The sequence below is a fragment of the Chroicocephalus ridibundus genome, chromosome 1, assembly GCF_963924245.1.
Source record: "Chroicocephalus ridibundus chromosome 1, bChrRid1.1, whole genome shotgun sequence".
Classification (NCBI taxonomy): domain Eukaryota; kingdom Metazoa; phylum Chordata; class Aves; order Charadriiformes; family Laridae; genus Chroicocephalus; species Chroicocephalus ridibundus.
In genome coordinates this window covers 160,986,093-161,090,816 of record NC_086284.1, presented here as the reverse complement: position 1 = coordinate 161,090,816, position 104,724 = coordinate 160,986,093, and the positions used below count along the sequence as shown (strand labels likewise).

The 104,724-nt window shown below is 41.8% G+C and overlaps 1 protein-coding gene across 3 annotated transcripts; it reads right to left on the bottom strand.

Annotated features, from left to right (window-relative positions):
- Window positions 1-3,013: 3,013 nt before the first annotated feature.
- On the bottom strand, window positions 3,014-102,163 carry RFX4 (regulatory factor X4). 3 transcript variants are annotated; one of them, XM_063321211.1, is made up of 18 exons: window positions 101,745-102,163; window positions 82,247-82,333; window positions 74,060-74,120; window positions 68,451-68,574; window positions 56,212-56,273; window positions 50,910-51,123; window positions 50,006-50,083; window positions 48,025-48,188; window positions 45,567-45,667; window positions 43,746-43,804; window positions 42,041-42,185; window positions 38,643-38,737; window positions 37,042-37,159; window positions 30,315-30,434; window positions 28,857-29,015; window positions 21,911-22,073; window positions 16,455-16,593; window positions 3,014-4,531 (listed from the first exon to the last, which is right to left on the bottom strand). In XM_063321211.1, the coding sequence occupies exons 1-18, from the start codon at window positions 101,785-101,787 to the stop codon at window positions 4,259-4,261; spliced, it is 2,205 nt and encodes a 734-aa protein (XP_063177281.1). In that variant the 5' UTR covers window positions 101,788-102,163; the 3' UTR covers window positions 3,014-4,258. The 3 variants fall into 3 exon arrangements, with proteins under 3 accessions (XP_063177281.1, XP_063177270.1, XP_063177292.1); XM_063321200.1 differs by having other exon boundaries at window positions 28,857-29,018; window positions 101,745-102,157; XM_063321222.1 differs by lacking the exons at window positions 42,041-42,185; window positions 43,746-43,804 and having other exon boundaries at window positions 28,857-29,018; window positions 101,745-102,159.
- Window positions 102,164-104,724: the final 2,561 nt, after the last annotated feature.

The window sequence follows — 104,724 nt, the reverse complement described above, 5'->3', positions numbered from 1 at the left end:
CCAGAATAACATGGTCACTGGACTGCAAGGAGTAACAAAATCCAGCCCGCAGTGCACAACCATTTCTCCTGAGTCAGGTGCATGTGTATACTAATGCAGCTTTTGAAAGAAATCCAGTAAAAATAATCCTTTGGTTGCTTGATTATAATTCCATCATAAAGCATAAGCCTGCTTAGATTTACTTCACAGCACCGCGAAACACTCATTTTACTTGTACATTGCCAATTAAATTTTTTGTTTAAATTTAAAAAAAACCCTAAAAAAATAAAGACTAAAATACTGTTACTGCCCTTTAAAGGCACATTGTTATTCATCATCAGTGCGTTTTAGTTTCCACTTTAGGTAGCATATGAAGGATTAGGATTTCAATGAAAGAGGGGGACAGAATAAATTGCATCCTCTACCAAAGAACTGCCAGACCTTTTCAGATGGGTGCATACCATGAGCCCTTCCCATGTTAGTCAGCTTTATCTAAACCTTCCAAAGCAATGTCTGCCCCTGAATTTCATGGGTTTCAGGGTCAGTCACAACAGAATTGTGGGGCTGGGGAGGTCAGAGGCCATTTTTGTCAAAGGGTAGTGACCTTAGCAGCAAGAGGTAGCCTGACAAAAACAGGATTCATGCTAGTGAATGGAGTTCTCACTGCTCTTCCCCCGCTGAGTCTTTTTTCTACCTGGTAATGAAAAATCTTGAAGAATTGTAATGGATTTTTATATGCATACATACATGTATATTTGTGTGTGTGTATATCTATTTTAAATATTATATATGTTATATTAGTGATGCTATAATATATAATATTACAATATATTATATTGTGTATATTACCTATACCTATCTTTGGTTATATGTTTTAGTGCCTGAAAAAGATCACACTTTTGATCAAATGTATATTTGTTGTGAGAAGAAAGACAGAAAATGAGCATGAAAAAAAAGAAAAAGAAAAAGAGGAAAAAGAGAAAGAAGAAGAAAACGAAAAAGAAAAAAGGAGAAATAAAGAAGAAAAAAGAAAAGGAAAAGGAAACGGGTAAGAGAAAAAAAGAAAAATAGAAAGAAAGAGAAGAAGTGTAAATGAATTAGATTATTTTGGCATGTGGTATAAAATCTTCTTCAGAAAGATTTGTGTAGTCACATATTTACTTTATATACACATGAATATGTGGCAAAGCAAGAAACAGCAGTTTCAGTTACCATGGTCAAGGGAAGGGCTTAATTAACAGTCTGCAGGCTCTGACTCAGGAGGTTTGGCAATTTGTACTAGGATGATTTAAGAAATTCCTGCCCCTAACTAGCCATTCTACGCAGAGGTTATCATCCTCTCATGAGCTGCTGCACTTCACAGCCTGGTATATACATACCCCCGTGACCTGAAAGCTGTGGCAGTTTATATTAATATGGCGGGTTCTGACCTGTGGTAGTCAAGGAAGGTCCCTTGCAGCGTTTCTGATGCAGGTGGTGATGGTGACCTCTGTAGAGCTGTGTTCGGTAATCTGTATCTTGCTCCCCATGAATGTCCAGTTTAAATTTCAAAGCTCTCATCAGGAAGCAGTTCAAAGGTATTTAGGAGTGCACGTTCAGACTCCTGTGGCATCAACACAAGTTTCTAAATGAATTAAAAAAAAAAAAAAGAGCTTGAGGAGGTTCTTTTGCAAACAGACTTTCAAAGCCCTATCTGACTGACTGTGTCTCTTTTTTATGAGCGGTTTTGTGGTGCTGCTGTTGATCAAAATTCCCTCTCCCAGCACTTTGCTCATGGTGTTGCTGTTCCCCACTCAGAAAGTTATTATTTCTGGGACTGACACTGTATCCAATATCCATCCTTGCTCCTGAGCAGTCTCCCTGGGCTTTTCAAGTCAGGGTAAATAAGTTGTCCCCAAACATGTTGAAGGATACAGCACATTTGTATACTAAAATATTCTCACTTTCTCTTCTCTTTCAGTCAACAGGGATTAGACTTCATTGGGTTTAACAAGTTGTTGCAAAAAACATAGGAAGTACTTCTAGCCTGGCTTCCCGTGAGTGGTGATGGTGTTTGCCTCCATCCTTATCCTTCCAAAGACCCAGCTTGGAGTTACTGGTCAGTTCTTCCCACAAGCATCACACCTATACATCTGGTCCTTGGAGGTCACGGTCAACAGTCCATCAGGTAACTGGAGACTGATCAATGTTCCAGGGACAGTGAATGAGTGAACAGGGTCACAGTGGGCTCTTGGCAGGTGTGATGCAATGCAGAGATCTGGAATCCACCAGAGAAGAGAAAGCGGATTTTTCTATCCTAGTGACACTGCCTTTCTCATACTAATTTCTCACAGTCTTGATAAGGCAGGTGTTTCTGTGCTTGTTAATAATTAATAGGCCAGAATCAATGCTTTGATTTAAACATCTTCAATAGCAAAATGCAAAGTAGGACTTTGGTCTTGAACACATCAAAATTCCAGCTGCTAAAGGCCGGCCACTCAGAAAACTTCCTCACATGACTCACCTTCTTCACATGTAGACAATTTTGCCTGAAGGTAACTTGAATAAGAATAAAATAGATGAGGTAGGTAGCCTAAGCCTGCTCCCACCTGTCCTTAATAAAAGTGAAGAGTAAATGTATATTGGGTAATAACACCAGCTGACAGGGATAAAATTTCAGAAGGTCTGTGACACTAACCCAGGAAACAAGATTTTCATCAGATACACAAAGGTGGAGATAGGCTCCTGCTGTGTTTCTGAAAAACCCCACTAGGACCTTGGCTGAATATTTAAGAGCCCAAACATTTGCCAAACCTGGCTTGGAACACCTGTGTTCCCTCAGTCCTTGAAGATTTCCAGCTCATTCCTGTAGTTACTTTAGAGCCCAAACTCTCAACCAAGGACGTTCTCGAGTCCTTCGTAGGATAAAAACACACATGGTCCCATTTAGGGGTTTTTAAAGGTTTGCAGCTTGTAGAAGTTTTTGTATTTAAGTAAATTTAAATGGTATCTACTTAATTTCAAGAACTTTATTTGAGTGCGAAAATCCCTCATATATCTTGCACAACTGTACAAATAACACTTTTGTCCATTTTAGGCATAAACATGGTTATCAACACACTGGGTGCTATCAAAGATTTTATTTACAAAACAATTACTAAAATGCCTGATGTCATATTTCCATTTATTTATTTCTTACCCATAGGGTAATAGGTCCACCATAATTGCTTGGTGCATTTTATAATACAGAAGAAAAAGCTATGTTAATAAAATCTAACAAAACCTCACAAATAGCTACAAATCTGACAGAAAATGTCTAAGAAAAATTCTCCCCAAAATACAATACATTTTTCCACACATACACAGTACAGAATAAGTTCAAAGGCACAGCTTTGAATTTTGCTTTTGTAGAAGTATATAGAATTATCACCACGTGATGGAATTGAGAGAACAGTTTCATACCTGTCAATAGGTAATTAAATGAATAATCATGTTTGCATTGTCATTTTCTTTACATAATTGCTTCATATCATCATATTTAACATATGTGGCTCTGAATTCAAAATCTTCCCAGTCTCCAAGTCCCTTCTTAACCTTGTCATTACTGACCAGAGAAATTAGATTTTTCCAGATTGTGCAAACTTAACACAAATACATATATAATAAGAACAATAGTCAACTTAAGGCAGTGTATAATTCAATGCTACATGTCTTCTCTTTTGTAAAGATCAAACTTACTGGATCAACAGAAAGGTGCATCAATATACAAAGTTAGGTGTAAACTGAAACCTACGACAGCACATGTCTTTTAAGGAGCCAGAGGAGGTGATGTGAACAAGTGATGACTTGGCAGAATGGTTTTTAAGGGATGCATTAAGAGCTTAAAAGAAGAACAGATGACAGAGTTTTGCTGAGGGTGTATTTCCTGTCTTTAATTCAAATTATAAATAGGTCCCATTCCAGTAATTTTGTTGTAAGACTCATTAATATTTGTCAATAAGAGAGGGGGTCAAAAATGGCTCACTCAAACTGACAGCACACAGGGTTGGCCCACATGCCAGAATTAAAAAAGGCACAGATTGGCCCCAAAAAGTGGTCTAGGATAGCACAAAATTCTTTTTCGGCTACAGGAACATTCAGTCATACTGGTCTGCAATCTGCCCACATTATGAACTATGTTTATCCGCCCAGGATCTTTTCCATCTTCGCCTCCCTTGAAGAACGTTCATGAAAAGTCCCACATAACATGAAGTTTTCATAACTCTTTTAAGGACATGGGCTTAGCTGATACCAGTCATTTTCATTTGGCCCAACCTGTGGTGGCTTCCCCGTTGATGTAGGCAAAGCCGGGAAAGTGTTGCATGTGCTCATATTCAGAATTTCTGCGCGTAGTCAAGGGGGTGTACATGTCACTAGAATTTCCGTATCTTGTGGAGTGCATGGATGGGCTCGTGTAGCAGGAGTTTGCGGCCGGGACCTCCGGCCAGCGAGGAGTCACTGGTGTGGGATGCAGCCTTGGAGTGCTGCTCATCAAACAGGGCTCCATTCTTGATGTTGGGCTGTTGAAAGGGTACTACAAGAAAAACAAAATAAAGAATTATCTACCACACACTTAATTTTAAAATAAGGGCTGGTGGTATCACAATGCCACGTTTAACACGTTTAACAAAACCAAAATCGTATGAATTGGCAGCCCTCCAATGACTCCAACATACTGAAGGTGAAATATCAAATAACTAGTGCCTGCAGAAGGTCTTGCAAAGCAGTCACTGCATTTAAATATTGAACTAATTTATCACAGAGCTAGGTACTGGCAGGAATATCTGGGAGCAGAAAAATAAATTGAATTAATCTAATCTTTTTCTCACAGCTTTTACTTGGAAACTTGCTATTCAGTAAAAAACATAGTATAAAGTGTCCCAACTCCTGCTCACTCGACTGAGTTTTGAGGGAGGAGAGCAAAAGGATCTTTATTACTGGAAAGGTGCCTTCCCTTTTAAATGTTCACAAGCCATCCTGCCAGTTTCTGCAGAAAAATAGTATGGTCTGGCCCCAGAGCGAGTAGCTAATTGGAGAACTTATGAAAAGAGGCAGGCAGAAAAAGAATCTCTCTATTCCCCAGCTGTTCGCAGTGACAGTTGGAAACTAGAAATCAAAGAAGTCCGACAAATGCCTCCCACGAAGGAGAAGATGTGCTGAGGATAGGATAGGATAGGATAGGCAGGAAAACAGAGAACAGCTTTTGCCCTCTGGAGCCACAGGCTGCCCAGCAACAGAAAGTAAACTGTGCTTATGAGTGCTTGCTTAACATGTATTTATCTTATTGCCCGTCTTACAGGAGCAGATCATCTGTGTGCTGTGCCTAAGAAATGCCTCTCCTTGTTTTGCCCTCCTATTATCCACCTGCATCACAGAGATGGACCATACAAACAGGGCTGTACCTTTTCTACAAAAAGTATCAGAATTTTAAATTTCATCATCTTGGATTGTTGGACACTGTGACATTTCCTTAACTAGAAAGCTGTCACCAAATAGGACTACCACTTCTTCTGATGCTTACAAACCTTGCAAGCTGCATGCCAAAATTCTATATGGCTGAGGACCGTAAAACCCCTTCCCCATATTTTGGAGGGTCATGGAGAGAAGAGCTGCCATAGTTGTTCCAAGGAGGGAGATGGCAGTGATTCCCAAAGGGTCTCATTACAATACTGCACTGCCGGATGGGGCTGGGGTTAATCGGTTGCATAAATGGGTCCCCAAGGCAATTACAGCAATGTCTCCATGAGGAGTTTCTGCTGACACCCTCCAGACCGCAGCCAGGAAGGCAGCCCGGCCTTGGCAAATGCATTCGAACAGTTTGCAAGCCTCAGGCAGCTCAAAAGCCACAGGCTGGCCACTCCTAATTAGAGAGGAGAAAGAGAAGACTATTTTTGACCAAAATACTGTAGTTAGTGACAGTATATTCCACCGTGTCCTGGGGAGACAAGCCAGTCAGCAGATGAGAGAGAAGAGATTAAAGCTGTACAATGCATTACTTAGCAGATACTTCTCAATGCCACAGAGACTGGGGATTTACCTGTGCAACCAGCCGCTGAAACAGGTGGGTAAATGGCAGCACAATACTGGACCATCAATGCTTCAACTGATACTGCTAATTCAGCTATCAGAATAAGCTGTATTGGCAACACTGGCAACAAGCCTATACATGATCATCTAAATTTACATCTTCACCCCTGCAAAAGGCTTTACAGTAGAAAAATTCAGCAGAGCTTAGGCACTGACTGCAGAAAGCCGCCTATTTCTTCACAGAAGAATCAAGTTTGCAGCTTTGCTTGCTTTCGCTAAAGATAAGAGCTGCCTGTGCCCAGCAACAACGAAACTCAAGCTTTGAAGTTTTATATGAGATGATCTGAATTTAGGATCATGGTTCTCTCCATTAACTCATTAATTAAGCACAGAGCACTCTGTCAAAAGACAAACAACTTGCAAGTATTCTAAGTAAACAGACAGGTTCCAGAAAAAGTTGAACAATTTTCATATTTTTAATGTTTGGGCTAGCTAGTAGATTTAGGATGCAGCTTTCCTGGTGTGCACCAGCAATACACTGAAGTAATTTTCATGCTAGTGCCTGCTGACTGCCTTCACCCGAACATCTTGGTGAACAAAACTCCTGCTGTAATGAATACGGAGCAAACAAGTTGTCACGTTAGTCACTACAGCTTCAGACCTGAATTCATCTCACCTAACTTTAGTTGTCAAAAAGGCAGGCATCTAATAAAAGTGAGTAATTTGTGCTCTGTCTACAGCCACCAGAAGAATTTATCAAACTTCGAGATAAATATTTAAGGCAGAAGATGAGCAGACCTCAGAAGATGGCCCTTTTCTTCCTCCTGCTACATGACGTAATCCGTGAGTTAGGTTGGCTCAAGTTAAATAATAGTCCCTTTTCCCTAGCTGTCAAGCCTGTAAGTTGTTTTTCCTGGCTGATCTCAAATGTCCCACTAATGAACGTGTACAAAATGTACATTTGAGATGATGGGAGTCAGGATCAGGGTGGATCGCAGGGAAAAAAACACACCACACAAATAATACATTTTTAACTTTCTGTTTTCTGCATGTCACCTGTGGAGATGCAAGATGTGGGCCAAGCTAGAAACATTCTTCTTCGTCTTCAGTAGTGTTTTACTAGATACCAGTTATCATTGTCTTTGCCTTTATTACCCATTGATCTACACCTGAAGTCACTGTAGATTCTTGTATCGAAGAACATACTTACGACAAGATTAATCTAGGCTTTTGTCATAATACACCAATGATTATCTCCTGTCTTCTTCCCAATGTGATATTTGATCTGCTCTGTTGTTAACCATAACAGAATCCTTTGCCATCCTGACTCAGTGCAACTTTCCTTTGAGGCCGTGAAACTGAGGTTGTGACTTACAACAGGGGAATTACTTGCTTTCACGCTCCTTTCAAATGCCGAGAGAAAGCCCTGGCTTCAGCCAGGGTAATTTGCTACTTGATAATTTGTAGACTATAAGACTTTTATATATGAGCAAGAGGAACAAACTGAACTCTGGGAATACTGTGGTGGGTCTCCTGGTTGTACATGGCATTGTGTGGGGAAGCCACATAATGTCTTTTAGGTAGTTTGGACCTAAACCCGTGCCATTGGGGGAATGAAACCTTGGCTCCCAGAATGAACGGAAAAGGAAAGATAATCCTCCTCCTATCCGCAGTCAAGAGGCCATGCTAAGGCTTACTAAGAAGGCAGGGCTAATGGCTGTGCATGAGGGGACAGGATACAGTGTGCTGCTTTTCCTTTTCATCAAGTGCACCCGATGCAGCTGTGTTTATGAATGTGTCATGAATGTAAAAAGAATAATTGCTTGAAAATAACATGGACCCTAAATATCTAGTATTTTACAATAAATTCTGTTATGACTGAACGCAAGATGGAAAGTTTTGTAATGGTAGGTCAGCTCATCGCAAAAGAGTCAGTGACTTCTTTTTCCCTACAGTGAAGAGACTATTGAAAGACAATATTTTTAAAGTACTCATTGGCCCCTGCCTGCCTATTAACTCACCCAATGAAGCATCTATTCAGCCTTGTTGGAGTGTCCAAAGCATAGCCATCTGGGCGGATGCCTGCCCATGCTGCCTGAATCACCTTTCACACTCTACATCCGGTTTAATGAAGAGTGCTTAAGCATGCTGAACTCAAAACACTGGGGCCTAGTGATCTTTGCCAGATATAAAAGCGACGTTTGTTGGAGGGCTCTTGACAGGAAATTACCATTTTCTGGGTTAACTCACACTTGCTGCTACTGCTGCCGTTAGACCTAGACAAGAAGCCCTTTAAGTCTGGGAGACTTTGAGCAGATCATTGTTAAGGCCCTGCCCAAAAATGTAAAATTAATTCAATTTCTTTTAGTATTATTTTAGAAAATACAACGTTAAATATGTCCTCCCATGAAGTGAACACTGAGTTCCTGCAGTGTCGGGATGGAGAATAATCTTTTCACTCTTGTCCTCAGCTCACTGACTGATTATGTATGGAGGTGAAAGGTGTCTCTGTCCAAACAGCAAAATATTTTCCTTATGAATGTGGCTCTGACTTTATATCGCATTAGCTCACACTTCTGCAGAACCCTCTAAGTTAATGTTGAATGTTAGCCACTACTTCAGGACTTGCAAATACCAGAAATTTGAGCAATTGTGAAAAAACTGGCTACAAATTAACTTCATAAAAATATGCTTAAAATCTCAAAAAATGACATAATAAAAACTATTGATTTATTGCATCTTTATAACCCTTAATTTGATCTTTTTCTCCACAAAGTGAACCTTATTGAATCTTAGCCTGTCAAAAAGGTTGGGTGAAACTTTCAAGTCAATCGTCTAAGTGATTTTGGTACTTTGGGGAGTGGCATTTGGAGCCTTATGAAAATGCTATTTGTAATTACTTAAAAAGAAGTTAAGACATCTGTTTCCTGTTGCATTCAATACATAATTACTTCAATTACACTCTAACAGTCTCAAGCCCGTTATGAAGCCATACAGTTAGGAACAATGATTCTTGTTGAATGGGTGGGATTTGGACAGTATTTTTTTTCTTTCTGTCATTAGTAGCTGTTTGATGAGAGAGTGGTTATTGGGAAGGGTATATTATTTTTACTCCATCGGTATCGTCATGAGTTTATACTGTATATGTGCTGAGGGGACAAGAACTTTTCCGCTCTTTTTTTTTTTGTGAAGTAGATGTGCCAGAACAACATGAATGGACACTAAAGCACAGGCTCTGTCTGGCAGAGGATTTCTTCGGCTTCCCGACTGTAACAAAAAACAGTTACTACTTTCTTCCAGTACTGCCCCCACGTAAATCCTACTGTAGAGGCACATGAAGGGAACTGAAGATGTGGTTGAGTAGAATTGTGGCGTGCAGCATGGCACAGAGAAACCAAGTGGCACTGCAACTTATAGGCCATTTCTGGGAAGTTATGTGAGACCACCGCAGTCCTCAGAGCAGTTTAGGAGAGTCAGAGTGCAAACACTGCTTAAAGTCCCTTAAACTATGGCCCCAATACTGTGCTCCGTCCCTCTGAGAGGTGCAGGCCCAACCTACCACGTAACAGCAGATTGTACTACTGCAGCATTTTCCAGGCTGGTTTGTTCTGTCCAGACCATGGAAGTAAACTATGCTCTTCATAAACCCAGTCTGACAACAACAAAACAGCAGCACAGGCACTTGCTGATACAAATGGGCTTCTCCCAGTTCCAGAAGCTGATTGGTGCCTCCTGAGGACAGAGTCCCAGTTCAGGAACAGCTGACCCTGGCTATGCTCCTGAGTGCAACAGGAGGTAGCTTAAAAGCAGCTTGTCTTTAAGGTGAGAACTGCATCTCAAGGAACAAAAAGGGAAACATTGCTACACCACTTCCATGGCTCTTTGTTAAGTACCTCCACCTGAGATACACTATTTGGAGGTGGTTGGTCCACCTTGGAAGTGCAAAGGAAGAAAAGGTAAAAGAAGGCTGTGTGCAGCGTGGGATCTAGGAGTGCTTCCCAGATCTAAGTGGCTGATCTGGCAGCTCCTTGACTGAATCCCTCCTATTTTCTCTGAGATCAAGGTTTGCACCGACAGGCTGGAGGGGAGCTCCAGCTCCAGCAGGTTCCCTGCTCAGGACTGTTGAGAGAACAGGATGTTCACATGCCCCCCAGACTACGCCTGCCCTGCGGTGCACCTGCAGTCCTTAAGTAGCTCCTGTGTATAGAGCACCTGTCACAAGAGAAACTAAACAGATGATAAGTCTTAAATCTGGAAAAGAGGTGACAGGAATTAAGTGAGAGGAATGATGCAGACCTATAATGTCTCGAATGGTGAGCACAGATAAATAGGGAATTAATATTATTCATATCTGGATAACAGGGAATGAATATTCCCTATTCCTCATCACCCAAAAAACATACGGCACCCAATGCAATTATGAGATAACAGGCTTAAAATTAACAAGAGAATGTATATTTCATGCAACTCATCCCTAAGTCTCTAAGTACAAAAAAGCTCAAAGGCAGGGTAATGGAGAGTGGTTTGCTACAAAATACAACAGTCCATCTGCTGCTGCTACTCGGGATGTCCCTAGGTCAGCTCTTGCCAAAGACCGTGGCTACGCTGGTGAAAGGACCACTCTCTATCTACCCTATTTTTAAGACTTTTCCTCCACACATTCATTTATTTTTCATTGCTGGAGATAAGACCTGGATAAATGGACCAACAATATGATTCACCACAGTCATTTCTCATGCTGCATGTACAGTGATGTACATTCATGCAATGTGCATCTTTATATGTTACCAGATATATTAAAATATAAAAATATATACTGCTGGAGATTTCTGTAGTTACTCTTCCTACTAAAAGTATTATCCTTGTCATTTACAAAGAATAATTACTGCAGCATGAATTACTTTGTGTTTAAGGAAGAGGTGGAATGGTATGAATTGAAATACTTATGGATAGCCTGAAAGAGGATCAAGACCTGTCCAGCCAGGGTGAAACTTGCAGACAAAAGCTGTGATCAAAAGCCAGCCAAGTGGACATTGTGGAGGTGGATTAAGTGGTGACACTGTGAAGGGGTTACCTTTGAAGGGGATAGATCTCTGCTAAATTTGACATAGGTTGATAAGAAAGCTCAGAGGCTTTTATACAGAGTTGTTGTCTATTACCTAAAACTGCATAGGCAAAGGACTTACAAAACATCAAGTCAGTATAGATGTGTTTATGTACACACATTACACAGTCCCCTTCTAGATGATGATGGAATAGCATTGTGTGATCGTATGCACTTCCGCACCACGGGTTAGGGAACTAGATAGTAACAAATCAATCTGTAGATCATTTTTCTTTATTCATGTGCCAGGCTCCTGGCCAGTAAGCCAAGTCAAGAAATGAGCAATCAGGCCTGGAGTTACAAGGAAGCAACTGTTCTGCGAACTATTCACAGATGCTGATGAAAGTAAAAAAAAAAAAAAAAAGAATTCGGATTAAGACCAAGGTTTGAACAGACTGTCCCTGTCAACAAAAAGAGTCTTAACCATCAGTAGGAATTAGTCAGCCTGTCCTGCCAGAAGGCGCCAGTTTTAGGCCATGCTGGGTTAGTAGCTGCAGGTATTACTTCATCAGATCATTCACTCCCCTAGTAAGCTTTTCACAAGCCATGTCCTCCTCTTTTTTTTTTCTGCCTTCTTGTCCATCTGAGTGTCACTGATCTTTCTGAAACTATGATCTATTTATCAAAATTTCTATTTAGCCCAAAGTCACAAGACACTTATTGCATTCTTCTGTGAGACAAGGTAAGCTCCAAGACTGTCTCAGAGGGGGGAAATAACAATTACCTCAAGGGCACCCACCAGTCTCTTCTGGGATGGGGTGTAAATATGGGGTGTATGCTGTGACGTATGGTGCCTCAGCAGTATCAGCCTTAGCAGCTACTGCTGTCTCATTTCCTCCAACACTAGGGGATTCAAATTATCCAGGTGCCTCTCACTAACATGGACTTGCTGCTGGTCAGGTGAGATAGGCTTGGCTTGAGACTCCCACCTGCACTTTTCAAGAGCTGTATGTAGTATAAGATCTGAAGTTGTGTGACTTCTTCCCCAGCACAGCCCCACTGTAAAGATCTCAATGACAAAACCACAGCAGACATCCTAAAATTAATACAATGCAAGCATCATTGTATTGTGAGGTTGGGATCAACATGCTATGTGTTGGCAAATACAATTTAAAGGGTCACTCGTTCCTTTCCCCTTTCCCAGCTGTTCAGTTCCCCACTACCACCAAATTAAAGTTATTCCCTCCATCCTCTTCACTCCAGTTCCACTTTTTTTTTGTTAGTGGTTTGTAAATAGTATCTGTGAAATGATCCATCTTAAAGTTCTACTAAACAAACGAACCAAAAATCAAGCACAACTCTCTTTTTTCTTTAGGAACATTTATCTGGGATGGAAAATAGCCTTAAAATAACTGACCTGATAAAACCTGGAGTATTTTGCTCTCTTCCACAGAAAGAGGTTGGACATGGCGTTCTTTTAGACCAAAATAGTCATTTATATAGCTAGCCTAAAACCCACCTTGATTACATGTCGACAGTTTCACCTCAGACCCCTGTCTGGGACACGGTCTCTCTCTGAATCCATTTTTGTGGAGGAGAACTTACCCCACAAACAGTTTTTTTTTTCTTAGGAGTTAATCCCTAGACACTATCCTAAAGAGCATGATAGAATATTAGCTAAAGTTGAGCCAGAGTTCTATATTTGGACTGAATGTAGATTATAACAAAGAGTTCTTTTGAAGAGTTACGGTCAATGCCTCCTCTTCTCAACTGATTATTTTACCACAGTCATACACATTGCATCTCCTCGGGTTTCAGTATAGTGGCAGCTGTTTATATATTCATTGCAAATTTGGCTTCCTGTATTTTGATTTTGCAGCATCATGAGTCCTACTGCAATTCCTTGCACCATGTTCTCCTCAGAAAGTCTGCTAGAAAAAGAGTAGAATTATAGAATTGTAGAATCATAGTAGTTCCCTAACATCTTATTAGGGACATCTTATGAACTTTTTTGGCTAAAAGTAACTACGAAAGAACTTATCATCAGGGTAGGCATTTTACAGAAGCTCACTTAGCTTTAAAAAGAATTCCAGTAAATTCCATATAAAACCATTTAAGACTTTCAGATTATTTTTGAAAGTAAGGTTTCAGTTTGTAGCTCCTTTCAATACAGAACGAGCGCATTGATAGGGTTTTGTTAACTGTGTCCTGCTGTGAGATTCCATCTCCGTTTACAAGGAGCATGAGAAAGAACATGATAAATACAAGTTGAAACCATTTTGCTCTCAAGTGTGATCATTAAAGCATAGCTGTTCATCATGTATGTTCAGGAGAGTTCAAGGGCTATCAAGAGAGGAAGAAATGATGCAGAGACATCCGACTACAGTGTGAAAAATATTTGCATTATTTTAATGTATGTCACTATTTCCATATAACATGTTAACAAGCACATGAGTAAACTAAAAATGTACTGAACTTGTTTTGCTTTTTTTATTTCTTGCTTAACTTGTGCTGTCTAAGTTGGTGTGACAGACAGTTGCCAGACAGTAGAAAGAAACTCCTTGTGCAGGTGATAACATTTCTAAACAGTAAAAGCCTAATTCTCTGTTCTGTAAACAGATTCATGGCCTTACAGACTATTTCAGAACCAGCCCTCATGGGTTTTCTGCAGTAAAGGATAAGAGAGAGTAAAGAAAATTGGCGAGCTATTTTTAAGTCAAAAAGCGATGCCTTCTGGAAAAAATCTTGAGATAACAGGGTAAGGCCTGTACTGAAAAACCAACAAATACAAACCTTTCACTCTTAATGTTCTTAAATGTTCACTCACTGTTCCTCCAACAGGGGAGGTACCAGATAACTGGAGGGTGGCTAATGTGATGCCCATCTACAAGAAGGGTTGGAAGGAGGATCCAGGGAACTACAGGCTTGTCAGCCTGACCTCGATACCAGGAAAGAACATGGAGAGGACCATCTTGAGCGAGCTCTCACGGCAGGTGCAGGGCAGCCAAGGGATCAGGGCCAGCCAGCATTCTCCTGGAGAAGCTGGCAAATCATGGCATAGACAAGTGTACTCTTCACTGGGTAAAACACTGGCTGGATGGCCGTGCCCAGAGGGTTGTGATTAATGGGGTGAAATCCTCTTGGTGGCCGGTCACCAGTGGTGTCCCTCAGGGCTCAGTTTTGGGGACAGTTTTGTTTAACATCTTTATCAATGATCTGGATGAGGGGATTGAGTGCACCCTCAGTAAGTTTGCAGATGACACCAAGCTAGGTGGGATTGTTGATCCGCTTGAGGGTAGGAAGGCTCTACAGAGGGACCTGGACAGGCTGGATCGATGGGCCAAGGCCAACTGTATGAGGTTTAATAAGGCCAAGTGCCGGGTCCTGCATTTTGCTCACAACAATGCCAAGCAACTCTGCAGGCTTGGGGAAGAGTGGCTGGAAAGCTGCCCAGCAGAAAAGGACCTGGGGGTGCTGGTGGACGGCCAGCTTAACGTGAGCCAGCAGTGTGCCCAGGTGGCCAAGAAGGCCCACAGCATTCTGGCTTGGATCAGGAATAGCGTGGCCAGCAGGAGTAGGGAAGTGATTGTGCCTCTGTACTCGGGACTGGTGAGGCCTCACCTCGAGTACTGTGTTCAGTTCTGCACAAGAGGGACATTGAAGCACTGGAGTGTGTCCAGAGGAGAGCTACCAAGCTGGTGAGGGGTCTGGAGACCAGGTCATATGAGGAGAGGCTGAGGGAGCTGGGCATGTTTAGCTTGGAGAAGAGGAGGCTGAGGGGAGACCTCATTGCCCTCTACAACTACCTGAAAGGAGGTTGTAGAGAGGTAGGTGCTGGCCTCTTCTCCCAGGTGAATAATGACAGGACCAGAGGAAATGGTCTGAAGCTGCGGCAGGGGAGGTTTAGATCAGATATTAGGAAGAATTACTTTACTGAAAGAGTGGTCAGGCACTGGAACAGCCTGCCCAGGGAGGTGGTGGAGTCACCATCCCTAGAGGTGTTTAAGAAACGTCTAGATTTGGCACTTCAGGGCATGCTCTAGTGGCAGAGATTGTAGGGGGGGATTTTGTGTGTGTATGGTTGGACTTGATGATCTCAAAGGTCCTTTCCAACCATGAAGATTCTATGATTCTATTGAAAATACAGCAGCTAAAACAACCCTCAAGAAAATCCTGACACCTCATGTAGTCTGATGGACCAGGTGCTACACAAATGGGTGAGAAGTTGTAGACTTGTTCTTTCCATAAGGTAGGGAGCCATTGTCGAGCTGGTCCAAATGAGCATATTGGATTTGTATAGGACAATCTTCCCAGCAGATCTCAAAAAGCTTTAAGCAGGTCAATACCATTATTCTTATCTTACAGCTAGGGAAAATAAAGCATAAAAAGGAGAAATGGCTATTCTGAGATCACCTGGCAGACTGATGCCAGAGACCAGAATGAGATGCAGGTTTTGTGTGTTCTAGCCCAAAGCACTATCGCATTCACATCTTTGCATCTGGTATGAAACTGTTCCAGTCCAATGATGATAGTTAAGTATGGTTGTCCCTAATATACTTGTATACATTTCCAGTAGATAAAGCGTAAGAGATGCTATGTGGGTGGAATACCACGATACCATTGCCTCCTGCCTGTGCCCGCCTTTTGCGGATCTTCCAGCAGAGAGCCCAGCGAGCAGCCTCCTACACTGGGGAAGCACCAGTCGTATGATGTACTAAAGCCCTCCTACAGTGGCACTACTTTTGAACTGTTGCCACATGTCATCTAACACTTCATCTGTGCTGGTTCCTACTGGCTCAGTTTTGTGAGCTGAAATAGTCCTGAAATAGTTACTGACATAATTTCTCAGCATTATAGTAGAGTATAACATGGCATACAGATTAAACAGAACCTCTTTGCAACAGCGCCCTGAAGTTATTCAAACTGTATACAGAATTCACATTTTTGGCAAATTCCTAAATATAGGTATTCTTAAAAGCAGAGGCCCCAGAATAATTTACTATGGTCTCTGCACCTTCTTTTGACTACATGAAAATTCTTTTGTTTCTTGTTAATAATCTCTTCCTGTTCCCAACAACTAAGAAACATACAACTAATTATATTCATTTTTGTTTCAGCTATTCCTTAACACAGGAACACTTTCTATGGTCCAAAATGCTGGGGTTTAGAGTTAAGTCCTCTAAATTCACAAGCTAAATCTACTTCTGGCAACAGAATCTCCACCAGAATGAAAAGATATCTAGGTAATATTTGAAAAGGAAAAAAAAAATAGAAACCGTCAATGACTAGACGTGATTCAGACAGCTAATACATTGATAAGAGATTTACAAGCACCACTCTACTTAAACTGTTAAGCAAGCATTGTCAAGTAATAAATCCGACTTACCTGTGAAGAGCTTCTGTGGTAAGCTGAGTAGTGAAGTGGTCCAGAAATAGCAGTATCATGTGGTAAAGATGGATACTGACTCTGCATTGGATGGGGATGCTGGTTGCTATAGCTGCCATAGTTGTAACTTCCGGTGTATCTGAAATCCATTTAAAAACATTTAGTATGCATAATAATTGTATTAACGCTAATAATTCTATAACTTTTGAGACATACATTTGCACTTTTTTGCATAGAAGAATGATATTTTAAACAACCTTTTAAAAAAAAGATATTTCCCAGCTCAGCTGGGAAGCAGATGCCACTTAGTGAAATGATGTGTTCAGCACGACAAATAGAGAGACTCAGCACGTTTCTCTGTTTGCTTTTAAATTGCAGACTCACTCGTGCGCTTTCTAAGGGGAAAGTGGGTTTCTTTTTTATTATTATTCTATTGCTGTGTTCCTAGTAAATTCCTATTCAGGCTGAGGAAGTATGGCAAGATTTGACTTAAAGAACTACTTTGTGGAATTCAGTATCTCTTTGCACGGGGGTCAGATGTTCCTTTTTTGGGAGGAAGAGGAACGTATTCATTTGCATCTGAAGCACACAACATACAGCTTTAGCAAGCTGACTCAAGAACAGAGTGGGATTTGAGGGTGGAGAACCTGCCTACTTTCTTTTTGCATCCCAACCCCTTGTGTAGGGACAGACAGGGGTAAGGAAGGAGCAGTTTCCTTAGCTACAAGAAACTGCAGGGTCAGTGTTTGTTGGACACCAGTATTTGGGGCACTCACTAGCAGAAGATGTACAAACACTTTCTGCAACGTACCCATCTCTGTGTATCCATACAGATATTTGTTGCTAATTCAGAGCAGTAATTTAAAAGTTCTTAAAATATATGCTATTGAAATGAAAAAAACCCATGATAAATAAACAAACAAGGTAACCAATTCATTGTGAGAGAGAGAAGACAATTATTTGTACAGAGTTACTATTTTTCTGGAAAGTTCAATGTCGTCTTTACACTGGCTACAGTTTAAACTTCTGTTATACTTTTGATCTTATGATGGTGTTCTAGAGATACCATGCCGTGTCTTGTCATGTCTTATACCAGACAAACCAGCAGATTCAAAATGAGAGCAGAGCACCCCCTTGAAAAACATTTTCAGAACATGAGGCCCTATGTCCGTCTTCGTGGTTCAACATTGAGCTCTCGTTCTTACACTCACTTGCGCTAAACTGTGAATATGGGTGATTTCCATAATCTACTTCAGACAAGCTGGTGTTCACATGCTACAGCTTTGATAGTCTGTCTTTGATAGCTATGGAGAGTCAGGGAGAGAGGAATGGCTATGTTATGGAGCTGTTGCACACTGTTTGTGGTAGGCAGACATCATGTGTTTTAATTCCTCCAACACAACAGCAGTGTTTGTACTTCGTGCTTTCTCTAGTCATTAAGGATGCTATGTCCTAGTCTGGAAGCTATTGATCTTGCCTCCTTCATTCAAATACTCATCACTTTTGGCTTCACTTTAATTAATTTAAGCATGAAGTTATAACATTTCTTATCCTAATCTCTATCGTGTACTTTTGGTCCAGGAAGCTTCCTCTTTCTCTCCAACTTCACTGAGGACATGAGAAGGAGATGACCATGCTTCTTCAAGGCTAGTATTCTCCTGCCTATCTGAAAGTGCTTGACCAAGGAACCCTACATCTCTCTAAGAAGAAAGTATACCTGAAAAATCCAACAAAAATATTTTCTGCCAAGTACCATGTCTTACAGTGACTTCTGAACCACATCTATAGCTATTGAGTAGTGAGGATTATACATAGACGGCATGTCTTTGAGGAAGTCCAGCTGGGAACTAGCAGTTACTCTAGAGTCTAACTGCTATGATTCAGAAAGAATGGTCAATTGATCGTACAGAGAATAATGTAAAGTCCTGCATCTGGGGTGGCGTAACTCCTGTGGTGGTAGAGGATGGGGCCATTTGGAGAGAAAGCAGCTTTACTGAAAATTGCCTGGAAGTTCTGGTGGACAAAAAGTTGAACATAAGTCACCAACATGTCCTTCCAACAAAGATGACCAGCTGTATACTGGGATGTATTAGCAGGAGTGTAGACAGCAGGCCTAAAGAGCTGATTATTCCTTTCTATTTGGCACTCAGGAGACCACATGTGGAGTATTGTGTCCCGTTTTCAGCTCTCCACTATAAAAAGGATGTTGAGATACTGGAGCTAGCCTAGCAGAGGGCCATCAAGACAGGTAGGAGACTGAAGCACGTGACTTACAGGAAGAGAACTAGGTTTGTCCAGCCTTAAGAAGAGAGGCAAAGGATGATCTACGACTATCTAACAGAAGGATATAGAACAGGTAGAGCCAAACTCTTCTCAAAGGTACGGTGATAGGGTAAGAGGCAACAGACACAAGTTGGAACAAGGGCAATTCCTTATTCCAAGAGATATTTCCCTCTATTAACACAGATCTTCCATTTACAGTCCTGAGACTCCACAAGTGTGGAGACTAGCACTGTGGATTAAGAAGATGATTTACTGGAGTAAGCTAGAGCAGACTATGAACCTTGTGTTCTTCTCCAGTTTCACAAATCTATGCTTGCTATAAGGCTTGTTTTAATAATGGGGAACAGATCACATAGCCCTTTCTTCATTTCTGGTAACGTGCACTTGGCCTAAATCAATTTTTATTTTACAGGGAGCAGTTTTTATCATTGAACTTACATTTCATTTTCTATAACTGGCCAGAAGCACAAAGAAAATATTTGTACAAATCAATCCAACAGTCTATATTTCAGTCTGTAACAGTCTATATCCAAGTCTCTCTTGGGAGCTACTAAGGCTTTATGTTGTTCCAAGGCTTCAGTTCTTAAATGTCTTTAAGTTGTGGAATACTGAAGTATAAAGCGCTCTGGTCTTTCTATCTCAAGGTGCTTTGGAGCCTTTATATTTCATAGAGGATCATCTTTAGGGTGCAAGATTGGCAGGAATCCCAGCAGAACTTCTGCTAGGAAACTTTCAGGCATGCTGGGTGGCTAAGAGTCTGCATTTGGTGTGAAATGCACCTACAGCAGGGGAACGGCTCATGGCCTCCACACTGCTTATACTATCTATTGGGTCCTTTTGCATAGGAGTGAGGCTCAGTCTTTGGTGATACGGCAGCTGCTTGTTCCATTTCTCTTTTCTCCAGAAACCTGGAAATCTTAGTGCAGACTTTGATCTTCTCTCTCTCTTTCTTTCCAGGGCAACCATCTGTTTGAATCTTGCATACAAGGTCTCTTATTTTTTCTTTTCCTCTCTAAAGATATGGTTCTTTAACGCTTTTAAACAAGCTCTGTCTTGAATCTGTGACTGTACCTTTCATAAGAACTATATAATGAGTCTTATGCTTCAGAAGACCATGAGTGAGGTCACTGGATTTCCCTGCAGACATTTCTTCAGGAACATGTGTCTATAGCCTGTCACATTAGACTCAAATCATATAAAAACTGAAATACCAATGTGCTGATTTTGCTGTAGATACAAAATAAGTACAAATTGTAATGATTCAAAAAAAATTATTAGTACTATGTAGAGGGCAAATGAGATCAGGAAATCATTGTGATAGAATCCATTTAAAGACAGATTCACAGAGAGGCCCTATCCCTATGAGCTTACAAAGTTAGTTCCAGAAAAGAAGGCAGATGACACTGAAATGTTTAAAGCATCACCAAAATGTTGCTATCCATATGTCACACATAAAAACAAATGTCAAAAGAATTCAGATTATAGAAGTCTTTGTTGCCTTTCAGAAAAGTCAATTCACCCAGATAAAAAAGTTTCCTCAAATCACCTACCAAAGGCAAGAGATTTCTTTAGTAACAGTGAAACCTCATGTGCGGACACATATATGTATTTATGGCTATATTCACTACCTTACTTTGGTCTGTTCCAATTCTTGCATCCTGTTAGCTCCCAAACCTCCCTGCTACCCTGCTTCTGCCTCCACCAAGCAGTCATATCGCTGGATAGGAGAGGTGTTCCATATCTCCATATCCAGGTTTCTGCAAGAAGGCCTTAGCAATGACATTTCAACAGAAATCCAAAGCTGTCCACATCCAAGAGGAGAGGAGATTCAGGGTTCAAATTAATCTACTGTCACCTTGCCAAACAGTATACAATCTTCCACACTGGGAAAGCACTTTTGCAATGGGACTGAGGAACTCAGTAAAGTCTTTTGAACATCTTGCTTCATGTCAGCATCTGGGCACTTGCTGATCTTCCTATGTGCCTGGCATTTCGCCATCGATTATTTTGTGATTGCTTCTTTTTAGTTATGGTTATCTATGAGTTATACACTTACTCAAATAAGGATGGCACAGAAGAAGTATTGCTTGCTGAAAAGAGCACTGAGAGACTTTGTCTGAGTTTCTGAAGCTTTCCATGATCAAATATTGTTATGTAATTCTCTACTGTAATTATTTTTATTGAGAGCCTTGAGCAAATTTTAGTGATGGAGATTAGATTATGGTGAGAATGTGGCTATTTTTTTCTAACTTTGGACATCTTTTATTTGCAGGTTTACAGTAGTCATAGAATCATTGAGGTTGGAAGAGACCTCTGGAGATTGTTTAATCTAACCCCCATGCTCAAAGCAGGATCCATTAGAGCAGGCTACCCAGGATCGTGCCTAGATGGAGTTTGAATATCAGTATGGATGGAGACTCCATAGCTTCTCTGGGCAACCTGTTCTGGTGTTTGATCACACTTACAGTAAAACAAGTTGGTTGGTTGCTTGTTTAAACAGAATTTCTTGTATTTCAATTTGTGGCCATCATCTCTTGTCCTGTAACTGGATACCACTGAGAAGAATCTGTCTCCATCTTCTTTACATCCCCCACCAGGTATTTATACATCCTGGTAAGACCCCCCCTGAGCCCTCTCCTCCTGAGGCTAAACAATCCCAGCTCGCTCAGCCTGTCTTTGTATGGCAGATGCTCCAGTTCTGTAATCATCTAAGTGTCTCTTTTCTGGACTCACTCTAGCATGCCTGTGTCTGACAGTAGGGAGCACAGAATTAGATCGAGTGCTCCAGATGTGGTCTCAGCAGTGCTGAGCAGAGAAGGATCACCTCTCCTCAGGCATGGTATAGTAGGATAGTTCTTTGGACATGTCTAGCCTTTGGGATAGAACGTAGCACAGGAAAACCGGAATCAGAGAAGAAATCTAGCAAAGCTTTCACTTTTGTAAAATACTCTCCAGGCCTACTATGTTTTTGAATAGAATTAAATGAGATTATAAAACTGAGACATAATATAAGTGTACAACAATAACAACAGACAAAGAATAATGATACCAGCATCTTTGCAATACAGACTTACCACATCAAAAAGCAGATTTCACTGCATTTCCAAAAAAACCCTTAGCATAGGTTCGTCCAAAAACCACAAAAAAGCCCAAGACACTGGGAAATAACTTACCCGTGTTCTTCTCTGTGGGGATAAACAGGTATCCGGTGTGTGACAGATGATGATGGCACATGCGGACTTCTCATGCAGGGCAGCTGCTGGGAATTTTCAGCAGGTGACCCAGCAGCTGTTGTCACAGTGTAGGTGAGTGACCACGTATAGGATTGCATAGCTCCTGCAGACAAACAAGCATTAAAGGAATACAGCTAACATGGGCGTTCGTTCATACAGGTGTTATGCTTTGAGATGGTTACAAGAAAGCAACCTTACAGGCACTGATAATGGAAACAGCATCAACCAAAGTGAACAGTCATGTCTGAGGCATAAATAAAAATACAGATAGATCAGCTGGAATATGCAAAGACCCAAAGGTAAGAGACATATCTGGATTAGCTCAGACTGAACTTTCAGTGTGGTATTGTAATTTGAGGCTATCATTTTTCAGAAAAACAGGGATAGGACTTAGAGGAACACCAGTGCGAATATTTCTCAGGTACGATGCACCAAACCCTGAGGTCTCCCTCACGTGGAGTGGGCTGCTGGCCTGTTTAGCTCTGAGGCTGATCAGGCCTGGAGTGAGGCAGGAAGCATGATCAGAACAATGAAGGATTAGAAAAAGACGGGTGTTACACAAATACATTTCTTGAACATTTTTGCAGTTTGTATCCGTTCCACCAAACTAGGTACCAGCCTTTGTAGTGGCAACATGGTGGTAGATCTCCAAATTGTAACATATACAGACAGAAATAGCCTAGCCAAAAGAAACATGAATAAGGTTTCTTTCTTCTTTCGAGGCGGCAGGGACTGGACTTAATTTATTTTTTCATGTAGAGCATTTGTGGGAAGAGCAAAGCAAAGAAGTGGGTTTCCCATTTTGCTTGGAAGGTGCTGAGTTTTTTAATCATCCTGATCCCTTCCAGGCAGGAACTCCAGATTCATGAGCCAGCTGCTGAGAAACCTTTGTCCTTTGCACACACCCCTTTCACTCAGGAGGCTGACAGATCCATTGTTCCAGTATAACATAGCTCTTGCTGGAGGTCATGACCATACTGGCTGAGATTACCCTGCAAATGAGGACCAGAACACTAAATTTAACCCAATGTGAACACTAGTTTGGGGGTCTCTGGGCTCTCTTGACTCTTTTTCACTAGCTAAAAGGAATTGCAGGAGGTGACTCGTTTTTTTCAGTGTGGATTCTAGGACTTCCTGTAGTATGAAAAGGCCTAATTCAGAGGGGGAAGTGATTGCATTACCAGGTCTCTGTCCACTCCATGGCTTTGGGGAATGAAAAGCCTATCTCAGATGTGCATAATTTTCTTCAGATGTGTGTGATTTCATTTGGCAAAATCAGACAAATAATTTTTTTAAATGGGAAATGCTTAATTCTGGGACTGAACAAAGGCATTCTGAGCTTCACAAGGCAAATCCAGCTCAAAATATTCCAGCAGGGTGCAATTTGGTGCTCTTATAGTAGAGACATCCTTGGATGTGTTATGGCCAAGGATATTTGTGCTAGGTCTGTTTTCACATGGGTACATTGTCTGTCACTGACCCTTGAATTTTCAGTCTTTCATCTCCTCCCATTGCAGAGGAACACTGAGATCCCTGAGACAGAAGATAAGCTAGCACATCAGTGTTGCTGTGGATATAAGCAGTCATGATTCCTTGAGTTGAGGAAAATGTTTAAGGAAGCCTAGCTTCGCTAGAAAACACAGTTTATGTGGAAAGGGCCAAAAGTACTTACGCAGTCACCAAATAGCTTCATTTGAAAACAAGAGAAAAACTGTTTTGAAAATATCAACAACTTGTCTGTGGAATATTTTGGTGAAACATTTCAATTTCAAAAGGTCAACATATTTTCCTTGTGTTATTTTCCAAAAGAAAATTTGAAACTTTGTTTCAAAACAAGCCTAAATTCAAAAGGCAAGAACAAAGAGAAAAGAAAGAAAAGAAGGACAACAAAGATGGTGAAAAAACCCAAACACTTATTTTTAGGTAACATTAATGGGTTTTTTTCATTTTTTCCCTTTTTGAATTCACCATAAATCAAAAGTTTTATTTTTTCCAAGAAAAATGTTGTCCATTGAGCCAAAAATCTCATGACCTTCCTAGCTCTAACAAGAAGCAGCAATAATAGGGCCAAAAGATCCTTTACATTTTACCAAATATGGTTCATTTGACTGGTCCCAGCCATTGTGACAGCCTCCTTTTTTTTTTTTTTTTTTGAAAAATAGTAGGGATCTTATCTCAGTCAGAGAAAAATGAGTCAGTCCAGCACAGCAAACTGCTTCATGTGCTTCCCATGGGAAGTCCAACTCCTTGTATGAGAGGACTTGGCCACTCCTGGCATTCAAGTCTAACTGGCAGCTACCTCAGTTCAATTTTAAAATAAATGTTTAGGGTGTAACATGCTTTGTGCCTGTCCAGACAAGACAGAAACAAATACAGAGAATAGGTCTTGCACAGGAAGAGTTGTTAATATCTTTGTTGACTTTTCCTAATGAAGAATCGTCCCTAATACTACAGGATAGTACCTCATGCAGCTGCTCTAGGAAATATCAACCTTCTTTTGGAGGTTATGGTTTAGAAACAAATCTATGTTGGGTTTTATTCTGGATTTACAGAATGACAGAAAGCTGTTCAAATAATTTTTTTCAGGATGTTTTTAGGAACCTACAGTTGCCTCACTTCTCTTTGCCTTTGTGGAAGGGATGCCGTTATTTTCAGTGACCTAGTCACAGAGAGGAAGGATAGAAGACGACAACAGATTTGCAGACGTGTATATGTATGTATCGGGTCAGCCAGGATACTGCCAACATTGTGGTGGGTGGAAAAGGAGGAATGAGATAAGTCTGAAAGTTTTTCATAGTTAACTTTTTAATACCCGCCTACGTCCCAGCCCTATATGATTCATTTCCTCCACTGGCTGCAGAATTGAACTCCAGGAGATGAAGTCTCTTTTAGATATGACTGAACCCAACTGAACAGCTTTCTGAAATAAGCAAAAACAATAGAGATGATTGAGCAACATTTTGCTCTGCTTTGTGTTCTGAACATGCAGGGTTTGATTAAAATAGGGAATTTCATTTATTATCACTCCTTTTTCTTTTCTCTTGTAACGAAAAATTTGATTTTGAGGATACTAACCAAGAGGACATCTGACCTGTAGGAGAGCCAAATATAAATGGAACTGTGATCAGTCCAACAACAGCCCTGTTGTCATTGGTGCCATCATGTACACCAGTGCAGAAAACAAAACAAATCAAAACAAAAAACCAAAAACTTGCTTCACGGTGCTGCATTTTATGCTTTATGCTGGAGTAAATGACCACCCAGGTACAAGGAAGACACCCAGCAGCAGTGTGTTATGTCTGATAGTAAGCGGTATTGTCAACCTCAAGCAATCAGAAATATGGAGTCAGACCCCCATTCTGCCCCCTCACAATGAAGAGATTACCTTAACTATCAGCTTTAGAAAACACACAAACCCTTCCATTTGGAGAATCTGGAGAATTGCCTTTTGAAAATGGATCCTTTGACTTTTACACTCTGTAGCTATGAGAATTAAATGCCAATTGTTGAACAAGAGCTGATGCTCTCATACATTCATATGAGTCCAGGAGCTGATGCTTTAGGCAAAAACCAGAAATTTGTTCTACTCACACACACAAATATGAGAGGCGGTAGTTCTGTGTAAGCATCTCCTGTGCCAGATTCCCAGAACTTTAATACCTAGCCTAGACTTGGAAGAACACTGACCTTAAATGACCATGGCTGACCCGAAGACTTATTTCACAAATTAATCTCTTGAAACTAAACAGTAAAAGGCATAGATTAGTTTACTAATATATTAGGAACTAGTTACAATTCTGAGTTCATTTCGGGTTGTCTAAAAACCACTGCATTAGCAAATGAGTAATCACAGCTTTAAGAGGGGCTTTAAGGGAGAATAGCATAGTCAGCCATATAGCTATCACTTTTATTACAATATTGTTGCAGTTTGAACAATCATTAATCTGGCCTTTGTGATTTAGAAAGGACGGAGACTAATTATCCTTTTAAATGTCTAGTAACTTGACAAAAAGTTTTAAATAAAATGTTAGCTGAGCTATGCCAGATGTTTTACCACAGAATGCTATATATAGGATTTACCTTTCTTTTGCTCGGTATTATGTAATTGCAACAGTTTAATTTGCTGGTTTTGTGCTGACCACTGACTGAAGGCAAAAAGGTTAAAATGCAAGTTTAATAGTTAACTTTTATTGCTAATGCCACAAGCAAGAAAGAGTTAATGATGCCTTAAATTGGGGAACTGAGAGCTAGTGGTAACCAATGGAACCAGTTCTCAAGATTTGCCAAGCATTTGCAGTTTTACATTTACCTCATAAAAGACACGTAAGAAAATCAATAGAGTGTACTTTAAATATATCTCTCCAGAACAGAGGTTCCTGTTCCAAAATACTCTGTATATTAATGCAACAAATCTGTATATGGAGCAGATTGATTATATGTAATACATCTTCAGCACTCCTATTTTAAAGTACTGTAATTTTCCTATAGCTGAAACATGGTTGTTATTTTGTATTACTTTATGTGAATGAACGCTGCATTCCACGGTGTAATGATTAGCAAACTAAAAATGTGATCAGTTCATCTACATGATGAACATAGGAAATGGAGGTATTATTAATTGCCCAAATTAAGACCAGGAAATAGCCACATACTTACATTTAATCTTAACCGGACCACTACTTGCATTGACAAATTTGGCTTGTGCTAGGCAAAAATTATTTTCACACTCGCAAAAGTGAGAGCGCACCAGACCATAAGAACAAAATCTAATTCAAAGAAACAAAAGATTTTAAAACAACTAAAAAATGAAAAGCTGGATAAAAAAGAGAGCTAAAATAATGAGAAATAGCTTTCTTGCTAAGAAGTTCTGCTTATGGGAGCAACTACATCAAGTTCCACTGCCCGTACTGTGAGATTACATCCTTCAACCTATGATCCTGCTCAACAAAATGATCCCGTTTCTGGCCGGAGACTTCACACTAGCAGACCTTGGCCTTACCAGGACATAAAAAATTACAGTGAGAGAATAAATCAGATCATAATAAAATACTAAACAACATGAAAACAAAAAGGAATTGCATTTGTAATGTTTGTGTGAGTCCATTCCCTTGCATTACTGGTGGGATTCAGGAGAGATATGTAAGATCCATGCAGTTCCCAGGCCTGCCCAGATCTGTGCCTAAGTCAAGTGAGCTGAAGGTGGCAGCTCAGACAGCTGGCAAATAGGCTATTGCATAAATATGGAGTAAGCTTTGGGTTAATACGTGTGATAGTCACATAGAGTTACAGTCTCCGCAGCCTAAACACAAGTCCCTCAAATCTCCATTCCTGTCAATGCTACTGCAGAGCACGCAGTTCCCAAGTTTTCAGTCTTTTATTTCTGGAGACAGTTCCACATCATTCATACTAAGTTCTGGTTATAACAGCACAACAATCCTTTTGGGCGACAACGTCTACAGAGCAAGTTACCCACAAAATCAACTTTTCAACACTCAAAAATATATACACCACCTCCAGTGTTGCCTGATCCAAAGCAGTGTGCTCACCTGCCGTGTCTAGGAATCATGTGTCTCTTGTCTAACTGTTCTGGGGGTAATACCATCCCATTTCTCTCCTAAATATGGTATTATCTCCAAGAGTGAGAAAACCTTAAGTTTCAAAGTAGGGACAAATGTTCTTAAATCCCTTTCCACCACAACTACGCATTGTGCTTCCCTGTGGCGCCTTTGAAAACATGAAAAACATTTGTCAGAAAGACTTATTAGTCTTTTAGCCACTGCCAAATTCTCCAGTGTGATAAATCATCACTTTCTGACGTTCTTTCAAGAAGGTTTTGTAACTTTTCTAGTGTATCACAAAAGTGATAGTTTCCACATTCTGATTATACACCCATTTCACTGAGGAGCAGCAAAGCTGGAATTTCACTGCCTGGAATGCCTTCTGAAAGTCATTCACATTCTGCCTTTTTTTTCAAAGAGTTAAGAAAATACTGTCTTTAATCATACAGACAGACTGTCCTGCCTACATCCGAAAGGTAATGAGTGAGTTTTACATTGCAGTACGGAAGATGATTGCCCATTTATACAGACCAAACAAGAAGCCAGTTTTGTGCTTATTGGTTTCTAATAATCCTGCCCACAAGTTGAATACCTTTAATCACAGATTTTTAAGCTGTGACCCCACCAGAATACAACCACCTCATGAATTGCCATAACAGAGTATACAATTGAAAATAGGCTTCAGACATGTAATTCTTAGTCTCGAACATTGAAAGATTAAAGTCATCAATGATGTGTAAAACATCCCCAAGAGAAACTCGTGCAATTATTTAAACATATTTGGGTCTCAAATATGTTTAAAGATATCCAATTCACATTTTACCCACCAGAAATTAAGTGGTTCAGGATTTTGAAAACCTCACTAAACCTTAAAATATCTGGCACGTTTCCTTGAAATATATAAAATTTTTCAGAGAGACTGATTGCCCTTGAAGTCATCGAAGATGCTCAAAAGTGCTATATTCATAAATAATTCTTTTGGGGCATTGCTAGAAATATGAAAAATTGGACTGACTTTTAAAACTATTTAGAAATAAAGTGACAGGTCTGCTTTTCTGAAGGCCTCAGCTACTGAACAGATTCTGATATGCTGAGATCTGGGATCTCCTGTTAGGCTTTTGGACTCCAAACATTAGACCTTTTTCATGTTAGTTTGCGTATCACGTTTGGATACAGTGAGAAAGTATAACTGATACTTTAAACAGATATCTGTTTGGGAAGGCTTCTCAACTCTCGAAAGCCAGCATGTCACGGTATCAGGCTCAATGTCAGGTGACCAAGTGCAAAAGCCATCTTTGAGCAGATCCAGCTGCTATAAGCCTACCTACCTGTTGTAGCTGCTATGCCACCGTACTCTGGGGACTGATTGCTGACAGGCGAGGGGGCAGAGGGCACTTCCACTGAGGTGGCAGATTTAGCTGGGGAGAATGGCACTGGGGAGGGAGTTGGAGGAGCTGGTTCACTCAGAATAATTTCTTCTCGTATTTCTGCTGCAGGATGAGAGAAAAATCACCAAACATAGTTAACGGTAGAATCAAGGAACACTGAGAAACTAAAAAAACCCCAACACCTAATGCAAGCGGTTAAGTTCTGTAGGCTGTATTTCAAGAAATGCACAGCAGGAATCACAAATCTTTGAAAGAAATACTTCTATAACATTCATCATTACAACCTTCAGTATACCTTCATAAGACCTCTTAAAGGAAAGTGCTTATTTTCGTGTTGTATAGATGGGTAACTTATGCATAGACACTTAAGGATTATATTCCTGTAATATACTATTAGATATATAAAATTAGGATTCCAGTCTGCATCAGGCACTCCTACTCCTTCAGAGACATTGGAAAGAAACAGGAATCTCCAGGGGTCACGACCTTCTCTCTTCATTGACAGAAGAGGATGACACTCTGGATAGTTCTAGCCGATACAGCTATGTGGAAAGTACGCAGGGATAAGTAACTAGTTTGTCAAAGAACAAGAGGTTATGGCAGGGCAATTAATTAAATCCAGGTCTTTCAACACATAGAAGATATTACCCTAATCACTCAAACGTTCTTCTTCACATAACTCTACAGGGTGGCAAATTAAGCCACAGCTAAAATGAAGAATGGAACTTTCCAAAGATGATAGAGGGTTTAACTTGCTCAAATTAATGGGAGATGCAAGGAAGGCAGATTACTGAGGATCCGTCAGTACAAGGGCTGCCCTGAGCAGGGAGACTAAAGGCAATCTCTGTTCATTTCTATTCCGGCGAGTCAGTGCAGAGTGAGCGGAGCAGGACTCAGAATCTGCTTCTGTACAGCTGCTTAGAACATAAGAGTACCAGAAATGATAGCTGTTTTTTGTCTTTGCTCACTTCTCCCATCTCTCCCTCTTATTTAAATGGTAAAATCCATTAATATCAGTGAATTTGTTTTGTGTTAAACTAGGGTGAAAGAGAGGATCAAGACTGGGTTCACTGAAATACAACGGTGTCTTAGACAGACTAACGGACTTCAAAGGCTCAGTACAAAAATTTCTTACTGAAACACCAAGCGTGTGCTTAGGAATGGCTTCAGACATCCAGGGTTATATGATGAACCAGGCAGGCCTCTCTCAGAATGTATTAACCAGGGGTGCCCCCCTCACAAATGACTTTTTGCAAGTCATGATGGAACTGGAAAACATTTTGCTCCTAGATAAGCCTCACCAGGTTAGATGAGGATAAAGGAATGTCCTAACATAGAAAACAGTGAATCCAGTGGAACAAAACAACAGAAGATGAATGAATGAAAGAACAAACTCACCTGTGCTTCCTTCTCCTTTCATTGCCCTCATTAGTTCATTAGCTCTCTCCTGACAATGGAGTGATTCTAGCAGGTACAATACGTAGTCATCAAACATCAAGTGAATAAGGTGAAAAGACCCTGGTAATAAAGTGAACAAACAAAAAAGCCATTGACTGTCTCAATACACTCACTAAACCAATGATTACGGTATTCAACACAAAGAGTACTGAGTAAGACTGCCTCCATATACTACTGCCACTCTTACTCAAGGTAAGAGAGGTCAAAGCAAAACTGGGGACTAGCAAATTCTGTTCTTTCCTGGGTTTGTACAGGTTTATACAACCAATTATTGTGGTTTAGGGTGCAAGGAGGCTGCCTAGCTGAGAGCTGGGACTTGATGGGAGTTTTCTTCTCCTACATTAGCACCAAAGAATTTAGATAATTACACTACAGGGGAATTGCTTCCTTTTATCTAAAGGACCAGATATAAGTTGCTGTCAGAAGCAGAATCCTGAATTGGCTGTCTTAGCAACATGTCCTGATACAAATGTTATGAACTACCTATGTCATTGGACAAAGAAATGAGACTAATCAATATCAAGGTAGAAATAACCTTTCACATCTCCTGATGGTATATCTCCAGTGCATTGGCTGGACTGGATGAGACATCCATTAACTGCCAAACATGGAGGCATTAGCAGCAATTGTGGATGTCTTCAAGAGAAGGACTTGTGCCAAAGCTTTGCTCTGTCATACTTCTCCTACTACATTATCTTTTCCCAATTATCAGTTTGAATCATATTAGCAGGATAACATTTGGCCTGTTTCTGTGCTTACATCTGAAGATGCTGTGGATATTACCCCTTAACTGCCATGACAGGAATGTGAAAAACTTAAGGGCTAAAGGACGTAAGAAAACAGTATGGTCCAAAGAAACAGAAGTGTTAATACTATTGCACAAGACACTGGTGAAACCTCACTTCGAATATTGCATGTAACTCTAGTCACCCATGTTCAAGAAAAATTAGTACAAGTTGAAACTGGTTTGGAAAAGATTACCATGAGGATGCAGGGAACGGATAATAGATTTTAAATGTCTAAAAATGCACGGCTGGCTTCATTTTGCAGAAAGGAAGTGAATTGCTTCCCATAATTTATAAAGAAGGATACATGTCAGGGATGGTGAAGAAATGTTTGCCCTAGAGCACACATAGCCACAAAAATAGATGTGTAAGAACAGATCATAGATGCATTTCAGGGGAAAATTACAGGAGCAAAGCATCAGAGCTGAGACATTGTGTGGTGTCCTCCTGCAAGGAATAACATTCATCTGCAGGGGAAGACTGACAAGCATCAAGATGGAGTTTGGTCAGTTTATGCAACAGACTCCATGACACAGAGTATCATGGAGTCCAGACAGGACTTGATCACACAACAGGTTTGGGTTTTTTAAAAGCTCCAATGTTTATTTTGACTTATATGGAATATTTAAAACATGTTCATATAAGTCATTAAATAACACAGGTTAAAGTAATAGCCAGTCCAGCAGCTGGCTTAAACCAGAGGAAGATCACCAGCTGAGAGGGAAACAGAGATCAATTACTGCCAGACAGAAAAAAACAAAAAAACCCAAAAGCCTCATCTAGACGTCTTCCTTTCCAAATTCCATTACTACATTTTGAGGAAAAATACTTGCATGGGAGAAAGATGCAACAAGTTTCAAATTCAATCAATCAAATTTCATAATGATTGGTTTCTTCACAGGGAAGTTAGGTTTATCTTGATGTACTAGCTTTTACCACAACAACGCATAACCACCCCTACTCCAACTTTTCTGCTCAAACATACCATTGATGGGCAGAAGTGGTTTGAAAGACCCTACATCCTTATACAATTCTAGCTGGCAATTCAGCTTTCAAAGTAACTCTGAGCACGTTCTTCTTCTTTGTGACCCGGATGGTCTTTGTGTTTCATTCTCTCACTCCACGCCTGCATGGCTTCTGTCGACACTGATATGAGCTGAGCGCGCACACGGGGAGGTGAACACGTGCCTTTGTGTTCCTTGGGCAAGGCAGCACAGAAAAAGGACATATGTCCTTTGCTATGGGGAGGAAAAGTTTGGCTGTTGGTGAACCTGAAGCATTCAGTTTTTTCATTTGTTTCGTGTATCTGTGCAAATCAAAATGGTAACAAGTTTCCTTAGCCTTGCAAGGGTAAATAGCGGACATCTTCACTTAACTACTGCAGAGAATTTGTTTTTAGAAATCTTTTGGGCTCAAAGTCTTGTTAAATAAAATCCTATTCAATTTAGCAGTACAATGAAGACAACAGATCTGGCTGATCACCTTGTTACTGACCAAGCATTTCTCCAGAGGAAACCTGGATTATCAAGAATCTCCACAAAATGCTTGCTCTTCTGACTACAGTTTTTCAGTGAAAATTTTCTATTGACTTTAGTGCAATTACTACCGCTAAGTATTTCCAAGGTAAGAAAAACAGGCCTAAATGCTGGCAAACTTCATGTGGTGGTACAAAGCCCAGGGTATTTAGTGTTTCCCATCAAACTCCCTGCTCAGCTTTAATTTAAAAAAAAAAAAAAATTGAGGAAAGTTGCTTGTAGTTTCATAAGAGTGTTTGGAATTGCAAACCCTAGCACTAAAATGCTAGCAAGCAAATGACAAAAAACCAAGATTTGCTATTTTTAAAAAATGTCTTTGTTTGGGGGGGGGCCTAATGGTTTATTTTGAAGACTTGAGGTTGGCAATACTGAATGCAGCGTTTAAAAACACTCCAGTGCCTTTGTCACTCTTTTGAATTTCTCTCTTCCTCTCCTATTATTTCTCCCACTGTGTATTTTTAAACTCTGTATAGAGTTTTTTGAGCCCAGAATTTGCGTGAAAGACACTAGACAAACAAGTTGTTGGTACTGAATGAATGCAATATTTTTACATTTTTAAACGAGTCAAATGAGATGTAAGCTATAGAGTGAAACCAATATCAGGGCACACATTTCAGCTACACAGTGAATAGCTAGCTATTCAGCATGATGTACAATAATTTATTCTGTGTTTGCAAGCTACTGTTTTTCACATGGAACTATTTGGTTCTTTCAAGTATATCTTTAAGTACTGAAACGGATCCAACAGTGGCTGGCAAACCATACACTTCTTTAGGAAGAGATAAGAAGCCATTGAAGAATATGTAGTTACAGTAATAAATAGCATTGGGCTCTAATTTTCAGGAATTAACAGAAATCATGGCAATAATTACCCAGCTAATGTACAGTAGGTATCAGCAGCTATTAACAGATAAAGCAATTGTGTGTAAGTAGCAAAACAACAGTGAGATTTCCAGATCTGGGGAAAATCATGGTGCTTCTATTACTAATTAGTTACTTTATACACTGGATGCATTACCCAAACACTGCCACCAACTGTGCCTTTGATATGCATAGACAGGAAGGAGGGAGGGAGGGAGAGAGACAGCAGAGAGAAGACGGGAGAGGGACCACGAGAGAGGGGAGTTTTTTGTCTGCCAGGGATTGTTTCAACCTGCCCGTGCCACTATGCTTAAAAGCTTTGCAGAATCAAGTCTCTGTGCTAGCCAGTCCAGGGCCAGGTATTCCAACTTCCTCCAGTCAGATTGCTGTACCACATATTTCAAAGATAAAAATATACTGTCTTGTATATAGTAAAAATCCTGCTGTTTAACATATTATTTTACTTCTTTAAAAAAAATTACATGGTGAGCATCTGAGTCTATATATTGATTGAAGTGGAAAAAATCATTAAAAATCAGTCCACTGAAACAGTTTCCAGCCCAGTAAAAATGCAAAACTTTTTATCTAAGTTAAGAACAAAGGTAAATAGATGTAAATATTTAGAATAGTAAATCAGTCTTTGTTTCTCTCCATAGAATTCATTTAAATGCAAACACTATTCTGAAAAGCTAGAAGGAACTGTGTGAAATTAAGCGCAGAAGAGTTTCTGCCATCTAGCTCTGCACTGTTTAGATTCAGGGGTTATTCTTTTGGAACTTCCTCAACTCTAATTCATCAACAATGTGTCAAATGGCCTTGCGAGTGAAAGAGTAGCATCATTAATACAAATTATTACAAATTTGTGTCTGTGGCTAAATAACATTTGGGGCTTTTGGGGGGAAACAAGGTAGGAATAGCCCAGGCTTCTGCCTGATAGGATGAGGATATGGTTTTGGTATCATTCTCCCCTTTGAAAACCTGAAGGCTCAGATCTTCTGCCTCCACTGGAGTTGCACCTGAGCAGGGAAAACTCCACCCTGTATAAATAAGGGTTATATTATAACAGGGCCCGATCCAACGCTTGCCACATCACCTCCCAGGAGAGAACCCACCCAGCAGGCTGCTGTCCTCCGCAGCTCAACAAATGGTTACGCGGTTTGTATGAAGTTAAACAGTTTCAACAGAAAAGATGAGAAAACCCTCCTGCATGACAAATCCTCTAGCCTTTCGGTTAGAAATCTTGCTCTGGCAGTGACTAACACTGGTTGAAGGCTGCTGAAGCAGGCAACTGTTGTCTAAGGAGCAAAATATGGCAGATGCAAAAAAAATTCTCTTTGATTTTACTTAAAAAAAAAAAAAAATTCTGAAGTGATTAAAATCCCAAACTGTCTCAGCCACACACTGAGCACATTGACTTTTTTTTTTTTTTTTTAAAACCCTTGCTTTGGTTACCAAATTGAAAAGCAGTTATTGATCTAGTTCTAATGTAACACCACACACCCATGAAAAATACATCAGCTATGAGCAGGACATTCTTCCCCTGACTATGGTTACATATAAACATCTCAAAGTCATGTTCAAAGGTGTGTGTCCATGTAAGGAGGAGAATCACGCAGTTTATATACACAGATATTCTCAGTGAACTGAAAAGACAAAACAAAACAAAAAGTATAAAAGACAAAAACCTACTAATTTAGCTGAGCAGTTCAAGACCCAAATTTATAACAGAGACAACAGGTAACTTATTTTGGTAGATCTGATATATTATATTATATTATATTATATTATATTATATTATATTATATTATATTATATTATATATTATGTCCCAAACTCAAACCAATGAATATTTCTCAGTCTTCCCATTTTCTTGCTACATGGCACATTCATAAATGTTTCTGTTAATAAGTAAAAAATCACAGCTGAGGATCACTCTATAGATCTTCCAGAAAACTGGTGGTCTAATAACTATTTGGGGAATCCCTGTTTGATTAAAGCTGCTTTGGTGACTGATGCCTTGAAACAGAGAAAGCTTGATCAGGCTACAAACATAACCTGAACAGGAATAAAAATAATGTTGTAATGTGCAATTTAGTAGCAATAATGTATCCTTGGGGGTATTTTAACCTCAGCATTTAATGAATTCAGACAGTGTATCCTCAACACCGCACTGACGCAGGATGTTTTTTCATTTGTTGGGTAACTGTGTGTTTCACAGGTTGCGATTATGTCTGCAGAGAGAAGTGTAGCAACCCAAAGTGTTTGAAAACAAAAATTCAGCATTTACTCAACACTCATGCAAAGACATTTTTGAACACCGGGGGAAAGTACACTGTTAAGCAGTAGCAGCTACTTTTATGCCCACAACAAAGAAAAGCTGCAGTGACTCAAGGCGAAAATGAGTCCTAGAGGAGGTGGGAAATAGATGTGAGCAGGATACTGGTGCTGGAAACAAAAGCCAGCAGATGGAAATTGTGATCACCTTGGGGATGCCCGCTATACTGGTGTCTAATGGTGACTCAGTAATTACTGTTTGGAAAACTCTTTACAATGGGAAGCCAGTGAAAGTAGTTTCATATTCAAATATAAATATAGGTTACATCACGCCTATCTCTGATTGTATTGGAATTTATGCTATTAGATGTTTCTAAAAGCATAAAAGACATCAAAGCTCAGCTGGCAGAAAACCTTGCAGCTGTTCAATGCAATGCCTTCATAAATTCATTGTTAATCTTCTACTAACATATTCTGACAAATGTGCATTCATAAAAACCATCCTTCATGCAAAATCTGGTCCCAAGTGACTGCAAATATTCACACTCATGACAGCGCTGTCCATTTTCAATCATTTCCTGCTTTTAACTGATTTTAATCTGAACTGCTTGTATCCCAGAATTCAAGACAAAGCCCCTTTTGAAACTGTAGAAAAGCAATATCCTTTTTCATTTAAAAAGTAAAAATCTATTTTTCCACCCTGACTGAATTCTAACAGAATGGAAGATAATCTGTCCAGGGTATAGAAAACACACTTATTTCACAAAGACTAATTTAAAATGCTATGCCCTTTTAAAGTGGAGCTGTCAAAGTGGTTCACTGGACAACTTCTCATCCACTTCAGTGCAAAGCCATCTCCCTCAGCATAACATGTAGTCAGAGTGGTTTGGGTAACCGGGCTCACTTTGCACTGAAGCGAATTAGGGAATGTTCCCAGAATCAACTCCTCCAGCTGACCTGTGACTGGTAACTCCAGCTACTGGCTAACAACAAACAGAAGGAAGTAGTAATGTTTTCAGCTCCCCTGGCCAGATCTTGAAGACAGACATCTGTCTGAGCATTACTTCCAAATGTCAGTAGCCCCAACTCTTTTTTTAATAGAGCCCTGGACATGTGAAAATTGGTTATGGTTTCACTTAAACTGTGCGTTACAAGCCAGGATGCAAGTTTTTTTGATGGTGGCAGGCAATTACTACAACAAAATGAAAGTACCAAAGCTGGGTGCACTGTGCAAAGTCATGTCCCGAATCACTCGAGTGCCGAAACAGGACCACATCAAGAGGAACTGCTGAGCTACTTTCTTCAAAGAGCCTTGTCTCTTGGCAGCTACCTGCAAGAAAACAGATATATCTGACATGGAGAAACTTTTCTTTCCACTGCCCAATACAGCTGAATGTTGCACATATCTGTCTTTTTTTTATATATTGAAAAACTACTTACCATTATCTTCACATTAAAATATACACTAAAAATTAATAAAACCCCAAACATCAGCCTTACACACAAAGTCACCTTGCTACTATGTACAACCTTCAGAGAGAGGAAATCATAAAGTATTATTCAACACCAAGACTGAATTTCCTTTATAAGTGATGAAAGGACTGCCAAAAAATTGCTCTGATCTTCATCTTAACTGTGTTACTTACATGTTCATTCTTGCTTCCTAGTCAGGGAAACAGTTTATAATCAAGAATGCTTGATCTACACTGAAAATTTATATTAATATTTCAATCAAAGTTTAGTATTTAATATAATTTTTTTTGTTCCTCCATGTTTTTATTTTTGTGAATTCACATAGTCATTTTACCAGTAAAACTACTTTCCAGAAAGCACACTTTAGGCATCAACTCTTCAAAAGTTTTTTACTATAGCCATATGTGATTTGAAGAATTATGTTAATCCAATTAGCTAATAAAATCCATGTCAAGTTCTTTATGAAAATTAACAGTTATGGTCTGAATTTCAAATTGCATTCCAATGCCTAAAAGAAAAGCTCCCCAAAGCAATCAATACATTTCAAACAATCTGGGGGAAGTACCTGTTGTTTCCTGGATGTATCTTTTGCAGCAGAGAGAGGGGCTGCAATATTTATTTATTTATTTATTTATTTTTACTACTTAGCTCTAACAACTGGAATGAAGAGTTAAAATCCTAATACAACATCCTAATACAAAGTATAGTTAGTGACAGAAGTTAGAATAGTCAGTCATATGATTTCATACTCTATGTAAAATTATGGTGATGTCTGATCACTTTTGAAAATATTTTTTAAAGATTTGTTAGTAGGTTTCTGCACGCACTTAAATTGAAATAAAATACAAGTCATTGGTATCCCAAATCATCTCAAAAGACAACATAGATGTGTCCTTGACTGAATGGCATTGTAGACTTTCATCCTTACATTTGAATGTACATAAATGAATTAGCTAGCCTAAATATCCTTTTCACTAAAATCTTAAAAGGCCAGACTAGATTATGTTTTTTATTCTCACTATGTAGTTAGAATGACTCTGAACTCCTTTCTCCATACCCCTGAAATATTGATTTGATTGGAAACCTCAACCCTGTTCCATTCTTGAATATCATCTTTTGGGATAGAATACACAAGAGCAGAATAAAGCCGAATCCTGAATGTGAGTTGTTCTCATACTGAGCATGAAAACTGGTGAGAGTTTGCCCACAGCTGCTTTAACTTCTGCTTATGATCAATGTCTGGTTGGTTTGTTTGTTTTCTGTTTTCGCTAAAAATCTAGGATCTGAATAGAGCTCATAATGCACGCGACTGACTCAGGTCCTTGCTCCTGCTTACCAACCTTTACAACACATCTGTCCACCATGGAATCCAGCCACTCGATGTATGACTCAATGGGGGACTGCTCCTCCAGAAGGTGGTCAAACTCCTGATATACTGGCAGACAAAGGAAAAATAGCCCACCTTAGTATTTGGATACCATTTTGAACAAAATCACAAAAATCCACCAATAACATCACAAGTTTTCTGTGGGTTTCATGACAGATTGCTTAGCTATAACAAATATATCTTCCCTGGTGTTGACCCAGTAAGTTTGCTTGGTGTCTTATCTTATTTCTAGTGAAAGTGATGGAGTCATTGGAAGTGGTAATGTGAGCAAATCAGAACCAATTGTTTAAAATTAATCTTTAGATTTAAGATTCAGCTGTCTAGTGTGCCCGGAAGTGAAACTCTCTACGAAGAGTGTGAAGCTAGGCCTTGACCCTGGTGATGAAAAAAGGTCATGCATGAAATTGATTTAGAAATGCATAAAGAATCTTCCAAGCACCAAGTGGATGACTATTGTTGTCAGGGCTCTCATCTGTATAATGCTTTAGCTGCAAAAACATGATTTAACTGCTGCGAATCATCTCTTTGCAATGCCAGACACACACACAAAGAATTTCCATAAACTTCTGCTTCTTCAAAACAAATTGCTACCAATGCACAAATGCTATACTGAATTCACCAAGAAGAGTTTCCAAAAGCAACCCGAATACTTTTTCACCTCTCCCAAGTACACATATTCATATTTTAATACAGAAAGTAAAAACAATCAAGAAATTCAACTGCAGCTCTTAAATAAACTACAGACTTGCATTTTTTGAGAATCAATGACCAGAAGACAAAGAATCATGTGCTTTGACACCTTAAGAAACTGTTCTTCAACTCAGCTAAAATAAAAGGCCCAGTAAATCAAGAAAGATACTTTCTACCTGCCGTGTTACAGGATGATCTCAGTGTGCTATGCATTTCCATTTATGTTTAATTATAAACAACAGGAGGAAGGAATTTCCCACCATAGGAAAGACAGTAAGGGAGGTGGAGGTGGCAAAGCTTAGGGATGATAGCTAGAGAAGTGAGCCAGAGAGGCTACCCGAGAATAACGCAAAGAACAAGCTCCCTGGTCTCTAAGTTGGATCAGCAAGATGAGCAGGAATGCATTTACTTCACACCTGACTTCTTTAACTGTGTTTAACTGAGAGTTGCAAAGGCTGGATGGCCAGAAACATTAGCTGGGGAAGAAGGAAAATAATGATGTCTGGGCTACCCTTATCTTGTTTCATTGAATGGGCAACCTCTCTGTATTCAGAACAGGATCACAGAGAAATCTAAATGTTGTCTCCTTACCTGAGTATTTGGCTGGACAAAAACTGCCTGATACAACAGATGAAGTAATTCATATGCTGTGCAAAGAGGGGAGCAAGAGTGGAAAAACAAATCAGTTCCCTGCTTTGCTGCTGGAGCAATGCAACCGTGTACGACAACTTATTTGAGAAAAGTAACTGTTTAGCCTTTAGTGACTATTAAAAATACCTCAACAAGATCTGAGAAAGAGGAAATAAAGAAGAAACCATTTCAGAGACAGCTACCATAGCAGAGCAGGAAAGAGCTTCTCTTATACCCAGTGATTTTCCTCTGTTTCTCTCTAAGCTTGCTTATAGCCTTGTAAACTTTTTTCTCCAGTTACAGTAGCTGGAAATTGTAATTTCTTAGTTATTAATGTCAAGAATGTGAAAGCGTGCCTTAATTCCATGTCATATGAGTCATACAGAGCGTGATCTTTGAAAAGATCTTTGGCCAAATAGAATAAACATCAAAGATTGGGGGGGAAGGCAGGGGTGGAATATCTAAGTACTAGAATACTCTCTGTACATATCTGCCCATCTCAGTGGAATCCCATCTCATCATTAACATTCCTATTAGGTTACCATTTTCTGGGTAGTTGCTTATTGGACTATATGGGCCCAAAAGATGGAAAAACACGTGTTTAAATCCATTCGCATCCAGGAAAATTCCCTTTGATTTGATTACACTTAAGTTTGTATTTAAATAGTTAGCACATATACAAAAAGCTTTCCTAAACAGTAAGGATTATCTGAATGAGAGCCAAAACTGTTGCTGCTACTAGGGATTATAATTTTGAGAACTCTTTCTTTTTTGGCCAGTGTGAGGATGTTGCGTAGATACTGAAAACCAGTAGGTGACACAAAGATGCACCCACCTTCTGGACTCCAGTGTCACTATATGCTACCTCCCCTGCTGCCATGTGACATTTCTGTCTCCTCAAAAGGGAAGAGGGCCATGTCAGGAAATGAGTCAAGGATTAAGGAGGAGAGGAAAGAGTACCAAGCACCTCTTGCTGGAAAACAGAGCTAACAGAGAATGCAAGGCCCGTCCCTAAACCAGAGAGAAGACTTCTAGCGTTAACACAGTGGGACAAGTGCCAAAGTCAACCTTGCAAGGTCCAGTGTACATGTGAAGGTGTCAACCCTCCTCTTTCCAGCCGTTCACTGAAAGAGTTGCCCCACTAGCAAACCTACCCTTGCAGGGCTCCCACAAGTGGTTGCCTGGGTTGCTCCCCATTAAGGCTGGTTCTGGATAAAAGATGAGTGGTCCTCCTCAGGAGAAAGATGGCAATACAACAGGTGGGTTCCCAGGGAAGTAAGATTATGAATGACGCTAAAGACGAAGCTGGTTACCTCTGGTGCCTCAGAGGGACAAACTCAGTGTGCTTTGAGCTACACCGAAGCTTACAACCACGCACGCTTGCTGGACAATGCAAGTTAAATTTTATATTTTCAAAAGATCTTTGACTCTAAAACCAATTTGCCAACATCTCCAAAGTCACTTTTCAGTTCATGCCCTTCGCTACACTAGGCAGAATCTAAACTAGCCAATAAGCTTGCTCATTGCTTCTAGCTATTCATAAAAGTTCCAGGTGAAAGATCACCCCATCAAATTGCCTTCTTTATGAAAACACTGTAAAATGAAGCTTTTTATAAATAAAAGCTTACCAGGGACTCAAATACACAGTCACTTTAGCATCAAAGCCATTCGAAAGACAACTTTCCTGCAATTCTACAGCAGGAGAGACTAGACATTATCAGATTCCATGGTTAACTCATAGATTTAGTTTGCTCAGTTTCATGGAAAAAGTCCTCCTGAATTTGGGTGCAAGTGTTGTGCCATTGGCTGCTCTGGATACTAGAAAGGAACTCATTAATGGCAGAGTGTCCAGATCTATGCCTCAAAACATAGGACCTTGACAGGGCTTTACCTCACATTTTGATAAATGTCTCTATATTTATCTTAAGCCTCCAAGAAAACCAATGGCTGCAAAAACAGTGTTACTTTCACTGAGCATTTTTTCCAGCAGGAAATAGTTCATTTGGCTTTATTTGAGGGTTCTGCTCTTACATTGTATGATGAGCTTTCTGTGTTCCTCCCGTGAGTCCTCCATAGTATAGAGGGTTTGTTTGGTAATGCTATTCAGATCCACATTCCTCCAGTCCTCCAGCATTTGAAATGTGATGTCTGCACTGTGGATCACTGTTCTTGATGCCTGTAATCCAATCCAATCTATTCATTAGTTCATGGTTTATTAGGTTAAAAAATAGGCTTTATCCCCTTTTACGCTTCCTTAGCTAGGCTCACTAACTTGATTCTCCTCATGGACCCCTACCCACCAGCTTGATGTCATATGGATGTTACAGGGCCCTCTAACCACAGTGAATTCCCAAGTCATTTTGCCTACTTTAATCAACTGCAAGTATTTTGCTTGCACCCACCACAAACCCCTGTGAGCAACCCTAATCTGGTGGTGCTGTTGCTAGACTCTTCAATCTCTGCTTCGGTTTAAAAGCAAAAAGCAACAAGAAAAATTAAGGCAAAACCAAACAAACCCCACTGAGGATTGCACCCTCCCTTCTCCCAAACTATGAAGACTCTCATTCTTCCCTCAGCCACATGAAAAAGTTAAAGCTCATTTGCCTCTGCATCAGACCTGCTTTTTGGCTGGTTGAGACAGAGGTCTGCTGTTGATAATGGGAAGAACCGGCTGAGAGGAAAGGAAGTGACACAAGGTCATGGTCATATAACATACACCAGATCTCTGTAAGTTAAGCAGAGATGATAACCCACACTAAGGTTATCAGCTTCCCCAAGGAAATGATGCATTTGAAGAGTCTTTCACGCAAGTAAACTGTTTGATCCCAGGTCTGATGCAGAAGGTTGTGGTCTCTGTATCTTGATTTCCTCTGAATCCCTATGGACCTCCAAAGTTAAGTGATGATTCACCATGTCTGGGGAAAGGTGGCACTGGCATCTTTGCCTCCACCACTAAAATAATGGAGGAAGAAATCTACAAAGTAGTCCTTGCAGGAGTGTTTCTTTTTCCCCAGAGCTTCTTCCTGTGGGCCTCACCATTCACAGGGTTAACCTGGGGTGTTGGATACACCTTCCAAAAGTGGAGCTTTCAGCGTGACAGGGAAAACAAACTATTTGCTCCAATACATGGGTGAAACATTAATGAATCCAATGCATCCTCCCTCTTTTTATACTAAACATAAATTGGCCTCATGAATTTTTGATAGGTAGTTGTGATCTGAACTAACTGATGAAAAACAAAAACCTCAGCGTAGTTTTTATATTCACTTGGTATGGTTGTAAGAATATTTCTATTTAGAACCCCAGTGGTTTAACCATTTTGTTTTTTACTAATTTGCATTTGATTTATAATACACAATTAGACTTGGAATTTTTTTGTCAGGCAGATAGATAGAAATTTTCCTTGCTTTGCAATAGGCCTGATACAAACCACTCTGAAATCAAAGGAGTGCCGCTCATTTATTTCATGGAAATGAACTATCTCTTCATATCAAATAATAATTTTGTTGCATAAAAGCTCCCTGCTGAATTTAATGATCAGGGGTTGCCAGTTGTCTAGAAAAGCATTTTTTGCTGATTACTTTTTGATTTTATAAAGGTGGTCACAATAAATATTGGAGACAAACTGCTAACATAATCTCCTCCTCTCTGGGTAAAGCCCAGCCTGCCAACTCATAAAATTATTTGAAAAGTCAGTAAAAATGGCATTCAGAAAACTTGGGTAACAAATATTTACTTGGCAGAGATGATTTAGTGATGTCTGTCGCCGGAGTATTTGTGAGAATCTTCTGGACACTACAGGAAAGAAGAGATAAGTATTTACAAACTGCACTAAATGAAGAAAATTATTTCTGAAAATACTAAATTAAAACAAGAACAAAAAAAATACATCCAGTTTCCTATATACAATTGTGGCTACGTGAACTTCATTCAAATAGCCTGGTTTTAACTTAGTTTAAACCTTGACCTCAAAACTTAAATCTGGATGCTCAATCAGTTTTACAGAGGCGTATCACAAGCAGTGATTTATAGATGCTGTGAATAATGAGATGACAAGAGAAATGTAGAAGACAATGGAAGAGCTTCGCTTTTCGGCATAGCAAATTTTCTCTTGATACACAAAAGAACTTAAGACCAGAAAGAACTATTTAGTAGAAAGAAAAATGTTGGTGCAAGAATAAGGGGGCATAAAATAATGATAGCTAAATTATGTGTGGAAATTAGAAAAGGTCTTAATGCAAACAATTTTTGGAGGAGTCTTCTGACTGGACTAGTAGGAGTTGAAATCAGTTTCAGGTGCAATTTGATCAAAGATCCTGAAAGAGATGTACTAACATGGTATGGGGTAAGATGGCCCTGGAGGTACTTGCCAGTCTTCTGCTCCTATTTTAGCACTTTCGAAGCAATATGGACCTTATATCAAGGTATTTCCCATACTTGGATTTTAAAATGTTGTATTGTGCATCTTTTTTCTGTAATACGGGACTCAGGAACCGCAAAACTGACCAAGGCTTGCAGTTCATCCTGTTAGTACCTCCATTTGCACCACAAATTCTGATGAGGAGGAAATAATTGCAGAAGCAACAGAGGCTCATGTAAAAGGTAGGATGCAATCAAGTTTTGCCTTATACTACAATCACCGAAGACTTGTAGATCTATCCAAACAGGCCTTAGATGTGGTCACAGAGTGGGTTTTCCCTCTGTACTGTTCATAGAGGCAGTTAAAGAGTACAGATTGAGAATGACTAGAAAGCCTGTCTCTTTCTCTCTCCCTATAAGATTGGAAAAGATTTTGCTGTTGCAGATTCTCAATATTTTTGAACTGACAAAGATGTGATAAAGCATATTCTCAGCTCTGACTTTGTGTAACTTTTAAAATAAATTAGTAAACAAGAATAAAAAAAAAGCTAAAATGAGTTGTTCCAATTTACATCCTGACTGTTCTCAGTAAAATATACACCTAATTTTCCATGCTGATCAACATAGTTAATCCTTCTCCTAAATTAGTTTTTTTTTTTTTCCTTTAACTTTGTGGTGTGGAATTTAGTGCTCATGAAAGGCAAAGAATTGAGAGCCGTGAAATAAAGCAGGCTTTATCAATAGGTGATGTGCACTGCAGGCATCTACAAAGCATGTCTGAAAAGGACTAGTGCCCTTTCCTGTGGTGACAGGGTAATTTGATCTCCTTCATTTTTAACTCTGGCACTTTTTTGAGCAAGGGCCTCAAGCTGTATTCAAATTGTGCTAGCCTAAAGGTTTGTTTAATAATTTCCTTTGCCTAATATCATCCCTAATGTTTGCTTACTATCAACAAAATTAATTTCTTATCAGAATCCACAAGAAAGGAAAAGCAATTATTCTCATTTTGAGCAGTGCCTCATTTCACTAAATGAAATTGGTTCTCATGAACAAGTGGAGATTGTAAGTGAATACAAGATTTATAATGCTGACAGTTTTTAATTCCTAAAAGAACACTAGTCTCACTTCCAATTAATTTGTAATCAATAAACAGTATATACATTGCAGGTTAATAGGAGAGAGATTGGGCAATACATACATTCAAATTTGATATTTCGTAGGTTTTCTGGTAAATCATGGAGAGCTACTTTCAGCCACTCATCCAGTTGCTTTGCAAACTTTCGGATCACCTGCGTCAAACTGAAAAGAGAAATCACTACATCATAACGTGTTTACTCTGTGCTTTATACTATAAAATCTGCGAATGTGTAAAGACTATGAGTCTGTTATTTACAACTCACTATTATGCAGAGTTGCTGACATATTTTGTTTTGTAGGCATGAAGAAAAACGTTTCTGAACTTCTGAAAAGATTTGCAGAAAAGGAAAACATCACCATGTTCAAAACCTCACAAAGAATGGAAGTCTCTGTACTGCACTGCTTTGATACTTACAAACAGCATTCTTAGCTTGAAATAAAGTCATTCCCACTCTGTACAAACATAAAACCATAAAATCACAACTGTTTAAAGAAGACAATAGATCAAGCTTTGGATTTCAGCTCAGCTGTGCCCACATTTATACAGATGTACGCAGGGATCTGCAAGTGAAGTAACAACCAACTATGCTGCAGGCTGAAGCCAGTAAATGGGTGATGATGGTGGGGAGGAATTTCCACGCCAAGCCCACACAGGCTGGGGAAGTGGGGCTGGAGCAGGACCTGCCTGTTTAGCTCTGCACAGGACAGGAACTTTTCTAGACAAGTGAGATTTCTCTCTTCTCCTTTACTATGCTTTCCTGACAGCTCCATCATTTCCTGCTAAACTTGGTAGGCAGCTCATTCTGCCCTTCTTAGAATTGCTCAGTATAAAATTATTGTTTTCCAGGAAAAGTTGCAGGGTGTTGTGCAGGGGACCCGAACAGTCGGCTCTGCCGGACTGAGCTGCACTGCGCCTGTAGCAATACTCAAAATACACAAACAAGAGAGAGAGGAAAGATGCAAGGAACTTTCAGCCAGGCAGCTTTTTCTGTTTGTACTCCTAACAAACTGCACTGAGGACAGAGCTGGTAGAATGAACATGACCATAGGCCTGCTCTGCTCCATGCAGACACCTAACAAGACAGGGGATGGATGACAACTGCTGCACCCACTAAAACGTGGCCTTTCTGGACAGCCAACGTTTGTTCCCAGGAAGTCCTTCAGAAGATTCTGGCTGAGTCAGCAAGATTTCCTTCAGGAGCTTCCATTGCAATGAGACCCTTCTTCACCCCCTCCAGTGCAGGCTATGGCTTAATAGCCACAATCTGGCCCTTTATATGCATTACAAAAGTCTATATTCACACTCAAGTCTCTCCTTATTTGCTATGAAAGAACTAAGCAGCTTGAGAAAAGGACTGCTGTTCTGTTTAATCCTTCCAATGAAATAGATTTGGGGGGGTGAGGGGCAAAGCCTGTAAAAATGTACGTGTCTTATCAAGGAAAGCCCATGCTTATAACAGGTTTCTTGTGGAAAATATACTTTGCCTGTACTTTAGCAGACACACAGTGCACACAGGAGAGCAGAAAAACATCTTGAAAACGTTTGCCATAATTAAAGCCACTTTAAAATCTTGAGGGCCAAATATACCACACCAATAATAAACTTCTAGAGCAATATTCTCAAGAAATGACTCAACCTCAGGAAAGCATCAAATAATACTAAAGGTGCACACATATATTTAGAAAAAGAGCTTCCTGATGTTCGTATTAGGAAAATCAAACGGTGAAACAGGTTGACTGTGCTCAGTGATTAAACTTTTTGCTGTGAATTGTTGATCTCTGTCTTGCTTTGCTGTATAAACAAGACTTCTTGGACTCAGATGAGCTCCAGGTAGGAAAAGAATAGTTGAGATCTAACACATGGAATGGAAAAGTGAATTTAGCTTTGAAACAAAGGAGACAAATATTTGTTAATATTAATAAAGTGATCCTAAAATAAGCATGCATCTGTTCTTCATAGCACAGTATTTAAAATAAACCAGTTTGTCCAAGACTTCACAAGTATGGTCTTCATGTTTTATACTCCTGGCAAGCAGAATGACAATTGGGTTCCAACAGTGTAAACAGAGACAAATACTTAGGCTGCAGTGTGTGAATATGCATGTGAGCGTTTACAAACAGAGCAGCCAGGCCAGCTCCTCTTGTCACTACAATTCAGAATACTGTTATGCTGTTAGCCCAGACTAGCAGAAAAGTGCCTGAAATTTTCAGAAGACAGTGTGGCACTCTGCAGCCTGCAGATTTCTGACACAACCTGAAAGTTGGGACATGACTGTCAGCTTGATGTTAATAAACCGAGAAGAAGGTAGTATCCTTTATCATACAAAAAATAATAATTTTTTCACAATAGAAGTCTTGTTAAAATCTGAACATTTCTTCAGGAACATTGACATTGTGATTTAAACTCAGGAAATAGGTGGAAGCAAGTAGCTTTCTGAGAACTGGTGCTATTCTTGAAGAAAAGACATGTAACAAAGACAGCTGAGCTAAAAGTGGTCAGCTCTGCTAGCTATACTGACCTGTCAGGTAATGCTTGTAGTACCGTTGGCATCAAAACTCCAGAAATTGCTTTGTACAGAATTGAATCACAAACTCCCACTATATTCACTACAGTTGAAGAACCCAATACGGGCAGCATATGAGGAGGCATCCCTTGCCAAAAGTGCAGAAGAAAACTTTGAACCTGAAATCACAAGAAGAAGCAAAAATGTTTAAGTGAAAATAATCAAAGGCCCCAAATACCACTTTCCTTAAATGACCCTGCTAACATAGTATATGTTTCAGCCCTAGAGCTGGACTGATGGTGTACAGCAGAGGCAAGGCATATTCCTTAACTAGACAGGCTTATATTGTAACGCAGCACACAATGGGATAATCAACCATAGGGCAAGGTGGCACTCTGAATTGGTGACAAGGGTGTCTTTACGTTACTACAGTAGACACAACCATGGGTACCACCATATTTTTACCTTCCATCAACGGCTGGTGAGCGTAACTCTTTGGCTTCCACATGTCAAACCTTTTCATCTCTCTTTGCTCTCTGTCCCTGTATACGAAGGAATGCAATCTAGGGCTTGGTGGAGGGAGGGAGAGGAGGAGAGCACATGGCTAACAGGGATCAATATACCATTTTCTGCCTTCATTTTGGAAAGAAACACTACGCTTTTGGATTTCTTCTTTCCTTCACTTCATAGTGAAGAAAGAATGGAGAAAGGCAAAAAAAAAGAAAATGGGGAGGAGATTTCAGACACAGCAAAATACACCTCCGAAACTTTTCATTTAGGAAATAAAGGTGTTATTAAGTGAATGGTATGATCAGTTCTAGAAGGGTCTGAACATCGGCATTCGTAAGTGATAACCTTTTGCACACAATCTGTACTGAAATAAGTAACCACACCAGGTGCAGTAAAAATATTTGCCATTTATATATTGTTGCTGCTCAGCCCCTTTGCCACCCTTAATCCTGACAAACAGATTCCCTAACAAAATGTAACATCCCGCTCTTAAGAAAGTGTTCTGAGACTCATCCAGCAAAATTTCCTGAATATCTGTTACATATTTCTCTCACACGAAAACATCTAGACTCAGTACAATGACTTAAAAGAGCTTCAGCTTTAAACCAGAAGAGTGTGAGAATTAAACAGTGAGAGGAAATAAAGCAAGGAATTTCTTGCCATTGTTCAGAAGACAGAATCAAAAGACCCGTTTCCTTTGATTTTTCCCAGGACCTGGATGTCATATTTGAATCAGACCCTCAGCATCCCTATAGTCAGATTTGTTTTCCTGGACTAGAGGCCTCCTCCATGTGTAACATAAAACTGCTTGCATTCCAGTAACATTTTACTTTTCAGCTCTAATTATAGAGCTGTCTGCATGCACTGCCATAAAGCCCTCAGATTCACTCAGATATGCAGCAGGTACAAACCTTATCCATCTCTAATGGATTGCATCAACCACTGAGCAGTGTGCCTGTTCCTAGCTGCACTGCAGTACAACTGAGCAACTGGGGACTTCAGCTACAGCTTTCTGGGATGTCTGGGAGGCTGTAGGACCCCCTGCTGCCCTGCACCATTGTTAATAGACCAGAAGAGCCCAACATTTTAGCTGTGGCACCTGCTCTGGGTTTGTGCTGAACACTCAGAGGAATTCCTTCAAACAGAGCTCAGTCCCAATGCAAAGCTTAGAAAAGTGGTGGTGGACACACTTCTTGAGTTGTGAGAACCAGCTTGTTCAACATCTTGTAAGGGGATATTGCTACCTTAATCCTGCTGGAGAATGATGAGACAAAAACATTCCCATTGCTTTTGTTCCTCTAACCCACACAGTGTTATAAGTGAGATTTAACGCTCTCAATAGCTAAAGTATAGCTATTGTTCATTACTCGTGAAAAGGATCAGCCACCACAAAACCATAAGTTTGTAATATCACATTCGAAATAAGGTCTCAGATCCATTAATACCTTATGTATCATTAAGCTACAACTGTAGTTTCCATCCATACCTCATCAAAGTTTGCTCTTATTACAGTGTCTAATATCCTCTGACAGTGAGTTCTATACATCATAATAAAGGTAGAAACCTGAAAAAAGAATGAGAGGGAAACACACAAAGGATCATTCTACTTAAGAAATCCACTTTTAAAACTATCAGAATATAGAGCACAAAAAAGTAAGTTTTTTCTTATCTTACCTATGTACAATTGCCAAAATAATGAAATCGGTTAGAGTCTAGTTAGATTAGCTTTAAGATAAGTTTTCTTCTTAAAAGTAAATTATCCCTTTGAATTCATGGATTTTTCTATGTCAATGGGGATTCTTCAAATGTAAGAGGAGCAAAAAGCCTCAGTGAGATCAAAGACGAGAATGTGGCCCTAATTAGGACATAAAGAACTATAAAACCCTATTCTTTTGTCCACTTTACATTGATACTACACATGTGAATAGCATCAGAAAACTAGCAAGCTCAGCCAAGAGCAGCCAGAGCACTTTTGTCATATGTGCAGATAGGATTCTCTTAATTTCTAGTCTAGAAGGATAAGAAGCACGCTAAGTCCCTCTCTGCTCAAAAAGCATCAGAACTGTTTTTCAGTTTGCCATCAAATGTGTTTGTAGACTAAAGAGCTATAACATATTGCAAAAACAGTTACCCTCAAACTTCATCTGCCGTACATAATGTAACTTTAAAAAAAGTGTGCCTGGGCTTTAGAAATATTGTACAGCTGATAGCATCAGCTGCCAATTTTAAGGGTATCTTACTATTATATGAAGAAATTAAGTCCTCCAGAAATGAAGTCAAAGCATTATTAAACTTACTCTAATCCAAAGTCATTCTATTTTAGATAAAGCTTTCATCCAGAGAAGGGAAAAAACCCAAGACAAGCCAAGAAAAGATTTCCAAAGTGTTACCTTCTCCTCTGGCAGACTGGCTGGCAGATTTAGATCTTTGACATTTGGAAACTCTGGCAGTAATGTTCCCAGTTTGGATCGTGGTGAATACGCCACTGTCTGTTTGGTTACTTCTTTTTTTCCTGTTTCGTTGACCCAGGCTGCTCCTTTTTTAGAATACATCACATCATAATATTGGGAGTTTTCTTTCACTGCAATTCCATAATAATGGTACCTGATACATAGAGATGTATATTTATTTCATAAAGCAGATTGTTTGACAATTAAAAAGAAAATAATATGGGGTTAAAAGGAACTGAAAATGCTAATGATTTCTACATCAAAACAGACTGTGCATTAGTTTATATATTATAAACAAGCATTGATTCAGTAGCAGAACATTGCAGTAATATATTGGGCTTCCAATTTTCATTCCTTCTGGTAAAAGTAGCTCTCTTCAGAGTTAATAAAGCTGACTGTTTGCAGGGCAGGAAAATAATGGACTTCCATTTTTTTTCTTCTTAAAAAAAAAAAAAAGAAGCATCCTAAAGCTACTTGTTGGCAGAGCTTTGCTGTGCAGCTGCTCCTTTAGTTTAGCAATAAGCAGAGGTACAGAGCCTCTGCACTGGCCCTTCTGTTGTTATTTCAGCTCCCTGATTCTCAGACCATTGAGGGCTGGTTTGATCCCTGAAAAGCGCGAGTCTTTATTGCAAAGGAGTTGATCAGAAATATTCCAAAAATTGAAAAAACTTCAACGAAAACAGAAGGGAAAAAGAGGCTTGTGCTAGAAAGCAACGAGTGGTAGGAAGTGTATAGTTCCAAATTATTTGCTCCATAACTTAGCATCAGCACTGGGCTTAGATCAGTGATGGATACTACACAATACTGTAACTCTGTCTGTACAGAACACAGTGGGAATTCCACAGTGTGGCTGTGCTACGAATAGGGGTTGGTGGCCCTGTAGCACAAGTTTGTGCTACAACTCAACTTTGTTAAAGGTGTTAATGGAAGCACTGATTACGCAGTCTAACCCTTGCACCAAAGGCAATCTTTTTCCTCTCATAATTTGCTGACTTTTATTTTACTTTCTCAGCTGTAGGCACCACCAACCCATCAGCTAAATTTTTTAATGACAAACGGCATCACAAAATTGTGTTGCTCGTATACTTTTGATTCACCCTGCTTTCCTAGAGGGAATTTTCAGCGATCAAGGATGTAAGGAGTCCTCTCCTTACAGCCTATCAAAAGCCTATCGGACCATGATGAGACACTGTCTTCTGGATCCCACTATGGTGGTAGGAGAAGTTACCATCTCTGGATATCTGCTGTACTCCCCAGACAGTTCCAGATTTCCGAGTGCTGCCGGCAGATCTGTTCCCCTGAATGGACCCTAGTTTGCTTTAGGCAAAATCAGCTGGTTTTACAAAGGTTATCAATTAAACTAGTGACAGAGTGGCATCTACGTAATGGTAGTTTAAACTAACTCAGTTGATGTTTTTCCTTTTTTCCACTCACAGTCATTCACCCACAGACCACTGTGTATCATAATCTCCATCAGAAAGTGGTGGTAAAGAGCTGGAAGCCCTAATCTTGTCTACCAGCACAAGTGGGCTGAGAGGAGGCCCGGGGACTTGTATCAATCTTCTAGTATGTGGCTTCCTTGCCATGCCCACTTTGAATAGCCATGTTGTCTATTAAAAGCATCTTGAACTCAATATTGAATAATCCAGGTGAGAATTATTAAAACATTAAGCTGGCATGGTATGAATCAGATTTCCTCACTTCAGTACCTTATAAAGACACAGTATAGGCTCCAAATCTGCACATCAGGGCTTAGGCCAAAATGTATATTCCACATCAGAAACCAGGCTACAGACTAGTCCTAACCTGTTGCAGATAGATAATGGCAAGTTTGCGCTAACACTGTAGAAGTTTGGCTTTTTAGCTTGAATGGTAACAACTCCAGCTTGCAGTTCAAGTCCCCAGTTTGGTCTCCAGCAGCTGTCACGCATGCACTCTGCGTAAGAGCCATAAAGCTCATGTATGTCCTGTGTGGCGTGTCTGGGGTTGGGGAAATGAAAAGGAAATGCTGCAGGGAGCTAGCTCCACAAATTGCTGAAGGAAAGAGGGGAGAAAAGGGAAAAGGTCACAGCAGGCAGGACTGGAAAACTTCTGGGTGGACCAAGAAGTTTGTATAAGTTGAACAGCCGTTAGTCTCTTATATCAAGCTTCCTCTTAAATCAATTCAAGAAAAAAAATGAATGAAAGCCTGGAAGATGTAGTAGAATTTCATTGTGCATTATTTAATTTCTGCTATATTTCACTTGGCAGTAAGCTACATAAAAGAGTTTTCCAGGCAGTTTCAAAATCATACAGACAGCAATACCCCAATTAACCCTGAAATTTTTCCAGATAGCTTCTTCTGTTAGTAATTTCACTACCCCAAATGGCAAAAACTCACTGGTGCAGTTTACAAAGATTCTTTTGCAAGCACTTTTCTGTATTTCTATCAGAAAAAAAAACCCCAAACCCAACTTAATTCAACAAACAGGGCTTGAAAGTTTGATCTGTAAAAGAATAACATGCAGACTACACAATTATTTTTGTGGTAAATACTGGAATGCTTTTTCCTCTCATGGATCCGGTATCTGCAGCACTTCTTTAAAGAAAAAAGTAAAACTCCCTTCACACCATGTAGTTTCCATCAGTTTAACTAACCTCTTGTGTGCATACTTGAAGAGTTTCAAGCTACAGTATAGAAAGAAATTGGCTTTTATGTTTAGCTGCCTTCTCACGGCTCACCTGTGGTGGAACTGTTTTTAAGCTCAGTGCGATAGGGAACAGCTGCATGCTTACAGCAATGAACCCAGCCGCAAAAAGAGAAAGCCTCACAACTGACGGCCAAGAGTATAGCACCATTGTAGCTCTGAACTTTGTAATGTTACAGGGCAGCTGTGCTATAAAAAGACTGAACGCAGAACAGTGTGAAGTCAGATAATCTTAACCACTTCTATGGCTGAATTTCCTTTGGCAGTAGCAGGGAAGTGGAATGAAAATCATACTGGCAGCAATCGGTCAGCACAGAAGGTGATAAAGGGACTGAAGTGTTAACACCTAAAGTAATTTCTTTACGTAACACTTAATTGAAACGCAGTCAGATGTTTCTGAAAACAAAAGCAGAGCTCAGTTACAGCTGTGCTGGGTCTAGCAAGGAGTGTATTTGTGGTAAATAAATACAGTGTGCATTTAGTGAGCGCATGTGTGTTTATACTTCTCCCCTTCATTGGGTCAAATGAGAATGACTCCTGTATGCTACAATCCTTGGGGTGTTAACCATAGATGAAGACGTAGGCATTCTCTTTTGGAGTAGAACAACTCAATTTCATACCTACTGAGGCTGTGAGATTTGAGTGACTATGATCACCCCCACAGGGGTGACCAGGGACTCCGAGGGGCCAAGGATTTTGCAAAGCACGGACAGCATGCTTTACAGAACCCCCTTCTTATTTCCTAGATAGGGAGCAGAACCATTGCAAAGGTGTCGTGAGAGGAGTATGTGACATGAAAGCCCCTCTGATAGAATCATAAAATGGTTTAGGTTGGAAGGCACCTTAAAGATCATCTAGTTCCAACCCCCTGCCATGGGTAGGGACATGATAGGCATGCAGGATAGGGGGAAAATACACAAGAGATATTAAGTCTCATTTATTTTTAGCCTCATTGAGAATAAAGAGACATAGATTTTTGAGATGCAAAACACCTTCAGTCAGGAGATCAAGAGCATCTTGCCTGCCTGAGAGCCTCCCCAGTTTGGAAATACAGCAGTGCTCATCCCTTTCGTTAAACAGGAAGACAAATGACAAAGTTGTAGTCAATGTCAGAGTGATTTGATGGCTGACAGTGGGTACTCTCATACAAATGCTTCCATAAAGCTACTTGTACACACTTTCACTCCACCTTTCTGAACTTCCAAAGAACTTATATTCAGTGCTAAATCCTGACTCTCTGAGTCTGGACCCATCATGCTTTCCTAATATGCTGTTGGACTAGCCCAGAATTTGCACCCGAGAGATTTCTGGTGGCTCTGTTATGACTGATGTTATGGTAGCTCTGAATTTGCACTTGGGAAGAGACTTCAAATCTTCAATTAGCTGCTTAAATATGGCTGCTCTAGAAAAAGAAAGCTGAGTTATAAAAATTAGGGGAATCTCAAGGTGGGGAAAAAACATTTGGTCCCATCAAAGAGATACTGCTTGGGATGGACCACTTGTTAGAAGAGCACAGTAAAGGTAATTTTAATGGCATTTTTTTAGCATCTTAATTTCTTTTTTTCCTTTAAAGAGTGGGTCATTCTAGCTTTAGTATGTAAGTTCAATTCTGATAGCATATTTGTTTCTCAGCATGTAGCAATATTGTGTTTCTAGGCTTTGTTTTAAAAGGAACGCTTTACCAGCAAATACGCTCAGGTTTTCATTTCCCCCTCCATAGTTTTCCACTTGTGATCTACAGAGACTACCTTTAGACTACCCTGTAGAATTCTATGAGAGCTAATCAAGAAAAGCATATATATATATATATATACACACATTTAGGGGACTTAATGCTTGCCATAAAAAGATCCAAAGCTCCGCTGGAAAAATTTCATGGAGTCCACAAGCAGAAAAAAGTATAAAAATGTCGCTGTATCCTTTTTATAAATTGGTAGAATCACATCTTGTCAACAATTGGAAAAAGTCAAATACTCCAGAAAGTGCATTGTTCTTTCTGAATCAATTTCTCATTATGAAATTAGGATGAACTGTTTTCAGGAAGGACCATCTTTTGGCTAAGGCAATAAACTAATTCCTTGATCACTTACAGATATGTTGGTTTGCGTTAGACAGGAAAAATGGCGGTTAAATCCAGGTTTGTGGACAATTTCAGTTTAGGCCAGTGTATGTTCCAACCTAAATTCCAGATAGCATTCTGCCACTTGTCCTCCAAACCGAAATATGATGTTAACCAGCTGTCATTTCCCAGCTTCCAACAGCAACTCCCTGCTAGGTGTGAATGTCCTTTACATTGTGTAAAGTGAGTTGAGATGAAAAACATCATAGGAAAAATACGGAAAATATTGCTGATGAAATCAGTAAAGTGTCCATTAGACACCTTTGCAGGACTATCACAGCTGAATAGCAAAGACTATAATAGAATCTCCATCAAAGTTGGATTTTAAGTTCCCAACTGGACAAGTTATTCCCTGATCTTATATTATTCTATTCACTTAAAGCCAGAGCCAGATGGGGCCCTGTGTGAGATGACAATAATACCATACACTGCTTACTTTGATTGGCCTCTGGTTCCAAGTCGTCTTGTCGTTAGCTGTGGAAACTGTTGCCTTATTATCTGCAAATAAATTGCACTGATATTAGAGAAAATTGAAAAGCATATTTTCTAATACTTAATTTAATATAGACTGTTAAGACAGAAAAGCAGAAAAACTGTACTGCAATGTCAGCAAAATTCATGGCAGAAGAAATAAAAAACCCCAAACTTTTGATGTTTTCCATTACTGAAAGAAGAGAAATAGATTTTAAAATTCAGTATAATTCCATTACACAGAATCACAGAAAGGTAGGGGTTGGAAGGGACCTCTGGAGATCATCTAGTCCAACCCCCTGCCAGAGCAGGGTCACCTAGAGCAGGCTGCACAGGAACGCGTCCAGGTGGGTTTTGAATATCTCCAGAGACGGAGACTCCACCACCTCTCTGGGCAGCCTGTTCCAGTGCTCTGCCACCCTCAATTAACTACCATTAATTTAAATAAAGACTTTCTGAAGTTACTGGAGTAGAAATCATTTCCTTAAAATCTAAGGTCAATTCTGCCTCTAAACTAGGGAGGATGGTACCTCAAATTGGCCTAGTATTTATTTATGTCAGTTTGCAGGATCAACAAACTTGGGTTTGCTGCAAATAGAGGAAACTCTCCTTTTGAGAGTTTTGGAGATCACAGTTCTTTAAAGACCTTCACAATCCTGCCATTAAACAGCCCTTTTTCTAAAAGATGACGGCCTGAAAAGATTTTGGTATCTGACAGTGGCACCACTTCTACCAGGGAAGACTCACTGTTGCATTTGTAAAGATAGCTCGTAATCAATTTATCCTCTATGGAAACAAGTGCACCTCAGAAACAGCAGGGTATCATCAAGAATCTGGACTTTAGTCTGTCAGCAGAGATTAAAAGAACATTGCTACTGTAAAACAAAACTTCTTTAGCGCCACATGCATTTAAGGAAATGCATTAATGAATGTAGATTGTGCCTTCAGTAATCAGAGCCTCTGTCAAGCAGACTAGTCCTGATGAAAAAGTTCACTGTAGTTGCTGGAAAGGCAGCACTCAGCACCTCACAGGATTGAAGCTGACTCTCAGTGTGGTCTGCAGTACAAGGAAAATTCTTCAGGCAGAACACCCGTGCAAGAGAGACTGCAGTAAGCCTTGAGGATTCACTTGCAAAGGGAATTTATTTTTTTTTTTTAATTTGTAATCTATTTTAGTCATATTTTCATTATATAAATTGCTAAGTGTTTCCTCTTTCAGGGGGACACCAACTAATGTTAAGGGAAAACAGGCATACAAGATGGAATACAACTGCTCAACCAGAAGAAAATGTCAATTAAAATTGACTAAATAATATAGATTTTTTTTCTTCATGAGCCATTTTGCCACTGTGATAAATATTTAATTCTGATTGATGACTGAAAGCTCTGGAACATGTATTTGGATCAAAAGCTGCTATATAAATAAAGACATTACAATGTCACATATTTGACCATTTCTTCAGTAATATTTTCTTCAGCAAATGTACAATCAGCTTCCCTCTGTACCATGTAAAAATTGTTCTGTGTTGGTTTCCAAGAGCTTTGTACAATGTGGCTGATGTCAAAAACACAGCACAGACTCAGAGTCGCTAGGTTGTTCAGCTTTAATTTCTGGAGCAAAACTTCAGCAAACAGTAAAACACTTTTGTGGAGCTGTGAAAGTTCAGCCTAGCTGTTTGATAAATGAGCAGACAGGCAAGCAGCCCTTCTTTCTTTTTTTGTATGGATTCAATGAAGCCTGCCTAAAGAACACCACATGCTGTTCCAGCTACTGATCTAACATTCCGCAACATCTCAGCCTTCCAAATTCCCTTTAATTACACATTAATCCCACCCCTCTCTCTTTCATTTTCTGCAGACAGGGTTGGGGGCTCCACAAGGCTGTGGGAAAAAAGGCAGCGTTGAAGAACTACTTTCTGGGGATGGTTTTTCTGGGCTAGGGAATTTTTCTTTTTTTTTTTTTTGGTGGCAGTTATCATTCAGAAAATACCCTTCCTCTCCAAAACTTGATTTTACACCAGTAGACTTACAAGTAAATCTTAATATTAGGGATACTTTTACCTTATTTTTTCTTTTGGAACAACTTGAACCCATATTACTTTCAAAGTCTTTCTAGTAGTGATGAAGCGTTACAATGCACACTGTAAATGCTACTTTATGAACCATATGCCGTGGGAGTTTCTGGGATTTAAATAAATCAGCCAGTTCCTACATACCAGGGCAGAGGTGATCAGGAAAAGAGAAGAAAAATGGAGCAGCTGATCAGATGATCCCTTTTTCTTTTCTTTGTTTGTTTCTTTTTTAAATCCAGCACATTTTAAACAATGAGACACACCTTTCAGAATACAGCTGAAAAGTATGCATCACTTAAAGTATTCTTTACCAATAATAATAATAAAAAGAATAATCTAGCAAACTATTGGAAAAAAATGTCAGGACTTTTTGATCTAATGGTGCATATATAAAATATGTATAACATGGCATACTCATGCTTGGGTGCTGGTACACATAAGCATATGGGTATTTGTGTTGGGAATAAAACAAGCCAAGTACTAAAAGAACTAGCTGCTCATATAAATGTTTATATTCAGCTACATTTATGCAAATGCCACTGTAATGATATTGCCAAAGGCAGTGAGATTTCCCTGAAAGGAGAGAAGTAGTCAGATCAGGAAGGACAAAGTGGAGTTCTCTGTGTGCTGGAATCAATAGAAAAAGCAGAGGGTACAAAGTGTTGATTTTTAAATCATACTTTTAGGCTGAAAAGTCCCTCTATAAAATACATCATCATTGTGTTTCATGCTTATTAACTTTTAAAGACCTACAGAGAAAATGAGTTAATTTTACAGCTGGGTGGGGAGGGAAGAAGGTTCCTAATTGCCGGACATGAAAATTCAGGTTTGAATCTGAAAACCAAGTTGGATCATTTTCCTTTCATCACTGCAATGGGGTTGCGCAAGCAAACGAATCAAGAACAGACCACGCAGTTTGAGCAGCTTTCTGAATGGAGCCCAGTCCCTGGTTCTCACAGCAGCGCTGGCTTCTCAACAGAAGCAGGGGGAAAAAGATCTCATGGGTGGTATCCAAGGGAATTTTGGAGCGAACAGGCCTTTTACCATTGTCCTTCAATGGAACTGAAATTTCATCTCATACTTCTCCAAAGTGACCACAAATCCAGCTGCGCTATGAGATCTGCTGAGTAAAAGGGTACAGGTTTTACATTTTCCCAGTAAAATTCCACCTAAATTATGTGGCACTTTTAACTGTTAGGCATTTTTTTATGCCACTTGCCTTTTTGGTTTTCAGACAGATGTAGACCGGGAGTTTCACTTGCAAATAACTTCTGTCCCTACTATTAGCCTCAGAAACCAATGCTCCTTCAATTTCTTTCTCAGTTACTAAACTTCAGTTGTGTTCTTCATCTCTCTCCTCTGTGCCCTGCCCAATACCTGATCTTGCTTTATGCCTATAGAAGATCTCGTATGCCTTTCTTGATTAAAAAAAAAAATAAATTAAGAACCGCCTTATCTTTTTGCACCTCCATAGTTCTTTCAGTGGATGCCTACTGTATACGTAAGAGCCAAATACAAGTCATTACATTATAAAACAACATAAATATAGTTTACACCTTTTCAGGGGACTACTATACCCAGGTCAGCATTCGTCTAACCCTTTTGCAGGCAATCCTGATACACTGTTTTAGGAATGCCTTTAGAATATAAAGGGACCTCTTTCTTTCTGGCAGGCAGTAATCTTTCCACTCTGAATGTATGGGGCAGCCAAAGTGAATGCAAGAAAGAAAAGTTTTCCCTTATCATTCTCTCACACAGAGATTACAATGCTGGTAGTACAACACTCAACATAGATTGCACAGATCTTGGAGCTAACAGGATTTTCATCCCATTTTGGCTTTTTTAAACCTAGTAGGTGGTGTCTGAATAAACTTGAATTAAATATCTAGTTACTGGTATTTTTGGTCATTCTTAAAATAATGGAATAAAAATGAAATAAGTTACTTAAGTATCTAAGCAAATCAGATACAAGCTTTATGAGCTATAAAAACACACTTCCTCTGTAAAGGTCTGTACTGCAGTCTGCACAACCTGTTAACCTGAGACATGGCTAACTGCAGGAGTTGTTCTGTTACCCGCAGACGGCTGCAAAGGTGTATTCCTTCATCCTGATTACTGCCAGCTGTAATTTCTGCCATTGCAGCTCTCCTCACATCTCCAGCACTGTGACATTGCAACACAAGCAGAGCCAGCCCCGGCTTTAAAATGAGGAATGCAGTTCCTATTCTGCCTTCATCCATACACTGTGACCCATCACGCCTCATGGCATTCACTACCAAATGTGAACTTTATGTTTCCCAATCTAGATTATTCCATGATATGAGTCAAAAGTGGGGGGAGGTGGGGAGGGGGGGGAAGAAACACAAGCCATCTCATAAAGCATCTTATGTATCCGTGTTCACGCTAACAAATAAGGATGGAAGAAACCAGAGATGTCTAGAAACTTTTGAAGTCATTTTTTCCTCCCTTCCTATGTCAAAATATCAATTTTTTTCTCTGAGGAAATAGGCAGAAGATGACTTTTAGAAGTCTTCTCCCTGGAATAATTTTAACTGCTACTTTTCAAAAGGCATGTTCATTTTGTTAGTGCATCTGATCTAGAGTGATGTTAATCTTCATGACTCTTGTTCTTTTCTATCTGAAATAATTCTAGCCATGCTTCTAGAACTTCCCAGGGTAATGAAATAAAATCAAATTAAGTTGCAACCCAGCATTTGTACTCTGCCAGAATGAGAAACAGATTTCAGGCTCCAGGCTCTGGAGCTCTGGGAGGTTCTAGAGAGATTCTAAATACAGCAGATTAAATTCTCTTTCCTCTGATAACAATTCTTCATAACAGGGCCTGGATCTATTTACCTCAAGTTTCAAGTCCCAAATCTAGAAGATACGGTTTGCTTTTATGAATTCAGGTACAGAAGATTTGTGTTTATTTACCAAATTCTACTGTAGCGATTCAGTCTTAAGCTTCTTTGCCATAGCAGCAGGAAAGAAACCAGTGATTCCAAATATAACTATACTCCCACACAGCTATGCTTTCTTTAATCTCACCACTGTGAAACAAGAGATAAAAAACCACTGATATCCTCAATTTTATACGATAAGTGTAGAATTTTTGGGCTCATTCATCTTTGGCCTGGTACTGCTCCAGCTAGACCATTCTGGGGTTTCCTCATCTGCTCCAGTACTTTTGAAAATCCTGCCCTGAGGCAATCTGTTATTATTAACGTCTGTGCTAACAGGCACCTTTTGGCTCAAATGTGGCTGGGGGCTGGCTTAACAGCACATTACCTTGAAGAAGAGGTCACAAAATCTTTGCCCCAAGAAACATCCACTGATAGGAAAGAGTACAATCAAATTAGCCCATTACAAAACATCATTCCTGTCCCCTAAATCCACCAAACTGTGCAAAGAAAAGGAGAAGAGGTGTGACTGCGTCTATAGTCTTTCTACTTCTTGCTTGCTTACTTGCATGGCCCAAAAGAGAAGACTGTAGTGTACAGGTCCAGTATTCTTGACCCCAGATCTGTTGTCTGTTTAGATCCACTCACTTCCATCATTTTGTAGAACAGGGCACAGTCTAGCTGTAGGATGAGATCTTGTTTCTAGCACTGATACATCTCAACTGCAAAGCAAGTCAGAGAAGCCTGCTGGCACTTTCTCCAATGCCTGTGTCCAATTCTGCCTGCTACAGAGATTAGGCGCCATGAGGAGCTCCAGCTGAACCAGACTCTTTAGGGAAGCTTGTGAGATCTCTCCTCAAATTCATCTATTTACAGTAATATCCTCCTTCAGCAGCTCCACTGGCCAGATGGAATTCAGCCTAAGGCATGATCAAACAGATTACTGCATCCCAACAAAGCTGCAAACATTGAAAGCTCTGACTCAGATGCCTAGCTGAGCCGCAGCCACTTTCAGTGCTGACTTGCTGAAGCCAAGCAGATCTAAACCCCTGCATAACTCCCCCTGCTCTGTACTGATGCCAGCACACTTAACTGCCATCACCATATCTGTGGGAAAAGGCTGAGCGCCAGCATCCCTGCACTCTGGCAGACCTGTTAGGTCTCTGTAAGAACAGCCTCTGGGACATGTTGACAAGGCATGAGGTACAGCAGCCCAGAGGCCACTCTACTTCATGCTTAAGACCTAACTAGAAGCCAGATGCTTGAAGTGGAAAAGCCAGTAACTCCAAAGTCACTCCAAAGAAACTCAGGTGTCCTTGCTGGTTTTCTTACTCGTCAAGCTCAAGGAGAAAAAGGCAAGAGTCAGAAACCTGCAATAATACAAGGGATTCGTGAAGCAGAGCCAAGGGCACAAAGAGCTTTCCAATGACACCGTAGGATCCCCGTTCCTCACACTTATATGACTGCTTGCTTCTGCAGTACTTGTACTATTACGGCCTCCTCAGAGGAGCTTGGCCTAGAAGACTCTGTATCAGGAAGAAAAATCATGCTGGTGTGAACTGTTCTTTGGTCAGAACCTTAGCTGTTAAAAAGGGATGAAGGAAAAGCAGGGACTGCTCAGATGGCACTGATAGACTGATACAGTCCTTCAATGCAATAACAGAAACCACATCCTCAGCTTTAGATTGATTTTTCCCCAGTTCTATTTTTCTTTTCTATATTGACTAGAAAAAAGGCTAATAAAAAAAACATTCCATACATAGTAACTGTTCATAATAAAACAAGTGCTGTTTTAGTCTATCAGAAGAGAGCACTAAGAGTAAATTTGGCTTTGCTATACCAGCTACTGTTGAGGCTACTTAAGAGCAAATTGACATTACAGGACAAAAAAAAATAGATCTTCAGGAGAAGTATCTCCTTATGCACAGCAGGCAATTCCAGATGCGTGCGTTTCAATAAAAAGACAAAACAGAATGCAATCACATTGCAGTGTCATTATCAAAGAGATTTCAATAAGGCTACTTGTCTGTCCTTTTTAAGCATCAAATATGTATAGTAAGATAGCACGAAACTGTAAATCTTATGTTAATCATGCTAGGAGGAGCAGTCCTACTGGCAAAATTTCTGGGCATAGAGACAGTGCATAGTGATAAAAGAGGACTCTGGCTGGTACAGCTTGTACCTCCTTGGAGCACAGTACACTACTGGGGGGAAAAAAAAAAAAAAAGCACTTTTCTACTGGTATAACTGTGCTTCAGCCCTTTTTTTTTTTTTTTAAATAGGGTGGAAATATTGGTCAAAAGTGTAAAAGATCTATTTCCTAAATAATATTACAAATCTGTTACGGACTTTAACCTTCTTTATTTAGTGAAATAAAGTTATTGGCATCTAATTTTCACTTACAGCAAAGCCACTCAGGGAGCAATAAAGAAGCTCTAAAATTCATGTGAGCGTGCATCCTTGTTAAACCTCTTTATTCTGCCAGAGTGATGTAAAGGGACCTCAGGCTGGGGGAGAGCCCCCCTGCAGTGTCAGCATCCTTCATTTTCCTTTTCAAATATTAATTTACTATTGCTTGTGAAAAAGACATGGCAGGAAAGCACCAGAAGGATAAAAAGAAAAACAAAAGATGAAAATATTTAACCTCCAGGGGGCATATGGGAGTTGTGGGAAGAACACTTCATGAGGATGCAAAAGAGGTTGCACCAGGAGAAATTGTTCTGTGAGAGAGATGCGGCAGTCTGGGAGGTGACTTAGCACTGCACAGTAAATTTAAAGCAGTGAACTGAGCACACGGAAGAGAGGGGAAACCGGTGCAGAGGAGGAAGATAACATCTCCAACAGGCTTGACTAAGAAAATAAGGTTCATACGGGGTCTCAAAAGAAACAAAGAACAAAAATGAGTCTTGTCTGAGGAAATAAACTGAAAGAGAAGCTCAAAGGCCTGCCAACCCAGCTGAACAGCTGGGTGACGCGTTACATCTAGAAGAGAACCAAGAAGCCGTAAGCAACCCATCCATACGCAATAGCTACTGGGGGATTTGGAAATGCTCAAAACATTCCTGCTTTTTAAGTAATTTGATTCAATGAAGGCCCCAATTCAGAATGAGTTAGTGTTTGCAGCTAAACTCAGTGATAATAATGAGTCAGAGCCTTCATGTAAACACATTGCTCAGAAAAAGACCTACACCTCTTCAGCCCTCCCCACTGCAGGCAGCGGCAGAACTTCCAGTTGGAAACACCTTAAACTGCTCTGCGAGTCCACGGGGTCCCAGAGCAGAGCTGGAGGCATTTGCAGCACAGGGCTGAGGGGCACAAGGTCACCGTCTTTTTTAAGTGACCTCAGCAACAGGGCTTTCACTCCTTCTGCTGAAGACTCATTCACAGTCTAAACATGTTCACTGGGAGAAAGCTTTTTCTCATATGCAACATCTTATTGTTATAACTCAGTGACATGCCTACCCTTCCTCACTTTACTTCACTGTCTTTTCACTGGTTGTATGGAACAGTTTTACTTATTCTGCTTCACTTTGGGGTGAAATCCTCATCCTGCTGAATATAATATATTTTGCTGCCTACAGTAAGAGCCAAAGTTTTACACTGGCGTCTCCACTTTCTGATGCTGAGCTGTAACCAGTGAATACAGGGCCGTCCCTAGCCATCGTTTAGTTAAAGTGTATGGGTAAAAGAGAGCTTGGTCCTATCTTTTGCAGGCAAGAAAAAGTTCTGTCATGACAGACTAGGCAGTGTAGCTGCCTGTAATTTTTATATATTAATTGGGTGAGTAAAGAACTAAAATCTTGGCTAACATATTAAAGCTACAGGTCCATTTGTCATACAAGAATATATCATATTAACAACTATACTAGAGTCTTCCTTATTTTATATGTGCTTTAACTGGTTTAGGGGAATAGGTTGCCTTTTTTTTTTTAAAGGTGTTTATTTATACAGTAATCCTGTTCTTTCCTCTTCTTGTTACTTTTGTTGCTATTCACCTGGTTTCCTCAGGAAACACTCTATGAGATATTACTGTTTCTCTGTTAATTTCTCCACCCCCCAGACAATTTTTTGTTTTGCTAATCCAATATTACCAAATGCCTGAAGCCCAGCCCACGTCCTACAAGTTTAATAGAAAACACTGGCTGGATAGTGTGGAGAGTATATTGCTGTTAACGCTGAGGACAAGAGAGGGAGGAAAGCTCTACCTTTAGCTGAGCCATTTGGCACTGCCTGACTGGACAACCGTGAGTATGAGGCAACCAGTCAACACCTCTATTGCTCTGAACCAGCCACCCCATGTGCTGCTTCTTGCCCAGCTGTCAGCAAGGGAGCCGGGGGGAGGGCCAGAAGGAGAGAAAACGAGACTGGCAAACAGACAGACAGACATGAGTGAATCTAAAAATAACGTAGAAAGGTGCAGCAGATGTGAGAGAAAACTGAAAGAGGCAAGACTTTGATGCAGTGACTGGGACCTGGAAATAATTGGAAGTACTGCAGGGAAATATGGAGATATTATATAAGATTTAGGTAAAACTGTTGATTTTGGGAACATAGGAGATGGTAGGAAACAAGGTCCATTAGTTCAGCTGTTCAAGAATGACTTGTCTGTTCTCCCTTCCATGCTCAGTTGTGGACGTATTTTACTGACATCACACTTAAGTACACAAGGGCTGAAGCGTTGCCTACAAAACCTTAATCTGGAGAGATTCTGGAGACAAGTTTCAAATGTCTCCACTGTTGTCTTTAAAAGTGAAATCAACGCTATTCTGTTATTTGAGATGTAACTGAGTATGTTACAATACATTAGGATGTTACTTACTACAGATTGTTTTAATGTGCTGAACTCCATGTCTCTTTCTAAAAACTACCAGTCTGTTAAAGAAAAAGCCTAAATGTTTAACATTGCCCACAGAGCTAAAGTTCAAAGATGAATCATAAATTCAATGTGGTCTATTGAAAGGCAAACTGTCTACAATTTCACAGAACAACTAACTCCTTTCTCTGGAGAAGATGACAGCTGCAGGGCTCTTGAGGATTTCCAACAAGGACAAACATGTCTGGGGTCTCTGTTTCAGCAGCTAAGAGCGGAAGCCCTCAAATAACACCTATTTCACTGCACTGCCTCCAAGGCATTTACGCAACACACATTGCCAATACGGTATTTAAGTCACATGATAACAACTCTGTTGGCTAAAACTTCGTGCATGTACCTGCTCCTAAGGAGAAGCTGACCGCAAACTATTGATTAAGTGGGTGTCTGCCTTGCAGATCTTCATGACTGTGCAGTACATTTTCTTAGCAATAATAGGTTGGAAAGAATCACTGGGGTCTGCTCCATGTTCTGCAGATGTAGAAGCCTGTTCCACTTCAATATTTGTGTCGGTGTTGTCTGAGGTTCCTGGACACACCTGTACAGAAACCTCAGTTCCCAGATCCAAGAGTAATGGCCACACAAAACACTAGGTTAGGATGTACAGTACTAGGATGGTTCTGTATGGCTTCCTCTCCACAAAAAGAAGAGAGGAACAAGTTTCACGCATCACTGCTTCAGAACTTTATTGCAACCAAGTGGAAAACACTTGTAACACACATCGAGCGCATGAAAAACACATTGGAATGCCATGATTTTTGGATGGAAGACCCTGTACCTGTCCTGCTAGTGCTAGGTCAAGGTACTCCTACTGATGAACAGGTGTATGTGTATGAGGGGCAGGGGAGAAGGAGAATGGAGTAATATACAGTATAACAAGACTGATGCATACTGAAAATTGGTGAATTCCCTGGTAAATTTATGTTCTGATTAAATTATTTCAAAACATTTACACCTTATAGTTTACAGAAGCTTTTAGCAGCAGCAGAAGTAGCATCGTGTAAATTTTACCCATGTTCCAAATGTGTTAGCCTGCATGAAATCTGTTTCTTGTTCTCACTGTTCCTAAATTACACGTTGCCTCTATACTTAGCACTTGGTAGCAATAATACGTACAACAAAGTTTCATTCACACTTATGCAGTGTATTTAAACAGAAACCTAACACAGAATCAACTGAGCTATGCATGTCTTTAAGACACAACAAACACAGTAACGTTACAACATGGTACACTTTACTTGCCTTGCTAAACTGCCTACATAAAGACGCACTATAGCAAATGACACCTCATTAAATACATTCTTCTCCTTCACCTACTCTTTACACAGGCACTTACCCTAGGAACAATTTTCCTTCTTTGAATACCCAGCACTTCTATAGAACAAATGTTGCAAACACTAGAAGAGAACAGCTGTCAGGACAGTCGGCTTCAGATTCATGCTTGCAAGCATTTGAAAAACAGTGGCAAACTTTACACTTTTTTTTTTTTTCAGCCTACAAGTTTTAAAGGCCTGAGACACATTATATAATAAAATTTCAGTTTTAAATAAAAAACTAAAAATACCACCCTATTTTTCACTGAGAGAAAAATATCACCTGACAAGCAAATCCAAAATAAGTACTTTACTCAGCATCCTAGCTGGCCATTAATGTCTGCTACCGATGTATAACACAAGAGCTTTACTGCTCACACCCGGACTATGCAGACCTGCATCTGTGCTAAAAGTGCATCTCCGCTGTGAGTCTGGAGATAAACCCAGTGGCTCTTACTAGAGCCAGACTGGGAAGCAGAAGCACAAGGAATCACACTGCAAAGGAAGCCTGTACCTGCAGCGCCACACAAACGCCGTTAGATGCTTTCTGGACTTTCACATCTGGAGACACTGTACCCCACTATGTGGACTTGCCAGTGTGGGCTGATATCGTTAATTCAGGAATCTCCGTACTGTGCTTACAAGAAGAGCATAGACAGGGCCCAGAATTAAGTGATTGATATTTTACACTTTGATTTAAAAAAAAAAAAAATATATATATATATTTGCTAAAGCAGGGCAGATCACAATGCAGATGGGGTTACATTGACTTGTATTCAACTTCCAAACTGCCAACATTGTATACCATGTCTGGGGCTGCAAGTCATAAAAAACGTTTAGTGTATTCCAGAGCTGAATTATTATTAGAAATTATTCCAACCTTCTAAATAGTTAAAATCTTAGCCTTTGACCAATAACTTGAATACATAAGAGATTCCCTTCATCTACCTCTAACTTTAATGGTAAATGATGATTTAATTCTTTTCAATAATCCAAACCCAACTGAACCAGGTGAGAGCTTGGGGCATCATACTGCTATTTAGACTCACCTTCCCAAAGCTGGCGGCATTAACAGGTTGCGTGTCATTTTTCTCACAGAAGTCCAAGTAATGCATGTAGAGAGCACTTCGAGGAATGCAAACACCTTCTGCAATCTCATAGTTCTCCTCCAGCCTTAAAAAGCAAATATCAAACAGAGAGAACTGCAAGTATGTTGGATGTCCTGTATGGTAAACAGTATGCAAAGCTGCATCTTTAAGACCAAACATTCTGGCTTCTGCTTGTCTACTTGGTTCCTAAGTGTTTTCTTCCTGAGTGGTCCTTCCAATTCACTTCCGTAATGCTTACTTGCTTCATTTGGTTCATGTTTGCTATCAAAAACATAGGCTGTGAGTTCTCAAGCAAGTAGAGATTAGCACGAAGGATACTGAGTTTTGACCATGCTCCAAAAGTGCTATTTTTAGGAAAAAATATACCAGTAATCTGTTACACACCAAAACCATCCTTCAGTAAACAAATATACGAACAACTACCAAACAACAAACATTCACTAAGGGAAAGCATTGTCTCATTCTTTACAGGACTCTTCAATCCTGTCCAACTGCAAAATTCCATACCTTGAGGAAGCAGATGTGCAAGTTATTTGCAAATACTCAAGAGTGCACACAAAATCATATCTGTATAATGTGTTCTTGCTATTGCTTATGGGAAAAGTGAAAAAAAGAGTCCACAATCTGAACACAATCCTGAATAAAATAATGAAATAACATCCTCCTTTGCCTTGTAGAAACTATTATTATTCACTTGCGCATGCAAACACACAAATATAAAGTTTTAAATTATGGATCAAATATACGAATAGGCATATGCTTCATCTTTAAAATCTGAAACTGGGCTCATTATAAGCCTATAGATTAGAAGAAACATTCCTTTGAAATGACATTTTTCTGACTGCTAATCAAACAAAGTTCATGAGGTATTTACATACACATCAACTTTAAACCAGAATTAATCTTGTCATCCATGGTGTCACTCATATGCATATAGTTACACGTCTGCCTGTCTGCTGGCTAGGAGAAGAAGGTAGGTGCAACTTCCTCTTGAACATATTAGAAAATTAATACGTATTCTCAAAAACCTCCAATTTTACAGCAAATAACCCCCTGTCATTTGACAGCTATAGAACACCTTCCAAATATCTAGTTTCTCTCCTTCATTGCCTTTTTCAGGACCTACCTACCTTCCATTTCAGTTATCGTGATCATTTGTGACTGCAAACTATTTTAATAAGATATCCGGCTAGATGAATGGAATCAGTTTGTATGAGCAACATCTATTCTTCCTTGGTTTCTACAGAAATATCATCACGGCATCTTTCCTCAAATTCATAGCACTTTAACAAAACCTCCTTTCAAAACCTGGAGAGTTCGTTTGTATACTATAGCTGCTAATTGGAATGTCAGCTTCCGTGACCAAGACAGGACAGAAAGAAAAGCGGTTAATTATTTCTGTTCATATCTGATGAATTTTTCTCTTTTTCTCCTCTCTTTCACAGAGAGTCATTAGTCTGACACTGAACAATGCTCCATTATACCTGAACTTTTTTTTTAATGATCAAAAAACCCATCTTGCTCCACTTCTTTTATTTTCCTGTCTTTTATTTAACAACTTTATCATATTTTGAATTCAGCTTCATTCTACAGTATTATAGAAAGATAATGAACTCAATCTTCTACCTAACAAATCATTACCAGAAATAATATGTATATAACATTTTAACTGTCCTAATAAAGCCATGTGAAATCCAGTAATTCACAATGAGACCTTTTGTACCACTACAGTATAGCAATAAGCCCCCTAATCCTTCCAGAGGAATGACAATTTTATCTGTCCCTATTACTGTTTCCCTCTTTATACTTATATACTTCTAGATTAAATGAGATTATTCCATAGCAGAGTCAGGTCTGTAGTTTGTTACAGACTTGTTTTTAGATAGGAAAGCAACAGAACAACAGTGAGGTACCATTGCTCATCACATAAGGGATTCTAGAACAGATTAATTTTGATGCATTATAACAATTTCTGTGAAACTACTAATCTGGGGAGAATCCATCACGTAGCAGTGCATTACCTTCCTCTTTTTTACTTCTTTTTATGAATGTTCCAAAAAATAGAATAGTTTTGTTATCTTTAGCTTCACAATACTGTTATTATTTGGAGCACCTACACTGTAAGCCACCAAACTGCATGGAATTAGGCTGTCTTTGCTTTGAATCATTCTGTGTTTGGAGAAGTAAACACACATGTGTAGACACACACAGAGCAAATTGAGGTAAAATAAAGTTTCATGCTTACAATTTGCTCAACCAGTTCACCAATGAAATAATCATGAATGTTTTAGAGACTAGTATTTAGCAAGCTATAGCTTTACAATAGTAATGAACACAGGAACATGGGATAAGCACAGGATACTAGTTAGTGATATATTCACGCCTTAACAGTTAAATTCAGGCTGGTGCAGTTTCCCCAATTACGATGTATTTGGCAGTAATGATACATTTACTAGGCCTTTCACTTCATTTTGTGTCATCAACGAAACAAAACAAGAAACATCATTCCTGTCTCCAGGAAACAGATGTTTAGCCAGGCTGAGAGTTATCCAGACATGCTTCTGGCGTCTTCAGCTACTTCCTCCTCCTCCTCATTTTCAGCTTTCGATGTACTTTGCATTTGGAGAGGCAGAGAGATCCCTATGGGATTGACATTGTTCACTCTTTTCAGCAAGACGCCAGGCAAGAAATAATTAATAAAGGTGATGGCAATATGAGCCATGTGACAAAATGTATGTATTTCCCTTATGTCTTGCTTCACTTTCCCTACAACTTTCCCCCTCTTCTTTTTCCTTGCTACTGATGTTTCCTCTGCTTTGGTTCTCCAACACAGTCTTGCCTTCATTAGCTGTAAATGATAGCAGCATCTAACAGCAAAAACATGACCAGCTTTAATTTGTCAGACACCAGACACTGCAGACAATCCTGGTGCTTCCATTTGCCAGAACAAAGCAAGTTTGGTACTTTATCCTGAAATACTGTCAATAATTTACCCCACCACTTCCATCACTTGAATCAGTCCCAGAGATTCCAGAAGGAGGGTAGGACACATGCTTACCCAGGGCATATTCAGGTAAATTTAGCCTTTTGTCTTTCTTCACTGCGCAAAAATTTGGTCTGAGGCCTAAGCAGGTAGAACTGTCAAACACATAAAGCTCACCTACAGGAAGTGCTCAGAGCACCTTTTGTACAGTGCTGACCACAATAGTTTACTGGCCCATGGGTTGCTAGTACAAATAACCTGATGTTAACATGTCTGTTTTGCCAGAACAGCGGAAACTCGACATCTTCACACAAGGCAAGCTTGCTACTTTAGCACTTTGTTCACATTTTTGAGCTTGTAATTTTGTTTAGTGTATCAAACACAGTAGCAGAGTTTCTCTGGGCAACACCAATTCAAAGCTGCAGTACGTAGGCTGAAAAGCATATGGAAACCACCAGAAAACTGTTCTATGATATGGCTATTAGGCCGGGAAAGTTTTACCTACAGGTCTATGAATAAATGACCCAATCGTATAATTCAGTTTGACGCCAGATAAAGAAGTTACACTTGAAAACTTCTTTCTTTTCCCTCATGTGTTTTTGGGTGGAGAATTGGATGGAGGAAACTGCAGATGCTCCAGAAGACTCAAAGGGGAGAATATCTGACCTATGTGTAAAAATGTGTAAGAAACATAACACAACAGACAGGTAGTAAGCCAGTACACTAGCAAGGGGGAAGGGAAGATGAGGTAAGCAGCCTTTTCAGAATCAAAATCCTAGGATTCTATTGCAAACACTGCTGAATGAGCATTAGTGTGCACACTGCATTCCAGCGGAGCTCAATATCCCAGGAGTTTAGGGATTTACTAACCTTTATGATCAAGGAAACTTGAAAGTATTGGCAAAAGACTGTTTACAGTATTTGCATGTTTTCTGCTGGGAACAGTATCATTGGCATGTTCTAATTAACTCTGACTTCTTGGCTACTATGTTATTTGCTCCTGTGGAAAAGACTCTTAGCTGACTCTACTGCAAAATAAACATTATTCTGAATTTGGGACTGGTAAACCCTGCCTGCTATTTTATTTTAGCTAGATAGTTTTTTTCTTATCCTCTTTGAACTGTGTGGAAGTTGTTTGGGTGAATAATAGAAAATAATAAAGTAAATCTATGACATTTCACTATTATTTTAACAATATTCTCTCTGTCTAGTCACTCCCTTTCTTTATTCACTTTTCTTGAACTTCTGAAAAACAGCACTTTGGTGAAACAAATAGATGCAAAGAAGCAATAGTTCAGAACAAAATGCCTTTATATATATTTGCATATCTCAGCATTTGCACTGGAAGCGTCTGCAAGTTTCTTCAAGGCAGAACACCTAATACTTGCAGCAACCTATCCTAAATCAACCCACGGGTTTGGAGGTTTTTTTAAATCTAAAATTTAAGTAATCAACTTTAAAGAGTAAATATAGATTAAATCATCTATAGACCTCTTTATGCATATTTCAAAGAATCACAGAATTTCACAGGCAGAAAGAGTAAAATTAACGGAATGAATTATTCTTTGCTGTTTGTTTACTTAGATCTCCCAAGAGACTGACAGAAGCAGAAAAATAATTTTGCTAACTTCCCACATTTTTTTGCCAATGATCTATCTTTTCATCCAGAAAACTATGATAAATACTTAAAGGTGAAGTAAACGCCTTTCTTTAAAAGGCCTGAAACAAGCTAAGGAGTACGGTTTTTCAGATAAGCATGCTCCAAGGCTTCTCTGTAACAGAGCCCTGTTCTACCAGATACGAGGAACCTCATGAAAGATGCCTGATCACTCACAATATTAAGAAAGTTAAACCAGACTTAAAAACCTAAATTAAAGGAAAAGTCAACAAAAGTCTAAGAGATACCCTAGGAAAGAGATGTCAGAAGTACATGTAATGTTACAGAACGTGCAGCCAAAAATACCGCTGTAAATCACAGTGAACAGCACTCGTTCGTTTTTCATAGAACATTAGACTGACTCACAAACATTCTTCACACCATCCTCTCTTTCTTTCTTTCTTCCTAATTACCCTTCCTTTTTTTCCCCCCTCACTAAATTTGCAAGGGGATTTTGGCAAATGAATCAAACCCCAAACTCTCATCTTTTATTGTCTTCTATGCCAAATTACAGATATCTTATTTCAGTAAAACAGTCAGTAAGGGTGGGCTTCAACACACGCTGAAACAAACGTGAGTCTTGAAAAAAATATCTAAGTACTTGTTTTCTTTTTGTAATAAATATCATCATGATGACAAACCACAAAACACCAGCTGGCAAAGTGGCAAACAAATATGCCAAGTAGATCTTCTAAACTGTATCAGAGGTTTCCTATGTTCAAACAAATCCTGTAAGACATTTGTTAAGAAATGCTGTACAGGATGCTAATGAGAAGATTAAACACATACACAGTGAAAGTATCTTTAGAACTGTATAAGATGTTTAAGACCTCTATTCACTTCAGCTGGAAAAAGGATAAGAAAAAACACCAGCAGGTTTTCTTGATTTTTTTAAAAAAGGCATCTTACCATTGCAGTGTAGCTGGAGTTGAGTGTGGTTTTGATGCTCTATTATTTTCTTTTTCCTCATCTGTTAAGAAACAAAAAAATACTATGTAATTTCAGCAGGAATTGCTCAGGCATTTGTAAACTGGTAAGGAATTATCTGATAAAAAAAAAAAAGTGTTCTCCAGTGTCAAAGCTTTCCCAAAATATCTGCCAAATTGTGGAAGCGTCAATAATGATGCTCCCCTAAGCTAGCATCTGTAGGTATTGCTTAAGGCAATAAAGCTTGCAAACATCACTGTTAGCAGGAACAGAGCGGTGCACAGGAATAACAGCTTTGGAAAGGATAAGTTTACATGGGAAAAAAAAAAAATAAACAACAAACAACTCTTAGACCTCTAGCAGAACGTCAGAACATAAGAAGATGTTCACCTACTTTAAGGGAACAGCTGCCTTACTCAAATTTTATATTAGATGAGGCATTTCACCAAATGGAGTTCATCCGCTGTTGTGATCCTAACATATGATGTATAGTAGATGTTTACAAATTGACCAAGATTAATTCTGAACAAGAAAAACTGAAATTAAAAAAAATTTTATAAGATACTTTATTTCTTTTCAGGTAATTTTTCTGATAGTAATCCTCATTAACTGCTTCCAAGGTAACTCTCTGATTTGCTGACTTTCTAAAAGTTTGAATAAAAGATGTATAAACAAAAAGAGAAAGAAAACAAAACTGGTTTTAAATACTGGATTTTTCCCAGTTCTTTGAAAAAGTGTAAAAGTATGATTTAGAATAATTCATATTTAATTGTGATTTGTGAAGCGTATAAAACATTCCTAAGTGAAAGCTGAGCGCGAAGCACAATCAGTGCTCCCAAAAAATGGTATTCTTTGGGAAACATGGAAATATTAAACTGTGTTTGATACAACAAACAACTTTGTGCCTGAAGAAAGCGCTAAGCGTAGAAGGCTTTGCTACCTAAACAACAAGGTAAAACACTGCGCCTGTATGCCACGCTACGAGTTTCATTTCTTCATACCATTAACTTTTAGAAATTCTTTAAGTGATCCTTTTATGATGTTGAATCTTAAGGGAGGTGGGCTATCTCCTCTGAACGTCAGACCCTGTTGGGAGGTCTTTTGTGCAGTCCCAAGAACTGGCGCACAAAAATAAAACCCCGCTTTGGAAAACGCCGTCTTCGGCCCTCGCACCACAAATATTCCTTCCATTACATACGGGGCGAGTTGTGTTAACCGAACATCCTTTAGCCTTTGAGGCCGGTCCCCTGAATGTCAGGAAAATCCAGATTTACAGTTCCCCCGCAGACACTGCGGGCAGCCCCTCTTCTGCATCTGCATGACAATGGGCCTCTAATTATTGGACCCCACACTCCTTCCCTGCGCCTTTCAGGGGCCTGCTTTTATTCAGCGCATAGGACCAACATACACATTTCAAATCGCTTTTAAATTGTGTTTTTCATTTGTTTTTCCTAAACAAACGGTCGGCACGCAACAAGCCTTCGGCACACAGGGCTTGAATGCTGAGCGGCTGCAGCTGCCGCCGGCCACTGAGGCTCCACAACAGCCCCCGGCCTCGGCAGCGGGGGGACAAAACCTTCTCCATAGTGGAAGGCAAAGCCGTGCAACATAGACTTAAACCACTGGATGGTTAAAATAGTCGGGGCCGTCCCCCCTCACAACACCAACCGTTTTGCCCTTCTTATCCTTAACTGACAGCACGGACACCTTAAAAGCACGCCTGACTCCAGCCTCCCCTGGGGAGGAGGGGGCAGCCATGTCTGCCCTGCTCTGGGGCGGGAAGAGCCTTCTGGGTTGGGATTCACAGTTTTCCAGGCAACAGAAGATGAGGGAGCCCAGTTTTAGAAGTGGGAGAGCACCTTCTGGGAGGGCGAGAAAGTCCCTTGCGGGGAAGGCCCCATGGTTGCTCTAGAGGGGCAAAAGGCAGCCAGCCTAAAGAGCCCGGTCCAGTCCTGCATCCTGCTGTGGCTTCCCCAGCATCCCGGCCAGGGAAAAAATTAGCTACCAGGGCTGGGAGGGATTTATGGCAGCCCCCCAAGCCTGGGGCATGGAGGCTGCTGCAGCTTCCACCCACGAGCAGGCTGGCGAGCCTGCCAGAGCCCTGTGGGTGCTCAGCAGCCGGTGGCATCCCAACCGTTCCTGAGGTAAAAGTGAAAGGGGACTAGTTATAAACGGTACCTCTCAGCAAAGTGTTGCAGGGGGTAAAGTGGTGGCTGGGGCCTTTTCCGTGGCAGGGAGGGAAACGCCACAGCGAGGTACAACCACCAAAGCTGCCACCTTTAGGTATCAGCAGCAAGTGGGGGCCTGGTCCTCCTCCTCCTGTGCCCCACTGTCATCTTGTTCAAGTTAAGGTCATTGCTTTCCCAGGTGAAAGTCATCATTTTCTTAATCAGTATTTTCTATGCCAGTGTCAAAGCCTATATTATCCACTGGTTTAAGTTCACTACACATTTGTTTCTACCTCACTGGAAATTGCTAGGGGGATGTAAATCAGAAAGTCACTGATCTAAGTAACCACTCATCTAAGGCACAGAAATCCTAAACGACCTCTACCTGCGAAACCAAGAGGTACTGCTCGCCCCTCCCCAGAATAAACCTTCTGATTATCTTTATTGATTTAAGGGGGTTAGTATTCAAAAGTCTGTTATTAGATGGCTTTCACTTGTGCTAACTGGATTGCATTTTCCCCTGGATATACGGCACTAAATCAGACTAAATTATACAATCTTAGAGTCTCTACATCCCCTCCGTCCCTCACCCAGCTGTTTTTCACTTGCATTAAGAGAAAGGACCTATGAGCAGGTGCTTTACCTAACCTGCCCTCAGAAACACTACAAGTCAGCCATAATCACGTATGGATTTGTTTTAACAGAAACTCACAATAAGATCATAAGCTGCACATTAAACCCCCCTCCTCGAGTATGTCTGCTTCCTGGGATCCTTCTTCAAGACTCTTCAGCTTTCTCCATTAACTGTCCCTTAAAAGCAAGGACTTTGAACTTATTTTAAAAAAAATATCTTTAAGCACTATTTTCCATCAAAATATTACCCATTGAGCAACTGGATTTTCAACAAAACTGAAATTTTCAGAGTTAGTGCTTGTCTCCCCCAAAATTAAGTCTCTGTACAAGAAAACAAAAATTTTTGCGCGTGTTTTCTACCAATGGATCAGCTCTCAGCCAAAATGTTTCTCGTTTCCACCAGGTGTTGGCTAAAATATTTATTTTCAGAAGCTTTCACTTATTAAATAGATGGAAAGACTTGCACATGGTATAGCAATAGAGGGGGCCTAGAAATACAAAGTTTCAGTATTACATATACAAGCACTTTATTCTACCTTGTATAGTTTAATAATGTAATCTCATCAGATAATTGAGCAGCAGAAAATAATAAATATCCCTATTCCTTATGTTTGGGGCACTTAATGCCTTCCCTATTGATCAGGGAATGTTTTGTGTAGCTCTTGACTCAGGTCCGATCCCAGATCTGTTTGTACGGCATGAAAGAGGTAAGGAATGCTGTTTTCCTTTACTTTTTGGCCTGTCATTTTATCAGTCCCCATCAGAACAAGACTGTAAATTAAAATGAACCCATACCATTTAAAATTCAATACTTTTAAAGCCCAATGTACTTTGTAAAAAAAAAAATATGAAATAAAGACTCTGAAAAGAAGTCTTGCTCCAAGGCACTGTCAAAGAACAGAGATGGCAATTCTTCTGTGACAAATGCAAAAGGACTTGAAGTTCCGAGGAAAAACCCTGCTCCTGATGCACAGCTGCAGGTGTTCACACACATGGCAGCTCTATAGCACCTCAGGGAGAAACCCATTTGCTAGGAGCAGATCTAGTGTGTTCACTCCAATGCCAGTAGGATTACCAGCTTTCAAGGGAAGGCATTTATCTTCAAGGTACCTGGCTAGTTAGGAAACCTGGGAGTCATCCCAAGTTGAAAGCAGTTAATGGCTTAGTTGCAAGTAAAACTCTCAGCACAGAAGAGGCCTTCGACGAGTCTCAAAACTGGGATAATTTACGTACTAGAAAAATAGTACTTCTTGGGTCCCAGAGATATCAGAGAAAGTTCTTCCCAAACTTCATGGAAGTTTCTTTGAATGGAAAAAAGACAGAGTTGTTAGCAAAGTTCTCCATCAAAGCCACCAGAATAGAGTTCTGTCTTGTGCATGTTTGTGGCTTTCCCTGAACTCTCACTAGGACCCTCTAACTCTGCTGTCTGGCTTTAGGTCCAGCTCAAGGGATTTCTTGCTTCTTGGAGGAAGACATGGAGACAATAGGAGCTATGCTCAGCGCTGCTTTAGGCATTCTGCCTTAAACACAGTAAGTGGAACATCCATAAAGTGAAGATGCTGCATTGGTACACCTTTTTCTCAAATGTTGATGTTAGTCTGTTTGTCATAACTGAAGTGAAGTAAAAGGTCTGCTTTGCACTGTGGAGATAATAGAGGAGTCCTGTACTTTGCAGTGCTGCCTGCATGTGTCTCCAAACCACTAAAGAGCTAATGTGTTATGTTATTAGTAGCTTTATACAGATAAAAATCTTTCCCTTAGTTCAGGTAGCTCCACACCTTTCAGAGGAATAGCCACTTCCTCTGTAACCCCTGCAGTCCAGGTTCTTACTGTTCTTAAAAGTGATTTGCCCTTATCTAAAATTAAGTTGATAGTAAGAAGCTCCCTTGTCTTTTACTTACATATAGCCATAAATAAGATTCAGGCTCATTAACATGTATTCCGTGCTTTTAAAATAGTGGGATTTCTTAAAACCCTCTGAGAAACGTGGGTGCCTAGTTCTAATTGAGTAGGTACGAGTGAAAAAAAGAATTTTCCCCAAGGAAAATTTCAACAAAATCAAGTAGCTCTTTTTTAGACATTTTTTCAATGGAAGAGTAAGAGCTTTAGTTCAAATAAAACAAAACAAACAAAGAATCTGCTGGATAAATCTTCCATTTCAGCCAGTTTTAACACAGATTTTGAACGCTGCTTCTGAAATACAAAAAGTAGTCTGAATCTTTTTTCTCACATGAACTGTCTACACATTCACATTTCTAAATATGAAAAAAATTTGGACTAGCAACCCTTCCACTTCATCATGTAACATCATGACTCCTTCCCCACGGAACTGAAGTTGAAACTTTCATAATCCTTGAATCGTATTCTTACAGAGCCCTATTTCAGTTTGGTGAATCTGGCTCAATGCACAGTACACAGAAAGTGTTGTGGGTATTTTTTTTAAGTTATTAGATATGAGGTTGAACTGTTCCTTTTCCATTTGGATCTTTTAATTAACATGGAGAGTGTGGAAATGGAGGAAGGAAAAATTTTTTAAAAAAAGGAAACAAAATTTAACTAGAATTTTATATTAGAGTGTAAAAGCTGTATTTTGGGAGGGGTCATAAAAGGTTCCAAGAGGGTAAGAAGCAGCCCGTGAAGAAGCAAGACCACAAGAATCCACAGCTGTGAGTCATTGCTTCCCTTCACAATGTAATGCAGGTTCAAGTGGCCTGGAGGTGTCTGGATGAGACTAGAAGATTGCAAAGGACCCCTGTGGCCTGAAGTATGGTTCTGTAGCATACTTCAGCTGTAGAAAAGGAGACCAGCAAAACTCTTACTCTTGTCCTAAAACCCTATGAACTCTAAAAACATCCAGGAAAAAACAGTCACAAGAGCAAGCATGATACTGAATAACAACATTATCAGGTCACAGTGCAAATTCTCATAGTCGTCACTGGATGCAAGGCCAAAAATAACCCTAAAACACTACCAAAGCCACATTTTCTCTGGTAGAGTCCAGCCAACAGCTACCTAATGTATTTAGAGACAAAAAACTAAGTAGTCAAGACAAAGATGGATGATGCCTTTTTTGGCTGCAGATGAAAACTGGAGCTCCATTCAGAGCACTGTTCTGAAGAATTCAAATAGGGTTACATAGGTTTTCTGAAAACATTTTGCCTCCTGCTGCTTGTAAATGTATGACAGAGGCTGGACAAAGAGTGGCACAATGGTTTGGAAATTTCTTGGTTGGTGTGTGGGCAGTTAGAGAAATCTCAAGGGCTGGAAAGGAGCACATAAAACAATGATTTCTAAGGTGAAACTTCTAGTTTGTTCTGGATTTCACAGATTATTGGTCTTCTTGCTGCTGGGCAAGTGGCTTATTTTCTTTCTTACTCCTTCCTCTTCACCCTCTCCCCTTCCCCTCTTCCCAAAAGCAAGGATGACTTTTCAGGTGGATTAATTCTGCTATCTGCACTGCAGAAATGCTGGTATCAACACAGAGGAAGCATTTGGAAGAACTGGCTATTAAGAAAGAAGCTTGATGAAATCAACTCTCAGTCTCATTTGGGTTTCCATTACATACTGTTACAATGTCTTTTGCACACAAATTGTGGTATAAATTTGTTTATGTATTTGTTTTATCAGTTCTAAATTTGCCGCCTTTCATTATCATCACTTCCCTCTTAATTCCACTACCGGAAAACGGAATGAACAACCATGCTATCTTCTCAATGCCCTTGTCTGAAATATCTAACCCACGCAGGTCCACTTCTTACTGCCCCTAGGTATTTGGAAGTTTTATCCTGTGAGACTTATGAAATTCATTTCACTCTGATGCTACTGAGAAAGCTACAGAAAGAATCTGTAGTGAATGAAATGTGACTTCAGACTCTTAATAGGTTCAGAATTCAGAATTCAAACCTATTGACTTTAGTGAGTTTTTCCTTAGACTTACAGTTCACGACATTATTGTCAGGATAATTATTTAGCACCACTATCTGTGTTAAAAAAATTTTAAATCATAATGTCATAATTATAAGACTCCTGTGTTCTGTTCTAGATCTGTTACCCTAAATAGGTGGTTGCAAAACTAATGGTAGTTTGTTGTATGTGCTTTCAGTTTAAATGTGAGCATGAGTCTTGTAAAATGCAAATTAACAAGCAGATGCTTTTTGTTTTTCACTACAATTCACTAAAATTTCATTTTTAAAGATAAACTAATCTGTAATTCCTTAGTTTTTAAAAATCAAAAAACCCAAACATATCCAAGTTTTATTGTCTGTCTTTAAGGATTCTTACCCATTGTCCTTTGCTGGGGAGTCATGAATACATACCATGTTTCTAACACCTCCTTTCTCCTTCAAAAGAGATATTGCCTCAAAAGAGAACCCTAAGAGTAGGGCCTCGACATAGCAAATTCCTTGATCCACTAGAACACTGTGCTGCAAGGCATGTAGTTTTACTGTGACATCAAAATAAAGTAGCTCTCTTAAAATGCAAACAACATAAAAGGGGCATTCAGCAATTAAGAAGTGATTAAAAATACATTTTCCAAACTTATGTACTTGAATATTATAAAAATGTGAGTCTTTCTGAATTAAAGAAGTCAGTCTGCATTAACACCCTGTAACATGAACTAACATATGAAATACAGGGAGGAAAATGAACGTGAAGAGTATTTTGCTTCAGGCAAATTAACTGGTATAGAAATTACATAAACAGGGAAAACTAAATGGGAAACTAAAAATTGTCTTACAGTTTTGAAAAGCAACAGTTATGTTATTTTAAGGTATTTATTTAGGGGTCTTTTTAATTACCTGCTGTTTTTAAAAATCAAGATCTAAAATTACCATAAATAGAAGTGATAAGAAAAAAATAGCTATTTTAAAAATCAGCTAGATTTATAATTGTTCCCTTTCTATGACTAAAAAGGAAGTACTATCATGCTGTAATATATGATTTTGTTATAACTCTGGATTGTTTCATTCTTAAAGATTTTATGTGTATGATTTCACATACTAGTATTGAAAAACAGCACAATTTTCCCTGTATTTCAACTGCATGGTGTTCACCGGTGAAAAACAAAACAGATGGTTTTACTCATGAGCTAATACTAACAGCACATTTTAGAGGTCATGCAAACTTTAGTCAATGACACACAAATTTTTCTGGTTGTTTTAACTAATAGATGATGTTACTGCCCTTTAAATAATACAAAATAGCAAATATTCCAGAAAAAAAAAATAAGAACTATTGGATGCATCAAGCAAGTTGACTCTTCAAACTACAGAGTACTAAAAATATCACCAAGATGTAGCAACATATAGCAGGAAATTAGCACATGGATGCGTTCACACTCATTTTAAATGAATGACAAGTTACTTACTTTCATCGTTAGAAACATTCCCCAGAGAGGTGTGACTGGAATAACGTTTGTTCTCACTTTCATTGAGACATCGTTCAATCCAACTCTCTGCAAAAAAACAAAGATGCTTTTTTTTGTGTTTGTCTTTGCATAAAAAATAAACTTCCAACATATAATACTAAATAAAGCACTGGTTTTCAACAGATGGTGTTCTGTAGCATTTCTGTTAAAACATGGTCAGTCTGAAGTTACTTAGCAAGACAGTCTTTTCTTGCTTTCAAACTTAGCTGTTGCTTTTTAGTTTCGTTTTTTGCTTGTCTGTTTTTAAATGACAGAGGCTGAAACGCTTCCATGCACATAACAAAGCTCCTCATGATATTCTCTCCCCTCCCCATCACATGACATATTAAAAAAAAAAATAAATCACCTCATGTGGGCAACAGAAATTAATGCAATTTGTGTGTTTCAAAGTCTTCATCTGGCAAAGACTTACGTACTCAAGTATTTTCAATGATTTTGAAAGGACTCTTCATACACGTAAAATCAGTCACGTGAATTTTTGTTACAGCAGGGCTCAAACTGTGCTCTCTGAAGTTCAGTCCTATGACCCTGTTCACACCAGTGGAATCACAGGTGCTACCGAGATCTTTTCCACGCTGGTACGAGCCCAACGTAGTGAGTCAGCAGCCACTGAGCTACTCAAACCTTTGTCACTCCACAGTGGGTACTCAACCACTCCTGTCCTCTTTCTCCCTTCCAGTTTATTCCCGCCCAACAGCTGAGGCACAGCGTTACATTGATTTGACTCTGCTCTTCCTCTTTCTGGAACCTATAACATACATCCCCTGGTGACTTCAGAGGATGCACCAGGGTCAGTAGAATTTACTGTTACAAGTCTTCAGGGAAAAAGTTGTGCTTCCTATGTGTTTCCTTGGACAAAGTATGAAATAGGAGTCCCTGAGTTTACCTGGAGTCCCTGGATATTGCTACAATAAAACGACCTCCCTCATAAGATTATTTTCCAAGGGTGCGCATGTGTGCAGAAATGAACTTACGCTCACAGAGCAACCTGTGGTCAAAGCAAGAAAAAGAAGGGACAGGTGGGAAGGCCACAAGGTAACCCCACGAGTTGCGACAGGAAACAACTCCACTAAGCGAAGAGATCCACAAGAAATAAGGGGAAACAGGCCTGGCTGTCAGCAAACTGCCAGAGCCAGAAACACCTTCAAAGTTACGGAAATGGCTGCAGATTCCTTTCCATAGGCCACCCCCCAGACACATCGGGCTACCAGCACAGCACAGGCAGCAGCCTGCCAGCCAGAGAAAACCCATCATAGCAGCAGGCTTGAAGGGAGAGCAGAAGCCCAGTGTCTGGGGAAAGCTAGTTTATAGGAGGTAAAAGTTGGTATGACTTCATTTCAGCACTAGATACCAATAAATAAATACACAAATAGTCGCAGCCAAACACCTCCTGCAGAAAAAATGCTTTTACAACCCAGACAGTCTCACAAACTTGTGTATATTCCTCTGTACACACACTCACCACTGCCACACAAACAAAAGGGCAAGAGCATCTGTGCAGGACTTCAGAAAATCCTGCTGAGAGCCCTTCAGAGTTGATTTCCAGGCCCTGCCACAAGAGTCCAGGCACCATTGCTTTGGGCACTTCTGGTTTTCAGGCAGTGTAAGAGAGGTTGTGGCAGCTCCAGGCCATTCCCCTCCCTCTGCCTATTTTCCCTGTGGTAAACAACATGCTGCGGTGCTGCCTTTGTCAGCACAGGCATGTCCCTGTGCGCACCTTCCTCATTCGCCATCAAACTGCCCTCTGCCTATGGAGCCTCACGACCACAATGCCTCTTTCTCCACTATAGCCTGCTCCTTTGAGGTACTTCTCTGAAAATCAGCAAAAATAATTCTTGCCATCAATAGATTTTTTTCAGGATATTTCTTCTCCCATCAAATTCAACATGGCCCTGTATAAAAATCACTTTAGGGTTGCTGACACCGCAACTTAAAACTTGCCAGTGAGGTCTGTGCTGTCTAATCGGCTCCTGCTCAGTAACTAACCCACAAGCCTGCGGCGACTCAAACTTCGAGGCTTTCCCTTCTCATGCTGCTCAGCTGCATCGGGTGGGGGTGTATCACCTCCTTGTCTAAAGGCCAACACGACGAGATGGCTGCTTTGTGCCAAATTTCTTTTACTGCCCTAAAACTGAGCTAATAGCATCTTCTCCTCTCCCGTTTCAGTGCCGTGAGCTGGGGGACAGGAGCTGGGATCCTCACAGATTGCTCTGAGGTGAAGAGAAACTTGCTGCTGAGGACGACATCAGAGAGAGGAGCAAGAAGCCTTGAGAAAGATTACCCTTCCTCCTCCTCCTCCTTTCAGCGCACAGCCATGGCTGTACATAATTCCCTTGGCTCTGAGCCCAGCTGCAGGGAGTAAAAGCAAAGGCGGCTGCCATTAGCGCCAAGGAGAGACCGATGCCCAGCTCTGCCCTTTCTTTTTCTCCCGGCACCGAGAGCTGGGAAGCTGGGATGCATCCTCTTCCCTCGGTAGCAGGGAACGGGCAGCAGCCATCTTTAGTCATGTTCCCTCCCCAAGTAGTAGGAAAAACAACTTTTTAAAGTGTCACTCAATGACAATTTTCACTATCCTTGTTCACGTACTGTCTCTGATAACCATGTATATAGCCCTTTTTCACTGGTAAAGGAAACATTTTACACCACAAGACAAAGTCTCTGGAGTAGGGCGCAGTTACTGTTTAATTATGTGCTGCGACTCCTTTGGTCCTGAATCACCCCAGTTCAGCTCGCAGCAGCCTGAGTCTGGCTTTGTCTCTGTGGCCTTGCATTTAAATAGCCGATAGAAATTCTTCAAGCCTGAAAAGATACATGACCTGTCTGGCAGCAAAGAATGAAGAAAACTAACTCTTTTGAGCAAAAATGTCAGGGAGTTTATGGCAAATTTGTCAAATTATTTGGCAGATCACAAAATGCAACAAAACCAACTGGCTACTTAAAGGCTGTATTATCTCATAAACCGAGTGATGTAAGTATAAATAAATATTAACAAGTAGATATTTTTTACTGTTTGTATAAAGAAAAAAAAAAGTTTTTACAAAGCTTTTAACTCCCAGTATTAATGAGAACACCTTCAGGCATTAAAAGAAAACACAACCACAGTTTTGCTGAAATTGAAAATATTCCCTTCAGGAGATCACTGATCCCACATATGATAGCACTGGCCTAAAATATATATTAAGAAAAAAAAAAAGAGAAAGAGGCGGAGTAAACAAAATAGTCAAAACTAAGTCTGATTTTTATAAGTTCTTTCAGAGTTAATACTGAGTAGAGCCCTGTGCACATCGAATGCTCTTGTCCTCACGACACGCGGGTGTACAACCCGGCTGCGCTGGTGTTTGTCCCAGGCAGCCCGGCTGCAGCGCTGGAGGAAGAGACCCGTGTCCAACCCTCCCTTGTCCCTAGCCGGAGGCTTTATTACTTGTTCCCAAGGCTGATGCCAAATACACTACACCGCAGTTCTAGACAGGCATCGAGTGACACAGTATGGAAGGTTTTATATGATTAAAGCCTAAATTATTGCGCTTGGACCTTACAAACTTCTCGTAGACAGAATTTCACGTTGGGAACAGTCACAGAGTAATGGAGAGTTCAGTGGTGATTAAGCAGAAGTGCATATCAGACCTGATAGCAATTATGAATCATCAACACAACATGTAGAAACCCCGAATTTCTTATGGGAAGTGCTTGTGAGAGCAAAAGAAAATACACCGTCTTTGACGGGGTGTATTTCTACTCACTGTGTTTTCAGTGTATCAAGTCTTAAGGCATTTCCCCCCCTGCTCCGTAGGACTCCTTCCCACCCCGAGCCCCAGCATACTCTACGCTCAGTCGTACCAGCACAGTGGTTTGAGCAAGCATCAGCACTAGCCGAAAAACATCCAGGCAAAAGAAATAAATTAATTAATACCTAGGAGTAAAATGTAGTGCAGTCACATGCTGCTAACTCTGTACTGTGACACGATATGGAAGCTATTACAACCTTATTAGCAAAGAATGCAACTAAGGTGTATTTAATGGTGTTTTGGAGATGCACCTTCAAATACTGTATCAAGTATTTAATTTTGCAAGGATCAAAGGTAAATCATAATGAAGTGCACAACTATGTCCCTCAGCCTTATAATTTTTGTTATATAATTTTGTTTACCACTAAATACGAATACATTTTATATTCTGCAGGATTCCAACATGAGGAAAAGTAGATGATTATTCAAATTACAATAATTTCTCCAGCGTTAATTTTCTGACAGAATAACTTATCATGACACCAAAAAAAAATTAAAGTAAATTGTTTCCCGTGAATTGCAGAAAGATGGATTAAAGAGAACTATGGAACTACTTCTGGCCTCCATTTCACCGCTTCTCTTGTTGGTCCTAATCTCGCCAAGACTGACACATCCACTGAACCTCAAGCATGAGAGCATTCCTCTTCCATTAAATGCGTCCACCACACTTTTAACAACAGAACGTTAAACTGAACTTGTTTTTAAGAGCTGCCAGAACAGAGGCCTGCACGGCTTTCCCTTGTCCCCACCACGGCTGTTCACACCGACAAGCATGTTTTTATTGGTATGGTGCTTCCAACGCTGAGCCGGAAGGCAGGCCTGGGACTCCCCGAAATAAAGGAAAACACATGACAGCTGCTCAGGGGCAGAAGTTTTCATGAACTATCAGGAAAAAGAAGCACAAACTGTTTTTTAAATATATCTTTGACAAATTATTTTGACACATTACCTCCTTCAGAAGGGAGGGTTTGCTCCTGGAAGATACCTTTGAAAGCTTCTCCCTACAGAGCCTCATTCGAGGTGAGAGAATACAGCAGAGGTGCCTGCGTACTGCCAGTACATTTAATGAGATAATTACTCCGTCTTGTTTGTATAATGGTTATTGGCTTAGCGTATTTGCAGTCCAGAGAAGAAAGCATTCATTGCTCCCACATGTGCACAGCCATAGGGAGAGCGGCGAGAGAGCCACCTGGGCTCTGCTCTGCGGAGGGGCAGAGGAGGTGGGCCTGATCGCAGCCAGCACTGGCTTCTGCAGCTGCTGCCCTGCCAGGAGGGTTAAGAGTTGCTGTGGTATTAGCACAACCTGTAATCACAGCCTCTTCTGGCCTTTGAGAGCCACCGTGTCCTGCTCCGCACCCAGGCAGGATGGCAAAAGCAGCTGGAGGGACTGTGCCGCACAGCTGGGAGGTGAGTGTACCCAGAGCTACTGGCTGCAGCATGTGTATGCATCCTGAAGGGAGATTAAGAGACTTTACAGGCAGAATGAAACTCTATGGTCACCTAATTTGAGCTGCATTTTGCCTCACCTCATTACCCTACAGGGGTACCAACTGCACTGTTTTTCCCCAGTTATGCCATATCCTCTGATCTGGATGTGGTCGTATCACTGGCATAATTGTGAATGGCCATTTTTTACTCAAATTGTATAAGATGAGAATCCTCACATTCTACAAACATAGCCAAGGCTAGTGGTGATCACAGTATCAGAGCCTGCACAAATCGCCATACACTTATTTCACCACAGCCCTAGCAGCTGCGCGGAAATCCCTCTCATACACCTTCAGCTCCAGATGGGCTCCCATACTTCGAATTTTAAAGCCGTTTGCCAACAAGCATGACAATTTATCTAGTGCTCTGCACAGGGACCAGCATTTCTTCCACAGAAGTTTGCTTGTCACTGAAATAGACACCTCTGGAAAAAGAACTAGAGATTTGCCGGGACCCGAACTACTACTTGAGCCATGTACCAACTTGATGGCGCAGCTGCAACACTCTGACTCCTTATTTTCATTCACAGCTGGTCTTGTAATCTTTCCCCAGCTTCTCAAGGCAAATGTAGAAAAAAAAGTAGAAAGTTAACTGTAAGCAAAGGCATATAAAATGTAGATGAGGCAAACATAAAGGGACCACCAAATTTCAGTGGATTTACAAGATGACCTGTTGGAAAAATGAATACTCAGAACTGATGACAGGCTTAATTCTACAGTTCCTGCGACAGAGGAGGAACTCCTGTTGTGCATATGGAGTCTTAGCACCCCTCCGAGTTATTTGTTTGTCGTTCTCAGAGGGAAGAGTTACTCATCTCTTCCTGCAGCATCTCTGCCAAGTGTCTCAGTTCCGAGCTGGCCAGCAATACCTCCTGGCTGCTCGTCTGATCTGCTAGGCCAAGAGGAAGGGGTTGCAAACAGCAGATTTATCAGGTGAAAGCAGTACCTCGAAAGCTCAGGAGGCTGAACGAAGGTCATGGAACCTCCCGTTCCTAGTTTGCTAGCCCACGGTACTAACCAAATATCACATCTATCACAAAAATCTTCAGTGGCGTTGATGGGATGATATTCTATAGCTTTTCTTTTTTAGGAAAACTATCACTGCCCTGACAGCTTCTTCTGTTTCCTGTCTCTGAATAAATGCCAAGGTCTGCATGATCCATTGAGGCTTTTCTCTGCAGAGCTTGTCTTTCTGAACATGGTCCGAGAGATACCATCACCCAACAAACCCTCTGTTCGTGCTGTCTGTGTGGCACCGTTGCTGCGAACGGAGAACTTCTATCCTCTACAGCTGTTAAATTCATAACATCTGAAGAGTCTGTCTGCTTTGACTATCTGTTAGTGTGCAAACCTAATTTCTAACTGCCATATGAATTAAAGTAAAGCAAAAAATGAGACATTACATCTAATATTTTCTCTGGTGCAAGTGAAAACTACACCATATAACACTTCAATATCTTGGTTCATTTAGTCATATCAACTTAGGAGACAAATCGCTAGTTTAAGAGTCCCTTAAAGGCAAAAGAGACTATCCCTTTCTGTCAGGGGTAATGATTAGGAGATAAACCTGAAGTCTGACCCTCAAACGATTGAAAGCCCACTCCAGTACCTGCTGCACATCACACCTGCTCTGACTAGAAGCAGAGGATTCACGTTCTGAACCTCCCACACAGCTTGCGGCACAGCACGGCTGGTTATAGGTACATCCGCCACCCCAGAAGTATAATGCTGGGGTGCTGCCAGGGCAGGTTACAGCAGCATGTTCAAAGCCTTTCAAGAACCCCACTGTTTGAAAGAAAACAAACAAACAAAAAAAATAAAAATCACCTTTTCTCTGAAACCTCAATCTACTGTAAAACCAAGACCTGAGCAAGACCTCCTAGCCTGGCCTCTGCACAATGCTCTGAAGAACCGTGTGCCTGTAACACGACAGGGCTTGGCAGCCACCAGCTCCCATGGAGGGCGTTAAACTTACCCAAATCAACTAAAATGAAGTAGAACAAGCTATTAAGGACAGCTAATCACACAAATGGGGATTTTTCTAAGATTTAGAATTTCATAGGTGAGGTAATCTCCCTCCTCTCCATTGTCAAATGAAAAGTTTGTGAGACCTTTTCAGGGCCATCGTCCAACTGCTGTTCTCTCCTATTACTCCATCGCAGACACTCCTCATTCCCAAAACAGCTCCTCTTTGACCATAGAGGTGGACCTGCTACACAGAGCCCAATTTTGCTCCTCGCTGTGTCGTCTGGCAAGGCACATATCCTTCAGCTAGTGCGCACGAGCTGTCAGGAACATCTTCAAGCTCCACAGGAAATCATGCCAGTGTCCTCCTTGGTCCTGCATAGCCATCTTCTGTTCTTCCAAGAGACCTGCTCCTCAGGGATGACAGTGACACATGGCCTTGGTGCAGATGGTAGAGCCGCTACCGTGACAAGCTGCCAGATACCTTGGTGCTTTGCTTGCTAATCTAACTTTTTTATTTCATTTCCAACAGGGCAAAATGTCAGGCACTCTTGTTGTAGTCCTTTCTTTTGTTCTCGTTTCTTGGCATACAGTTCTCTTGGAACCATTTCAGGGTTAATGGACATTGGTCCAGAGCACGTACTAGACATTGGCAGGAATGTTTTTGTCCTTTTTCTTTGACTCGTGATTCTGATGAAGCATCATGAAATCCACCGTGATGTCATAAGAATTGAATCTGTGAGAGTTCTTTCATTTTGTTTAGCCAAGTCTTCGCTCCTAGTACTGATTTTCTATTAACCCATTTGATAAAGTATATTAAAAAATGTGCATGCTGCATTTAAACTGATATAACAAAAAGCACCAAGGTTCATTGTCTTATAACTCGCCTACAATATTTGAGTAGAAAAACTGGAATTTATGAGATGTTGCTTTCTTGTTACTCTGTATACTATGCAGAAGTTCATTTAAATGTGGTATTTTCAATGAAGTACTCTGTTAACAGTATTCCTCATTAAGAAGCTGCATCCCAAAATGTAGATCAAGCACAGTCAGGAAGCCTAGAACACAAGATTCCTCTGCATATTGATTCTGACATTTAGGGCAGTCTCCAACCTGGATCAGACAGGACTTCCAAGTCCTGTTCCCTTCTCTGGAATTGCATATCATGTTGCCATCACATTTCCAGCTCAGTATGCGTGTTAATTGGGAGTAGACGTTTCCCTCTGCCAGTAACACACAGATGCTATCTATCATTTTATTTTGAAAAGTAAGTTTCACCAGACCCGTAAATAGCCTCTTGGTTTTTGAGACACCAAGGCCATTGGTCCAATTTCACTGCAGTGACATTTCCTCACTTTCACGCAGGGTCATTTAAGCTAGTGACACCAGTATCCGACCAATTCAGCCCTCCCAGGGCACTTAACCTACATGGGTGCGCAACATGCAGCTTGTTTTTCCATCAACAGGATAACCATACTGTCACGTGCTTTCCAAGCACCACCTCTGCATACAGCAAAGCATACCCTCATGCTTCTACACCATGCTGTGTCATAGATCTTCAGTCCTTCAGGGTCTGCTGGATGAACCAGTGTAAATGCTATCGTTGTCTCTGATTTATCCACAGTGTTTCCTTCCAAGAAAATGCAACCATGCCCCTTGATTATTGCCAGTCCTATTCTCTCCCAGAATAAAGGACAGTCTCTTGATGCCCTTTTTGCCCCAGATTTCATTAACTTCTTATGCTGCAGAATTAATGTGAGGCACACTAGAGAGCTCACATAAGAGGAGGGCCCTCACTTCTGGGTACCTATCACAACATCTCTTATACTCCGACCCTGCAGCAGACTCTGCTCATTAGCTCTTGGGTTAAACATTCCCGACTGCTGCCATGGTCCCTCAGCTCACCAGTGTGCATGAGAAGACATGGAGTCCTCAAATCAAATTCAGCTCCGCTTCACCAGTGCACAAGGCTGGAGTCATTTGGCTGAGCAGGAAGTCTGTGACTCAACAAGAAACAGGATTTGCATCAAGTACCCATGAAATGCTTCCCTCTGCCTCAGGAGCCGATGAATCCAGCAGACAAGCCAATTTGGCACAGAAATGGTAGTACATCAGTAAGACGGGCCCACAAAGATGACAAAACAAAAAGATGCGAGACGGGTGGGAGATGCAAAAAACGCTTGGCTGTGGGGCTCAGGGAGGCAAGAGAAGGGAGAGAAGGCTGGTTACTGAAAAGGACATGAAAAACGAAAGGAACGGAAACAAAAGAATGAACAACAAAGAAAAGGGCATGGTCAAAAATAAAGTATAGCAAGAAAGAGTAACTATAGAGAGGAGATTTTTTTTTTTTTAAATCAGAAGAAAAGAGGTCAGCTCCTGAAGGAATGGGACTACAGTAAATATTTCTCACAAGAAACATCATTCGGGCAGGCAGACTGAAAGAACGAGAAAGACAGACACATACACGCAAAGAAAACTCAGGTGTAAGGACATAATCACTGCAATAAGAAAGAAACAACAACTTGAGTGAGGAAGAGCATGAATCAAAAGACAGAGATGCTGTATTTATTCAAATGGTGGCCACTTTTTCTCACTTTATGCACCTCTATTCCAAACCTAGCAGTTGCTCACTACTGTCAAAGGATGCAGCCATTACATTACTCACAACCATTTTTGTGAGCAAATATAGCACTAACTGGACAGAAACAGCTTTCCTTCAGCTCTCAAATATCTGCATACCAAAACTAGCAGAGAGGCCATTAATAAATCATCGTAACATACTCCCACAAAGATTGCTACCTATCAGAACCAACCTGTGTATACAGAGCAAGCATTTCACGCTATTAAGTTTCCGACCTAAATGTGCTTGTCGGAAAGTGCCTAGACTTGCAGATTAATAAACCTTGTACGAATTTAGTCCCTCCCACGCTGTCTCTCCCCTTCCCTTAAAAAGTAGTATGAAACTAGACCGGTGCTTTTAAAACTAGGAGCCTGGCTTTTCTGAGAAGCCTCCAGTCTCCTCTGAACAATATGCAAAGCAAACTCAGGGAGGGAACATGAGAAAATAGAGAAGTCTTCTTTCCTCCTCCTTTTTTTTTTTGCCTAAGACTCACCAAAACAAGAGTCTAGTATTGAATATTCAGCACTGAATACTAACTGCTCAATAGACGGTCTGTTTGCAGAGCTCAAAGTGGAAATGACCCAGCAAGGAGGAGAGGTGAACACGCTGCTCCATCCATGTGATTAAACCACTCTATAGATGCGGTCGTCCCCAGTTCTCCCCACCTCGTTACAATGGAGGCCATTTGCTGCCCCTACCACAACTCATTTTTAAAAAAAATGTTTGCATTAGAGGGGCCCCCGCAGCAGTTTTGTCCCCATGGCTCCGTGTTTAAGAGCGGAAAGTGAGCTCCGACGTTGGGAAACCTGTGCTAGACAGTTAATCCGACCAGCAGGATCTAGTATTGCCACCACTTGGGAGGAAGGAAGAACAGGGCGCAGATATAGAGGAGCAGAGCGCCCTGCTGGGTGTCCCAGCTCTCAGCCTGCACAAGGTACCCAGTAAGTCTCACCTGGCAGCTGCCTTGTTCTGCCATGGATCTCAGAGGTCTCTTAAACTCTCCTCCTCTGAGTTAGCGCATTGCAGCGTCACACTACGAGCAGCCAGGATCTCCATCTCACACGCAGCACCAGGCATGGCTCTTCTCCTGCTGACCCTGGGATGCCGAGCGCGTTGGCTAGCAAATCTGCTCAGCCACGTCTGACGTATAGAGACCCGGAGCTGAAGGGCTGTGCTGAGGCTCTGCAAAGAAGCCCATTCCCTCCAGCCAACATGTACGCCCGTGCACCTGGGGAACCTCCCATTGCAGGAGAAGGCATCTCTCATCACAGAACACCATGCTACTGCGGTACCCTGACACATAGCACCTGTGGAGCAGGACTCCACTTCCACATTTGCGTGCACCATGGTTGGGTTATTTTTGTTTGTTTGGGTGTTGTTTTTGTTTGTGTGGGTGTTTTTGTTTGGTTATTTTTTGTGGTTTTTTTTTTGTTTTGTTTTGTTTTTTACAGTGTCTATTGGGTCACTGTTGCCTTAAGGACCAGCCAAGATTTTTTGTTTCCCCACATTGCTTAAGTTTTGTAGGAGGTAGAGGGACAGGAAGGATTTTACTCTCCTCTGAGAATCAGTGATGGCAACAGCCAAGAGCATGGTACCTACAAGCTATGTTGCAGAAGCTAACAGCATTAAATACTTATTTGCTTAATTAGGACATCCTGCCACATGTTCATGGTTAAATTGAATGTCAGATAAGGTGGGAACCACATAAGTCAGGTTGTTGAGAATTTTTTTCCCCCCTTTGAAGGATAGGATTGGGTCTAATTCTTCCAACCATCCATGAAATTTATTCAACAAATGGCTTGTTTCTGCTAGATCCTAGACTATTAGTAAAACTTACAACCTTTCCTGCTTGTCCTCTGACACACAGGAGCGTCTGGTCTTTCGCAGCAGGTTGCAGCTTCATTACAGGGTGCTGGAAAGCGTTGTGGGTTGTAGAAAGGATGATCTGTGGGGCCTTTCAAATGAGGTATGCATTGCTGTCACCATGGGGGAACTCGGCTCTGGGACACAGGTGGTTCCTCCCAGCACTGGCTGACCGCTCACTGAGATCCCGCTGACGAATTGGGCTCCCCCTCCACGCTGCCCTTCCTCAGCTGCAGCTGAGGTAGTTTTAGCACTTCTGACATAGTTTAGCAATTAATAGTGTTCTAGAAAAACAAAAAATGTTAACCCTTCTATCATTACATTTAGTGGTATCTGTATTTACCCCTGCATTTAGCTTTTTTTTTTTTACCACTTCTAAGTTCTCCTTGCCACTGCATTTCTGGTATTTTACTGCTTTACAAATTTAGCACAAGACAGATCTGAATTTACAGATCTATACACGAACAGAAAGGTCAGGCCTGTTGTGTTGACTTAGAGGTCTCATTTGCAAACTCGCATTTGCATGTAAGACATTTTTCATATAGTGAGTTCTCCCCAACTTAGTGTGTCCGTAAGTCTTGCACCAAGTAGCCAAATCAGTAAAAATGGCTGCACGGAAGGAAATACGATAGTCTGACAGTATTATTCTGAGGAGTGGAAGTTTAAAAAGAGAAGAAAGAGGTGAGCAATAAGAAGCAATTCTATTTCTAGTGACAGTAATTTAAAAAAAAAAAAAAAAGCAGTAATTTCTAACACTCAAAACTTGTAGTCCTTACTTCCAGGCAAATCTCCTTTTTTATAGATATGACCTCAGCAAGCAAATCAAAACCCCTAGAGAAGAGGATTTTCTTGTTTTGAGGTGTCTCAGTCTATGCCATGGGGTTCGTGAGCACCCAGAGCTCCAGCAAGAAGCTTGTCAGAGCGACAACCACAGCACCAGACTACCACAAGCCTAGAAAACTGATGAAATCCCAGCATACATCTCAACCCGCTCCTCTGAAATTAATGCCTCTAATTCCCAGGGGCTGTAAGTTTCAGGGACTCGCTCATTCAGAGAACATTCCAGCTATCTAAAATGTATTGTTTCCCATTACCATAATATTTGGGATCCTATGCAAAAATGCTCAGGATAAGCTGCTAATTAATTGCAAACCCATCACTCACAGCTGTGAATCAACTCCTTAGTTCCTCTAACAAATTCCATCATAGAGAAATTAAGTTCACTTACCAATAAAAGAAAACAAAGTGCTTAACTGTAGCTGAAGTGAAGGAAATGAGACAGCGCTGAGCCCTGCGTTTCAGTCTTGAGGCAACTTAAGCTGCAAATGAGCTTTTTCTTCCTCACTGAGTGCAGTGAGAGACAAGGCTCTATTTAACCCTCTCCACTTTTCCTGATTTCAAATTTATCAGAAAGGGAAGAACGGCCAAAAGTATTTAACTTAATACTTATTTATATACAGAGACCATAACTGCAGCTCCAGCAGCAAGCCAGAAAAATTACACCACTGACTTAGGGCACCATTTCTAACGCTGGCCAGTATTTTATAGCTCATCAATTGCTCTTGCTGCAAACCTCCTGGGAGAAAATAAATGGGAATGAAGACAGGCCAGGACGGCTAGTTATGCATGTAAAATAGCTGCAATTAAGTTATTACGCATTTGCAACTGTTGGGAGGGATGATTACGAGCTAACCCCAGGCACCTGCCCTCTCCAAGGCACACACATGGACTTCAACAGGTGTCTCCCCCGTGGAGCAGACATTGCAGGATCAGGACCCATCTCTAACTGCAAATTGTATTACGCTTTTAAATATTCACAGAAACATATATACAATTCTATAGGACCTAAAAGATGTGCGTAAACATGTCTTTAGTACAGATGTATTAAAAAAAAACCTACACAGACCTCCACTGGCTTAATCATCACCACGTACTCTTCCTTCCTACACTTGTTATCTATAGGATCGCTCAGCCATCAAATATCCTTTATGCTATCCATCTTCCTAACTAGAACGTTAGCAATCAAATCCCCTCGGCCGCCGGGGCACTGGGCTCCAGCAGGGTCGGCTCGTCCGGGTTATTCATTTTCAGACACAATGAAACAAATAGAAAATCCAGCACAGATGCGGGGAAACAGACAAGTGGGTGAACTCAGGAAATTCACAAACCTCAGCGCTCGCGGAATTGTGAGCTAATTATTCGGACTCGAATGTCACATCAAGCATCCCCAAAGGACTGACCTTATATTTGTATTAGTTACATGACAGCCCACTGCTGCTCCGAAGCCATTGTCATGAACCATCAAGCCCCAGCTGTATTTAAGGCCACCTGTTCAAAAGTCTTCATTGGAAGGAGGTACTAATGTTTCATCACTGCGCGGATTTCAGTGATCCCACGATTTATTTCAACTGTATTTTGCTGTGGTGAAATCCTATGTATAGAAATAGCATCTCCAGGGGAGGCTCCTCCTTATGGCTGTTCTAACTTGCAAACCACTTGCAGATCAAGCTAGAGAAATGCAAAGGTGTTTACATGTGGAGATGCTGCAGATTTTACGGCTACGCTAACCTTCTTCCTTGCCTGCACGCTCACTGCACCAGTGGCTGAAAAACAGCCGTATTTTCTAAAAGCAATCAAGCCAATGACCCTGGTTACTGTGCCAGTGACTTTCTGTGGGACAGCTCTAACTCCCATCACACGTATCTTACCACAAAATGGTTTCCTGGAATTTCAAGATCTTTTGCTCGATAGATATTTACTACAGTAGAGGTGAAGCTGCGATAGACCAACTGAGGCCACAGGTTTCTTTACAGTCTCACAGACAAACGTTGAACCTGTCAGAATCCAGAGTCCCTTCTTTAATGATGGTTTTACCTAAAACTGAACTGTAACTTAAATAAATGAAATAGTTTCCTACAGTTGTCTGGCCATTCCTATGCAAAAGCTTGTGTTAGTTCTTTTTTCCTTCCACCCTTGTAAAGACATTTTCCTTATTGCAGGTAAATAACAGATTGCAGAGCAGTGAAAAGTACCACAGTTCCCCTTCCCTAAGTATTTTAGAATTAATGTGTTAGCAGACAAACAAATGATAAAACAATTTTTTTTTTCTCTGAGTCAGACTTAGAAGATTAACTTCTTCGTTCAAGGTAATTTTGACCAATCTACAGACTTCTAAAAAATCCCCACGGATTTTAAAAACTTCTTTTAAAAAAAGCCCTCAGGAATGAAGACCTGATCCAGTGCTGGGACTTGCGTGTAGATTCCAGTTCTGCTGCTGCTGAAGGCAGAGGGAGCTGCCAAGGATCGGGCCCTCCTGCGCAAACATTGTCCGCAGGAACTCCGCAGCCAGCGGGAAAGAAAACATTTTTGTTGATTTTTTTTTGGTTTTGTTCCATTTCTTTCACGTGTGAAATCATATAAGATATGAAATGACATTAGACATAGTGGGGTTCCATTGTTATAAAGGACCAGCAGTATTTCTTTTACGTGTCCGTATCATACCAAATGTAGGATTCAAAAGAATCATTGGATCATCTTAGCTGCTCAGCAGGTAAGAGCCTTTATAAACACAAATCCTAGCACAGTAAATAACTTCTTTTTTTTATTTACTGAAACAAAAGTAAATCACATTTTCGCTTGAGTATGAAAAGTCCTCAAGAAAAGTAAGAAAAATAGCCAATAGCAAGTTCCTCTTTATCTGTTAGTAAACTGTGTTGCAATAAGCAAAGCAAACAGTTTTCAGCAGCAAAATCAACCATTCATTTGGATCAAAAAGAATCGAGACCTAGGATCACCCGCCTCAGCGTTACACATATGTTCTGAAATGTCACAATTGCTTTCCCAACTAGCATTCAAGTATTTAGTATCAATATTGGTGATTTCATTAATTGAACCAGGATATGAAAGCAGTTAATTCTCTTCAGTCGTTGCTTATATGCTAGATCCTTTTTAAATGGCAAGCTCATAGAAAAGGTCACCCACTATTCCTGCAACACCCATATATTGGTAAGAATATGGACCAACATCTGGCCACCGCCACAACGTATTCCTCTTGGGGGCTGGCACCCACTTTTTGTGGTTCACACAAACTGCTTTAAGGGCCTAATCCCAACGTCCTTGACAGCACTGAAAGGCTTTCTGCTGATTTTAATGGGGTTTGGATCCGCTCCTAAGTCTCAGCTTCACGTCCCAAGGATCTCATCCATCTAGCGCTTTGAAACCAGCGGAGTTTTTGCCTGGCTCCAGCACTGAAATAACGAGGGATATTTATTGAGTCATGCAGAAAAGCTGCACTCCAAGAAACCGCCTCCGTCTCCCGCTCCCCGAAGCGGTGCGGCGCGGAGCTTTCCCAGGGGCGCGGCGGGGACGGGGCGGGTGGAACCCCCCGGGAGACCTGCACCGCCCCGCGTCTCCGCACGCCCCGCGGCGGGGCTCCTGCGGGGGCAGAGCTCCGGCGGGGGGTGCCGGGCACCGGGGCGAGGGCGCTCCCCGTTCTCCGGGTGCCAACCCGCGGTGCCGCCGCCGCCGCCCCATCCCGCCCCCGGGCGTGCACCCCCCGACGGCATCGCCTGGAGCTCGCCGTGCCGGTGTCACTAGGGGGGGCTGCGGCTGTGGAAACCTGTGGATGTCCCTCAAAGTGTGTGTGTGTCCCCGCGCCCCAGCCGCCCCTCGGGGCTCCCCTGGTGCTGGCCCGCCCGGCCCGAGCACCCACCCCGCCGCCGCCCTCCCTCGGGCCCCGCTGGGCTCTGCCGGGGGAGGCGATGGGGCCCCGGCGCAGCGGTCCCCGGCCCCCCCGGCAGGCTGCGGGCACGGAGGGGTCGGGGGCCGGCGGGGGTGTGGGTGGAGAGCCGAGCCGAGCGCAGGGCAGGCGGCGGCGGGCGCCCCTGCGAGCCCCAAAAGCCCGGCACGGCCCCCCGGGGCGATCCCTTTGTGCCCCACAGCGAAGGGGCGGGCGGGCGAGCCCCGGCGGGGCCTTCAAACTTCCCCCGGCGGCTCGCCGGCTCCCGGCCCGTCTCGGGGGAGTTACGGGCTTTAGAAAGTAACGCCTGGAGGCGGACGGGCGCCTCGCGGAGTTAACGGCGGTGGGGAAACGATGCGGGGAAAGATGTCGCAAACCGCCCGAGAAGGTCCGGTGTCCCCTCCCGGGTGGGTGCCCCTCTCCCCGGCCGCGGGCCGGGCCCCGCCGCGCAGCGGGAGAGCCCCGAGGGTGGCTGCCGCCGGTGCCGTGCGCGGGACTGGCCGTCGGGTCCCGGCGCTGCTGCCGCTGCCCCGCCGGTCCCGGCCCCTGCGTTGGGCGGGGAGCGGCTGGGTCGGGGGGTGTCCCGTTTAGGTTTAGGCTTGGTGACAGCCCCCGTGGGTCAGTGCCCAGGTTAGGGGACCATGAGCTAAACTCGGTGGAAGCACACGGCACTGCTGGGGGAAGGAACTAAACTATTCCCCTGCCTTAAAATCGGAACCGTGGGTGATTATTATTTTTTTTTTATCCCGCTGCTTTAGGGAAAAACTGTTAAGGAGGAATTAAAACATGACTGATTTTTTTTTTTTCAATGAAGCCATATTTCTCCACAATGCAAAAGGATCTTTACATAACAACTGAAACTCAGGAGAAAAGCTAATTGGATTAAGTCCTCTGAAAGGGAGGTTAAGGTGTCTGAATGAGACAACTGCAAAGCTCCACTTTTCTTGCCATCTGTTTAGCAAGACTAAAGTGTTTTCTGATTAATATTATCTTAATCAATCATGCTGCCATTTATTATAACCATCCTGAATTTAAGGAACGAACAGTACGGAGGGTCAACCTGGGGATGGACAGTTTTGAATACACGGATATAAAACGCGGGGCTTTTTTGATTTTGTTTGATTTTTTTTTTCTTTCCCTAAAGTAACGTTGTCTCGTTACTGTCGACAACGAGAAGTTGCCAGCAGTGCCCTTAACTCCGTCCCGGCAGTGCCGCTGGACAGAAGGACAACTTTCTTTTACACCCTGGGAACCCTGCACACGCTCTGACACGAACACAACGATTCCTTCCCCGCCGAGCACTTGCTCCCTGGAACAACCCCCTCGGGTTTTGTTTTGGGGCCCCGGCAGGAAAAGTGGCCCAAACCCGGCCGGTGTCGCCGGTGGCCGGCGAGGGGCCGAGCCCGCCCGTTGCCCCGAAGCCCCCGCGCCGGAACCGCGGGAGGCACAGCCGAGCGGGGCCGGGCAGCCTCCCCTTTTCTATTTTTTTGTTGTTTGTTTGTTGGTTTGGTTTGGTTTTAATCGATATTTAAATTTTACAATCGCGTCGGGGGCGAGGGGTTAGATAACCCTTGGCGGGTTGGGGGCGGCGGGGAGCGAAGGGGCTCCGAGGCCGGGGCTGCCCTGCCCCGCCGCCCCTTGCCCCGTTCCCCTCTCGCCCCCGCGCCAGCTACAGCGGCACGGCGCCGGCCGACCCCGGAGGAGCCGGCACGGAGCTGCGGGCTCCCCGGGGGAGCGCGGGGAGGCGGCCCGCCGCGGCCGTCGGGGAGGCGCGGGGGGGACCCGATCCCGCTGCGGGCTCCGGCGGGGCTGGGACAGCCCGGGTCCCCGCTCCCCGGCCGCCATGCCGACCGTCACAGCGGCTGCGGGAGGGGACGGGGCAGGGCAGGAGCGGGGGAGCCGTCCCCGGGCTGTGCCCTACCTAACCTCCGAGTTGTCCGCCTGGGAAACGCCCGGGCAGGCAGGGAGGGAGGGAGGGAGGGAGGGAGGGGAGGAGCGGGTGTTTTCCGGTGCTAATAAAAATAAATTAAAATCGCAAAGGTTACTGCGGTGGCTGCCAGCCCTCCCCTGCATGCGGGCGCGCTGGGGCCGCGCTCAGCGGTTACGGCCGGTGGAAACCGGGCTGGGTCCGGCGGGAGGAGCACGGGCAGGGCCGGCGGGAGAGAGCGAAGGAGAAGGGGCCGCGGTTTCGCCAGGCTGCCGGCTGACAGCCGCGCTGGGAAGACCTAGGCCTGGGCCCTGCCCCCGGGGAAAGCCGGCGCGCCCCCCCCACCCCGGGGCCGGGCCGGGCGGCGGAGGCGGCCGTCGGGTGTGCGGGCAAGGGCCGCGGCCCTCGGGGCGGCCGTCCCCCTCGCCTCCCGCCGGGGCTGCTCCCCACGGGCGGCGCTGGCTGGTGGGGCTGCAGCCGCCCTTCTCCCGTCCGGTTACCGGACCGGCCAAGTCACCGTTTGGGGGTGCGGGGGGAGAGACCCACCCTGCCCTTCCCCAATTCCTTCCCCTCCAACGCAGCCCAGCCCCAGCTCTGCCTGCGGGACAAGACGACCCGCGTGCTGGGCTCACCCTAAACCCACCAACCATCTTCCCTAATAAACCTCGTCTTCTCGCCCCTCTGAAAGGCTCCGCTCAAACCCAAGCGAGCGCCTAACAACTAGAAGCGGAGAGGGAATTAGTTTGCCGGCCGGCAGCCTATGGAGGAGAAAAGAAAAAAGAAAAAAAAAAAGGAAAAAAACCACCCCCTGCTCCATCGTATCCGCAAGTGCAACGGCAGGGCTCCAGCCCAGGGGCGAGATCTCCCCCCGCCCCCAGCACCCCCCGCACCCCGCACACGCCCGGGCTCATTTACCTGCGAGGCCGGTGCGGCGGGAGCCCCCGTCCCCGTCCCCGCCGCCACGGTCAAGTTGAAAAGTGCTCCCCGGCGGGCGAGAGGAGCCCGCTGCCTGCGGGGGGGAGCCGGTGGTAGTGGTGATGGGGGTAAACTTACCTGTGGAGTCCATATCGGGTTCCTCCAGCAACCCGCAATGCATGCTCTTCCCATGGACGGGACGGGAGCCCCAAGGTCCCGGGGTGCGGAGAGCCCCTGTCTCAGGGATGCCCTGGGAGAGGGAGCGGGGTGGCGGCGAGGGGGTGGGGAGGGAGGGCAGAGGCAGATAGTTGGGGGGTGAGGGGGGGGTGGGGGGGAGGAAGAGCGCGGGAGAGAGGGACACTCCGTAATCCAGCAGGGCAAAGCCAGACCCGTCAAAATGTTTGCGGATGTTTCATGGGAAAAAGCATCATTTTATAGAAGCCCTGATGGGAGAAATGTCATTGATAGGCCAGCCAGCCTGATGAATGGCTGCTACTCAGATGGGGATGTGGCAAGGCTCAATGTGAAGCCCATTGTGATGCTGTTTTGAATAAGAAAAGCTTTCCTCCAAAAAGGGGGGCCTTAGATCTACGCAATCCCAACACTTCGACTTCCCTCTTCTATTAGAGCATTAGAAACGTTTTTCTTATTTAAAGTTCCAGCGGCCTTTCCACTCCTCCCTTCCCTCCCCCAGCCCCCACCCAACGTCTTTGGCTCATTACAGCCCGAGATCAAAATTGGCTTAGATCTTCAAACGGGCAGTAGGTTTGGGGTTGTGCTCTTTGGGGCTGCCGGGTGTGCGTGCAGCGCCGCCGAGCTCCCCTCCTCCTCCTTCTGCCGGTGGGCTCTGGGTTGGGATGCTTCGCGGGCACATGGCGTTGGAAGCTGCACAGCTTCCCAAATATCTTGTAAACTTAGTTTACTGGAGCGGGGGGGGAAAGAAGAAAAAAAAAAAAAAGAGGGCGATGTGTGTGGGTAAGGAAGGGGGGGGGCGGTGAGGGTTGAGAGAAGTTGCCACGGTGCCTCGGCGAGCGGTGCCGGCGTTGTAGATCTGCGGCGGGGACCCCCGCCCATCTCCCCGCCGCCCCGGGGAGCGAGGGCACGGCGGGGTGGGGGCCGCCCCTCCACCGGCCTGTCTGCCCGCCGAGAGCGGCTGGCCCGGAGAGCTTTCCGTGGAACTTGGGGGAAAGCAGGGAGGGGGGGAGATGCCCATTACCAAGAGAAATGAAGAAGCAAACGGGTGCCTTTTCAAACTCGTGCTCCCTTCCAGCTTTCGCCCGAGGATGCGAGGATCCCTTTTTGGGTTAGCACGTTGCGGGGGGAGAGGGGGGCAGGACGGAGGCTGGAAAAAGTTGCTTATTCTGCATGCGGCTGTATGTGCTGGAAGTGGAAGTAAAAGTGCAAAGCTAGGGCTCTGATAAAAGTGGCTGGTTTAGGGAAGGAAAAGCTGTGATTAGAATATGAATAGAGCTCCAGGAGAGGAAGAGAAAGGGGGATTATAGCTGAATTACTTTGACCATGGACAGAGCCAACGTTTTCCACTCTTCTCCCCCTCTCCCCTCCCTACACCCAGACTACCCCCCTTCCCTCTCCCCTTCGGAAAAAAAAAAAAGAAAAAGAAAAAAAAAAAGGCAAGCCACCAACCCCACACAGCAAAACAAGCGGCGAGGTTGCTAAAGAGGAAACCCAGCGCTCCGCCGTGCCCGCGCATCCCCCGGCGGGCCGGCAGCGGCAGAGGCGGCGGGGCTCCCCGCACCTCGGCCCGGGCGGGCAGCCCGGGGCGGCCGGTGCAAACCTCCCCCGCTCCACCTCAGTTTTGGCCCCGGGAGCCCCGTGTGCCTGAAAAGGAGGCCGGTAAAAATAATACCGGCGTGAGACACTGCAAAAAGCGAGTCTCCGGCCGGCGGCGGCTGAAAAGCGCTTGATGCGGCGGCGGGGAAGCCGGCCTGCGGGGGCAAGGCCCGGGGGAGGCGCACGCTTCTCCCTCTCTCCCCCCAGCCCCAAAACCAAGCCCGACCCCAAAGCAAGGGCAGTGTTTCTTCCCGACCGCTATGGCTTTCCCAGCGGGGAAGTCCTGTCTCTCCTTTCCCTCCACCACCCGCTGTGCTGCCGGGCTGGCGCTGCTACCAGCGGCACCGCACAGGGGCCTCGACGGGGCGGGCATCCCCGTCCCTAGCTGGGGCCGCCGCGCGTCCCTTCGACGGCGCGGCCCGCCGCTGCTGCTGCTGCCGCCGCCGGCCTCCGCCTGAGGCCCGCTCGCCCCCGGCCCGGCCTTCTCCGCCCGCGCCCCTCGGGCCTCCCCCGGACACCTGCCCGGCGGGCCCAGCCGTCAGCGGGGACCGTTAAGCGGGACCGTTAGCGGGGCCGTTAGCGGGAACCCTTAGCAGGGGCCGTTAGCGGCCCTGTCAGGGGCACCCCGCTCTGTCAGTGAGGGGGACGGGCTCTGCCCCGCCGCCAGACGCCCCTTGGAGCCTCGGTGTGTGTGTGTGAGGGTGTTTTTGCTTGCTGCCACCAAACCGGGGTCCTTTCCCCCCATTTCTAAGTTTGCTTTGGTTTTTTTTCATTCTTTTTCCCCTAAGGTTTTACCGCAGCGTGGTACGAGGCCTGAGGGGAGCCCGTGGGGTGAGGGGCCCTTGGTGCCTGCCTGCCCTTTTCGGGGTAAGCACGGGCCCTGCGGGGACGCAGAAGCCCCTCAAAAACAAGAGGGACATTTTTTTTGGCCTTGAGCAGGGCTCATCTCTGAGGGATTTTGAAACCAGCGTTAAGAAACACCGGCTGTGGTGCAGGGAGCTGTCTCTAACAGGGAGGTTACCTGATGCCCGAATGGTTTCCAGCGGTGGCCCTGGCCCTGCGGGTGGTTGCTGCCCTCGGCAGCCCCACAGGGAGGCCGAGGCATCCAGACCCAGGCAAACACCAGCCCGAGGGGACTCGCCCAGGCTCCCTCGCCCGGGGAGGTGCACACTCCCACTGCAGGGGCCTGACTTCTGGAAGCACTGAAGGCCTACAGTGGCAGCTGCCGGGTCTCCATCGCAGGCACTCTGCGTTTGTGGAAAATTGGTCTTCACCAGTTTAAAGTATCAAGGAGCAGCTTCTGTATTGTTGAAGTCCCAGAGATACA

Excerpts from the sequence above, each read along its gene's own strand:
- RFX4 (XM_063321200.1), bottom strand. The coding sequence starts at position 101,787 with ATGCATTGCGGGTTGCTGGAGGAACCCGATATGGACTCCACAG. Across the intron at positions 29,019-30,314 it reads GAAAGGAGAAGGAAGCACAG|CAGAAATACGAGAAGAAATT; the intron begins GTGAGTTTGTTC and ends CTCATCCTGCAG. Across the intron at positions 22,074-28,856 it reads TGGCATAGCAGCTACAACAG|GAGCTATGCAATCCTATACG; the intron begins GTAGGTAGGCTT and ends GTTTGTCTGCAG.